The sequence below is a fragment of the Pleurodeles waltl genome, chromosome 2_2 (assembly GCF_031143425.1).
Source record: "Pleurodeles waltl isolate 20211129_DDA chromosome 2_2, aPleWal1.hap1.20221129, whole genome shotgun sequence".
Classification (NCBI taxonomy): Eukaryota; Metazoa; Chordata; class Amphibia; order Caudata; family Salamandridae; genus Pleurodeles; species Pleurodeles waltl.
This window is the reverse complement of record NC_090439.1, coordinates 137,979,192-138,123,370: the sequence shown is the minus strand read 5'-3', so window position 1 is coordinate 138,123,370 and position 144,179 is coordinate 137,979,192.

Below are 144,179 nucleotides of genomic sequence, written 5' to 3'. Positions count from 1 at the left end.
CAAAGAGGCATATCTATGAGTCCCATAGAATCAGTTTTGCACCACACAACATGGTGCTGCATGGTTCCAAAGTGACACAAGCCCTAAGTCAGATTTATGAAGCTATGGAAGGCCACTTTGCATGGACCTGTGTAGCTTTATAAATCTGGAGAAACGCAACACAGCAAAAAATAACTGAATTGCATTACTCTGCCCTGGGAATGTGTCCCATTGGCATTGTGTGGGTGTTCCCTAATCCCAGATTAACCAAACCTGGTAAACCTGGGAAGGCACCAAAACCCTATGTGTGCTCAAGAGAAGCTGACAAAAACAATCCTGCATACAACGCAGACACCCTTTTACCATGGTGAAAGGGTGCCTGCATTGGCACTAGGCAGCCCACTGTGCACCAGTGCAGAGGGAAAGGACAGGAATGCACCATATTCTGTAAATATGGTGCATTCTTGCTCTTTCCTTGTGATGCCATTAAGTGCAGAAAGGCAACTTGCTGTGCTTTCCCATACCACATTTCTTATAAATCTGCCCCAGAGCTTTGCAACTCTTTGGGGCATAATAATTGTGTTGGGTGTTGCATTTGCTCCATGCAAGGGGACACAAAGGTATTTGCCAAATGAATTAAGCCAAGCAAGGTCACTTTGGATGGGTCTGATTGACTTGATGAATTTAGAGTAACCCAAGCCTGCACACAATTGTTGCTACTGCTAATTTGTGACAGTCAGATTTTTCCACACATCAGCCCATGGATTCTTACCCATTAGCAGATTTACTGATATTGGTAGACCCCGGAATGCATAGTAGTTGTATGTCTCCTCACCAGAGGTGCATGGCGGAAAAATACAGCATTGTCTCCTTGTTTCGTCTTTCAAAGTGTGCTACATTCAGCAGCACACTTACAAATGTGAAACTGCCTCAGAAGATTGTGTATGTGCTGAAAGGTGTACTTTCCTTCACAAAAGCAAACATGCTTGCAAGGTTGGAGACCCTGAAACATGATAGAAGGGGTCTGTGTTGGCACAAGGTAGCCAAAAGTGTGACAGCTCTAGGAAAGGACAGGAATGCTGAATGGAAGTATGAATATAGGATGAATATGGAGCATTTTAGCCCTTTCCTTTCTACACATCGAAGGCCACTAAGGAGGTTTGTTGAGTTGTATGATTTTGTGATACATATGGCTCTTTGTGTGCATTACTGTGATGGGTAACGTACATCTGCAATATGTAGCTCTTCACATATATGTAGTAATTAGTAACATTACTGCTGAACTGTATTACTGAAAGCCACTATCACATTTCTGACTAAATCCATGTGATGGTTAATAGGGCACCATTAACATATGAATTACGTAGTTCTTTGTATTGCTGTAGAAGGGCCATATATGCATTGCATAATATAGGCCACTGTGTAAGAAACACATGAATTGTGTGACCCTTAGTGTTGCTGAAGAAGGGCCTCTACATAACCCTTTTTGTTGCTCCATATGGGCCACTGCATGGCCATTGGTGTAGCACTATATGGACTACTGTACCGGAAACATATGATTTGTGTGGCCCTTTGCGCTGCTGTAATAGGGCTACTGCATGGTCCGTTGCCTTGCTCCATAAAAGCCTCTGCAGAGACATTTTCATAGTTTTATATAGGCCACTGGGTAGGAAACATACAATTTGAGTTGTGCTTTGTGTTCTGCTATAAAGCCCACTGGGTAGATACATGGGTCTGGCTTGGGCCCGTGCGTTGTTAGGAAGAGTGTAGTGTGTCATGCAATGTCTATTTGCATAGAAATGTGTAAGAAAATTTGACGCAAAAACCAACAATCTGTCTGCCACACACAGGAAACGATGCAATGAGTGTGGCTGCTTATCTGGAATTGTAAATGTTCCTTTCACTTTCTATATGTGGCTGCTGATTGGTGCTGGTGTTGTGAGGAGACAAAAGAGTGTTTGATTGCTTTTTCAGTGGATCATGTTGTGTCTGTGTCCTAGTGTCCTTATCAAGAAGACTTTTTCATGTTTTGGGCTTCAGTTTTCTGTTTTGTACTTTTTTGTATCTGAGTATTCTTGGGAGTCTTTCTATTTTAGGGTATATATTTGGTAGTTACAGTTAGAGGTTTAAGGGGTTTGTTATTAAGTAGAATTAGTTGGATTAGGGCTAGTGTGATTTGGGCTATGTCTCGGAAAGGGAGAGGACATAAACTCAATGAGGTGGAGCTAGGTGCACTAATATAGCTTATAGTGCACTACCTCCCATGTATGCTTGATGCTGGAGGGAAGGTTAGCAAAGGATACCCTACAAAGGAGAGGCAAGCCAAATGGGAGTATGTGCGGATGCACATATCAAAGGTGTCCGGGGAGGAGAGGTCCTTCCACCAGCTCAAGCATTGATAGGCAGATGTTGTTGCACACATGCAGATATGCTTGACCTATTGGGGTTTGAGGTTGCAGACCCCTGTAGGTATGTAACCATTTCCCATCAGCCTATAGTCATGCAAAGTAATTATTTAGCTAGATTTATTTTTCTAAATGTAATAGTAATGTGTGGATGCCTTGTGACACACAAGTCAAGCCAGAGTGACACCAGGTTCCAGATGTATCAAACTATTGCCCAACAAGGTACAGCAGCCAAAAATGCTTCGCTGAAAAGCGTTGTGTCAGGAAGGGAGCAGAAGAGCACCATATCTACAAAGATATGACACTCTCCTCCCCTTTCCCTAGCGCCTGCACAGAATTTAGCTTCTGCACACCACATACACACCTTTGCTCCATAGTGCAAGAGTGTGTGCATGAGTCTAGCATAGATTTTGTGCTTGAAGAGTTCCCTTACAGGATAATATTCCACGCCTAAACAAGTATGAGAACTGTTCCTACTTTGTATATGTGTTGTGCAATGAACCCTACACACAAAGCTGGAAAAGAAAGAAGAAATTACAATATTTCTTCTTTTAATAAACTTGCTATATCATGTTACACATTTCTGGCCTTTTATCTACATGCAGCTGTGCCCTGCAAGGTGACTAGCTGTGTTCCATTGAGGAAAAACATTTAAATATGTGTATACGAGCGTCAAAATATTCCATCAAAATATTCCATTACACTGGTGAAATCATAGTGTTTGGTATAGTATAGATTTTGAACTGTACATTGCAAAATATTAATTACCTGGAAACATATCACTCTAAATTAGAAAGCAAATACTTCATCACCTGCTTTGGCATTTGGAGCCTGATTCACAAAAGTAAACTTAGACTTTTTGTCTACATTTTTGTGCCCCTTAGCACCCCCCTATCGCCATCATCTGTGTGCCATATTTAAAATACAGCACACCATGGCGCAGGGTAGGGGCCAATATCATAATTTTTTTATGCTATTGATGTACTCTGTAGGAGTAGTGCCAAAATGTTGGTACTACTCCTGCAGAGTACATAGGGGCTCTGAGCAGGCATTAAAAGTGCTGAGAAAAATGGCACAAGAAAATCTCCTAGATTTCCTTGCACCTTTTTTCTGGCCCCCCTAACGGGGAATGCTCCATTTGCATACATTATACCTGGTGCAGGCATAATGTAGCGCATAGGGTCACAAATGCATTGTGCCACTTTGTAAATATGGTATGGAGTTTTTGGCCACCTAACTCCACATTAGCGTCAAAATAATTACACTAATGTGTCGTCAGCATGGTGCTAGGGGCTCTTAAATCAGCCCCTTAGTTTATGACTTTACAGTATTCACAAAGGTAAGTTACGAGTAGGATCTTTATGTCTGCACTCAGGGTGGGGCAGATTATCCGACCTTGAGCCGGACATCTGAATTCAGGCCAGAGAAAGTGATCTTGAAAAATTATACACCTATGTCAGTGCTTACCATCCCCCTACCCAGCTCAAGCTGAAACTCCTTAGCCCAGCAGCCAATCCCATCCTTGCTGCATGCATAAAAGCAGAGCTGACACAAACTAACCCTTTCAGACTTTTCGCTGAAAGTAATTGTTGGTTTGCACCTTGCCATACGACAGCAAGATTTGAGGAGAAAGAGGAAGAGGAGGGGTAGAGTAGAGGATTTTCAGACAAAGGATACATTTATTTGGGATGTCCAACCAAGATGTCATGGCCAAATACAATTTTTGCCCTGATCTCATCTTGGAGGTGGTTTTTGCATGTAAACAGGATCTTGACTGCCACCTGCTGTTCCCAAGTGTCCCAGCCTATGTCAAGATCCTAGCAGCTCTCCATTATTTTGCTACTGAGTTGTTCCAGAGGGTCTCAGGTGACCTTGTGGGCACTTCTCAGGCTACCCAGTCCCAATGCTACCATCAGGTACTGTGCTGCATCAAAAGAAGAGCCCATCTCCACATACAAATGACTGATACACTGGCCAGAAGGAGACAGTAGCTAGGGATTTCTACTTCATGGCCCACTTCCCACTTGTGCTGGGTGCTATTGACTGCACTCATGTGGCTCTTCAGCCAGCTCACCACAATACACACATCTTCTGCAACAGACACCACTGGCACTCTATCAACATGTAGGGAGTCTGTGATGCCAGTGGTAGCTTTAATGATGTGAATGTAGTGTTCCAAGGAATACCCATGACAGCTATGTATTCTGCAGGTCACCTTTTGCCCAGCAAAGGACAGTGGGAGAATTAGACATCATGTGGCAACTGGGTAAGGTACCAAGCACCACACAAGTATGATAGGCATAATTGTTTTGTAATATACACAACTATCATGCAACACTAATCCTCATGCCACACACTGCCCTCAACAGATACAGCATGTACCATTTCATATATCATGCACTCTACAGATGCAAGAGGGGCATGTACAAATATTACTCCATTTCCCTCTTCAGGTGATGCTGCATATACCTTCTCTCCTCATCTCTTCATACCATACAGACGTGCAACCACTGTACCTCAGCGGAGGTACAATCGGGCACACAGATGTACATGAGCTATCATTGAGTGTAGTTTTGGTCTCCTGAAGTCAAGATTCAGATGTCTTACGGGGGGTGCTGCTGTAGTCCCCTCAAATTGTGTACAAGATTCTAGTAGTCTGTTGTGTTTTGCACAACACAGCATTAAATCATGGCTTACACAAACCTCTGGAACCTCATCTAGATCTAAATCTGTGCAACCAGCCCATTGTAAAAAACAGAGGTTTGTGCATGCAGATTTGTGACCAGTTAGTTGACACTTTTTTCACCTGAGCAACGTGTTGTCTCATGGCCTTCATGTGGTTTGCAGTCCGTTGTCAATGTCTATAGTTGGACTTTTAACACTCCAAAAATGCCATCCTGGGACTACTTTGTAAACCTCACATGATATCTATAAAAAACAGCTGTTGACAAGAGTCAAAAGATTGACCATGCATGTGAACAGGCAGTGATTCGTGTGGACAAAGTCTCTAAGGACTCTATTAACTCAGGGGATTAAATGCCAATTCATGTGTGACACCTCCCTGGACAGTTTCACAAGAGGGGTATGATTCACAAGGGTCCTCTACACTTGGGGAAGAGGTGCCAAATTGGAGAGTGAGTTTCTGTACTCAAGGCAGAATCGCAGGAATGAGATTTCTCAGTGCCCAGTGATCCTGCTCTAAGTGCAGAGAGTCCCCCACAACTGGGGGGGGGGGCTTCACCATGAGGACAGAGGCTCTTTGTGAATCGGGCCCCTTGTATGTACGTGTGCTGCAAATCACGTGGCAGAGTGGAATGATGCCTGTTGTATGTACACTATGGTACAAGTGGACTAGTGTAAAGACATGGATAGTACATGTTCATGTCTGCCATGTTTGACAGCTCCGCATGTGATGTGCCACTTCAGGCCTGTTGTTAATTAAAGTGGAAATTGGGACTTGTGTTCCTGTTACACAATGGAATGAACAAGACTGCAAGCCCCAGAATTTATCCTGATTGTTTGCCCTTTCCCTAATAGGATAGAACTGGTGTACATATAATGCCTGCACTATCACCCACGGGTGTCCCCTCATTAGCATGAGATTATAGTACCATGCAAATTAGAGAATCCCTTTACCACTGCGCCAACACCATATTTTAGTGGTAGCTGCAGAGGCAAAGAGTCCGTCAGGAGGCACCCTGACAGTGAGCCACACAAAAGGTTGGGAACTGTCAGTGCCTTCCCTGATGCAGCCCTCTAGTGGTGGGGAAAGCTGGTCCTACAGACCCCCAGACATGACCTTGCTGGCAGGTGTAGTCACTCACTGCACCTGCCTCCAAAGGCATTTCTAATACCCCTCAAATGTGCATGCAGTTTGATGCCTGCACAGTGCTAGACAGAGTGGTTGCTTTAAGACTGCTCTGTTTTACACATGGCTGCACTGCACTCAGGGCAGTACAGGTTTGTGGCTGCACTGGGGCAGAGCATTCAATGTAATAGGGCACACTTTCTCTGTATGTTTATGGTCCACCTTTTTTAATCTCCTCCATGGCATAAACAGAGAAAGTTTGTCTAATGTGCAATAAGGCCCTAGATCTCACTGTGTGCAGCAGCACTCATCTGTTTGTAAAAGCCTATATAATGCAGAGACTACCTTTCAAGCACCTCCTCAGTTAGTATGTTCATACCAGTTTCACAGAATGTGTAGGTGCCTTGTCCTCAGTTCCCTCAGTCCTTAGGGTTAGGTGGGCTCACAAGAGCAGCAGGATGGCAGAGGATCCTGCTTAAAGGTAAGACTGGCTCCAAATAACCATAAAATGGATGTATTGCCCTTCCATGTTTTAAATGGGTGGGTGATGCTGCCCCCTACTAATGAAGGATGAAATCCAGAAACACATATAGGGTCCTGATTCAAAATAGGACCTGCACTTGGAATTCTCATTATGGAGAATTTGCCCCAAGTGCAATGACAAAGGGCCTTGACCACTAGCGCTGAGGCCGTTTGCCGGGCTGGCCGTAGTGGGCATCAGGCTTTTCCCTGGGAGGCAGGAGTGGTGGGGGCCGGTTTTGTTACTGGGGGTTGGTTCTAAAATGGTGCTTCAATATCGGCCCCCAGTAACAAAAGCAGCAATCTTGCATAATCCACTCATTCTTGTTTTCAGCCTCTGTGTGGGGGCTGCTCTGAAAAATTTGCCAGGGCTGCTATGGGTTCCCAGTCGGGGCCAGGCTGTTGGTGAATTGGGGTTTATGTGTCTAGGGATAAACAGCACTTTCTGCCCAAACTTTAGTGAAGCACTACAGTCTACTTTGCTGTAAGTGTGAAATGTAGACAGCATGCACCATAATGCAAATGGGCAAACCTTGCTGGGATGTTATGTAGTGTGTACCTATGCAATCATCCCTTCCTGAATTGGACTTCCTACCCTTCTTTTATATGTTTCCTATTTTATACTTCTTAGACCTTGTTAGCCGTCCTGAGAGTGGAATCTCCACCCAGAGTGAGAAGTCTACACCTTGTGTGTGGAGAGTATGCCCCGAGTGCAAATTCTCTGCATTCAAGAATATATTCCCAATAGGGGCCAGAACCCAATGTTTTTAGCCAGGAAATGACACAGATGAAGTACAAGGCAGGATCTTCATGACAGGAAGTTGCAGGCATCCATTTTATTCTGAATCATCCCTACCTCCACATAAGATCCTTGCCATTCTTCTGCACTGTTATTTCAAACTGTCCCATCGTGGCTGAGTGACACAATGAGAGGGCATCCCCCATCAGTGAAGCTGAATTGGACATTTTACCTGGGGGGGTCCTTGAAATTTACCCTCAGCTTTATAGGGGCCCAGGGGACGAGCTGGAAAATGCAGTGCATGCCAGACTCTGGAGCAACATTGTGCAGCACTGTAGTGCAGTGGGCATGTACCACCGGTGGGCCAAGACATGCTGCAATCATTGGGAGGACCTGAAATGGTGGGCCTGTCTCAAGGCCCAGGAATTATTAGGACAGCCCTCCCACCCACACATGCACAGGGCCCACCTTACACCACTGTACAGGAGGGTCCTGGTGGCAGCCTTGCTAACCCTCCAATCACACCTGGAGGAGTTTGAGCAGTAGAGATCTAGTAAGTGCACGGCCTGCATTATGTGTCTGGTAGTTTGATATGAGTGGCGACAGAGCTATACCATCATGTGTCTCATGCCACCATTCACATAATCTAAGCAAGTGCTGCAGTAGTCATAAGGCCAATGCCTCATTGAAGCACATTGGATACATTAACCAGAGTGCATTCTGGGTCTTGTAGTGTTCTGTTAACTAATGGGAAAATGAGCCTCACAGTTGCATTTGAATGAATAAATGCAATGCCAACACCATGACCAGTGAACCAAGGGTTGTATTGCTGCTGAGAGAAATGGCAAAGGAACGGGCCAGACAATGTCCATTGTGGGGACAAGAAGTCTTTGGGTGCTCTACCATGCATGTTTTTTGTGTGTCTTTTATCAGTGAAAAATATTATTTAATGTAGCTTGGTGTAAAGGCTGACTTTGGGATACCTGTCTCACACATAATGGTACCAACATTTCCAAGGGGAACCAAATGCACACTTCTTCCCAACAATGGCTTGTATGTCATATGTAATGTCTAGCTACTATACTAACTATGCACATGGGCAAACTAGTGCACAGCACCAACAAGCAGTCTTGAAATGCCAAATGTGGCACTTGCCATGTAGAATATCTGATGTTTCAGGGATAATCCAATACGTAGGTTCACATGTTAGCAAAGGTCATATCCAAAGCCTGGTTTGTATATGTACACCCATACAAGCATTTTTGTGGAATCAGACCATGCTACACACCAGTTGACATTCCATAGCCATTGTATGGCCATCAAAACTGCACATTACACATTGATCAGAGATACATACTTAGGTGTGGACATATCCATCCAGACTGTGTCCCATCTCCACTGGTAGATGACTATGTAGCAACGACCAATTCAAATAGGTAAACCTTGACGTCTGGTCTAAGATTACAACAAACGTCTATGTTTATCTTTGTGAATCAGGCCCTATTATTTCAATAATGCTTGAGGTGAGGGTTGGTCACTACAGAAGTGTATACTTGCCACAGTTGTGACAGATGTAAAGGTGTGAGTTATGTCAGGACATCACAGTGATAGTACACATTAATTTTGGCTCCAAGTCACATGTAATTGGTTAGTGAGATCAAAGGAGAACAAAGTCAGCACTTGCTTCATGTACATATGTGCCTTGCCCTGAATTGTACACCGACCACATAATGTTCTTACTTCTATTGCCGTGGACCCTGGTTAGCCAGGAACACCAGGGAAAGGACCAGGGGCGGAGAAGGGCATCCCTGAAACATCAGCAGGCACGGGCTCTTTTATCCACGGAAAATGCGGAGGAAGAGGGAGGACCTCGTACTTCATCAGGCAGAGGGAATGCACGCACTCCCACAGATGTTACAACATCAACTGCTGACTGGGTAGATGCTGAGGACAGTGTAGGGGGGTACCGAACTGGACACCTCTGGCCAGGAGGGGGAGGATTTTGACTCTTCCCCTGACACACATGACCAGAACACTGTTGTGGTGTCCCCAGGGAAGTCCAACCAACACCTGGGCCTGTCAATGATCCCCCTTCCTCTTGAGGCCTTTGTTCATTAGAGTTCCTAGCTGCACCCCCTCCCACTAGTACCCCTCCAAGTGCCTGCCCGGTCAACCCCAGGAGCATTCCTGTCCCGATGCCTCAAACCCCTCATGTGCGACCCAAAAACCCTCTCTGTAGTGTCACCCCTGTGGATGCATCTGATGGGAAGGCAAGTATGTCATCTCAGATCCTTCTGCAGATCCACAATGAACTGCATAGGTTCTACGAGAAACATGCTCAGGACATGGTCACCCTCAATGCTACCCTCACTTCCTTTGGTGCAGCCATGATGTCTGCCCTATCCCAACATCCATCCATTACCACCCTCCATGTGTCTTCTTGTATGTCAACCCACACTGTTTCCACTTGTACCCCTCTTACACCTTGCAATCCTAATGTGTCACAGTCCTGTGAGTTGTCTGGTCCTACAAAGGCTAGCCAGGATAAGGCCACACATGCAGAGGATCTGATCATCTTTCAAATGGAGAATGACCAGGCAAATAAGTGTCAAGACTATGGCCCTCATTATGGCCCTGGTGGTGTGTGATAAAGTGGCGGTAATACCGCCAACAAACTGGTGGTAACTGCCACCAAAGTATGACCATGGCAGTGATAACTCCCATAGACAGCCAATATACCACACCAACCGCCAGGGTGGAAACAGTACTCACCACGGCTGTAGCCGCCAACAGCCAGACAGGAGACAAAGCACCGCCCATCATATTATGACACTGCAAACCACCACCTTTTCTGGGGGTACCAATGGCATCAAAAGCCTGGCAGAAACACATCACAGAAGATACCTACTCACCATCTGAGACACAGGGAAGAGCAACGCCGCCATGGAACCCGAACTGCAAGTCTTCCTAATGATCCTCCACGTATGCTCTACCTGGAACACCAAAGCCGACAAAGATGACCACAGTGAGTATAGCCACCTAGCACACAAGGGAGGGAGGGAGGAAAACAAGAGCGACACACACCCTCATGACACACCAGACACACACACCATACACACAACCAGCTGCACATCAAAAACAATGGCACCCGAGTCACGGCAGAATAATGCAAGGACAACAGGAATTGGCCAAAGTGAATGTATTTCTAACAACAGCTAATAAATATAAAATTGACAATCAAACAGATATGTACACATGTACACAAAGGGACACTGCCCAGTCCAAAGTTCAAAGGGCCCACATGGCCACAGGGCACAGTCTAAGGCCCAACTCAAATCCTGACTTCATCCAGTTAGAACTCTGCAGGGGAACCAGTTTGCAAGTGGGCAGGCACCTCGGGGGAGAGGGAAGGGGGCACATCAGCCGGATTTGGGAACAAGCCCACTGGTTCTGGATGGGGCAATTAGCCCATTGCTCTGTCCTGGGGAGTGCAAATCCACAGTCTCTCATGTGGGTGACTTTCCCACTGGTTCTGGATGGGGCAACATGCCCATTGCTCTGACCTGGGGAATGCAAGGTCCCAGTCTTTCAGGTGGGTGACTTCCCCTCTGCTTCTTGAGGGGTCCCTCGTACAGCAGCCCCTAGAGGGTGGCCTACATGTCGTCCGCTGGTGATGATGGCTGCAGTGTGGTGGTGGATGGAGGTTCCTCCTGGGCAGCCTCTGCAGTTGGTGATGGCTGCAGTGTGGTGGTGGATGAAGGTGCTTCCTGGGCAGCCTCTGCAGTTGGTGATGGCTGCAGTGTGGTGGTAGATGGAGGTGCTTTCTGGGCAGCCTCTGCAGTTGGTGATGGCTACAGTGTGGTGGTGGATGGAGGTTCCTCCTGGGCAGCCTCTGCAGGGGGTGATGGCTGTACTTCCTCAGTTGGCGGTGGTGGCCCCGTGACCACTGGTGGTGGTGGAGGTGTCACCCTGACAGCCTCTGCAGGATTAGAGAGCTTTGTCTCCTCCATTACATGGGGCATGGATTCCTTGACCTTCCTGGCAGGGGTGGATGCTTTCCTCCCCTTCGTGGATGGCGGTGCAGGCTCCTTCCCCTTCTTGCCTGCAGGTGCATGCTCCTTCCCCTTCTTGTCTGGAGGTGCAGGCTCCTTCCCCTTTTTGCCTGGAGGTGCAGGCTCCTTCCCCTTCTTGCCTGGAGGTGTGGTATCCTTACCACCACGAGTAGGTGGTGCCACCACTGTCTCTGCGGACTGGTTGGCTCAGGTGCTGGGCTGGGTCTTTAGTACCCTGCTCATACGGGAAAGACAGGGGGAGGGAAGAGGTCAAGTTGGGCAAGGAAACATTTTTTAGGGACGGTGGAGCGGGAGGAGGGGGGAATGATGGAAGTGGAGGTAGAGGGAGTGGTTGTAGGAGGTGTATGTCTGCTGGATTTCGTTGCAGGTGCATGGGCTGTATGCGTATGTGAGGTGAATGGCTGTTGGGTGTGTGAGTGCTTGCGTTTGTGTCCTTTAGGAGGGGGGACAGACAGGGTGGGAGAGGACAGAAGGGATGCCTGCATGGCTGTTTTGGAGGTGTCAGCTAGTGAGGTGTGTGTGCTGCTTGTTGTGGTGATTCTGGTGGTAGATGTTGATGTAGTGCTTGCAGGTGTGAGTGTGGACATGACTGTGAGGGAGGTGGAGAAGGAGGAGGTGGGGGGACAGTGGAAGAAGTGGATGTTGTCATGTCTACAACTATATGGTGAGTGCTTGTGGGATGAAGTCTGGTGCTTGTGTTTGAGTGTGGCACTCTTTGGTGTTGTCTTGTGTGCATGCCCATCTGTATGTGTGTCTGGGATGGGTTGGTGTTGAGAAGAATGGGACTGGTAAGTGGTAGTTGGAGGGCGGACAGTAGAAACAGAGACAATGGCTGCCATCAGAGAGGAGGCTAGAGCCTGAATCAATCTCTGTTGGGCCTCCAATCTACCGTGAATGCCCTCCAGAATGCATTGCGTTGCTGCATCTGGGATGTCAGCCCCCGAATGGCATTCACAATGGTTGATTGCCCTAAAGAGATGGATCTCAGCAGGTCAATAGCCTCCTCACTCAGGGTATCAGGGCTCACTGGGGCAGGGCCTGAGGTGTCTGGGGCAAAGGAGATACCCACCCTCCTGGGTGTGCTGACACGGGCAACTCACTGAAGGGCTACTGGGAGGGGCGGTGCTGGTACAGGGGTGGCGGCTGTACCTGCATCTGAGGTGGTCACAGAAGGGTCTGCCACCACCAGAGAGCTTCCATTGGAGGAGGTATCTGAGTCAGTGTTGTCACCTCCAGTCTCCGCCGTGGTGCTCCCCTTGCCCTCCGGCCTACTGATTCCCTCGGCATCAGTGTACTCTGCCTCCTGGGTCCTGTGGGATGCAGCTCCCTCTTTCACCAGTGCCCCTGCTCATCCACCAGATGATGCTAATGCTCACACAAGGATAGGATGACAAAACAATAAAGGAGGGACAGAGACAAAGGATACACTAGGTCAATGACTGCACCAACACCACAGTTGGCATACATGTCAGCGTCACACACAGGAAACAGGCTTAAGTACTATGCATTGCACTGCCAGTGATATGGCTAGTTACTAAGGCAAGATAAGGGCCACACACTACCAACTGCAGCGCACCTGGGACCCATGATGCCCTGTCTGAAATGGATTGGTAACAAGCTAGGTTACCTGTATTTGCCATACACCCATTACCCTTGAGATGATCCACACTGCAATGTCTGGCCTGGCCTTAGGGGCACCCACTAACATACATCCACCAACCGGATACCACTCCACCTGCCAAAATATGTAATGATACCCCCTGTACTCACCCCCTTGTGGCTGCTGTTATTGCCTCAAGCACCCATCGCGCTCAGGGTAGGCCACCACCAGTATGCGGGCCATCAGGGGGGTCAGGGACCAATGGGCACCCATTCATCATTGGGAGGCCATCCCCAGCTGGGCCTCCGTGGTCTTCCATGCCCTGCGTCTCAGGTCCTCCCACTGTTTCTGACAATGGATGCTCAGCCTGCTATAAACCCCCAGAATCCGCATGTCCTTGGCGATGGCATGCCATATTCCATTCTTTTGATGGGCACTGACCTGCAGAGGCAATACAGACAGGAGAACACCATTAAACAAACAGTCCAGCCTGTAACAAAAATCGCCCACCATACCCATTTCCATCACCATTGGCAAACACATCGCCCAGTGCACACCATGTACACCGCCACAAGACATTCCCCTTGCCCCCCCTTACACGATGCTTGCACACACATCCCTAAGCATCCTTCCTATGTGCATCGTGCCCAAAGTGTACTCACATGTTGTTCTGGAGGCCCATGCAGCAGTCCGTACAGGGGTAGTACCCCATCTACCTGTCACTCCAACTCCACCAAAGCAAATGCAGGGGCCCTTTCCCCAGTCACACGGACCATGGTAGGTTCCAGACACCAGTCACAGCAGCACATGCAGTGTAGGTGTTCTCCTGTTGAAGGTCAGGAAACAAGTGAGGAATCAGGTAGAAAATGGCGGTCACGTCCACGGTGGTGTATACTGTCACCACTGGCGCAGATCCCCATCGGCCACTGTACTCCATAGAGCCCCATATTATTCAATGAGGAATTACATGGCGGTCCAAGACCGCCTTCCGTCACAACGCCCAACGTCGGAGGAATTAGCTCACTTCCTCCTGTCCCTACATAGAGGACAGGGGATCGCCATTTCAGGGGGGGAAACAGTAATATCGACAAAAACTGAGTCATAGATTAGATTGGCACATACCTTGACATTGACACGGTCCCATTACATAAGTACACCATGTAGACTGCAGTTGTGGTTCCATTGTTCTAATTGGGACAGCCTACTCACTCTTGTGTCCCTTAGAAACCTACCGCTGCGGATGAATAGAAGGCGGAGACATACCACCGTGTAAAGACCCCTGGTGGACTTAGCTACACTGGAGGACAAGCACATTATCCTCACCTATAGACTGGACAGGGCCACAATCACAGAGCTGTGTGGCCAATAGGAGCGAGACCTGATCTCATCTATCCGTCATCCAACTGGGATCCCCCCTCTTGTGCAAGTTCGATCAGTGTTCCATTTTTTGGCAACTGGTTCCTTCCAAGTGACATCGGGCTTGGCAGCAGGAATGTCAAAGCCAATGTTCTCAATCGTGCTGGCAAGAGTGTTGTCTACCCTTGTAAAACACATGTGCAGCTACTTTTCTTTCCCACAGGTGGAAGAATTGGCCGCTGTGAAGGCTGTATTCTTTGTAATGGGACATATCCCAAATTTTATTGGGGCGATTTACGGTATACATATTGATTTTGTTTCCCCAGCCAGAATGAAAAGGTGTTCAGGAATTGTACGAGTTTCTACTCACTGAATGTGCAGATGGTGTGCCTGGCGTCCAGTCCATCTCCCACATCAATGATAAGTATCCTGGGTTAGTGCATGATGCCTTTGTTCTGAGGAATAGCAGCATCCCAAATGTGATGGCCCAACTACAGAGGCACAGGGTGTGGCTAATAGGTCAGCCTTGGTCCACACCCACTGTATGTTAGAGTATGCCTTCTGGTGTTAACCCCATAGGATTGTGTGTGGCTAAATGTGATCCCTCAATACTTTCAGGTGACTCTGGCTACCCAAACCTATCGTGGCTGCTAACCCCTGTGAGGAAGGCCAGGACAGGGGCTGAGGAAAGTTATAATGAGGCACATGGGCAAACCAGACGGATCACAGAAAGGACCTTCGTACTCCTGAAGGCCAGGTTCGGGTGCCTCCCACTGACAGGTGGATCCCTGTTCTACTTACCTGATAAGGTCTGCCAGATAGTAGTGCCATGCTGCATGTTGCACTACCTGGCCCTCTGATGCCATGTACCTTTTCTGCAGGAGGAGGAGACTGGAGATGCCCCTGTGGCAGCAGTAGACCCTGAGGACAGTGAGGATGAAGAGGCTGAGGAGGAGGACAACAGAACCACAGTTATCGGTCAATACTTCCACTGACACACAGGTGAGACAGTGCAACTGCACATTTCTATGACTATTGGTGTATTATTTGTGGCAGTAGCATGATGGCATTGACTTCCTTTTATCTCAACTTACTGTCACGTATGGTTTGTCATTATACAGATGTTGGTGATATAACAACTGTGTACTGATGTGCTGACTACAGACAGCTACAGGTCATTATGTCTATGCTCTCCCAGTGTACAGCTCATTTTCAATGGATGTGACTGTTTCCATCAATACACATTTTCAAAACATAAATTTCTAGCAGTCAAATTGTGTTCAAGGGTGTTTATTGTAGTGCTTAGAAATTGAGGGAAAAGTGCAAAGGAATGGGGTGATGGTGGAGGAAAGTCCAAGGTATTTTTCCAATCTGTTTGTAGCACATGTGCAGTGTCCAAGGGGCCATTGGAAGGGGAGCAACAGAAGTTCAAAGTGGACAAGGTGACTGTGTGGGACACAAAGAGGACAATCAGGAGAGTCTAATTTCCTGGCAGGGTCTTTGCAAGTGTCACTGGCTTCTGTTTGTGATGCAGGGAACGTTTATGGGTGGTTCACCTTAAGGGGGAGGGATGCTGATGGCCTGTGGGTCCTGTGGAGGAGCCTCCAGCCCACTAGCTGAAGCGGAAATGGAGGGCTGTTCAATGGACTGGCTAGTGGTAGGGGCCCACTGCTGTGCTGTTGCTTCCCTCATGATGTTGGCCATTTCTGCCAGCATCCCTGCTATGGAGGGTGGTGTTAATGGCTTGCAAGTGCTCCCTGATCCCCTGATACTTTCACTCCTTCGGCCGCCTGTTTTCCTGCAAGTTGTCAAAGATCTGGCCCATTGTGTCCTCGGAATGTTGTAGGCTCCCAGGATCTCGGAGAGTGCCTCCTGGAGAGTCGGTTCCCTGGTCTGTCCTCCCACTGGCGCACAGCAGCCCTCCTCGTGTCCCTGTTGGCTTGTGCCTCTATCTCCTGAATGGCGTGCCCACTGCCACTGACCCCAGGTCCCTGATTATCTTCTGTGCGAGGTGTGGCTTGGGGTCCCTGTACAGGTGGTCACACTGCTGATTGACGTGTCCTTGGGACAGAGGCTTGGGGATGCTGGGTGGGTGGGTGCTGTGGTGTTGGTTCCTAATGGGGGAGGCTCTGTGGTGGTGTGTGACTGGGCTTGGGTGACAACTGTCCAGTGGTCCCTGATGGGCCAGGTAGATCGTCCAGATCCTGAAGTCCAGTGTTGCTGTCATCACTGTGGGCCTCTTCTGTTGGGGGACTGGATAGTGGCGGCATCTCCTCTCCAGTGATATTCGCTGGGGTACCTATGGGGATGTAAATGATGTATTATGCTTCAGGTGTCTGACATTTGTACTTCTGTAGCTTTCCCTTTATGGTTGTTGTTCCCCTGCCAGCTTTTGCTTGTGTATGTTGGTGTATAGTGGTTATGCTACTTTCCCTATGCTGTGCATGCTTTGGTAATGAGTGTCCATGCAGGGCTGGGAGGAGTGTCCATGCATTGGTACAGCACGCAGGGCTTGGCATTGGGATTAGTGTGATGTGATGGTGGAGTGTGTGGGATGGAGTGGAGTTATGGGAGTGAGGGTATGGGGGGATAATTGTTAAATGTTTACTTAACAGTGTCCAGTCCTCCTCCAACTCCGGTGAATCCCTCAGGATGCAGTATTGCCAAGACTTGCTTCTCCCATGCCGTGAGTTGTGGGGGAGGAGGTGTGGGTCCACCGCCAGTGCTCTGTATATTGAGCTGGTGTCTTGCTGCAATGGAATGTACCTTCCCCCATAGGTCGGTCCACCTCATCCTGATGTCATTCCTTGTTCTTGGGGTCTGTCCCATGGTGTTCACCTTGTCCACGATTCTCTGCCATAGCCCCATCTTCCTTGCTATTGATATGTGCTGCACCTGTGCTCCAAGTAGCTATGGCTCTACCCTGACAATTTCCTCCACCATGACCCTTAACTCCTCCTCAGTGAAACGGGGGTGCCTTTGTGGTACCATGGCTTTTATGTGATGTGTGTTGGTGAGGGTGTGTTGGGTAATGTGTTGGGGTATGTAATGTGGAGTGCGTGAGGGGTGTATGGGTGTGAGTGATGTGTATGTCTAGTTGTCACAGTGGTCTTGGTGTCAGTTTCGTGGCAATGAATTGTATTCTTAAAGGGTTGTGGGTAATGTGGGTGTGTGATTTATAGTGGTGTGGGTGTGTGGGTGTGGTGTATGTATGGGGTCAGGTGTGTGTTGTTTGCATTGGCCAATGTGGTGTTGTTTTGCCTGTGGGTGTCCAAGGGTTTACCGCTGTTGAATGTCCGTCGTTGTGATTTGTGGGTCAGAATGTGATGGGTGTTGTTCTGTTGGTGTAACGGTGTGAGTTTTCGGACCTCCACTTTTGCACTGACCTTTGGGCTGGTGGATTTGTGTATGTGGCTGTATTCTGTCAGATTGGTGTGTGTGTGCTATAATATCGTGAACGGATATTCGCCAGCGCAGCTGTAAGTTGGCGGCTGTCAGCACAGCGGTAAGCGGTATTTACCGCCAATGTCAAAATGAGGGCCTATATCTGTTAATACCCTTTTTTACAAGAATTTGGTCATTGTGCAAGAGTGTAGGTTCAATGGTCTGCAACACTATATGGCACACTTACCTGATGGATGGATGGCATTGGTTTTGACTTGCTGCAACCAGGATGTTTCCCAAATTCATGGATAGTGTTATCTGGATCACTGAGGTAGTCCTGGCAGAATATGTAATATAACACACATGACCATATCTGAGTGCAGAAGATGATGGTGATGATTCTACATGTACATGTCATAGGTATAGACCAGTTATCTACAAGTTACAGGTGGGTGGCCACATGTGTGCCTCATGTAGCCCCCTGTGAACAGCAACACTGGTCAGATGTTAATTCAACAGAGCCCTCATATCAACCAGGTATCACACTTACAAGCAAGTATGGATTTGGAGGTTACTGAGAGCTTCAGGACAGAAATAACTAGGGGGTCCTGCATTGCCTACCTTTGGACACACCTTCATTTTTAGGGTTATCATCCATCATAAGTATGATGTGGTCTCATTAAATTTGTAAAGGAGTTTTCCACAACATTCAGAGCTAGTTCATCTTTGCACATCAGATCATGTCCGTGCATTGCAGAGCACAAGTTAGGTATATACAATTATCAACCAAGGTTTGGCTAACATTTATTCTACTGACCCCTCATTCGTTCTACTGCACCCCCTGTGGAACATTGCCCATTGTGGACTGGGAGGTCAACCTTTTCTGCTGCACACTCATTTCAGGCCTGTGTTCCCAATGTACAAGAACAACATCATGGTCCATTTTACTTGACACTGGGTATGGTTATGTACAGCACATTTCCTGAACACGTGTATTCCAAGGTTTACTCGTATGTGATTATGGTGGAAGAGAAGGCAAAGTGAAAAAAACATTGGTCTAGGATCACACAATTTGTTCAGTAGGAGAAGCTGCACTGATCCTCACCTTAAATGGTATGCATTTGTGCAGTTCAACTACTAGATGTATATTCTTTGCCTCCTCCACATCCACATTACTAAACACAACTCCCATCCCCAACCACAGTGCTGCTGGCATCAGAGCACCCCTCATTCACATCATTAATTTAGCTTTTGGGCCCTGGCATTTTGTCAGCTAGTATCCATGTCATGGGCTTACAAACCAGTTGTGACTACTTCCCTCCATAAGAGACTTGGGGGCATAGATATGAGCCCCAAGAGCCACATGAGCATCATTTTTTGTGTGACTCCAGCTGCAAACACTACTAAATCATATATACCAAGCCACACCAAGCCATGCATGGCTTTAAATGGCTTAAATGCTATAGAGTGAGGCAAGGCTGCTCAGATCACTGTGTTGCCTTACTCTGCACTTGGGTTGTGGGGGTGTTTCAAAACAACACTCATGGATCTTGACACTTTCCCAGAGTGTCAGAACCATGTAAACTTGCGGAAGCGCAAAAACCTTATACCTCCTGAGGTGAGGCATAATGACTTGTAAAGTATAGACATGCTGCACTGACCTATGCCAAATCTACATATATGAGGGCCGATATAAACACTTAAGTCCGTACTGTACACATACAATTTGAGTCAAACTTTCATTAGCCAAAACATTAGGATGCGGTATATTGTTATGAGTCATATGTGATCATATGGAGATGAGTGACAGCAGTAATATTATACATACAACACATACTGCGGACATTTAATCCACAGTGTAGGAGCATTAGCATTTGGTAAAGTAATTATTAGGTATACTTACCAGGGTCCTACGTCCGCGCAGTGTGTGCTGCCTGACCAGATGTCGCATCCATACATGCAGCAGAGACCCCTGCAGGCGGTGTATTTCTGGACAATGTCACAGGGCCTACAATGACGTGTGCTTTCGGTTTACATTGTACACATGATACGTGACATTTCCTAGTTCATTTCACAGGTTTGGCACTGTTTATGTATTCTATGTAATGTGTCTATGTGTTGACTGATCACAATGTAGGGGTTAGGGCCCTCTCTTGGCCATATTTACATACTAGTTTCTGCTGATGGCATGGGTTGATGTGCAATTAAATAATATGTTTTCCCTTGAATATTCACACTACCATCATATATAACACAAACACCATACACATAAAACCATACAATCACACCACGTGGTGATCTATCAACCAGTACAACAACAATATAAAGATCATAGTCTAACAAATATAGGAAATAAAACCACTTCCTTTAATGTGCAGGCAATTTTCTCAACAGGTTAATAGAAACATTACCATCAATCTTGAAAAACATTTTTTTATAAAAGCCTGTGTCAATACCCACAATCAACTCCCCATATAATTGACACAAACTATTGTACTCTTAAAATACCGAAAAGAAAAACATTTCACAACAGAACAACAAAATTTTTAAAAACATGAGAAACACATAAGACAGTGCATAATTGTTGTTTACATTATCACTGATCCTAAAAGCAATTATGCAAGGTACAAGACAATTGCATAAATTTCAAGTCTACAGTAGCAAGCTACATGGATTCAGTAGCCAAAACAAGTCAATGCGTTTCTGTGGCTCTCCCCAATAGTTGCCACCTTCCCACAGACATAAAATGAAAAAAATCTGTTGAAACAAAATATAAAATGTAACATGAATTTGTATCCCATAACATCTTAACTAAACTAAATCCCCCCGTCCCATACTATGGTAGTACTGAACCCCACCCATCAAGAATTCAACTATACACATTTTTCGTATTTCATAAAACTCATTTGTCAAACCCCCAACTCATAATGCCCTCTCCCACCACTAAGACAGCATTCTCACATGTATCTCAAGTGGACTGTCCAGGCATTTCACAACTTTACATCTACTTGCACTCTAATTCATCTAACACATTATATCAAACTCTTATCAATCATAGTGCAAATCACACACACACTAGGGGGGTCATTCTGACCCTGGCGGCCGGTGGCCGCCAGGGCCACCGACCACGGGAGCACCGCCAAAAGGCTGGCGGTGCTCCCACGAGCATTCTGACCGCGGCGGTTCAGCCGCGGTCAGAAGCGGAAAGTCAGCGGTCTCCCGCCGACTTTCCGCTGCTCGTTTGAATCCTCCATGGCTGCGGAGCGCGCTCCGCAGCCATAAGGATTCTGACCCCCCCTACCGCCATCACAGGATGGCGGTAGGGGGGGTCGCGGGGCCCCTGGGGGCCCCTGCCGTGCCCATGCCAATGGCATGGGCACGGCAGGGCCCCCCGTAAGAGGGCCCCGCAAGGTATTTCAGTGTCTGCCTTGCAGACACTGAAATACGCGACGGGTGCTACTGCACCCGTCGCACCTTCCCACTCCGCCGGCTCGATTACGAGCCGGCATCCTCGTGGGAAGGGAGTTTTTCCCTGGGCTGGCGGGCGGTCTTTTGGAGACCGCCCGCCAGCCCAGGGAAAAACTCATAATACCCTCCGCGGTCTTCTGACCGCGGAGCGGTATTATGGGGGCGGAATTCTGGCGGGCGGCCTCCGCCGCCCGCCAGAATTAGAATCAGCCCCTAGGTGTCCATTTTTAAAAAGACGATGATATTGTCACGGACACTCACCCAAAGCGTATTGATGGGGCCTCATTTGGGGTTTTAAAAAGTGATAGGCTCTTTAAATAATTAACAAAAACCCTTAACATTTGATGAAATTGTCATAGTAGTTCAGTGTGCCAGAGGGCATGAGTACAGTATGTTTGCCCTCAATCACTTTACATAGGACAATCACGAGTGATATTCATCTTTTAGCTCTGGAGTGTTAAGGATACTGTGATAAAAGATAATTCACTTGACCGCCACTACATTTAAAAGGAGGTATTATTATCAGATATAGTTAGGACTTAGGACTGATAATCAAATAGTTATGTGTATGATTTAAGGAGGGGATATTGATACATCCATGATGCCCCAAAGGCATAACAGAGCTTCATTAAGTGGGGCATAGAAAGGATTGATTGTGTATTTTTAACATCTGATTTGTGGATATATGCCCCCAGAAAGGACCATAAGATACTTAGGACCCCCTCAACTGTATTTGTTTCATTTTTTCAATTAATTGATTGACTCATCTAACTAATGTGGCGCCCTAAAGAAATGTAGAGGCTGACCTACAGGATATCAATCAATTACCAATCAATTAATACTTGTTGAGCACGGCTAATTACCCGTAAGGGTCTCAAGGCACCAGGGGGGAGTGGTAAGTGAAGGTCAGAGGAGATCAGGTGAAGAGCCAGGTTTTGAGGTCCTTTCTGAATTGGGAAAGCGTGGGAGATCTTCTGAGGTGGATCGAATGGAGTTCCAGGTATTGGCGGTGAGGTGGGAGAAGGACCTTTTTCCTGCTGTGCCTTCTGGATGCGTGGGACGGCGGCAAGTTTGAGGTCGGTGGAGGAGGTTCCTGGTGGGCATGTAGAAGTGGAGGCTTTGGTTGAGGTATTCTGGTCCGGCATTGTAGAGGGCTTTGTATGTGTGCGTGAGGAGTTTGAAAGTGATTCTCTTGTCTATTGGGAGCAAGTGCAGGTCTCTCAGTAGGGCGGAGGTGTGGCTGTGTTTGGGGGCATTGTTGACGATACGGGTGAGGCATTCTGGATGTGTTGTAGTCTTTTTAGTACCTTGGTGGTAGTTCCGACGTAGAGTGCGTAACCGTAGTTTAAGTGGCTGCTAACAAGGTCCTGGGTGACTGTTCTTTTGGTTTCAGTGGAGATCCATTTAAATATCTTCCTAAGCATGAGCATGGTGTTGAAACATGCGGAGGATACTGCGCTGACTTCGAGAGAGAAGAGTCCAGGATGAATCCAAGGTTGCGGGTGTGGTCGGTGGGGGCTGGAGCACTTCCGAGGGCTGTGGGCCACCAGGAGATATTCCGCCCTGAGGGGTTGTTGCCGATGACTTCAGTTTTTTCTGTATTTAGCTTGAGGCAGCTCTCCTTCATCCATGCGGCGACTGCCTTCCTTCTGTTGTGGAAGTTGGCTTTGGCTGTGTGCGGGTCATGGGTGAGGGAGATGATTAGCTATGTGTCATCAGCGTATGAGATGATGTTGAGTGCGTGGTGTCTGACGATGATAGCTAAGGGCGTCATGTAGAGGTTGAAGAGAGTGGGGCTCAGAGGGGAGCCTTGTGGGACGCAGCAGATGATCTTGGTGGCATCTGGGTAGAAGGGGGAGTCAGACTCCTTGGGTTCTGTCAAGAGGTAAGAGGTGATCGATTCTAGAGCCTTTTTCGGATGCCGGTGTCGTGGAGATGAGTCCGTAGGGTGTGGTGGGAAATGGTGTCGAAGACGACAGACAGGTTGAGGAGGAAGAGAGCTGTGGTCTCACCCCTGTCTAGGAGGATGCGAATGTCATCTGTGGCGGCTAGGAGGGCAATCTTGGTGCTGTGGTTGCTCCGGAAGACAGACTGAGAGGAGTCAAGGATGTTGTAGAGTTCGATGTGTGTGGTGAGTTGACTGTTGACAGCCTTTTCGATGACCTTGGCTGGGAAGGGGAGTAGAGAGATGGGAAAGAAGTTCTTGAGATCGTTTTGGTGTGTGGTTGGTTTCTTCAGTAAGGGCTTGATTTTGGCATGTTTCCAGATTTCTGGGAAGGTGGCGGTTTCAAAGGAGCGGTTGATGATGTGCCAGAGTTCGGATGCAATGGTTCTAGTTGCTTTGTTGAAGATGTGGTGGGGGCAGGGATCGGAGGGAGAGCCGGAGTGGATGGAATTTATGATGTTGAGAGTTCCGTCGTCGGAGATGTTAGACCAGCAGGGTAGGTGGTGGAGGTTTGATGGAGCTTCAGTGGTTCTATGAAGGTGTTAGGAGTGGGGTGGTCCTGAGTCAGAAAACTGTTGTAGGTGTCTGCTATCTTGCAGTGGAAGTAGGTGGAGAAGTTGTTGCAGAGTTCTTGTGACTGGAGGATGTCCATGGAGATTGTTCTTGGGTTGGTCAGTTCACTGATGATCGTGTAGACTTCTTTGCTGTTGTGTGATTGTTGTTAATGCATTCCTGGAAGGTGTTTCTCTTCGTGGTCCTGATGAGTTGGTGGTGTGTGTTTAAGGCTTTTTTGAAGGCTTCGTGGTTGGTGGGGGTCTTGTCGGTGTGCCATTTCCTTTCGAGTCATCTGCAATTTTATTTGGACTCCTTGAGGGCTGGGGTGAATCAGTTGGCTTTCTTGGATGAGCATCTGTTGGAGGCTTTATTGATGGGAGCTAAGGTGTTGGCGCAGTCTGAGATCCAGTTGATGAGGTCCTGGGCAGCTTGTATTGGTATTGAGGTCGTTCGAGGGGGGAGAATTTTTGAGGGAGGTGAGTAGCTGGTCCTTGCTGATCTTGTTCCAGCTCCTGCGGGATGGTAGGTGAGCGGAGTGTCGGTCGGGGGATTTGTTGAAGGTAAAATTCAGGATACAATTCAAAGCGTGGCCATATGAAAACTGTTTTGGTAGTATGTTTTAGGTGAGTGTACATGACAATATCATGGGAGTCTTCTAAAAAAATGGACACCTAGCGTAGGAGTGATTTGCAGGATGATTGATAAGGGTTATGTTATTATGTGTTAGATGAATTAGCCTGCAAGTAGATGTAAAGTTGTAGAATGCCTGGGCAATTCACCTGAGCCACATGTTAGAATGGTGTCTAAGTGATAGGAGAGGGCATTATGAGTTGGGGGTTTGACAAATGAGCTTTATGGGACTCTACAGTGGCCCATGACAAGAATGTGTATGGTTGGATTCTTGATGGGTAAGGATCAGTACCTCTACAGTATGGCATGGGAGGATTTCGTTGTTGTGTAATTTTAAGATGTTATGGCATACAAATGTAATGTTACATTTTACATTTTGTTTCAACAGATCTTTTCAATTTCCGTGTGGGGGAGAACATTCTTTTGTCCTGAGGAAGGTGACAATGACACTGAAAAGCATTGACGTATGTTGGCTACTGAATCCATGTGGTAGCTTGATACTGTCAACATATAATTTATGCAATTGTCTGGTAGCTTGCATAACAGCTTTTTGCTTCAGTGATACTGTAATATACATTGATGTGGTTTCTTATGCATTTCTCCTGTTTTTAAACAATGTTGTTCTATTGTGAAATGTATTTATTTTCTGTATTTTATGCGTACAATAATTTGTGTTGCTTATACAGGGGTTGATTGTGGTTATTGACACATGCTTTTATAAAAAAAACATGTTTTTCAAGATTGATTGTAATTTTTGTATTACCCTCTTGAGAAATGTGCCTGTATAATTAAAGGAAGTGGTTTTATTCCCTACATTTAGTAGAGGAAGGACCATAAAAACTGACTCTTCAACTGAAGCTCAAAGGACAAATCCCTTCAGCACCTTGAGACCCTTACTAGTGAGTAGCTGTGCATTATAAATATTGATTTGATTTTATCTGATTTGAGCATATTTCTCCATCTTATATGCATCGATACACAGCAAGCGACTTTGCTGCTCTGCATGATAGGACAGGAATGCACCATAATTTCTGATATACAGTGCATTCCTGTCCTTTCCTAGTGGTGGTGTACTTTTGCCTCCCTAGCACCAATGCAGCCTCCTCTGCGTCATGGTTCAAGGAGGACTGCATTGTAGGCAGAATAGTTTTTAGGCAGGAAGGAGCACCTTCCTGCACAAACACAAGTCTGAGAGGCTTTTTCTACTATTTTTGTGTGCTGCTGAAAGCAGCACAAGTAAAAAGAGGTAAAATGATGAGAATTATTGATCGTTTGCCTGGTTAAGCCTCGTTTTGGGAGTTGTCACAGTTTGGCACATCTGTAGGTCTACCTTTAATGCTAAATATGAGAAGGTGTAATATCCATGTGTTGATGCATGAAGACACCTGAACTCCACCCATGGAATGTCTCCCTGACACAGAGTAAAGCAAGGCAGTGATTTGCTTTGCCTTGAGCAGCTCTAAATTATTTAGCACATGCAAAGCCACACAAGGTGGTGTTGCATAGCTTAATAAGTCTCACTTAGGTTTTGACTTGAACTTGCCCCCCTTGCGCAATGCAAGGCCAACACAAAAACTTTATATATCAGGCCCATGGTTTTAGTTTCGCAATCAAACTTCTGTGTGAGTAGGGATCAATGGTATAAGTGAAATGCGTGGTTTTATAATGTGACTAAGGAGATTCAGGTCAACCTTCAGTGACCTTAATTTTGTAAGACTGACATTTTGTAATGGGAAATGTCATTGTAATGAAGGTATATTGAAAATGTTCCAATAATGGGTGTATTTATGGGCTGCCCCCTTTTTTCTCCTAACATTGTAAGTCATGTAAAAAAGAGATGTTCATACAAAACTTAGGTGGTCATTATGAACACGGTGGTAACAACCGCCGTGTTCAAGCTGGCGGCCAAATCACTGACCGCCAGAGACCCCGGATCCCCGCCGGCCAAATAAAGAACCTTTCTGTGGGCTGGCGGCAGGAAACATTGTTTCTGCTCGCCGGCCCTCAGAAAGGCCTTGCTGGGGCGGGTGCAGCTGCATCCGTCGCGCAGATCACTTCCCGAAAATCAGGCAGTGACCTGCGCGATGGGGCACTGCACCGGGGCCCCTGCACTGCCCATGCAAAGTGCATGGGCAGTGCATGGGCACCCCCTCCGCCACGGAAAGGCTGGTGGATCAGGAAACATTATCCGAGGGGTAGCGCAGCTACCCTGTCGGATGGTGTTTCCACTCACCACCAGGCTGCCTGATGGCGGAAGCCTGGTGGTGAGCGAGGGCTGCCGATGGTGGCCCTCACCATGCTCATTATGTGGCGGGTTGGCCTGCCATGCCGGCTGGCGGTTTCAGCCACCAAAACCGGCATGGCGTACCAACCCGCAGTGTTCATAATGAGCACCTTAGTCTAATATGATATGTATGATATACATTTTCCTTCTTAGTTCACTTTTCTACCGATGTGGCCAAAACTCTTGTCTTGAGAAGGGCAAGATATGGGTGCATCAAGAAGATAGCATATGGCGTCAGGAAAATGAGGTGTATATACAAACGTGAAAGGAGAGCAGGAACGTGGGCTGCCTCTACAAGGTCCCAGGCAAAACATACAACACCAGCAACTTCTCCACTCAAGTACCAACTCATGCGCCAAGCAGCACACAGTCTACCCCTGCACCATCAAGTGTACATCAGCCAGCAGAAACAGTGCACAAGTGGAAAAGAGGTGCTGTACACTGTTGATATTGGATTGATCAATGACGATAAGCATGACAACAAGACATTTTAATACACAAACGGTACATTTTCATATATGAATGAAGTTGCATCACCACTGTTACATTCCACATTGTGAACTCTCTGTCATCCCCAGCATGTACATACATGATCAGACAGGCTCAGAGACCTAGACCTGAAGGGTAATGAGTGACAGGTAACAGGATGGGTAAAACTTAGCTGACAGCCAAACGCACAAACATGAAAACGTAGGTCAGATTCCACAGATGGGCAGCAACACCACAATGGTCCATGGAGATTGGCCCCAGCAAAGCACACATGGCCAGAGGAATGAGTGCATTCCAAAAGCACCATAAAGTTAGAAGCTTCATGTAGTTAGGTACACTTAGCCAATCAGGACACAGTACACGCAGCACACGGAGTGACCACATGCCCATCAAGCCGGGCACGTATTCGCTGGCCTACATCGTGTCCACACCAGGTCGAGGCCCACCTACATTCCCTATCTGGTGTTGTATCTTTGACTCTGTGACAACTGTTCACATTTTTATGGTTTTCTTGCACCCAGCGTAATTTATAAAACTCCGGATCTGTAACCGCTTTCCAGGCTGTAATGTTTATTTAAACAAAGCATTTCCTGTTTTGCTAGATGCCTCTTGTCTTTTGCTTTTTAAAGTAAATTCTCATGTAAGCAACAACACAATATAATACAGAGACTGGAGAAGTTGATGGATAGGATAGACAGGCAACTGGCAAAGATGGCAAGTGAGCAAAAAAAAAAAAAAGATTTCAAAGAATTCCAGGAGGCCTTGATGAGCATTGCAATTCAAATAAAACCCTGGACTCTCCTTCAAAACATCTCCTTCCCTGTATTTCTACTGCTTGATTTGTATTTGAAGTGTTCATAGTTTGTTTATGTATAGTGTAGTTTTAAGCATAGTGTAGGTTAGATATACTCAAGTAAGATACTTTTAGGTAGCTTTTAATGTAAGATTTTTAGAATAGTTAAGGGTTTCAGTGGGTGAGGGAAATGTTTTGTGTTTTTATAAAACAACAAGAAAACAACTTTAAGAATCTACAGAAAATATATTTGTTTAGGCTTATGTATGTAGGTAGTATGTGTTTAGGATATAGTTTATGTTTCTAATATATAGACATGTATTAAGGGGGATAGGGTTCATGTTTCTCTTGTTATGTGTTCATTGTTCAAAGCAGGTGAAGTGGTAAAAGGTGAAGTAAGATAGGATACTTTTAATACTAGGTTGTCTAGATGAGAAGGGTGTGGTAGTGTTTTTATATTATATATGGTATATTTAAATACATTTTACATGTGTCTGAAAGTGATTTGCATTTTTTGCTTTAAGTTCCTATTACTGTGTTAGGAGAGTACATGATGTTCAAGTAGTCCAGGGTGTAGTGTACCAAAATGTTGCAGCGTCAGACTCCTCTGGGGAGGTATAGCATTTTTACAGGTTTAATGGCCTCCTACTAATGCTAAATCTGTGATGGCTGCTAAATTAATGTGTGGATGGGTGGGTAGACACACTCTCAATACATGCAACTCTTCTCTAAGGCAAGGTAACATAAGGCTGTAAATGTTCCTTCCTTTGCCTTACTCCTCCTTTACCAAGACTCACAAGGCTATTCAAGGTGGCCTTGCATGGCTTTGTAAATGTCAGTCAAGGTATTGTGTCGCCCTCATGCCCCATTACAGGGCGCAAGTGCAATGCAAACCCATGATAAATGTTAGCAAGAGTATCTGCCTAGTATAGCTTCAACCATCCAGAGTCATGTATTCATGATAATCTTTTGAGGAATACACCTTATGGAATTATGTTGAGGTAAGTACTTTGTAGCATAGATATGGATCAATGGAACAGTGTGGTGAAGTCACAGACTGCACATATCCTTTTTAGAGGTGGCAAGTCTTTGTGTATTTTTGAACCACCTCACTGAGTGTCCATCAATGTAAGGTTGCTTGTTGATTTACTCTGACATACCGTAGATGTACTACACATTGCTTAATTTACCATTGCAATGGATGTTGCACATACAGAGACTGCATGTGATATTTAGTTTAGTTGTCTCTGCTTTAGACTAAAAAATATTTGATTGTGTTTTTGTAAGGTATGTCTGCAGACTTTAGAGATCAGACCATACAAATCTGGTCAGAAGATTCCAAAACTGATTATTATAAACCAGATTCAGATTCTCACATTTCATCATATGATAAGTATACTTTTTTCCAGATCATCTCATTGTGCCAAATACCAAAGTGCAGTGATCTACAATACATGTAGCTAGAAAATGTAATTCTCATTTATGCGTGTTACATATAAAATGTGGTGAATTGGCAAATATTGATGCTACTTATTGAGAACAGTTGGACAAAATTGAATAATACACCAAAATAGAGCACTATAGTGGGTTGCAAAGGAAGTGGCATGATGCTCTATACAGGACAGATTGTAAAACTGTCTGGGACACTTTCACAAATGCTTATGAGGAATTTCCGGTTCAGAAACTGTGGAACTGTACATTGTCCTTTTCTGATGAGGGTTCTGCTTCCACTGGAAGTTGTGGTGTTAGACTGGGAAGCAGATGAATGATAATACTTGCCTTTGAAACACAAACATCAAACGCAAGTAAATGTCATTCTCAATTTCCCAATGTCATTCATGAATGTCAGTATGGCAGAATGGTAGTCCCTGGCAGGCAAGGGGTTGCTGGTTGGACAAAAACAGCTACAATGCTGCTACTGAGGGCACTTGTTCATGCAATGAAAGAATTCATCCGGGCCTCTGGACGAATACCTAAAGCCTCCAGTTTTCTTTCCAGGGACTCGAGGAAGCAACTGATGGATCAGAGCTGGCTAACAACATCACAGGTGTCAGATGTCGAAGGCTGGTGTTGTTGGTCCATCTTCATCATGACACCATAGATGTCAACTAGGGAGTCATCAGTCCCATGGAGCCACGTGTAGGTGTCTAAACTAACCTTTGAGAACCCATTACCACCATGTTCTCCTTCGAGGGTGCCGGCTACAGTGTCAATCCCCAAGTTGACTTAATCAACCATTCATTGCTGGAATCCTACAACTCACCATTGAAATGTGACTTTGGGTTCCTCAAAGTTATCACTTTGTATGTAGATGGTTCAGGGCCACCCTGGGTTGGTTCACCTGGACACCCAACAACATAATCTTTCCTTGCTGAAGCCAGAGATGTTTGAAATGAGTTCAGGAGTTGTTAGAAGGTGTCTTCGTCCATGGGGGCTAGATTAGTGTCATCAACAGATTGATCATCATAGGCTGATCTTTAGGAGATGTTGTTTGTCCCTGTGGAAGAAACAGTTTTATGTTACAAAAATTCTATGATTGGATATGACATAAATGATCTCTGTTACATTCCGGCATTATTTAACTTCTCTTTCAAGCACACAGGGATAGGGACAGGGAGGACCAGGCCTGGCAGTTAGGGCAGAATGGGTCACTCTGAGAAACGAGGGGGAGGAGCTGCCACCTACAACACTTGCATATCATAAATGCTCTGTCCGAACACTCTCACAAAGGGTTTGTCACTGGACTTTTGTGACCCCAAACAAGCTGGGGCCAGGACAGGGAGGAAAGGGAGGCCTGACACACCAGGGGTAGAGGAGTGAAACGCTCTTGAAGCTTCTTCCAATTCAAAGTGGGCACCAAGTATAAAGGTTGTACCTTTAGACTAAAACCTTCTGTACACTTCTGGACACATGGACTCTGTCAGGATGAATGACTGCTGTGCTGCTGAAAAGAATATTATCTTTGCTGAACTGCTGCTCTGCTCTGCTGTGCTGATCTGATGTCCTGCTGCCCTCTAGCTTGGGTGAGATGAACTGGACCTGCAACTCTGACCTTTGAACCCCAGAGTGACTCTAGACTCCAAGTGCTGGTTGGCTATGATCCTGATCAGAAGCCTCAAGCATATAACAGGCTTCCATTATGCTTGAGCTCACACCTGAATTCTAGTAGGTTTACTCTTTTTACTAAGTTTATGATAGAAGAGACTCTGCAGTTTGGGTGTGGAACTCTGCACATAAACAGATAGGACTATCCTATGTTTTTATGTGCAGAGTTATCTACCCTGACTGCGAGGATTGTCCAATATTTTTGTTGTGCACAGTTCACCCTGAATGTGAAGTCTCCATAGTTGTAAACTTACTATTTACTTATGGTTTTTGAATAACAAAATAGTAAACTTACACAAAAGTGTAGGTTTAACCTTGTGAATCAGGCCCTGTAAGTAGAAATAACACTAAGAACAACTAAGTGACAATGATGGTCAATGGTTGTGGTAGAACATGAGCTTGGCGCAATTGTATGCTGACTGAGTTTGTCCTGGTCAAAGATTTTACTGTGACTTTAGTCCCCTGAGTCCCAATCCATCACAGGAGTACACCTTTACCCATCTCCCCCCTCCACTGGATCTCAGGGTAGGCACTGAGAGACTTACAGGGTTGGGGGAAACAACTGGAAATTAGAGATTGTTGTTACCTTCTGCTACAAATATCCTCAGAGAGTGGCTTTGTGCTATTTTCTAGAGAGAGTGCAAAATGAAAATAAGAGCTTCCCATTGTCAGTGGGACAGAAAAACCCTCTGCCGTGGTCTGGTCCTTGTGGTTTTTACTACTAGCTGTCAAGACACTTTCCTCTAGGGGAGTACTTCTGCTGCCCATCCATGCATCCATCTGATTACATTTTATTCTTATGTGCGGCTTCTCTCAAAAGATATTAACAGATGAAGGCACTAATTTCAGATCACCATTTATGCAATAAATATGTAAAGCCTGAAACTTCACAATAATCAAAATACCAGTATTTCATTAATTTACAGAAGGAGTGTTCAATAGATATAAGCAAGTTATGAAGTAGTTCCTCCATTAAAGTCATAGACACGGACTCCAAAAAGACTGGGTTAAAATTCATCTTCTTGTGTGATTTGCCATTCATTGTCCACCACAGTCCTCTATCGAGTTCTGCTCATTTAAAATCTTTTCCAGTCATCTACTCCAGTCCACTTTGGTCCTTAAGCAAGAACATTTATAAGAGGATACTACTTTTCTGGGCTATGTACTGGATCTACAGGATAGACATAGTTCTGGAAAGTACCTGATCTAAATAAATGGAACCTCGCAATCAGGTGACAAGTTTTAGGACCCTACAGCTGGGAGATAATGTTCTAGCACTACTGCTCACCTTCCAACATAAACTCTTTGCCAAGTGGCATGGTCATTACACAGAGATAGAACCTGGGGGTAAAGTCACTTAATGAGTTTCACAATAGAGCCAGACCAATCATACTATTATATGATATCAACGTTCTTAAATGGCAGACAAAACCTGAATTCAGTTGTCTGTTAGACATTGTCAAAACAAGCCCTCATTGACCAATGACATGCACTATAGCAGCCGTTATAGCATGTGGCAAGAGCTTCTGGTGTGTTCAGTTAACATGTCACAAGAAAAGAAATATCTAGACCCTTTCTTAATCTAGTTTGCAGATGTGGGTGTATGTATGTTTTTGTGGGAGGTGAGCTAACACTGAGTCAAGATGTCCATGTTTTAGCAAACCTCCGAACCCATTCAGCAACTCAGTTGAATCACCATTCTTGACAGTGAATTAGGGTTGCAACTGCGGAATCGCAAATCTGGGGCACCCCCAATGGTATTGCTATTATCCTGCATTGTTGAGCAGTGCCGCGGGGAACCCGTGTGTTGTAACACCTGCGAGGCCTGTTGTGAAAGGAGCCTCTGGTGAGCATGTGGCCTCCCATACATCCAGAGTGCTGAGACACTTGAAGAGGCCCGGGGTGTCCCATTTTCTACTCCGTTGCGGTTTATAGAGACAGGACAACCCGTGTTGGAAATTGTAAGTGTGGAAGCTGCAGTGCAATGCCACTGCACTGCTGACAGGGCCTACCTGGAAAGAAAATCCCCAAAAACATGAATTGATTGTTTAATTAAGAAAGCTACTCCTTGAGAATATGTACCATAAGGATCGGTTAACATCTCATTTAGTAGCAAACTTGGGTGTTCTCCCTGATGGAAGATATGTTTCATGCATCTTAGGTATATCAACATCATGTCTATCCAAAAATGCCAGCACTTTCCTATGTTTTTGTGGATCGCTGAGTCCCTGTATGTTCCACGTATCTTATATTATATGTAACTCTTGTTAGACATCTCTAAAATATAAAGGTGTGACCTCTGCATCATTTTACCAACCTTTTCACAAATTTGTGCCTGGTATGTGTAATGTACAAACCACTGATTAAGTGAGCCATGAGAAAAAAAAAAACATAAAGAAAAAACAATTTTCAAACCAAACTCTCTTTCCCCACTAGTAAAAAATATAGATAGTGCATACCTGGGGGCAATATGTTCCATGGGGCAGTAAGGTGGGCCTGAGACCCCACTGCATCAGCCAGTAATTAATAGAGTATGGCCCTCATTATGACCCCAGCGGATGGCTTTAATATGGAGGAAAGTATTGGCAACAGGCTGGCAGTACTTTCCTCCATATTAAGACTTCGGCGGTTCGGCTAAAGCCAAACTGCCAATGTACAACATCGACCGCCACAGCAGTAATGACCGCCAGGCTGGAGACTTCACTCTCCAGCCGGGCGGCCGTCACTTGCCCGCCTGCAGGATTATGACCCCACCTACCGCCTTGGTTTTCGTGGCAACCTTACTGCCACAAAAAACATGGCGGTAGGCTCTATCAGTGACAGGGAATCCCTTCCCTGTCACTGATAGGGGTCTTTCCCACCCCCTAACCCTCCACAGGTTTCCACCCCCAACTCCCCTTCCTCTCCAGAGCCCCTTCATTCACACACGCATACACACACCCATTCCCACATTCAACCATGCATGCATACATCCATTCACACACTCATCCACACACACTTGCATACATACAAACACACACACATTCACACAACACATCGTACATGCACTCACACATCCATACATGCACACACATACAACACATAACACCCAGCCACATACACACACATACAGACATACACAGACATACACACACACAACACCCACACCCCCCTTCCCTGTCAGAGCACCAGACTTACCTTTTGTTAGGAGGTCCTCTGGCAGGAGACGGGACGGGCGCTGCTGCCAGCAGCAGCGTCCTCCAGCAGAACACCACCAGGCCGTATCCTGTGTCATGATATAGTCGGCGGTGGTCTACTGGTGTGGGGCTGCTGTTGGCAGCAGCTCCACCTTACAGTCATCCGCCAGCATGTCCACAGCCGGAATTCCCCCATAGGGCCCTCATTACAACAATGGGGGTAAATACCGCCTACCGCCATGGCGATGGCTGCCAAAAGTCTGTCACTGCGGCTATCAACCGTCTGCTGGATTATGAGCACAGCTGGATTTCCACAAGAAGTATGGCTATTACACAACTTGTACACTACATAGAACTATATTACTACATTTATACTGCAAACGTCACTTCTATCACTTAATATGGTCACTACGAGCAGCAGCAAGCAGTCCCCGATTCAGCTACAATCATACTACTCATCCCAGGCTGCAACAGCAGATGTTTCCACTGTGTGCACCTTTTGCAAATTAGAACAGTATTTATCAGCACCTTTGCATAATAATCTTAAACTCCATATGCATTTTTATCTTAACAATGTGTTCTGAAACCACAATCCTGGCATTTTGGGTATAATTTGATAGGTTTTGGGTTAATTATATTGAATGGTGTTTAAGTTGGGATGTTTTTGGGTACTCCAAGGAAATTTCAAAGTGTGTTACTTAATCTAACACACTATTTGATCTATGTTGTTATCTCATGTAATGTTCTGTGTTTCAATACACCTTGATGTTACTTCTTGTGATGTCACAACAGCAGAGTCAAATGTCATGTGATGTCGCTTCTCGAGGTGTCTTTAAGGTAAAGTGATAGCACTTCATGTGATGTCACAGATAGTTAAAGGGCACATGATTTCACTTTTGCTTCCCCTGGCATATTGGTGGATTGGCGTCCATGTCCAAGGCTCCATTAAAGGAGAGGAATGTACAATGACTTTCTGAGAAACATGCAATCCATGCTAGTGTCAGGGGACCCTTGGAGTGCCACGGTGTCCCTCATGGTCTTTTGTATGTCCTTCAGCACCCCTACGATGGTGCCCAGAGTGGAGCTGATGGTTCTGAGCTCCTCCCTGAGGCCCAAATACTTTACGTCCTGCATGCGCTGGGTCTCCTGAAACTTGGCCAGGACCTTTGCCATCGTCTCCTGGGAGTGGTGGTATGCTCCCATGATGAAGGAGAGGGCCTCGTGGGGAGTGGGTTCCCTTGGCCTTTCCGCCCCCTGTCGCATGGCAGCCCTCCCAGTTCCCCTGTTTTCCTGTGCCTCCGTCCCCTGGACTGTGTGCCCACTACCACTGCCTCCAGGTCCCTGTTGTTGTTGGGGTGGTGGGTTATCCTGGGTTCCCTTTAGTGGTGGACACACAGCTGACGTGTCCTGGGTATGAAGGTATGGGCCCGCTGGGTGGGTGTTGTGCTGGTGTTGCCAGAGGGTGGAAGGTCAGTGTTGGGCTGTGCCTGTGTGAGGGGAACCGACTTTCCCGAGGCCCACGATGGTCCAGGCTGGTCACCTGGATCCAGTTGGCCAGAGCTGCTGTCATTACTGTGGGCCTCTTCAGGGGGTGGAATGGACATGTCTGGACCCTCCTGTCTGGTTACTTTAGGTAGTGGTCCTGCAGGGGTATAAAAGCATGATTATTGCATCTGTGTGTGTCATGGTGTGTAATGGGTGGGTGTGCGTGTACCCCAGTCCAAACATTCCAGTGTGGGGGCTTGTGTGATGATGGTTCGGGGGTCTTATGGGTATGTGCAGTGGGCATGCTTTATTGATGGGTGTCCATGCTTAGTTGTGTCATGCAGGGCTTGGGGTTGGGATGGGTGGTTTGTGTTATAAGTACATTAGTGAGGAGTTGGAGTGATAGGGGAGGGGGTGAGGGTGGGGGTGTGTGATAGCATGCAGGTAGGGTGGGGGATATGATAGTTAAGATTTGACTTACCAGTGTCCATTCCTCCACCGACTCCTCCGAGGCCCTCTGGATGCATAATGATCAAGACCTGCTCCTCCCATGTTGTTAGTTGTGGGGGAGGAGGTGGGGGTCCACTGCCAGTCCGCTGAATCGCGAAGTTGTGCCTTGAGACCACTGAATGCACCTTCCCCCGTAGGTCGTTCCACCTCTTCCTGATGTCCTCCCGAGTTCTTGGGTGCTGTCCCACTGCGTTTACCCTGTCGACGATTCTTCGCCATAGCTCCATCTTCCTGGCTATAGAGGTGTGCTGCACCTCTGCTCCAAATAGCTGTGGCTCTACCCGTACGATTTCCTCCACCATGACCCTGAGCTCCTCGTCCGAGAACCTGGGGTGTCTTTGGGGTGCCATGGGGTGGTGTAGGTGATGTGTGGGGTGGTGTATGTGGTGATGAGTGTGGTGATGTGCAGTGGTGTGTGGAATTTTGTACGTGGATGTTGTGTGGGTGATGGTGTTTTGTGGCTCTGTGTGGTGGGATTCTCTATTGCTGTGCTCTCTCTCTGTCTCCTTCGTCTCTGATTTTGGGTTGTAGGGGTTTGTGGGTGATGTGGGTGTGTGTTTTATATTGTGTTGGGTGTGTGGGAGTGTTGTTTGTATGTGTATCAGGTGTGTGTATTTTGAATTGTCTAATGTGGTGGAGTTTTGGAGATCTGTGTGTATTTTGAGCGCGGCGGTGTGTACCGCCAATGGAATACCGTGGTTGAAAGACCACCGCGTGGATTCGTCGGTCATAATAACATGGGCGTGTTTCTGTTGGCGTGACGGTGGAGGTTTTGTTTTTGCCAGTTTATCACTGAGCTTTGGTGTGGCGGACTTGTGTTGGTGTCTGAATTTCGGCGGATTCCGAGATGTGGGTCATAATAGCGGTGGCGGTCTTCTGCACGGCGGTAAGCGGCTTTTACCGCCAATATTGTAATGACCCCCTTAGTCCCGTATTTATACTTTTTTAGCGCCACATTTGCATCTTTTTTTGATGCAAAAGCGGCATAAACTTACAAATTCTAATTGTATTTTGTACGTTTTCGCCACATATGCGTCAAAAAATGACACAAATGCAGCGCTAAAAAATTATAAATATGGGCCTTTCTGCCCTCAACTTTAGACCTCATAAAAGGAGAGTTAGCTTTGTTACAACATGGGCAAGTGCAATTAGGATCAATTATACAATTCAATAGGGCCATACAAACACTCGGATCAGGTTCAAGCCTTTGCAACTTCTCAATGAATCAGCCACATTTGAACCATATAATTTGACATTTACCCAGAAAACAATGGCAAAGAAAGAATTCACATACACACTATTCAGTCTTGAACAAGTGGAAGGTGCACCATTCACGGTTAGTGTTACTCAATCTTATACCTGGTTAAGATACACTTTAATTTCTTTACCCATTACAACATTTAGGGGGTCATTCTGACCCCGGCGGTCATGGACCGCCAGGGCCAGGGTTGGCGGGAGCACCGCCAACAGGCTGGCGGTGCCCCGCAGGGCATTCTGACCGCAGCGGTTTGGCCGCGGTCAGATGCGGAAAACCGGCGGTCTCCCGCCGGTTTTCTGCTGCCCTTTAGAATCCGAGCCGCCATCGCCGCCATGGGGATTCTGACAGCCCATACCGCCATCCTGTTCCTGGCGGTTCTCCAGCCAGGAACAGGATGGCGGTATGGGTTGTCGTGGGGCCCCCGTAAGAGGGTAAGAGGGCCCCACTTTGTATTTCAGTGTCTGCTTTGCAGACACTGAAATACGCGACGGGTGCCACTGCACCCGTCGCACCTTCCCACTCCGCCAGCTCAATTCTGAGCCGGCGTCCTCGTGGGAAGGCTCTTTTGCACTGGGCTGGCGGGCGGCCTTTTGGCGGCCGCCCGCCAGCCCAGTGCAAAAGCCAGAATACCCTCAGCGGTCTCTCGACCGCGGAGCGGTATTTTGGAGGGGGGAACTCTGGCGGGCGGCCTCCACCGCCCGCCAAGGGTGAGAATCACCCCCAAAGTCCCTATGACTTCAGCAGCTGGAACATAATCTGAAGCCAGCCAGAAATGCTTCAGAAATCCAGAGGCTGTTAGAAATGCATTACCAAACACATTTTGCTAATATCTTGAGAACAATATTCAATTGGTCTTTGGCAACTGATGTTGTGCATCTTTTTAAGAACAGTGGATCTGGTTTGCTGATTGGAATTAGGCCCTGATGTACAAAAGTTCCATATTGCGTTTCCTAAATATTGAATCGAAAGAAATCGCTATTTAGGAAATGCAAAAATGGAATGTAAGAATTTTGAGATTTCCTAAAAGCTTTGGAGTCACATTTACTATTAGGAAGTCTCAATTGAGGAAATGCATATCCCTTTGTACCTACGGGCCTAAGCCCCCACCTTACCATACTTACCTAGTAACTGGTGCTCATGCTCATGTACTGTACTCCTAGGCCTTCGGGCGAGTGAGTGCTCTACATGGCACTGTAATTACTGCGTTTTGGGTGCATTTTTTAAAACTGCACCTGGTTACCATCAGATTAGATTCAATGGTAATAGCATTTCCTAACTGCCGCTTTTGCATTTTGGAAATGCTATGCACGTTTGACTGGGAAATTGCAAACAAGAAATCCCTATTTGCGATTTCCTATTTTGGTACTCACAAAATGCCATATCTACTCGGTAGAAATCACAGTTTGCAACACCACAGGGCCCTTTTTTAAATTTGGAAAGGGTGTTTCCTTTGGTGCATATGGGCCTTAGTGCAGTATTTGGATTCATTCCACCATGAAGCTACTGATTGTACTCTCACCTTTTTAGAGGATTCCCAACCATCATATTGCTAATCTGATGTCGTATCATCGTCTTTTTCCTGTTCTGACAAGGAAAACAGCAACATGGAGTAAACATATCCAGCTGAACTAAGATGCAGAGAAGCTCTAGCATGTTATTTGGAACATGGCTGGGTATCTAAACCCAGCCAGCATTGGATGGTATCATTTCACAAAATGTATACTACACACGTGAAAGCTGTGTTCTGGTGCATCAAGTGACTGATCATCTTGAACTTACAGCTGGAGCAGCCCCCTGTGGCTTATCTTGCTATGAAAGCAATCATTCAACAGGTACATGAGCACCAAAGACAAGGCTGAGCGATGGTTCTGTCCCTTCTACAAGATGCAACCTATGATAGATAAATATCACCAGTGGAACGTTTTGAAGAAGTTCCTAATGAATGGCTTGATTCACTGCTGTTCTTTGAAGCTCCCAAACAGAAGCCACAATCACCAGCAAGTTCCTAAGACGAGCAACCAAGTGCTAGTTCATCTATGTGCAGGCTTGGGGCTTAGGACTACGAGCAGGCATTGCCAGGATTTTATAATGACCACACATATGATCTGTGTGAACCGGAAGATGTTGAAATGCCCTCAAATGAGGAAAGACATCAATATGTGAACCTTTTAATGACATGTATTCATCACTGATACCACAACAACCATGATCTATGAACTGGGAGACTGCTTTTCATTTTTGCTTTTCTTTTAATACTGCATTAGCTGACCTATTTTACATCATCACCAGTATGTTTATTCACGAACATGCATCCCTCTTTAAGGAATTCTTTTAGACAGATTGTGTTATACATTTGATCATCAGTTGATTATATAATGCAACTGTTTAAAGTATTCATGATTCACATTGCCTATTGCATATCATTTAATAATATTCATGGTATATTAATTGCATTAACATTGTGTGGTGTCATATGTTGTATTTGTCATGAATTACATGTATTGTATTTTAGATACAACGGGCCAGATGTATCGAGCTCCCAGTTTGCATTTCTTAAATAGTGAATTTTAAGAAATCCATATTTAAAGAAATGCAAAATGGGATGTATGAAAATTGCGTTTTGCTAATAGCAATTTCTTACTAATAGCAATCGCACACAGCGAGTTCCAAAAACTGAATTGTTAAAATAACGATTCAGTATTTGGAAATTGCTAATTGTGATTACGGCACTCTGGAGCAGCCTGATGACATCACAACCAAGAAGTGAGCCAGTGCATGCTGTTTCCCAAAGCCACAGGAACAGGCAGAGAGACCTAGCCAAGCACCGGGGAGGCAGTGTTGAGAGTCAGCCAGGACCAAACAAAACAATAGCTACCGATGGGAATGGTAAGGACAAAGGAGTGAGGAAGCACAAACTTAAATTCAGTGAGCAGGAATTGGAGGTGGTCACAGAAGAGGTAGTCAAGAACCATAACCAGTTATTTGGAAAACACTCACTATAGGTGCCGGAAAGTGAGAAGAGAAGAATATGGACAGGCATCCAGACCAAAATATGCACAGTGGGTGTTGCACAGCGCTCCATCGAGGAGACACGCAAGTGCTGGTATGACTTGCGTTCACATGCCAAAGAGAGGGTAGCAAGCAGGCTGAAGGAGGCAAGGAGCACTGGAGAAGGATCACCCACCCAGACACCCTCCACACCAATGGAAGACATAGTGGAGTATACACTGCTTCCTGAAGCTGTCAGTGGTGTCACTGACATTGACACCTCAGGCACACCCAGCACCAGCAAAGGTAAGGGCAGTAATGTTGTGATTCCCCATATGTGCATGTACAAATGCCCCTTAGAAAATAGCTATGGCACTATACTGTGTGATAGGTAGTCCATGCCACATTTTACATACAACACAACAATGCATTATGGGAGTGGCAGCCCACACCCCTAAAGTGTATCTACCACGTAAATAGCAAGAGAGTGTAAAACCAAACAGATATACAACACAAAAGACTTTCAGAGATACTATGCCAGGGTAAATGTTATCCTTTTGTGTAACTGTGAGAGTACATATCCAAGAATGACATGCTGTGCATTGTTGTTGCAGATGTTCCAGGTCCTGACACAGCAGAAGGTGTAAATATGGGGGATTGCGAAAGTCAGCCACAGTCCGACTCAAACACCAGTGAGCCCATCATACAAGTACTAACTAGATGCAGGGCAAGAGTACTACCCCTTCCTGAGTATAACATGGACTCCGATGAATTGCCGAAAGAAGTACCGATACCAGCCCCAAAGGCTAGAAGCACAGGCAGCAGTCCCTGCCCCAGCGTCAGTCCACTCCCCTCAGGAGGCATTGTGAAGAAAGCAGACAGTGCACAGAGGAAGGTGAGGGCCCATCACTGTTTGGTGGCCTTGAGGCTTCCACGCTGAAAGTGCAGCACCTGCAATGTAAACACATGAGGTCATTGCACAGGCAGTTAGTGTCAATCGATCACAACATGGGGTCAATGCACAGGGAGTTTGAGTCTCTCAATGATAACATGGGGTCAATGCACAAGCAGTTGGAGTCTCTCAATGACAACATGTGCAAGCTGCATGAGGGACAGCAAACAGCAGCAGAACATGCAAGAGAGATGACAAATGCCATTATGGAACTTTGCACTGTGATGCAGCAGGAGCATGCCAGCCACCGTAGGTGCCATCACCAATTTATGGGCAGGTTGGATGGGTTGATCAGATCTATCAATCGTCTCACTACCGCAACTGCTTTGGTGTCACAACATGATGTGGGCATGCAAGTGGAGGTGGCACATTGCAGTTGGGACGTTGCATGAGGATTGGTGCAAATCACCATGTTCTGGAGACAATGTAGACAGCTCTGAGTGCTACAAACGGCAAATTGGGTGATGGGGATAGTGAGGAGCTCGCTAGCTCAGAAGTCTCAAAGCCCCTGTGATGGATCCTAGGCATCGCAGTACCAGACACAGTACTATCTCTGAACCCTCAACAAGAGGTTACACCAAGACCACTGAGCAGTCAAGTGGAGTGCGTTGAATTAGAAAGTAATGTTGAGAGGTACAGGGGTCTTGCATATCATGTAGTAATGCAGTGATACTATGATGCTAATAGTGTGACACTGTAACTAGGACCTGTTTGTGTATGCTGCTTACCTAGGTACTAATCACAAATATATTCCCTGAAGTCAAGGCAATAATGATGCTATCTACAGCAATACATAAAATTTGACGTGGTGTTGTTATTACTTACATCAGAAATAGTTGCTCGTGATCTTAGCACATCTTTGTATGCCCTCTGCAGCACTGCTTCTGTCTGCTAGCTTAATGGGTGGCAAGGGATCATCATCCTCATCGGAGTCATGCTTTGTGGGTTCCACTGGTATGCCCCTCGTTGTTGCAATGTTGTGAAACATAGCACGTGTGGCCACAATTTTGCAGGTGTTTTTGGGGCTGTATTGCAGTGCACCACCACTCTTGTTCAGGCATCGGAAACAGCTCTTTAGCAGGCCCAAGGTCCTCTCCACAATGCTGAGTGTCGTCCAGTGTGCTGCATTGTACCTCCTTTCACCTCGCATGGCAGTATTCAGATAGGGTATTAGAATGAATGACCGCACTGCATATGCACTGTCTCCTAGAATGACAGGAGAGTAAAATTAGTAATTGTAATCAGTGTTATCACATAGACATTAAGGCAATATTGTCAACTATTACATTACCAAGTAGGCATCCTTCGCCAAACTCCCCATCAAGTAGTCTTGTGTGTATTCCACTGTGCCGAAAGATGAAGGAGTCATGTGTGCTACCTGGGTATCTGGCCACAAGATCTGTTATAACGTTAGAGGCATTGCTTATGACTTGTATGTTCGTGGAATGTGTACTCTTTCTGTTCCAATAAACATACTCTGTGGCAGACGGTGGACAGATAGCCACATGTGTCCCATCGATGCAGCCAATGACATGTGGGAATTGGGCTATCTGGTAGAATTTGAATTTGGTTTGTCGCAAATCCTGTGGTGTGTTGGGGAATCTTATGTGAAGATGGATTTTTCTAAGCATGGCATTAAGGAATGCATTGAAGAAGCGTGAAAGCACACTCTGTGAGACACCGCCAGCTGCTGCTATGACCCCTTGATAGCTCCCTGAGGTTAAGAGGTGCAGGGAGCATAATACCTGCACATGAGTGGGTATGCTATTGGTCATGTGTGTGTTAGGCTACAGTAGGGGTCATAGATGAGCTATCAAGTCAAGTATTATGGCTGAGTTTCCCCTTTACTCATCAAATATCTCCTCCTCTGTCTGGTCAAAAAGAGTAATTCGCACTCTGAAAATGTGCTGCTGTCTCCTCCTCCCTCTCCTCAAATCTGACAGGATCCTCTGCGCCATGATGTAGAGTGCAGCCATTGTGGAAAAGAGGCTGAGTCACTCTGGGCCTCTTTATATAGGTTGCACTTGTTTACCACCTGAGTTAAATTTGTGCTAAATTGCATGTGTAAAAACTAATTCTGCAAATAATCACAATTTTCGACTGGTTGATGCATTGCATTGCAAATCGGGTTTCACAATATCTTATCGCAATTGTAAAGAATTGCTATTTTAGCGATTCCTTACAATTGCACTGAGAATGCCTTTCATACATCGTGAAAGATGATTTTGCATTCACGAACAGTGGAATTTACTGATTCACATTATTTGCAAATGCAAAATCCTTTGATACATTTGGCCCCACATGTCTTAGAATATTGAGAGCATGGGTTTCCTTACAATATCCAAATCCTACATATTAGACATGCCCCATGACATCGCATTCAGACATACAAACTGGGGATGAAATAAAGGCCCTCATTACAACTTTGGTGGTCTTTTACAAAGACCGCCGAAGCTGCAGGCGCCAGAGAACTGCCAGTGCTGGTGGTCTTCCGACCACTATATTACGAGTACTGAAGGATTTCCTCCACAATTTGGGCGGAAATCTTTCGCAGTCGTGTTGGCAGTTGGTGGTGCAAAGACCATTCCACAGTCATCACCTCCACGCCAGAAGGACTCCACCTGCTGTATTATAAGCAGTAATATGGCATGGGGTGTCCTGTTGGCGGGGCGCTGCCGGCAGTGGAAGTGCCAGGTCCCGTTCACTGGCGGACGACCTCCTCGCTGGACAAGGTAAGTCAATCGTCCAACAGGGGAGGGTGGGGGGTGTTATGTGTGAGTTTGTGAGTTAGTATATGTCTTTCTGTGTGAATGTAAGTGTGTATGCATGTGTGAATGTAAGTGGGTATGCATGTGTGTATGAGTGTGTGATTGTTGAAGTGAGTGCGTGTTGGTATGTTTGTGTGAATGCATGTCTGTTGGTGCGAGTGAATGAGTGTATATATGCATGTTAGCGAACGAGTGTATGTATGTGTGTTGGTAAATGTGTGTATGTATGCGTGTTGGTGAATGCATGTATGTGTGTTAGTGAATGTGTGTATGTATGCATGATGGTGAATGCATGTATGTATACATGTTTGTGAATGCATGTCTGCAGGGTGTGTGTGGGTGTGTGTGCGTGTATACGGGGAGGGTGGGGTGATGGGGGGGTGCTGTCATGGAAGGGGGTGGGGGAAGGGGTGCTGTCATGGAAAGGGGTGGGGAGGGGAGGTGCTATGATGGAAGGGCGTTGGGCGAGGGGGTTGCTGTCATGGAAGAGAGGGTGGGGGAGGGAGTGCTATCATGGAAGGGGGCTGGGGAACAATGAATCAAAGGGGGGATTGGGGGAGTCGTCTGCCAGCAGCCTTTCTGCCAGGGTTTTCGTGGAGGTTCTTCCACCGGGAAAACCCTGGCAGAAAGGCAACTCATAAAACCGCTGGTGGTCTACAATAGAGAGTCGGCCCAGAGGTGCTGTCCTCCGGCCAGGCTGGCCTACCGCCCGGGCGGTAACAGCGGAGATATGGCGATTTGCCAGAGGACAAACCACCACACTCTCAATGTGGTGGTCTTGACTGCCGGCCTGTTGGCGGTGAGAACCGCCAGGGACATAATGAGGGCCAAAGTCTTAAGGTTTGAGCAGGCCTATTCTATTTTTAGTACAGTAAGTGGCCATTTATCCTGATTTATAGAAAATCAATGTCATGCCTCCATTGATGCAGATATCATCTGACCTTATCTTTCTAAGAACCATGAAAGTGTTAAGTGATTCAGTTAATGACATAGACATGACACTTGATGAAACATGGGACAAGAATTTGCTTTTCATCATGTCAAGGTCAAATAAGAGCAAATATAGACATGTAGCCAAATAGTGCAGTCTGACGTCCTTTCACCAGATATGTTCATAAGGGAATATCTGGGGCATATACTTTGATTCACGTAATCTATGTCAGACATTCCTAAACTCATTACAGAAATTCCGATTTCTAATAAGAATAATATTAGTATATAAGGTCTGCCACTTTCTTCACCCAGATTATCACACAAGATTCTTCCAGCGATGCTCTCACCTACTGTCAGTAATATAATATAATGTAACATGAAATACATTTGTACATCTCTGGCTGCAATGAATTTGTGAAAAAAGATAAGCTTGTGCAGAGAAATGCACAGATCTGATTGGCTGCCAACCCTTCAACCAGGAAGTATTGGCAGCCATCTTGGAACTCGTCTTCAGCCGAGTCAATCAAAAAAGTATTAAAAAACAACAAAGGGCCAGGGTAGGGACACCCCTTAGCTCTACTTCTGGGATCACCACCAGAGATAAAAAGCGTTCACTGGGGATCCGTGGATCCAGTGAATGTTCAAATAAAAAAGAAGTGCGGACGCCCACGTTTCTTTAATCACAACACCCCGGCTGTTTCAAGTCCCTGGGGCATTGGAATTTAATGCAGAGGGCTGCGTGGCCCACCTGCAGCCTCAGGGACCACCACCTCCCTGGGGATTTATCGAAGTATGGTGTGGGGGCCATATGGCCCTCGCAAACCCAGGGACCACAGCCTCCCCAAGGTATAACTTAAATATTATCTGGGGGGCTGCGCAGCCCCCCGCAGCCATAGGGGCCGCTACCTCCCTGCACCGTAACTAAAATATGGTGCGAGTGGGCTGTGCTGTCCCTCAGCAGCCAAGGGCCCAGCACCACCCCTGAATTTTTACTGAAATACTATGTGCGGGAGCTGCGTGGCCTTTTCACAGCCTCAGGGACCATCTGTCACGATTCACCCTGGGCTTACCGTCGACACTGGAGAGGGATGGTGTGCGGCCCCGGTTCCTGCAAGTCCTGCTCTGGCCGAGGTAGGGGCGACCCCTTCCGGTAGCCACGGAGCTGTTGACAATAGTAAGCCACGACAGTCCGTGCCCTCCAGAAGGAGTCCCAGAGGAAAAACCCCACGGGGGGAAAAACCTCCAACAGGAACTCCCTGAAACAGAAGGAGGACACAAGGAATTAGAACTCAAGATCCTGGAAGTCTGGAAGACTGAAGGCAGAACAAGAACGACTGGCGTCTCAAACGAAAACCAGCCGGAGCATGACCACCACCGCTGAAGTGTTACAACGCAATGAGAAGAAGAAAGGATTCCCCTTATATACCCCTAGACAGAAATTGATAAACAGGAAGAAGTTACACCACCATCTTGGCTTGGGAAGAAGCCATAACTAAAGATATGCTGCGGGTGCAGTGACCCTTGACCTGGACCGCGGCTTCCCCAGCGGTGTGGCCGGGATGCACCGCAGCGGCCCATGGCGCAACAGTAGGTCTCTCCCCCGAGGCCCCAGGTTTGTGAGGGAAAAGACGGAAAAAACGACGGATCAAAAGAGGGGCATGAACCGAAGGTGCATCATCCCAGGAGCATCCACTTATAGGGTAGCCCTTCCAATGAATGAGGTATTGGAGACGACCACGGAAGACCCGAGAATCACAGATTTCCTGGACCTCGTATTCAGGCACGTTATCAATCAATTGAGGAGGAGGACAGGTAAATTGTCTGTGAAAAGGATCAGGGACGTAGGGTTTGAGTTGTGAGACATGGAATACAGGATGAATTTTCCAAGTCAGAGGCAAGCGAAGACGAACAGACACAGGATTGATTTTCTGAAGAATCTGGAATGGACCATAATATCGAGGTTTAAATTTATTTTGGGTTAGTCGGAGAGGTAAGAATTTAGAGGAAAGCAAGACCTTATCGTGGATCTGATAACGGGGGGCCTCACAAAGTTTCTTATCAGCCATCCTTTTCATGCGTGTCTTAGTGGTTAAAAGATTAGAATGTATGACACGTTGGATACCCCGTAGTTGCCGGACATATGAGGTAATGGCAGGAAGATTGGAGGTTTCTTTCAGAGGAATAGGAAAGACCTTTGGATGGAATCCATGAGAACAATAGAAAGGGGAGACTTTCGAGGCACTGTGTACTGAATTGTTGTAGGAGAATTCTGCAAGTGGTAGATACGTAGACCAATTACTCTACGTAGCATTACAGAAGCTACGTAAATATTGTTCAAGGCCTTGATTCAGCCGTTCAGTCTGTCCATTTGTTTGGGGATGGAAACCTGATGATAAGGCCACTTCTATTCCTAGTGTCTTACAAAATTGTCTCCAAAATCGGGAGATGTATTGAGGACCCCGATCTGAGATAATGACTTGTGGTAGGCCATGAAGCCGAAAGATTTCCTGTATAAAGATTTGGCTTAGTTCCTTAGCCGTAGGTAGTTTTCTTAATGCCGTGAAATGTGCCATCTTTGTGAAGGAATCAATTGTTACCATTATTACCCGATTCCCAACCGAAGAAGGCAAAGAGCACATAAAATCAGTAGATATAGTGTGCCATGGACCTGGTGGGACAGGTAACGGACGGAGTAATCCTACTGGTTTATTACGAGGTGTCTTGGCTTGTGCACAGATGGGACAGGAAGACACATAGGGGGTCATTCCGACCCCGGCGGTCAAGGACCGCCGGGGCCGGGGATGCGGGAGCACCGCCAACAGGCTGGCGGTGCCCCGCAGGGCATTCTGACCGCGGCGCTTTGGCTGCGGTCAGACCAGGAAAACCGGCGGTCTCCCGCCGGTTTTCCGCTGCCCTGGGAATCCCCCATGGGATGCTGCGCCGCCATGGGGGATTCCGACCCCGACCGCCAGGAACAGGATGGCGGTGAGGGGTGTCGTGGGGCCCCTCGTAAGAGGGCCCCACTTTGTATTTCAGTGTCTGCTTTGCAGACACTGAAATACGCGACGGGTGCCACTGCACCCGTCGCACATACCCACTCCGCCGGCTCCATTCGGAGCCGGCTTCCTCGTAGGGAGGGGTTTCCCGCTGGGCTGGCGGGCGGCCTTCTGGCGGTCGCCCGCCAGCCCAGCGGGAAAGCCAGAATGGCCTCCGCGGTCTTTCGACCGCAGAGCGGCCATATGGCGGCTCCCTCCAGGCGGGCGGCTCCCGCCGCCCGCGGGGGTCAGAATGACCCCCATAGTCCTCAGTATCTGCTTTGATTGTGGGCCACCAGAAAGAGCGAAGCAGGAGCTCTTCAGTAGCCTTCATTCCGCGATGACCAGCAATGGGGGAGTCGTGGCACATATGTAGGGCTGCTCTCTGGACTATCTTAGTAGGTAGAAACAGGGCTTTTTTGTAATAATAGTATTCCTGATCTTTATGAAGCTGTGGCCGTAAATTGTTCATTTCAGTTATTTCAAGGTTGGAATATTCAGTCTTAACATTGTCTAAGAATGTCTGTACTAGGCCAATGATCTTATTATTTTCGAATAGGTTTTGCAGAGGAGAATCGTTACACTCAGGGTAGCGACGGGACAGGGCATCTGCCAAGATATTCTGAGAACCAGGGATATATGTGATGTAAAAATCATATTGATTAAAAAAGAAGGCCCATCGAGCCTGCCGACTATTTTGGCACTGAAAGTTTCTCAAACACTGTAAATTCCGGTGATCTGTCCGTGCCTCAAACAGTTCTTTCGATCCCATAAGAAAGTGCCTCCATTCCATGCAAGCTGTCTTCAAGGCAAGTAGTTCTCATTCTAACACCGAATAGTTACGTTCGGAGTCGGATAGTATGTGTGAGAGATAGAATACAGGATGCTCTAGCTCATCATCATCTTGTTTTTGTAGCAAGGCAGCCCCGATTGCTCTTTCTAAGGCGTCTGTGACAACGATGAACTGTTTGGTGGTGTCTGGATGCCGTAGAATGGGGGCTTGAATGAAGGCCTTCTTTAGCTCTTGAAAGTCAAACTCGGCGTCTTGGGTCCAACAAAAACCCTTCCTTAGATTGTCCTTCTTAAGGGTTTGTGTAATATAACTGGTTCTCTGGGCAAAGTCAGCTATGAACTGTCGATAAAAATTGGCCAATCCCAAAAAACACTGAGGGGGTCATTCTGACCCTGGCGGTAGCCTACCGCCAGGCCAACGACCGCGGATGCACCGCCAACAGGCTGGCGGTGCACCCATGGGCATTCTAACCGCAGCGGTACCGCCGCGGTCAGAAACGGAAAACCACCGGTGTCCCGCCGGTTTCCCGCCGGTTTCCCGCTGCCCTGGGGAATCCTCCATGGCGGCGCTGCTGGCAGCGCCGCCATGGGGATTCCGACCCCCTTACCGACAGCCTGGCTCTGGCGGTCATGCCACTGGCATGGGCACTGCTGGGGCCCCCTAACAGGGCCCCACCAAGCTTTTCAGTGTCTGCCAAGCAGACACTGAAAATCGTGACGGGTGCAACTGCACCCATCGCACCCCTTCCACTCCGCCGGCTCAATTCGGAGCCGGCATCCTCATGGAAGGGGGTTTCCCGCTGGGCTGGCGGGCGGCCTTCTGGCGGTCACCCGCCAGCCCAGCGGGAAACTCAGAATTACCGCGGCGGTCTTTTGACCGCGCAGCGGTATTCTGACGGCGGTACTTTGGTGGGCGGCCGCAGCCGTGCGCCAAAGTCAGAATGAGGCCCTGAGTTTCCTTGATGGAAGAAGGGGACGGCCAATCCAGAATGGCTTGAATTTTTCAGAATCCATGGCAACTCCTACTTGGTTAATGCAATACCCCAAGTATTTTACCTCAGTTTGGTCAAATTCGCATTTTTCTGGCTTGCAGAATAGATAATGTTGTATAAGTCTTTCCAATACTTGGAGTACATGTTTAGTTTGTTGTTCTGGGTGGACAGAGAATATTAGAATGTCATCCAGATAGACAACAACAGTCTGGTGTAGAAGATCAGAAAAAATAGCGTCCATGAATCTTTGAAAGATGGAGGGAGAATTGGTTAGTCCAAAAGACATCACCCGATATTCATAATGGCCGAAAGGTGTTCTGAAGGCAGTCTTCCATTCATCACCTTCCTTTATTCTTAAAAGATGGTAGGCTCCTCTAAGATCTAACTTGGCGAATTTCTTAGCCCCTCTGACGGCTTCTAAGATGTCCTTAATAAGAGGCAGAGGGTAGCGATTCTTAGTAGTAATCTTATTTAATCCTCTAAAGTCTATGCAAGGACGCAAGTCTTTCGTCTTTTTTGGTACGAAGAAGAGAGGAGCCCCTGCAGGTGAAGAGGAAGGGGCAATCAAACCACTTCGTACATTTTCCTCTAGATATTCCTTGAGGATCTTTTTCTCAGGCTCGGTTAGAGAATACATTTGCCCAAAAGGAACCACGGCATCTGGTTCCAAAGGAATGGCGCAATCGTATTCTCTATGGGGTGGCAGTTCTGGTCTTTCTGGTTTCTGGAATACATCGGCATATTCTAGATAATGTCTGGGTACTCCTTGTAGGACGTTAATGGAACATCCCACCTTAGGTGGTTTGATTAAGAGACTCTTCGGGGACCAATAGTTTCCTGCTAAATAACAAAGGTGTTGGCAAAAGTGGGAGGAAAGAGAAATGGTTCTAGTTTCCCAATTAATGTAGGGATTATGCCGAGTTAGCCATGGAATCCCCAGGATCATTACGTGATGCGGTGAGGATATTAATTCGAAGGAAATGTTTTCTTGATGTTTCCCGAACTGCAGACATAAGGTAGGAGTGGTATGCCGGACAGGTCCCGAGGCTAGGAGTGAACCATCCACTGTGTGGACTTGTTCTGGTACTTCCTTCGGTATTTGCAGAATCTGTCTTTCCATGGCCCAGGCGTCATCTAGATAGATACCACTGGCTCCACAATCCAGCAAGGCCAGTGCTCTTTCTTCACGGCCGTCTGTTAAGTGTAAGGTAACAGGTAAGAGGAAAAGAGCAGTTGCTTCTTCCCTTGAGGAACAGATGAAAGGTATCTCGGAATATCCTGTCCTCACCCTTCTCACAGAGGACGGGAGTTGGCGTTTCCCAAGGGCTTGGCTGGACGGACGGGACAGGTATGAAGTAGATGACCAGCAGCCCAACAATAAAGGCAAAGTCCTTTTCTTTGCCTGTTTTCCCGCTCACTAGGTGATAATGGCCCTCGTGTCATGTCAATTTACATAGGCTCTTCCTCAGTAGTACCTTTAAGTTCAGAGCGAGTCTCCTCTGAGAGATGAGGAAGGGCGCGGGATGATATCGGGTGTGATGGTATACAACTCTTTTTCTTCTCCATCCTTCGCTCATTTAGACGATATTCTATTGCAAGGGTCAGATCCATTAAACCCTTGAGGTTCTCCAATCTGGCGGAGTGCACTAGTTTGTCTTTGATGTCATCCCTGAGACTCCTGCGAAACAGGGTTACCAAAGTACGCTCCACCCAAGAAGCTTCAGCTGCCAACTGTCTGAATTGTGTGATGTATTGTAGGACGTCCTGACTTCCTCGTTGAATATCGCACAGAGCTTCTTCTGCTGAAGACTCCACTCCAGGACGCTCAAACATTTGTTTAAAGGCAGCAACAAAGCTTGAATAATTAGACAGGTTGGGGTCGTTGCCTGTCACCAAAGGAGTTGCCCAGTCCAAGGCTGGGCCAGATAGAGCGCTGATCAAATATCCAACCTTAGTCTTGTCTTGCATGAACTGTGAAGGACGGAATGCAAAATAGACTGTCAAGGCATCCAGGAACTCTCGCAACTTGTTGGGGTCCCCAGAGAAGCGAGGTGTGGTTGCAGAGACAGTAGGAACATCTGTGGCTCTAGAGGCTAAGGCTTGTCGGAAAGCAATAATTTTCGGTACGTAGCTGTTGGAGTTCTTGGGCCTGTTGTTGGATCGTCAGGAGCAAGGTCTGACTTGTTGGTTCTGTACTCATCACGGGATTCTCCATGGTTCCGGTCAGCGACTGGAGTTTTGGGCATTGCAATCTGTCACGATTCACCCTGGGCTTACCGTCAACACTGGAGAGGGATGGTTAGCGGCCCCAGTTCCTGCAAGTCCTGCTCTGGCCGAGGTAGGGGCGACCCCTTCCGGTAGCCACAGTGCTGTTGACAGTAGTAAGCCATGACAGTCCGTGCCCTCCAGAAGGAGTCCCAGAGGAAAAACCCCAAGGGGGAAAAAACCTCTAACAGGAACTCCCTGAAACAGAAGGAGGACACAAGGAATTAGAACCCAAGATCCTGGAAGTCTGGAAGACTGAAGGCAGAACAAGAACGACTGGCGTCTCAAACGAAAACCAGCCGGAGCGTGACCACCACCGCTGAAGTGTTGCAACGCAATGAGAAGAAGAAATGATTCCCCTTATACACCCCTAGACAGGAAGTGATAAACAGGAAGAAGTTACACCACCATCTTGGCTTGGGAAGAAGCCATAACTAAAGATAGAAAATATACCCCTGTACAAGAGGAACAGATGCATGCAGGGAAGAAGGGAAGTGGACAGCATGCTGGGAAGGAGAAGCCATGCTTTAAAACCATGCATGTCGAATGAGGAAAGCCCTAAGGCGCGTGGCGGGTGAGTAAAGCTAGGGGGGGAGGCCCAGACACCCTAGAGCAGTGTGGACTATGCGCGCCATGCGCAGAGAGAACTGCGACCCAATTCTGGGTCTCCGGCCCGCCGCACTCTGAGAACTGCTCGCCGCCGGAGAAAAGGGCCGCCGTGGGTGCCGCAGGCGCCGCAACCCAGCCCCGGACCGCGGCTTCCTCCGCGGTGTGGCCGGGATGCACCGTAGCGGCCTGCGGCGCAACACCATCACCTCCCGAGACATAGCTGAATTGCTATGGGGGGGGCGGTGTGGCCCACCCACAGCCCTAGGGACCACCACCTCCCTGGGGTATAGCTGAAATATGTGGGGGGGTGCACGTGACCCGCCCTACTGCCCCGGGGACCACCTCTTCCCCAAGGCTTTAAAAAAAAGAATGACTGAGATCTGTTTCACATCCCCAATCACCATGGGCCATCACCTCCCTGGGACTATGTTTGTTGAAGGGGGACCGCATGGCCTCCCTCCAGGAGCCACTAGTGGACCTGGGGACCACCAACCTTCAGTGCCGGCTCCTCCTATGCCCCAGGGTGCCCACCACCTGAACATAGTTGTTTGTCTTTGGTTGGTGGGAGATGACATGGCTAGGACCGTGGGGGCCTTAGGGCTCCCCCCATGGTCCTGTCACTCACTCTCTCTCTCTCTCTCTCTCTCTCTCTCTCTCTCTTCCATCCCATAATGGGATGGAAGAGAGAGAGAGAGAGAGAGAGAGAGAGAGAGAGAGAGAGACATTGTTATTTCAATAGTCTGTCCATACTAATACTTCAATGAGTCAGAATAGCAAGATCTTTGGTTTGAATGTTATAGTTGTGTTTTGATGCAGCACAGGCCGGAGTCACTTCTGCCCTGCAGGTACAGCTCTTGCTCTGTCACTCAAAAGGTGGAGGGTTTAAATCCTAGCATCTCATGGCAGATTGTCTCTTTATTTACTCATGTTTTGACTGTTAAACCTTTCTAGTGGTAGAGCATTCATGTCTCTTTGCTATCATGATCTGTGGGTTGCATGTCAGAGGTATGTCTTGACATAGCACAATCAGTAGAAACCTGTGGTCTAGAGGTCAAAGTCACAGACCTTCACACTGAGAGTTGAGGTTTCAACTCCAGGTGTATCCTTAGTCATTTCCCTCCTTTCATTTCTTTTCAACTGCAAATGTTTAAGGGTCATACTGAAAGGTGATGTCACTCTTTTTAATTGAAAATGCATTTTTCTTTTCAATTTGCTCAGAAATATCTCATTTTAAGTATATCATCTATCAAAGCCTAAAAAACTCTCTATCTCATTTCCTCTCACTTTGTTTCTCACTAAGACTCTCATGCACTCACTCACAGATCCACTGACACACTTTGCACCACCTCACAGACCTGCGCAGACACTGACGCACCCAATAGGACACTGATGCCTGCGCTCCCTAACCCAGACGGAGACTTGCACAGCCCTGTGGCCAACCACCGGATTCACGTATAGTAATGAAAATTACTTCATGTTAAAAAAAAACATATAAAATCACTAAAAAAACAAAGGTTACTGGACCTTATACTTAGGAAATAGAATTTTTAAAATGATAGAAATTCACTGATAAACTATAGTTAGGAAATAGAATTTAAAGAAAAACATAGAATTTCACTTTCACTTAAAAAAATAAAGGTTAAAGGGACTTTATAGTTGGCTCACATGTTAAACATATAAAACCATAGAAATTGACCTGTTATAGTTAGAGTTATCTCATGTAACTATAACTCGTGCCCTAAGGTAACAATAATTTCTGCCCTTGCCATGCACTGCTAATTACCCACAAATTATGACTCATGACATCTTTGAAAAAATCATGCAGTAAAATTTTGAAAAAACTGTGCATGGCTGGAGCGTGAGTTATAATTACCTTAGGGCACGAGTTAACTCTAAGAGGTAAATTATATGGTTTTGTACGTTTAAAATGTGAGCTTAACTATAACGTCCCTGTAACCTTTGTTTTCTTAAATGAATTTCAATGGTTTATGTAATTCTATAACCTTTGTTTTTTTCAGTGATAGATCGATAGATAGATAGATAGATAGATAGATAGATAGATAGATAGATAGATAGATAGATAGATAGATAGATAGATAGATAGATAGATAGATAGATAGATAGATAGATAGATAGATAGATAACGCTCAAACGCTTTTGAAGGGAAGCTGGAGTAGCACATAGGAGAAGGCTGCAGCTGAATCAACAGATTTGAAATGAAAAACAGTAGTGGGGGTTGGAATATGGTTATAATTCCAAAATCTCAACCACACCTGCTAAAGTTTGTTTAAACGTTATAATGCTGCTCTCACAAAGTGTTGTGAATTTCTTACCTACTGCTTGCAGAGATTGTTCCAAATTGGTCACCATGATAACAGAGGTACAGGAGCATGGGGAAGAGAATGAGAGAAGACTAGAATGTGAATGTGAAGGAACAGTGGTAATAGAAAAAATGCTGACTAATGAGTGTTTAGGTACAAATTTAGGACCTGATTAATATCTTGGTGGATGGATTACTTCGTCATAAATGTGAGGGAAAGCCAGTCAGCCATATTACAATCTCCATAGGATATATTGGGATTGTAATATGGCAGGCAGGATAGCCGTCACATTTCTGACTGAGTATTACCCTCCACCAAAATCTAAATCAAGAGCTTAGTTATTTATACCAAGTGGAGTGTAAATTACATTGTTTGAGATCAGATTATACAAAGGAGTTTTGGGCTACTATGTGGACCCGCCACAAATTTACATGGGGGGTCGTGCTGAGCACCACAGGTCACCCAAAACCCATACCAAATTGGGTTTTGTTTAAAGCAGTATTGTTAAGGGTTAACTATACTGATCATTCAGAAGTGGGAGAACATACGTTAAATATGAAAGGAAGGTTGTGATGTGTTTTCTGGGTGAGTAACTTCGAAATCAAAGTAGAAGAGGTTGCTATCAATTGTCCCCTTATCTGAGAGTGATGTACTATTATTGTGTTTGGTATTTCATATTTGCAGTGGGAAGAGATTCTAACTAATAGTGACAAACAATAATAGAGACCAATAAAGACATTTGCCAGGTATGTGAATTAGGGTGTAATTTAAAACAAATGTGTTATTATAGGCATGTGTGTATGTAAGGTAGATTAAAGTTAGTAGGATGTTTACAATGGTGAAAGGGAACATAAAGGGGGGTATATGGGGAAAAAATAAGAAAAAGTACAGTGATCACTAAAGGGGAAGAAACATTTGTAAAGAGTAACAACACTTTTTTAAATCTATGTGCTAAAAATCATTCTATCTGGAAAATAGATATAGCAAGTAAGTGAACAGTACATTTTTTTACCCAGTCAGAAACAAAACAGGTACTTATACAGCAAGTTTAGTTTTGCACAACCATCTATCAATGTAGAAGTATAGGTATCATGTAAGTGACACAGTGTATTAAAATATGTTTTCACACCCTCGTTCAGAGAATATGTGATTTTGTCTCAGAGATATAGAGGCTTTTCTAAATGCATAAATAATTGTTTTGCAGACACTTACACATCCAACTAAATAGAAATAGAACTATTTACAGATCCATGCATATATTGAGAAGCACACTAAGATGCTCAGCGAAACACTAATGCAATCATGTACACACCCAGCCCAGCCAAACACTTCTGTAGTCATTGAGACACAAACGGATGCACATATTGACATACCCAACCAAACACTCATACAGCTACAGTTACAGAAACTGCCAGACACAGACTGGTATAGGTGCTGACACACCCAGATACGCACTGATTCAGGTAGTTAGACAGACACCAAACACTAATTCAGATACTGACACACACCAGCAGAGACTGATGTAGACACTGACACATGCAGCCAAATACTAATGCAGACAATCTCATACCCATGTACAGACATTGGCATGGTGTGATACAGGCACTGATACACCCGGAGACATACCGATGCAGGCACTAACTCAACAAAGCATATACTGATGTAGAGATTGACACACCCAGGCTCATACTGATGCAACCATTGACACAACCACTGAAACAGTATACAGATATTTTGACATTCAGGCTCACAACAATGCAAGCACTGACACCCCAAGGCACACACTGATACAACTAGTGACATAATCAAGTGCACACCAAGACACACGCTAAGACACCATGCCAAGAGTACTGCAGTCACTGACACACCCATGTACATACTTATAAAGACAATGACACGTCCAGGCAAACACTATTGCAGCTAGTAACACACCCAATCACACACTGATGACTCAGTAACACACCCAGGTAGACAAAAATACATCTACTAAAACAGCTAACTAAACATTAATACAGCTACTTACAGACCTGACCATACAGGTAGCCATACAAATACCCAGCCAAACACAAATGCACGCACTGATACACCCATAGACACACTGATGCATATACTAATATAATTAGTCAAACACAAATACCTATTATTAGGAGAGGTATTTGTAGAGACGGTTGGGTGTCGGTTATGCACAAAAGGCTGCAAGTAACCATGCAAATAGTTTCAAGTAGTGGAATACCTAGTCTACTATATATACAGTAACTAGTATATACATTTATAGTTCTATACTGAGACACATATGCAACCTTTTAGACACCGAAATGACCACTTATCTAGTTAGCTGCTTACAATATCTATTTTAATGCTGTGTTCTGTAGAGGTAAACGTATTCTTCATTTGCTTTCCAGATAAATACTTGTATTTAAAGAAGAAGAATTTAAATGCCTGACAAGAGTCAAACAAGAAAGAAAGAGAAACAACATTACTACCTGCTTAAAACTGACAGTAAAAAAAGAAGATAAGGTGATGACTATGCGAGGAAAAAAACAGTAGCTGGTAAGAGTACCAAGCCGTTTCTGAAAAAATATGTGTTACAAATAAAAGCCAAAGCTTTGAAATCAACTCAGAAAGGACAAAGAGTAAGTGACTTTCAAAGTAGGAAATGTTATAAGAAAACAGGTAGTTTGACCTGGCAAGAGAGTGTTACAGAATTTGCTATGAAACTTGAAGAAGTATAAGAAGAGAAGTGCGGCATTCAAGCAAAAACAACATAATGAGAGTGTAGTTGACAAAGCATTTGCTGTGAAGAGGAAACTATTTATCTTGATATTGAACAGAATGAAGACATTAGATAAAACAATACTGTCTATGAAGCAAAACAAATCTAAAAAAAAGGCTTATTAATGCAAGATTCTTAAAGGTGAATAGAAGCACACATCTAGTATAAAGCCTTTCTATAAAGAAGAAAGTTACGTCTAAGAGAACACATGAGTGCATGGAGTTGATATAACTGGTCGATGCTATTAGGTAAAAGATGGTACTCCTATTGCAAAAGAGGAAATTGTTCCTAGGAATGTGGAGGAAGTGATAGCTGAAGACGTACAAGGAAGATGGAAACAGGCCTCAGTATACAAATGTTATTGTAGTAGTATTTGTAGTGTACAGCAGGAAACGATTGACATATTAAAAAATTGTGGGTGTCAATTTCCAGATAGAAGTGTGAAGTCGAACATTGGAATTTTGCAAGGATTAGATCCATGCAGAGTGAGAAAGTATACTAATTTACAAGTGTGGTCAAGGCAGTACTGGGAAAAGCTTTTTAACTGAAGTTCTCACTGCTTACCTACAGAGGACTACAGACTCAAAATTGTTGTGTGTAATAATTGCACCAACAGCTGCACACAACATTACAATAATCACTTTATATTGACTACTTAAGCTACCTGTAGAACAGGAGAACAAACTGGAGTACCAAAAGTTATCTAGAAAAGCTTGTCATGAAGTTTCAAGAGTACTAAAGACATTGAAACTTTTTATTCATCGATGAAGGTAGAATGTTCTCAAATGTAATGCTTTCCTTTGTACACTTGAGAATGTAACAGATTCTTAAAACAGACTATGATGTGCTGAATGGAGGAAACCACTTAGGGACAGATTTAGGAGCCCCTAGCGCCGCCATAGCATCATTCTTTTGACGCTATGGCAACGCTAAAGTGGCATTTTCCCTGTGCCATATTTACAAAAAGACACAATGCATGCATTGCACCAGTTTTTAAACCTTTGTGCCACATTATGCCTGTGCCAGGCATAAAGTATGCAAGAAGGGCATTTGCCCATTAGGAGGGCCCAAAAAATGGCACAAGGATATCTAAGAGATTTCCTTGCACCATTTTTTTCTACACTTTTAACACCTGCTCAGGGCAGACATTATAAAGGGGCTTCCATCATTTATAATGGGCCCCTGTGTACTCTGCATGAGTAGCGGCAACATGTTGGCACTACTCCCGCAGAGTACATTATTAGCGTAAACAAAATTATGCTATTGCCCCCTACCCTGCGTAATGGCGTGCCATACTTTAAATATGGCACACATATGGTGGTGGTAGTGCGGCACTAAGGGACGCAAGGAAAGTGGAGCTGCACTATGTTGTGTTCAGCGATCTATTACAACATACCCCTGTTAAAGGATAGCCTGTGTGGCACTTCTTTGTGATGAAACACTGAATTCCTTGGGAAGTATTGGAAATGTAAACATTTAGCTAAACTTCCAATACATATAACTACTTCCAAATATTCTGAGGGATATTAGAGTAGGAGTTACCACAAAAGAGGGGAAACATTGCTTAAAAGTCTACTTATGAAGAAAATATTTCCTACAAACAAGACAGCAGCACAGCTAATGTTCAGTTTCATCGAGGAAGGGAAATCCATTGTCTGTCTAATGCCTACACTTCAGGAGTGCTTCTGTTTTAACAAACAATCACTAAAACTGGAGAAAGCAGACATTTGGGAACTTACAACCAAAGTGTGAAAGTACTCCTAAGTGTAAAGCTACAAGCAAAATTGGATTCACTGGAGAAATCTGTGTCCAGAACTGCAAGATTAGAAAAGTGTTTCTGTGTTTGCAAAAACTGCAGAGTGATTTTGCGGTGAACATTAAATGTTGAGGAAGGATTAGTTTATAGTGCTATGGGTGACATAATTGATTTCATTTTGTATTCTAAAAAGGAATGAGGTTGAATACTTAGTGATAACATTTGATCAAGCTAAGGATGTAAAACAGATTGGAAGGTCTGTTGCACTTTTCTTGCTTGAGAAAAACCTGTATGTTTGGGGGAAGCAGTTCCCAGTTTTGCATAGCGTAACTTGCGACTATTCATTAATCTCAAGGTTTATGTATAGATGCAGCCTTCATTAATATTGGTACTATTGTCTTTAAGGAAGGTATGTCATATGTAGCTTTGTCACGAGTTAGAAAACTTTGTGGTTGGTATAATGTTGGCTTTGATGACAGTAAAGTAAGTGCTGATTCAAATTGTATCAAAGAGTACACCCGATTGAGAAGTGTTTATTCTCCTAATCATAACAGCATCCAGAATCGTATGGATGTTGTTGAGAAGAAGTGTAAGAAAGAGAGCAAGGAGCTTCTTAAGAAAAAAAACTGACCACACCAGAATTATTGCAGGTTACCAATTGTCAAACCCTTCTGGTGTCAACTTCTACATCAATGTGGTTCTCAACGCACTCTTTACATTACCTCATGGTGTTTATGCAATTGAAAAGAGCAGAGGTTGAGCTTTGCACAGTTTGCTCTGTTAGAATGCCTATGCAGTGATAGAAGTAAAAGACATTGTGCATCTCAAATTTTTAATACTCTTCACAGTTATCTTTAGGATATGTTTCTTAATATTAGTTCAGCAAGTATAGCTAAAACAATTGGTTTATTAATTGTAGTGAGTGCAATGCTTAGTGTCAACAATTTATAGTGATGTAATGTGCAATTCTTTTTTTTTTTCTACAACCTATGTGATTGTTTTTCCCTACTGTTCAATGATAATTCTTTATACAGTACATCATTTATGTTTAAAAGTATGGAACCTGAGTATAGTAAAAAAGGGAAAAATAAATTATTCAAGTTAATATAAGATTGTAGTACGAGAAATGTCTACTGCTTTATTAATAACATGAATTTTTGCATTGCATAAACTCGCATTTTCCTGGTAAACAGGGTATGGTTAATGTTTAATATAATGGCCTATTTTGGAATGTGCTGAAGTCAAGGGACCCTGGGCCAAGCTTAGAACTGCCTACCAGCCTGGGTAACACTAATTTGAAGGACTTACCAAAATTGTTGGTTACAGAATAGAGCTGGTGTGATGTGCCCAAGAAGACGTAATGATTCAAGACAGACGATCCTGCGCAATCAGGTCTGATCACCTCTGCGGCGCCACACCCCTGCTATGCCCTTGCAGGGAAGTAGATGTACAAGTATAAATTGGCAAAATCAGCATCTTAAAGAGGGGCACGAGCACGCACATGCACACACTCACAGTCACTTGTAGGAATAATAAACTGCTGATCAAGTGTTGATGTTGTTATTGTTTGATTGTGCCCCAGAGGCTGTACCAACACCACCTGGGACATGTAGGAACTAGAACACCCAAACTAAGAGCTGGTGAGACTTTGGGGCTCAAATATATCTTAAATGGGATCTGGCCCTTGGAGAGGGGCACAAGTGCATACAATTCCCCATCCCTCTTATACTGATGATGCCCCTGATACCAGATTGCAGAAATATCATTAAAATATGTATATCTGTGCTGTGGGCAGAAGCACAAGAGTGGTACAAGCCAGCCAAAGGACCTAGCCTGACCACCTCTGACCCCACACTGGCTCAACCTTAGGGTGTGACACTAATTCGAGACCCACGCAAAAGTCTTATCACCCCTTCCCAACATCACTTCGCATACCTTAATATCCGTTGTTTAAAACCAGTTGTCTGGTTGCATGGAACTGCAGATTGCACAGGGTTACACAGATGCAGGGTGCCTCAGGTACCTCTGGGAGCCTTAGATAAAGTGCCAGACAAGGGAGACCCTGGTGGTAATGACCACCATAACTAGCACCACACTGGCTCCACACTGGCTCCACTCCTCCTGCCTTCACTGGCTTCATGCCCCCGCATGCGGTGGACACGGGGAAAGAGGGCAGTGGCAATGTCCAGTGGCAGGAGGTGAGAGGTGGAAGGGAGTGCCTGCAGCAGGCAGCTGTCAGTGACTGGGAAGGCAGGGTAAGTGTGCCGGTGGGTCTTTAGTGTTCCTTCTCTTCATCCACTCCCACCGCCCTCATGATGCCCTAAAAGTCTGCAGTCCATGCCCTGATTCACAGCATCTGTTTCCCCTCTGCTCAGGAGCTCCACAGTATCTCACGAGCAGCTCTTGGGCATGCGCTTGGATGTGTGCACATCTCACATCGGAATCAATGACTTCCTCCAAACTGAAACTGATGATTGATGCTGAGATGTTTGGAGTAGCCCTCGGGGTAAAATGTAAATTATTGCATGAACTAAAAGCTTATTGTATAAATGTAACACCCAAACACACAGTGAGACATACATTAACACAATTAACAAAACTTGATACAATCACTGGCACACCCAGGCACACACTTAATTCTACATTAACACACCCAGACACAGACCTGTGTATACACTGACAAACCCAGGCACACATTGATGCATAGACAAACACGCTGGCACACATTGATGCATACACTAAGAAACACAGGCATAAATTCATGCATATGGTGACACACCCAGCACTTACTGATGCATACACTGACACTACCAAGCACACAGTAAGGCATACAATGACACAACCAGGAACACACCCCTACATACAGTAACACACCTATCTATATACTCATACATGCACTGGCACACACAGCCACACACTGATGGATACAATAAAAAATCCAGCTACACACTGATACATGCACAGAGACAACCAGGCAGCACACATGCATACACTAACACACTCAGACACACAATAATCTATACACTGACACGGCCAGTCACACACTCATATATAAACTAACGCACCCAAGCACACACTGATATATACACTGACACTCCCAGGCAGCCATACGCTAACACACCCAGGCACATACTGATGCATTCATTGACACACAGGCACACACTAATGCATACACTGATACACTAAGGCACACACTGATGCATACACTGACACACCCAGGTACACATTGATGCATACACTTACACACCCTGAAACACACGTATTTATATAATAAGATATCCAGGCACAGAGTGATTCATACACTGACACACCCAGGCATACACTGATGCATACACTAATACAAATATCCATACACTGATGCATACAGTAATACAAATATCCACACACTGATGTATATGCTGACACTCCCAGGCAGATACTCATGCGTACGCTGATACACCCAGGTATATACTGATGCAAACACTGGTATGCCCAGGCACACACTCATGCTTGCACTGACACACCCAGACAGACACTTGTGTGTATGTTGACACACCCAGGCACACACTGATACATACACTGACACACCCAGGCACACACTGATCTATACAGTGACATACCCAAGAACACACTCACATACACACTAACACACCCCGGCACACAATGATGGATACACTGACACACCTAGACACTAATTTCTACTCTAATACACCCCAGCACATACAGATGCATACACTGGCACACCCAGGCACGCACAGATAGACATGCTGATACACCCAGGCACACACTGATGCATATTCTGGCACACCCAGGCACACATTGATGTATACACTTGCATAACCAGAAACATAGTCCTGCATACACTACAATAGTCAGGCACACGCTGAAGGATACACTGACACACCAAGGCACTCATTTCTAAGCTAACACACCCCAGCACCTACAGATGCATACACTAACACACCCAGGCACACACTGATTTATACACTGACACACCCAGGTGCACATTGATCTATACAGGGAGTGCAGAATTATTAGGCAAATGAGTATTTTGACCACATCATCCTCTTTATGCATGTTGTCTTACTCCAAGCTGTATAGGCTCGAAAGCCTACTACCAATTAAGCATATTAGGTGATGTGCATCTCTGTAATGAGAAGGGGTGTGGTCTAATGACATCAACACCCTATATCAGGTGTGCATAATTATTAGGCAACTTCCTTTCCTTTGGCAAAATGGGTCAAAAGAAGGACTTGACAGGCTCAGAAAAGTAAAAAATAGTGAGATATCTTGCAGAGGGATGCAGCCCTCTTAAAATTGCAAAGCTTATGAAGCGTGATCATCGAACAATCAAGCGTTTCATTCAAAATAGTCAACAGGGTCGCAAGAAGCGTGTGGAAAAACCAAGGCGCAAAATAACTGCCCATGAACTGAGAAAAGTCAAGCGTGCAGCTGCCACGATGCCACTTGCCACCAATTTGGCCGTATTTCAGAGCTGCAACATCACTGGAGTGCCCAAAAGCACAAGGTGTGCAATACTCAGAGACATGGCCAAGGTAAGAAAGGCTGAAAGACGACCACCACTGAACAAGACACACAAGCTGAAACGTCAAGACTGGGCCAAGAAATATCTCAAGACTGATTTTTCTAAGGTTTTATGGACTGATGAAATGAGAGTGAGTCTTGATGGGCCAGATGGATGGGCCCGTGGCTGGATTGGTAAAGGGCAGAGAGCTCCAGTCCGACTCAGACGCCAGCAAGGTGGAGGTGGAGTACTGGTTTGGGCTGGTATCATCAAAGATGAGCTTGTGGGGCCTTTTCGGGTTGAGGATGGAGTCAAGCTCAACTCCCAGTCCTACTGCCAGTTCCTGGAAGACACCTTCTTCAAGCAGTGGTACAGGAAGAAGTCTGCATCCTTCAAGAAAAACATGATTTTCATGCAGGACAATGCTCCATCACACGCGTCCAAGTACTCCACAGCGTGGCTGGCAAGAAAGGGTATAAAAGAAGGAAATCTAATGACATGGCCTCCTTGTTCACCTGATCTGAACCCCATTGAGAACCTGTGGTCCATCATCAAATGTGAGATTTACAAGGAGGGAAAACAGTACACCTCTCTGAACAGTGTCTGGGAGGCTGTGGTTGCTGCTGCACGCAATGTTGATGGTGAACAGATCAAAACACTGACAGAATCCATGGATGGCAGGCTTTTGAGTGTCCTTGCAAAGAAAGGTGGCTATATTGGTCACTGATTTGTTTTTGTTTTGTTTTTGAATGTCAGAAATGTATACTTGTGAATGTTGAGATGTTATATTGGTTTCACTGGTAATGATAAATAATTGAAATGGGTATATATTTTTTTTTGTTAAGTTGCCTAATATTTATGCACAGTGATAGTCACCTGCACACACAGAGATCCCCCTAACATAGCTAAAACTAAAAACAAACTAAAAACTACTTCCAAAAATATTCAGTTTTGATATTAATGAGTTTTTTGGGTTCATTGAGAACATGGTTGTTGTTCAATAATAAAATTAATCCTCAAAAATACAACTTGCCTAATAATTCTGCACTCCCTGTATTGTAACACACAAAATAAAACACTCATATATACACTAACACACCCCGTTACATACTGATGCATATACTGACACACCCAGACACACATTAATGCATACAATTACACACCCATGCACACACTGATGCATACACTGACACACCAAGGCACATACTGATGCATACTCTGATGCACCCGGGTACACACTGATATATATGCTGACACACCCACTCTCATGCCTATGCTGACAATAAAAACAAAGACACAGCTCTTTTTTGAGGGGATATAATGGTTCTAACAAGAACCATTTTTTCTTAAAGTATTTTCGAACAATTTTATAGTAAATTTTGTTGTTTATTTAGTTTATTGAAGAATAATGAACTGGTTGTAAAATAGTTGAACAGACAAAAAATAAAGGAAGCAACCGGCTTTAATGTTCAGACACGATAAACATATTTTTCAAACGTGAAAGAAATCTATTATCAGTGGTTAAGCATAGCAGCAAAGAATGCTATGACAGAGGACACATTTAGGGCTATTGGCATTTTGCATTTGCCACAGTGCCTTACTAGTTCTGCCATTTTCAGAGAAATAGCAGCCATGGTAATCAAGTAGGGGGATGATGCTTGTGGTTGAGAGCCGAAGGATGTTAAAGGACCTTCTTCAGCTGCCTTGTTTGGTGGTAGTATAACCTCTCATAAATAGTTTGGAGGTGCTTCCAAGTGATGCTGGTTCCATGTGAGTACTTGTTTGAAGTACCTCAAGATAGCTGCTCCCCACAGATGTTGCACTGGGTGGATTTGGCAGTGACTGTCTTCTTCCCTGACAGTATGGAGAAGTATTTCCATATTTCACTCTCCTTTTTCACAGGGGATGTCTGCTTCTCTTCCTCCATGCTTCCTTCATGCTTGTACTTATAGGTTATTCCAAGGATGAAGCCGAAGACATTTCTTTCACAACACAGCCAAAAACCAGGAAAAAGGAGAATAGCACTGGATACTTTTTCCGCTTTCATAGAGACAAATCCAGCGATAACTCCAATAGAGTGTGGCTTTAAATGGAGTAGGCTGGGGGCCTAATTAAACCAATCAAGGTTTGTTCTGTTAGTGAACGGATTTGTGGTTCCAGTCTGCAGATTTGTGGATGCAAGAAGTGCAAAACATACACACACCTGTATAAAAACAAATATAGGGCGCAGCATATAAAGTACAAATATGTGCACACTAGTGTTTTTAAACAGAATGTTGTTGAATATTTAAAACATTTTTTTATTTTATTTGGTTGAATCCGCAGTTCTGAATTCAGAGATACTTTCTGATCACATGATCGCAAATACAAACCTTAGCGTCCTTGTAGTCCTGTCTAATTTTCCCAGTTCTGTGGAGGTTCTGTGGTTCTAAAATACATTATAAAAGTAGTTGAACAAATACATTTAATTACAAAAACATATTTCTTTACATTTTTAAAATGAACAAAAATATTTTGTTTTATATTCCGATATAAAAATTATACATTATATAGTAAAATTAAATAAATAATGGAAAATAATGTAAAATACTTTCTAAATAAAACATATATATTACACAGACATAGAATAATATTTTAGATGACATTTTAAAATTAATAAAACATCACAAAAAAATAAAAGCTATAGAAAGTTTATAGTTACTAAAAAACCCATAAAAGTAACTTAAAAAACAAATTTTAAACAGCTGTTATAGATAGGAAATATAAAAATAAAAATCCCTAGAAATTCACTTAAAAAACAAAGGTTATAGGGGCATTATAGTTAGGAAATTAAACAAAAAAACTAAAAAATACAGTGAAAAAACAAAAGGTTACAGAGATGTTACAGTTAGGAAATAGAATTAAAAAAAACTAGAAGTTCACTGAACAAAACAATGGTCACATTTCAAACTTGCAAACCCATGTAAATTTAGCAGTTATGGTTACCTACATAGTCAGTGACATCACTGATGACATCTCAATTGACATCACTGATGGTATCACTGATGACATCATCCAGTTAATGGAAGTGTTTTATAAATGTTTATGTGATTCAAAGATTTATAACAAGGTACTGAAAAATGTAAATTAATATTTGCTGATCATATCAGTGCCAAAATCAGATTGTGCCTTACAGTTTTATATTGACTTTTGATTGGTTAAGAGTGTCTCAAATGTCAACGCCAGCCCCCTGCATTGAGCGGATGAATTGACAGAGCATCTAGGAAAAGTTGCATGTGCTTGGCACTCAGAAAATGTTTGAGTGAATCCTGTAGGCATAAACAAAAAAGGTTTGCCATTCAGGCTCCATGAAATCCCTCTACCTTTAAAGAAACTTATGGAAAAGCCACCACAGCTCATTGTGCACATACCACCTACTTTGGCAACATTATTAAATTTAGTTTACCATGGTCTGATCTTGTCACTCAACTCCAGCTAATACTTGTAACCCTATAGGAAGTACTACAAACTCCACAAAATATGTTGTGGGAATATATCAAGTCAAATCATTAAGTTATACATTAAGGATGGGTTCATTAAACCACAAACTAAGGTGATTGTAGCTCAAATGTTTTAAAGGCAGTCTTGAAATGAAAGGTCCCAAGTCAGCCAGAGAGCTAAAGTCACTACCCCAACCCATCTGGTATGTTTTTTAAAAATCTTTATTTATGCTTTTCTTTACACATGTAAAAGGCCAATGTAACATTTAGTGCATGTTAACAAGTGCAAGTACTATATAATGCGTCATACTGGATTAATTACCAGGAGAATCACAATTTGGAGAGCATCATATGTACCAAGTCGACGCACAAATTGTATATAAACTGCAACACCACTTGGTATTCAAAGATAATCTTTCACCATCATGTCTCCGGGTCTCCCAATTCTGATTCCACATCTGAGACTTTGGCGGTCATTCTGACCGCGGCGGTCGGCGGTCGCCGCCCGCCAAGCAGTTCCCGCCGAAAGACCGCAGCGGCCATTCCGGCTTTCCCGCTGGGCCGGCGGGCGACCGCCAGAAGACCGCCGGCCGGCCCAGCGGGACAGCCCCTTCAACAATGAAGCCGGCTCAGAATGGAGCCGGCGGAGTTGAAGGGGTGCGACGGGTGCAGTGGCACCCGTTGCGATTTTCACTGTCTGCACAGCAGACAGTGAAAATCTTTGTGGGGCCCTGTTCGGGGGCCCCTGCACTGCCCATGCCAGTGGCGTGGCAGTGTAGGGGCCCCCAGGGGCCCCACGGCACCCGTTCCCGCCATCCTGGTTCTGGCGGTGGACACCGCCAGAAACAGGCTGGCGGGAATGGGGTCGGAATCCCTATGGCGGTGCTGCAAGCAGCGCCACCATGGTGGGTTCCCTGGGCCAGCGGGAAACCGGCGGGAAACCGGCGGGAAACCGCCGGCTCCCCTTTTCCGACGCGGCTTTACCGCCGCGGTCAGAATCGCCCAGGAAGCACCGCCAGCCTGTTGGCAGTGCTTCCGCCGCACTCCGCCATGGCGGTCATGGAGCGCCAAGGTCAGAATGACCCCCTATGCGTTCATTGAAAGAATCCACTGTTGCCTCCCTCTGTGTCCCTATCATCAGTACGGGAGAATTTCAAATGTTGCACTTCCGCTATTCCCTACTCCAGAACATCCTTAACCTATAAAGTCTTGTTCCAAGTCCAAGTTCCCATCCATCCAATAGCAACTCTATGCTTAGCAAGAATTAGTGGCAAGTGTAGGAGCTTACATGAGATTTTTCGACCCTTGGGCTTCACCACCATATCCAATAGGCATGATCCAGGTGTCATAGAAATAGAGATTCCCACTGCCTCCACAATGAGGGGGGCACCCCCACTTCCCAGAAGCTACGCACCCCTATGAATTGCCACGCCAAATACAGAAATGTGGCCCCTACCTCTCCACAATGGCCACACTTTGCCACCTTCCCAGGTTTGATACCTGGTATTGCAGGACAGCGTATTTATCAGGGTACAAGTGTGACTCCAATTCGAATCCTCAATGGATTCCCCCAGATCTGCCTCACATGTTGCTTTCTCTCTGTGCACTTTCTTCAGCAGGTCCACTTGAAGGGCCTTATAGAGTAGAGAGATTAGGTGTCTGCCCTCCCCAGTTGCGTAATCCTCCCAGGGTCTGAGATGGTGGAGGAGCCACTGGGTGGGTGCACCAAATCTCTTTGCAGTGTTTGGCAAACTCTAGGATGTAACCCCGTCCCACATTAAATGTATCTTGTGCTTCCTGAAAGGTGATGAAGACCTCTCCTGGGTATGAGGCCACCCTCTCTCCATCTTTCCATGGACATGTCATGGTCTATAAAGTAAAAGGGTTCCAGATCCTGTATGCGTAATTCTCTGTCAAAGGGGGCTCTATGTTGTACATTTTTTACAACCATTTCCCATATGTGGGTAGAATGCTGTACCATGTATGGCATTGGGGTGTCAGACCGACTGCCCCCCCAATATTATGTGTGGTAGCTTGTCACTTCTTATCCTGCCTTGTAGTAGCCATGTTTTCCTATTGTCAGCATCTGTCAGCCATTTGACACCATGTTGCAGGTGACCTGCATAATAGTACACTTGAATGTCTGGGAGGGCCAAGTCATCTTTCTTCAGGTCTCTTCTCAAAACAGGTACAGTCACCATGCTGCTCCCTGAGCATACCATCGAGATAAATAAACTATTTAGTTTTTGAAAAAATTATGTTGTAGGTGGAATAACTCTTTTTGTATGGAAAGACATCATGGAAAGAAGAGCATTTTTACTATGATCGATAGATGGAAGTGCATTCCAGAAGTCAGTCGATCTGGCTATACTCCCCACCACGCTATCTACATTACTGCGCTGATGATCTGCTCCTGTATTGATTACCACAATACCAAGGTACTGGAAGCTTTCCCGCTCCTATTGAATGCCCTAGTCAGGTACCTGATTGAGTGGCAACAGGGCCAGCCTCCCTAGGGGAAATAGCAGTGATTTTCATATGTTCATACGCAGACCAGACACTTGCCCAAAGACCTCTAAGTGATGCAGCAGTAAAGGGGCCACCTGAGCGGGTGTATGGACATACACCAGTGCATCAACTCCACACAGTGAGAGGACATGTGTAAACTCTCTCACCTGTATGCCCCAAGTCACCAATTCCTTGGGCAACAGAATGGCCATGGGTTCAAGCACCAGGGCAAACAAAAGCAGTGAGAGGGGACATCTCTGCTGAGTCCCCTGGTCCACCACCAAGACCTCTGAGATCTCCCATCTCACCTTAATGCGGACCAAGGGGCTTGTGTAAAGCAGTGGGAGCCATTCCTGGAAGACTCTGCTGAAGCCCATCTTCCAAAGCACCATCATAAAGTAGCCCCATCCCACCGGGTTCAATGCCTTCTCAATATCAAGTGATACTTTGGCTAGATCCTGATTTTACCCTACAGTTTCATGCAGTACATGAGTTAGATGACTCAAATAAAGAGCTGTGCTACCTGGGGGCATAAAATCACATTGATCCTCATGGACTGTAGCACAAATTACTCCCTGCAACAGCATAGCCAATATTTTACAGAGGACTTTAACATCAGAATTAACCATAGTGAGCAGTCTATATGAGAAGGGGTCCTCAGGATCCCCTTGGCCTCAGCATAATGCATATTATGCCCTCATGCATGTTTGGGTCCAGGATTCTGAGTTGTCATGACTTTGATAAGACTTACAACAGTTTCTCCCCAAGAAGGTTCAAGTAGTTTTGGTAAAACTTACCAGGGAAACCGTCACACTCCTGGGCCTTAGCCCTTTTTAAGTCCCAGAGTGCAGCCCTAAGCTCCTCCATTTTGACGTTCTTGTCAAGGTCTTGTGCATTGACAGGTGAGGGGTGAGGTAGGGTCATTCCAGCCAAAAACCTCTCTTCCAAATATGAGTGGTCAAGGAGGTCCTGAAGTGCAGCTCCAGGGCTATCAGTATGTCACAATGTCATGTCACCATTCCGTACCCCCACCAGGTCTCAAAACCTCAGAATGGATGACATCTCCGGTTCGCATTTTAGTATCCATACCAAAAATTTCCCAGAATTATCCCCTTCCCTGTGTAAATGTTGTCGGTAAGATGTGAGTGTGTGCTTGTCTAGGGATTCCCAGAATTTCTCAGCAAAATCTCTTCCCTCTTAGTTGCTGATACCACTTCGAACCTCAATGCTCACGAGAAGCTGTTGCCGGACACTACGTCATTCCAATGCAGGGCCCTCGCAGGACGGCCTTAAGGGCCTCAACTCTGTGGCCCTTGATGTTATAGCGCCCCAATTACCATCTAAGTAGTTCTGGAGCATATCCTCCAGTGTCTCCCAGCAGGTCACATCTGTTAGTAAATCGGGGGGCATGTGCCAGTGCAGTGTGGCACGGGCACCAGCCGCCCTAACTCAGGCAGAGCAACACTTGTGTGTGGTCAGATAGGTGTAGCCCCAGATGATTGACTCTCTGCAGAACCCTAGGATAAAGTCTTGTAACAAGAAGTCTATCCAGGTGACTGGATGTGCCATGTATCAGGGAGTGGCAGGTGTATCCATGACTCTGTGGGTTTAGAGTACACCAACAATAGAAAAACCTTGGATTTTGCATAACTCCAGCCAGGACTCTGTAAATCTGGGGCTTTGTACCAGGTCTGATTCCCATCCAGAATACAATTAAAATTTCCAGCCCATACTATGGGAGAACCCGGGGTGTCATCAAGTAGCCCATGTAGTGTGATATGAAACTGATTGTCATGTATATTTGGGCCATAATTGTTCAGCATACTAATATCCTTACCATCTAGTGTAGCTTGCGAGAGTATGTAGCGCTCCTCCACATCTACCTCACTATGCACATGATGGAACGGTACTATAGTAGCCATCCAGATTGCCACTCCCCTGGCATAGGAAGAATAGGTTGCAGAAAATAAGGGGCCTCTCTATTTCTTTGCCATTTTCTGCACTTCCATACTCATTAAATGTGTTTCAGGCTATTTGGCTTTTATGACACTGGAGGTACAAGTGGACTCTGTAACATTTTGTGTAGCCCCGGAGACCTCTGACATTCCATATGAGAATATGTAAATTGTCAGTCATCTAAAATCATTATTTCCATCCACACCCAATACCAGCCTTCCAAAAAAGAGGAGATTGGCAAATCAACCCCCCAGTGAAGAACCCCATCTCTTGCACAGACACTGTAAACATGGATAAATATTTTTCAATGATTTAATATTTGTGCTGTATTTATTTTGTTTTTGTGTAAATGTTTCCATTATTTTGTTTTTTCTCCCCACAATTCTGTGGTATAGTGGAATATTTAGTCAGGGAGATAAACTGACTCCTGTGGGTGACAACCATGGCCTACCACTATATGTGGTACGCTATCCCATTCAATTCATATTGTCTTATTGCCCACGTCCCTTCAGAGCAGACCAGAAGCATTTATCAACAACATTTAGAATGAGATCCCACCCCCCAACAGGAATGTCCTCCAAAAGAAAAAGGTTAAAAAAAAAATCACAATGCAGGCTCCATAGAGCAAGTTGAACAAAGCCCCCCCCCCTTATATAACAGGATCTTCTGATATTGGCAACACCTCAGGGGCCAATGCGGCCTGTCCCTGTTTGGACACCATCTCCGAGGGATTGAGTTTGATGGTCCCGTCTTCCTGTACCACAAAATGCCTGGGACCTTAGTCACCTAGACTCTGAGTGCTCCGCCCTGGCCTGTAATGTTGCAGTCTTAGAAGTGACATTAGCCATCTACCTCCGCAGTGGAGCAACTTCTGTCTGTAGGTCCACAATAGACTCTTCTGCAACTTGGACCTTGTCTTAGACTTTCTGTAAGACCATTTTTCCAAGGTTTACCTCAGATGCCAGAGCCTCAATCTTGCCCTCTAACACCACATGGGATCCCTGGATAGCCACCAGAATCTCCACCCTTGAGGGCTCCTCTGCCAATGAGTCCTAGCCACCATCCTGGCACATCTGACGGTGCACAGAGGGCATCTGCATAGTATAATGCTCAATATTATTCTCCCGTGGGGGCCCAGTTTGTTTCTACCATCCCATCTAATGGCCAGTGAGACCCCACTTCAAGACAATGTAAGTGCCAACTGTCCTCCACGCAGCAGAACTGGTGTTTCCAATCCATGTTAAGCCTGCATCAATGCCTAAGCACTCTCACATCTGCCAATGCCACTATTCAACAATTCAAACTCCCAGGGCTGCAGTCACCCAAAATGGAAAGCACACCACACTGCGAGGCAGGAGGAAACATGGGCACCTCAGAAGCTGAACACAAGCTCAGGCATCAATGGGGCTTATGGCAATCCTGTACTCCAGGCAGTATCTATGCCTCCACAGCGCACCCACAAGCAGGTGTCAGGTCTGCACTGCAGGCACATGTCCCGGGTTCACCAGCATCTACCATACCGCACACCTCTCTGCAAGGGTAGCATGTAGTACTGCACGATGTGTGTTGGGGCCCACTCACCAGGGAGAACACGAAGGCTTCATAGCATATTGCAGTATCGAGGCAAGATCAAGGAGTTCCCCTGTGGACCAGGTTACAGCTGGCACCAGTAATGCTGACTCCAGAGAGCGCCGGCCCAGATGCTGAAGACACGACCCCTGTGCTTCATTTTGCCTGGTCACAGCAGTGCGGCCAGCATCAGGTTAACAGCCTGAGGGAGAGGAGAAATGAAGACAGTCCCTGTCACCATTGACCACCCAGGATCACAACAGCTTGTGGCGTTCAGCAAAAGTCACCTGCCTTGGTGCCAAATACCAGGCCAGTCCTGGCCCTGACATGCCCTGCAGCCCCTCAGCTCCTGCAAGGCCTCTGCCCATTGACACAAAGGCTGTAATCTCCTAGGAGAAAAATGCACCCTAAGCACAGCACCAACCAGTGGGTCTCCATGTGTCAGTCTGGCAGCAGGGGTCAACCCCTCGAGTTCCAACTTGCCAGGGATCGGGCAACAACAGGATTTTTTAGAATTCTGTGGAGTACCCATGGAGCCACTCGGGAATGTGTCCTGACGACAATCTTGCGTGGCCACGCCCCCAACTCATATGGTATGTAAGAGATGTTGCTTTAGGCTGGGAGGAAAAGCTCAAATCTGCAATTCAGCTTTGAATTAATGATCATGCAGAACATCAGAAGCAGATAGGTGAGCCCTAGGGGAGGACCAAACACCATATGAGGTATTGGATGCATTGGCATAGATTAGCTAGTAGACGTAACATCAACAGCTGGGAAGTGGTGTATTACAATATGAAATAATATGTCTGTCATCCAAAAGATCAGGGCCCGTATTTATACTTTTTGACGCTAAACTGCGCTAACGCAGTTTAGCGTCAAAAAGTTTTGCGCCGGCTAACGCCATTCTGAAGCGCCATGCGGGCGCCGTATTTATTGAATGGCGTTAGCCGGCGCAAGCAGACCGGCGCTGCCTGGTGTGCGTGGAAAAAAACCACGTACACCAGGCAGCGCCGGCGTAGGGAAAAATGGCGTTAGGGCGTCTTAAAAATGGTGCAAGTCAGGTTAACGCTAAAAAATCACCTCCACCCGATTTGCGCCATTTTTAACGACGCCCAGACGCCATTTACATGACTCCTGTCTTAGTAAAGACAGGAGTCATGCCCCCTTGCCCAATGGCCATGCCCAGGGGACTTCTGTCCCCTGGGCATGGTCATTGGGCATTATGGCATGTAGGGGGGCACAAATCAGGCCCCCCTATGCCACAAAAAAAATATAAAAATAAAAATATTTATACTTACCTGAATGTCCCTGGGGTGGGTCCCTCCATCCTTGGGTGTCCTCCTGGGGTGGGCAAGGGTGGCAGGGGGGGTCCCTGGGGGCATGGGAGGGCAGCTGTGGGCTCATTTTGAGCCCACAGGTCCCTTAACGCCTGCCCTGACCCAGGCGTTAAAAAGCGGCGCAAATGCGGGTTTTTTTGACCCGCCCACTCCCGGGCGTGATTTTTGCCCGGGAGTATAAATACGACGCATTTGCGTTGCAGTCATTTTTTTGGACGGGAATGCCTACCTTGCATCTCATTAACGCGAGGAAGGCGTTCACGCAAAAAAATGACGCTCTTTACTCCTACTTTGGCGCTAGACGCGTCTAACGCCAAAGTATAAATATTGCGTTAATTTTGTGCCGAATTTGCGTCGAAAAAAACAACGCAAATTTGGCGCAAACGGAGTATAAATATGCCCCCAGGAGTCTGAAAATCTAATGTTAATGGTCAGCTTTCACTTATTGTGTTGCCCATAACTTACCCAATAACTCTTTCAGATCAAGAGAGCCAGGCTGAACATCAGCAATCATTTGACTCATGGCATCCTAGAAAGCAGTTATGGTAACATACTAACTATAAGCCTGTGTGGGACAAAACAGGAAAATTCACCAGGGGGTGAAGTTAAAAGTATTTTGGTGTGGGGACCTTCCCACTGATAGAGTTGTGGGTCCAAGCAACAGTGGGAAATTTGACTGATGTTTTTACTTATTGGCCAGATTGAACTCCATCATCTGACTCCTCCTGGCATGAATTTTCAAGCTTTACCACCCACACGGCGAGCTCCACAGTTTTCAACTAGAGTCAGTGTGTCTCCAGGCAGGTCCACTTCAATGGTAATGTTGCAGTATTCCCATGCCTACCTATCCATCAAGGTCCTTCTTGCTCTTAGCCCAGGATCCTGCTAATCATTCATGTAATCAGTACAGCTCTCTGAGAAGGAATGGTGACAAAAGAAAGAATTTGTACAGTCATAAATCTGATACTTCAAGTAGATGAATTAATTTTTAAGGAATTCAGTAATAAAAGAGTGACCTTGTCAAACACTGAATTTCCATTTGCCACGCCTATTTGATTTTATCAAATTCCAATTATTACAATGGTGGTCATTACAACGTCGGCGGACTTTTTACAAGACCGATGAGGGACCGCCGTGCGGAAGACCGCCACTGGTGGCGGTTTGCCGCTCCATGTATTATGACTGTTGGCTACTCTATGTCCTTTTTCGGACATAGAGAGCCGCCAACAGCCATACAGGCGAGCGGCGGAGAAGTGGAGGTTGCTCCACCTCCACCGCCACGCCAACAGAACACCGCCCACCGAATCACGTCCTGTGATTCGGCGTGGCGCTGTTCTGTTGGCGGTGTGGTGTCGGCGGAGCAGCCGCCATGGCTCTCGTCCCCTCCCGGAGGATCGACAGAACAGGTAAGTCAATCGTCCGTTAGAGGAGGGGGTGGGGAGGTGTTTTGTGTTGTGTGGGTGCATGGGGGTGTGGTCTGTGTATGTAGAGGGGGTGTGTGAGTGCGTGTATGCTTGCGGAGTTGTTGCATGTTTTGGGAATGAGTGCATGTATGTCTGTTGGTATGTCTGTATGGATGTGTGCGTGTATGTATGTATGTTGGTGTATCACTGTGTGTGTGTATGTTGGCATGTATGTCGGTGTGTGTGCATGTGTGTGTTGGTGGGGCTTGCATGCGTGTCGTGTGTGTGTGTGTGTTATGTGATGTTGGTGGTAGGGTTGGAGATGGGGGCCCTGCCACCTTTGAGGGGTGGTAGGGGTGGTGGGGGGTGTAGGGGAGGGAGTCGGGGTGGGGGTGGGGGAGACCCCTATCAGTGCCAGGGAAGGAATTCACTGGCACTGATAGTGCTTACCGCCATGGATTTCATGGCGGTTTCAAACTGCATGAAATCCATGGTGGTCAGCCAGGTCCAAATACCGCCTGCGGTATAGTGACGGCCGCCGGGCTGGAGACCCAGGACTCCAGCCCGGCGGTCGTCTCCGCCCTGGAGGGTGGAACGGAGAACCGGCGGATGACCATGGCAGTAACCGCCATTGTCATATTTCCACAAAGTAAGACCGCCAGGCTGTTGGCGGTCTTACCGCCGCTTCTCCGCCTTCCGCCAGGGTCATAATGACCCCCAATGTCTGTCTATTATTAACCAATATGCAGCAGGACCACGGTACTTCAATCTCACACATTATACTTTGCCTATGTTGGACATGGCAAAACTGCAACTTTACACATGGGACACCTTGAATTGCTTGATAATTTCACCCATACATCCAATTAAAAAGTAAATAATAAATTACACGAGTCAATGGTAAAACTATTATTTGAATGACTGGAACACAAATTTCTGGTCACTGGACATGTGATGGTGGACATTTATAAGTGTTTGATGCATGTACAAGACTTTCTAATAACCATTATGTGGGTAAAGCTATGTCAATATGGGTGGGCATTGTTTTGTAAATTATGTCAGATCTGTACTTAACAGGATATTATTTGAATAGTTCTTGGAGGTTATGTTGAATTCTCAGTAATGTGCCACTCTTATTAAAATAAGATCTCCTGTTGATGGGGATGTTAATGTGATTTTAAAATGTAAATACTTATTCATTGCCGAACTATTACTGTAATAAAACATTATTAACATTTTTGGGAAATATTTACAAATAAATCAAGAAAAATTAATTCCGTCAACACCAAATCTGAATGAAGCAGTCAACACAGTGATACGCAAAAAACATGAATGAATAGCATGACTGAATAACACTAAAACATGTATACACCTACATTTATTGGTAAAAATCAGACATATGACCTTTCAGTTGCTTATGTGTTGCCAGGTTATCATAGATACTTGGTCAAGACACTACTGGTTGTCTGTGCCCCCTCATATACTTGAATATAACTTTGACAGACTCCACCCCACAGTGATGTCTAATGCTTCTGGTGAAATGCTGGAGGACCTCTCTTTACGTTTTTCAAACCTTTTGGGGGGATTTTCACAAAAGGAGGAGCTCTTTAGTGCACTTGTTGTCAAAGTATAGCTTAGGAATGGCTTACTTTCTAATTCTGTAAGTCAATTAATGTTTTTGTTGTATTACATGGAAATCTTCTCTGGTCAGTGCTTAAATTCTAAATAAAAATGTGCGGGTACCCAAAGCTGTCTTCTGAAACACTTGGCTGCTGTAGTTACATTTGTGAGCACTAAGGGCCATATTTATAAGGCCCCAGGGCCACAGGAGCGTCACTTTTTGTGACCCTCCTGTGGTGCTAAGCACAGCGCGATATTTACAAGGTGGCGTTAAGCCACTTTTGGTGGCTTGACGCCACCCTGTATATATGGCCCCTTTCCATGCAGCAATGTGCGTGGAAGGGGTATGCAATGGGTGTTGCTAAGGTCATGCCACAGCAACACCCAGTACATTTTGACACTGCCTCAGATTTATGAAATCACGTAAACCTGAGGCAGCGCCAAAATCTAACGCCACCCCCTGGGGTGGCATTAGCAGGGCGCAACGCGGAGGAATACTTTTATTCCTCCTCGTTTTTTTCTTTTTCTATGCATGCTGAATTCTGCTACACGCGTAGAAAAAGCAAAATGCCAGAAATGATTGTTTATGTGCGGGAAAGTGTCCCTTCCCGCACATCAACGATAATTTGGACATGACGCTTTGACACTTCTGTATGTGTTGCATTGTGCAGCATACACAGAAGTGCCAAAGCACCACTAGTGATTGTTTATGTGCAGGAAGGGACACCTTCCCACACATAAACAATCACATCCCTCAATGTGGACATCCTTGCATGATGGTGCAAGGATGCCTGGTTTGGCACTGGCAGCTAAATTTAGTTCCAGCGCAGGGGAAATGCAGGGGTGCACCGTATTCACTTAAATATGGCACATCCTTGCGTTTCTGAAATGACACAGCTCGGCACTGCCAATTTTGGCACAGCACAACACTGCTTCACTTTTCAATAAATCTGGCCTTAAATGCTGAAGCAACATAATCCTAACGTCATCTCGTGGTTCTTTAATCCATTTACACCCACTCCCTGCCCCTTCAGCTCACTTTTGCAGCTTTCTACTTTCTTCTTTTTGACTCTTTTTCATTTTTCTCTTCTTCCACTTTCTCATGTGTGTGTTTTGCTGGCAGTAAATGCCTGATGCAGAAAACTAAAGTGCATATTTATAAGTCCCTAGCACCCCCTTGCACCACATTAGCATCATTGTTTTTGACTCTAATGTGGCCCAACAAGGCCAAAACCCTTATGCCACATTTACAAAGTAGTGTAATTCATGCATTGTGCCAATTTGTAACTCTTTGGGCTACATTATGCTTGTGTCAGCCATAATGTATACAAAGGGAGCATCCCTCCATTGGGGGGGGTGAAAAAAAGGCATAAGATTTCCTTGCTTCATTTTCATGAGCAGGCGTTAAAAGGGGGCTTCCATTACTCATAATGAGCCCCCATGTACTCTGCAGGAGTAGCACCAATATATTGCCACTAATCCTGCAGAGTACATCAATAGCGTCATGAAAAATGGTGCTATTAGCCCCTACCCTGCACCACGGTGTGCCGTATTTTAAATATGGTGCACACACAGTGGTGTTAGGGGGGCTGTAAACGGCACAAGAAAGGTGGCACTACACAGTGCAGGACCAGTTTTCTTAAATATCCCCCTTAGTGTTGGCCCTCAAAAATAAATGCCCGTGTCCAGCACCAAAAAACACCAGCTCAAATTAAGCACTGCCTCTGGTACATGGCTCTCCTCTCAAACACAGAGATCAGAGCCCCAAGCATTTAATTATCCACAATGAGAACAGCAGGTTTGTTTGTAATGTCATGTATTTGCAACCATTTTATTGACTGGTATGTTTAGTAGGTCAATGTTGAAAGGTTTTGTGTATTGATGAATGGTTGTCAGCACTCCCCTGGACCATATAGCAATTTTGTTTTGGCCTGGATGTGTGAGAGAAAATATTTCCACATAGATTTGTCTATGCTGGAGTGAGCCATTGATGTGGCATTATTACCTGACTACCTCGCACATTATAGGATTACCATGGCAAGGAGGTGTTGTGGTAGATGAAATTTGTTGTTCTGAGGAAACCTACTGGACTCAGGGTGCTGAAACTTCAGTCAACACTAAGAAAGGGATTGTCCGTAACAGACTGATTTTTAACACAGGGAACTTTGAATTGCATTGTGTAGCATTTGATTATGGGACTTTCCCTTTGCTTATTGTATATCTATGTACCAGCTGTCTACACCAGTGTAGCATAACACTAAATAAGGGATGCAAATGTGCTTATTTTTGTTTGTGTAGCTATCATCTACCGAATGTGCTTTTTGATTTGCTCTCACATCTACTGTCTTTAGAAATCAAACCAACAGAATCTTTGTCCTTGTTGCACATTATACCCTGTTTCCGAGTGTATTCAGAAAGGGTTTGCCATACATGTTTTGGTACAATCCTCAAGTGCATGTGTTTTGTTTAATATGCTAATTGACATCCTTTGGTACGATTACTACAGTGAGATACACTGTTTTAAGTCATCAAACTAACATTTGGAATATTTAATAGTTAGCCTTAGTAGTAAGAGTCACTTTGATTGGTGACACATGTAGTGTGTTATGGGGTTGTGGATAAAGATATTTCATTTGTGGAATTCTGTATAAAACACAGGAAGAGAAGGCTCCACATGCTGCCTCACCCCCCCACCAAAAGTATGTTTGTATAATTTAACACGTTAAGCCATTGGTGTGATATTTTGATAGTTTGGGAAGTTTAGGGCAATAGAATTCTCAATTTTCAAGTCAATGTTCCCTTATTTCTTATTATTGTTCGTTCATCGCGTTTTATATTACAATTTCATTAAGCTTTAGATCATTTGAATTCAAGTCTAATTATATCTCTGCGCTAAGTAGAATAACCAATTAGCATATGCAAATGGGTCGGTCAGTCTGTGTGGTACAGGTTACAGGGGATTCCTAAAGTACAGAGGAAGATACTGAATAATGGGAAGATTTAGTGCTTGAAACAGAGAATGAGGCATGAAAATACCTAGGCCCTCGTTTACAGGGCCTGTGTTGCAGAATGGTGCAGCAATAGCCTTGCTGCGCCATCCTGAGCCACCTGGAAAGGGCAGAAATGTGCCATATCTACAAGATATAGTGCATTTCTATCCTCTGGCGCACAAATTGCTGCCATGTGCCAATGCAAGCACCCTGTACCATGGTGCAAGGGTGCCTGTGTTATGGGGAGGATTCTTTTTGTGCAGGAAAGGTCACCTTCCTGCACAGAAACAATCACAAGAGGTGCTTTCCTCTTTCTACGTGTGCTGCATTCTGCAGCACATATAGAAAGAGGAAAAAACAGAGAAATAAAGATATTTCTCCACATTGTGTCACTCTTACGCCACCCCTGAGGTGGCAAAGAAATCTGACCCATTCCCAGACTTGTAAATCTATGAATGTGTTAGATTCCTTTGGCTGTTCCTTTGAGTGTTGTGTGGTAACACCCCAAGCAACACCCGTAAAGTGCCCCTTTCACGTAGTGTTATGCATGAAAGATGTCCATATTTATAAGGCCATGAAAAGCCACGCAAGGTGGCTTTCTGTGGCCTTGTAAATAAAGGCTGGTTCACTGCACCAACACAGCGTCAACAAAAAAAAAATTATCCAGTTGTGAAGTGTGCTGTTAGGACCTTGTAAATGAGGCCTCTAATCTATTAGGGACTGTTTTCGCTGTGGACATTCTGCGCCTGCTTTCTGTAGGAAGCACCATGCAAGCATGTTAGCATGATGGAGAGAAATGTGTTTTCATTTTTCAAATGCACAGACTAGTTTCTAAAGGGGGTTATTTAGTGGCAGGAGCCAATCTTTCATAAAATTGAATTCCTGCCTTAAAATGCTAGGATAATTCCTTAGCCATAAGTGGAGTTTCTAAAAGAGAGTATTATAATGTATTCTGAAGAAAGGTTCAGTGTGATTCAACATGAAAGGCCAGGCTTCTCATGATTTCTACAAAGGTTATGCTAGGCTCTATACTATGGACCTAAGTTGAACCCAAATGTATTGTGGTCATGTTTGAAAAGGAGTAGATATTTATCTACATCCCAGCAGGACTAAATAAAAGTAGCACTATCATTACTATCTGTTCAAATTTTGATTATAAAGACTTGTCTAGGACTATCAAACACAGTCTTCTAAATAGACTTCTCAGGATATTAGAGGATTGGGTGCATATTTATACTTGGCTTATGCTGTTTTAGAGTCAAAATGTTTGATGCTTAAACGGCATAGAGCAAACTCCATATTTATATTTTGACGTTAGACCCGTCTGGCATCAAAATATTGGAGTTAACCCCATGTTTAGGATTCGTGAAACCATCTTGCTTCAATGAAATGCAAGGTAGGCATTCCCATCCTAAACACAATACTGACCCTCTAGCGCCATATTTATCCCTGATGCAAAAATGAAGCTAACAAGGAAGCAGACTTAAAAAATGTCCCAAAGTCCGATTAGCACCAAAAAATAAGGCCTAGTCACCCAGACATTAAAAAAAGGCTCACACAAAACCACTCAAGGAACACAGCAACACCCATTGCATGCCCCTTCCACGCAAAGGGCTGTGTGTGAAGGGGCAGTAGTTGCACAGTCGCATCAAGCAACAAAAATTGGCAAAATGCCACCTTTAAAATACGGGCCAGGGCATAGCTCCACTGGATTTTCAAGAAAATTGAGCTCTGGTGGTGCTAGAAGTTCTTAAATATGCCCTTAAGTGTCACACTGCATGCATAGTGCAACATGATAATATGGATGGTACAATCTGGCTTTGTAGGGCAATTGTGCTATATCACCATTGTGCTGCTAGGATGTGGTATGTGCCATGTAAGCATAGTACACAGCTCCAAATATGGACCACACAACACATGTGCCCAATTCATGCCCATCACTTATGGGAACAACATAAAAACCTCCCAGGCCCTTGAGCCACTACCCAAGTTTGTCATGTTCATCAACACAGTCCAAAGAAATCATTTCACAAGATCAGGAACATATACTACACCACAAGCAAGGTTGTGTCACAACTCCAACTAAAAAGTGCAACTGCCATGGGATGTTCCAAGCCACTATCAACACTTACCAACACATCTCCTCTCTATCCTTTGCAGGTGACCAAGTGTATGGCATCCAGCCGTTGGTGATGACCCCTTTGGCCAATCCCACAATGGTGGAAGAGCAGGCCTACAACGAGGGACATAGGAAAACTTGCAATGTAGAAGACATTTGGCCTCCTGAAATCTAGGTTCATGTGTCTGGTCCTGACAGAAGGAAGCCTCTTGTATGCTCCACCATTTGTTTGCAGGATCATCTTGGCATGTGCAATCCCACACAACATTTGTGTCCTGACAAATATCTCCTGGGATGAACAGGATGATGTTCCCAGAGAGGACGAGGATGAGGATGGAGCAGATAATGTGGATGTGGAACAAATTAACCGGAGTTCGTAGGAGACTCCACATTGTAGAGAACTGCTACACATAGCCACAATACTTTAAACGTCATTTAATACAATCACTTTGCACCTGAATCTCCTTGGTCTTTTCATTCTCCACTATACCACCATTGGAATGTGACTCTAACCTCAGTGAGCAGGTAGGAAACACAAAGGTGAGCAGTATGATAGCAACAACATTTGTGACAGGAGTGGGTCCACTGCAACCATCTCAAATATCAGTCGCATGCAATTTGCAGGTATGTGAATCCTGAAGGTATAGATCCATGCACCACCACATATATTGTCCATCAAGTGGGAAAGGTGCTCATATCTAGCCCATCCACCACAGCAACACCATGCATAACAGGATGAATGCAAGGGGGGCACACATTAGGTAGGGGGCTGTCAACAAATGGATATCAAGTTATGTAGGACCAGTACACTGTTACAACTCATGGTGACAGTAGCATTGCCTGCATGGTACATGTGTGACAAGGGTGGTACATCATTGTGAACCATGGTCCCTCAGTTACAGCCCAGGGATTGTAAACAGTGTCTGATGCTGAGCCTGCACAGTGTATCCATGGGAATGTGTCCCAGGACTGCCAAGGTGCACAACCCAGGATCTCTATATTTGCAGGTGACTCGGGTTACCCCAACCTCTCATGGCTACAGACCCCAGTTAGGAATGCCAGGGCAAGGGCAGAGGAACGTTACAATGAGGCACACAGGCGTACAAGGAGGATTATTGAAAGGATCTTTGGCCTCCTGAATGCCAGGTTCCGGTGCCTCCATCTGACAGGTGGATCCCTGTACTACTCACCCAAGAAGGTGTGTCAGATCATCGTTGCATGTTGCATGTTGCACAACTTGGCCTTGAGACGCCAGGTGCCTTTTCTGCAGGACGATGAGCCTGGAGATGGTCTGTGGCAGCGGTGGAGCCAGTGGACAGTGAGGAAGAGGAGACAGAGGAAGAAGATGTGGACAACAGAAGTAATAACATTCAGCAGTACTTCCAGTGACACACAGGTAAGACACTGTAACTTCACTTAGCTTTCCAGTTTTCTGTTGGACATTGTACATGGCAGCCTGATTTCCCTATGTCTATGGCCACTTACTGTACCCTTAGGCATCTAAATTTTCAGATATCTGTGCCCCACTCTGCCTCCTGCTATTTGTACTGCGGCCCACTAAAGGTCATTCCTAAGTATATTTAACTGTACATATGACTTGCAATGCTTTGATTATGTTGAACAAATACATATTTGAATCATTGGACAGATTCCATATTTGTATTTGTTTCAAGTGTGTTTATTTAAGTGCTCATAAGTATAGGGGGATGTACAATGGGCTGGTGTGATGGTGGAGGAAAGTCCAGGGTACAGTCCAGTCTCTTGGCATCACAGGTGCATTTTCCAATGGGGCATAGGAAGGGGAGTAAAGGCAGTTCGAGGTGGACAGGGTGACAGAGTGGGACACAAGGGTGACAATCAGGAGAGTCCTATTTCCTGGCGGGGTCTTGGTAATGTTCTCTGGCTTCTGCCTGGATCACAGGGACAATTTGCGTGGTGGTTCTCCTTCTGCAGGGAATGGGGGGCTGGTGGCCTGTTGGTCCTGTGGCGGGGCCTCCAGTCCACTAGCGCCAGTGGAGGTGGAGGGCTGTTCTTCAGTGTGGCTAGTGTCAGGGGCCCGTTGGTGTGTCACTGTCTTCCTCATGTTTTTGCCCATGTCAGCCAGCACCCCTGCAATGGTGACCAGGATGGTGTAGATGTTCTTGAGGTCCTCCCTGATCCCCAGGTACTGTCCCTCCTGCAGCCACTGGGTCTCCTGCAACTTGTACAGTATCTGGCCCATGGTCTCCTGGGAATGGGGGTATGCTCCCTGGATGTTGGTGAGGGACTCCTGGAGTGTGGGTTCCCTGGGCCTGTCCTCCCCCTGTCACACAGCAGTCCTCCCAGTTTCCCTGTTGTCCTGTGCCTCTGTCCCCTAACCGTGTGCCCACTGCCACTCACCCCAGGTCCCTGATCGTCCTGTGTTTGTGGAGTTGCCTGGGGTGACTGTAGTGGTGGACACAGTGCTGATTGACATGTCCTGGGGACAGTTTCATGGGTGGGTGCTGTGCTGGTGTTTCCTGAGGGGGGAGGCTCTGTGGTGATGTGGGAGTGTGGCAGGGTAACCGACTGTCCAGAGGTCCCTGATGGGCCAGGTTGGTCATCATGTTCCAGGCGTGCAGAGCTGCTGTCATCACTGTGGGCCTCCTCTGGGGGCGACTGGAAGTTGCTGGCACCTCCTCTCTGGTGACGTTGAGTAGGGGTCCTGTGGGGATGAAAATGCAGTGTTATTGTATCTGCGTGTGCCATCTTGTGCATGGGTGTGTTTCCCTGTATGGTTGTGATTTCCCTGTCAGCTTTGCCTTGTGTGCGTGGTGATTTTGTGGGATAGGTGATTCTCTCTAATGGCATGCTGTGGTGATGGGTGTCCATGCAGGGCTGTGATGGGGGTCCATGGATTGGTGTTACATGCAGGGCTTGGTATTGGGATGGGTGGGTTGTGATAGTTCGGTATATGTGAGGTGGTGGAGTGATGAGGGTAGGAGTAGGAGTTTGTGATGGCATGCAGGTAGGGTGGGGGATATAGTAGTAAAGATTTGACTTACCAGAGTCCAGTCCTCCCTCCTGCTACTCGTGTGAGGCCCCCAGGATGCATTATTGCCAAGACTTGCTCCTCCCATGTTGTTAATTGTGGGGGAGGAGGTGGGGGCCCACTGCCAGTCCTCTGTACGGCTACCTGGTGTCTTGCAACCACGGAATGTACCTTCCCCGGTAGGTTGTTCCACCTCTTCCTGATGTCATCTCTTGTTCTGGGGTCCTGTCCCACGGCGTTGATACTGTCCACGATTCTCCGCCATAGCTCCATCTTCCCAGCAATGGACGTATTCTGCTCTTGTGATCTGAATAGCTGTGGCTCTACCAAGATGATTTCCTCCACCATGACCCTTAGCTCCTCCTCTGAAAACCTGGGGTGTCTTTGGGGTGCCATGGATGTGGTGTGAATGGTATGTGTGAGGATGTGTGGGGTGATGTGTAGGGTGTTGTGTTGTGGGGTGCGTGGATGGTGTATGGGTAATGATGTATTGTGCCTCTGAGTGAGTGGGTGCTCCTGGCTTGTCTCTCTCTACTTGCTATCTTTTTTTCACTGTAAGGGGTTGTGGGTAATGTGGGTGTGTTTTTTATAGTGGTGTGGGTGTGGTGTGTGTATGTATTTCCGGTGTGTGTAGTTTGAACTGTCCAATGTGGTGGAGTCTTATAAGTGTGTGTGTATTTTGAGCGTGTGTACCGCCAATGGTTTACCGCGATTGAAAGACCGCTGCAGTGATTCGTGGGTCGTGATACTGTGGGCATATTCCTGTTGGCGTAACGGTGTGGGTTTTGGTACCGCCAGTTTATGACTGACCTATTGTGTGGCGAACTTGTGTGGGTGTCTCTATAGTGATGGATTTCTTAGTGTGGGTAATAATACCCGTAGCGGAATACCGCTGCGGTCACGGTATGTTGGCGGCCACCGCCACGGCGGTAGGCGGTATTTACCGCCAGGGTTGTAATGAGGGCCTTAGACTGTTGTGAAAATGACTAGGCTGGCAGCTATGCCAGACTGCACCACTGTGACACAGTGGTATGCCATTGTTTGTGACAGTCATTAATAACTTGATGTGAACAAATAGGGTGCCTAGTTGATGGCATGCACACATATGCCACATATGTCAGCACACATGGACCACTGTATTGGCTTAGGCATGGAAATGTGTAAGGATTGAGAGCAAAAGGCAACATAACACAAATGTAGGGCATAGGTATCATTAGATCAGTGACTGTCAGAAATGAGCTACATATGTGTTTGACATACGGAAACATGGGTGGCACTGATGTGACAACACATGCATTGGTCAAATGGCAACTTTGTCAATGCAGGAATATAGTAATGTAAGGTTTCACATCCCATGAACAAACACTGTTGTCATATGTGACAGAAATAACTAAACACATGTTCGTATACATGTACATGACATCTCCTGCAACTACAGTGCATGGGGGCATAAATGGCACAGGTGTAGCAGAGCAACATGAATGGAAATCCAAGGACACGCCACAGAGTGACCATACATACACAGGCAAATTAGCTGGGTTAACATGATATTAATGCAGTCCAAGTCCACTGAGTACTCTGTGTAGAAACTTTCATGGTTGTCACACCACTTGTTGGACATAGGCCACCAAACATGTTTGGTTTTGCAGGTATGTGTACATCTGTATCTTAGACATAATAATGTAGTCCACACCCAAATTAGTTTACATACACATGTATACACACAAAACACACATGTGCCAACATGTCAGTGGACACAGTGCAGCTACACATGTACATGTGCAAGAGGTATTGAGTAATCGCATGCAGCAGACTCACAACCGAACCCATAGGTCCAACATACCATTGTCACCGTAATGACAGTACTGGACATATACCTACATGTTGCCATAACACATATACACCATAGTTGCACACCCCAAGTAACATGTGAAGTCACTCAGGGTGCACTCAAGGTGCACTCAGGGCACACAATACAAAAATCCACGCAATGTTGTCCTGCATGAAAACTTTTCACACATACTCATTTGCCATACAATACCCCTAAGCTAATAGACGCATAGCCCCTGTGTGTCTATCACACGTCCACAGGCCTTTTTCAAGCTAATGGTGTGAAAATATAATGCAAAACCATCATGCGTAAAAAATAAATGATGCATGACTGAAAAATGTGATGCATGCCGCCCAGGAAATTATTTACTAGGACATCCTGCCTGCAAACAAGCTACAGTGAGTGTAGTTTCACCTTCACTTTACAGTCTGTTTCTCTGTGACTGTGTGAGGTTGGGTGTTTTAGGTGCTTGTGGATTTGTGGAATGTTTGCTGTGTTAGTTGTGTACATTGTGCTGTTTCCTGTGTTATTTTGTATTATTATTGTCTCAAACTTGTATTTTGTATAGTGAGTGTACTCTTATTGTCTCTATATTGTCGGGTGTTTTCTGGGGTAGTTTAGTAGTTGTGGTAGTTTGGATAGTTGGGGTTGGTGTAGGGGTTAAGTTTAATTTCTTTTATATTTGGGTGAATTCCATTCACCACTGGGAATGTCTGGGAAGGGAGGATGAGCCCGATGTCTACTAATGAGCTCGGGGGTAGATTCATCTGGCTTGTGGCACACTGCCCCCCCCATGATGCTTCAACTGGGTGGCCCGGTGATACTCAGCTACCCCACGGAGGCGAGACAGCTGCAGTGGGGCATGGTGCTCTACCGCCATACCTGGATATTTCAAACAGGAAGGAACAACCACCAAATCAAGCACCAATGGGCAGATCTGGTGCTAGGGGAGCAGAAGCCGCTTGACAATTCAGGAACAGAGATTGGTGGAACAGTTGGTAAGTCTCCCATTGCCATACAACCTCATTTTGTTAGCATGTGCAGATGTGCATGACAATTGCTGTTTAGTTTGAGTGCTGCATGCAATGGATGTGAACATGTCGTATGCGACCTGTATGAAGAGTCCAAGTCCCACGTTAGGGCTGCATTTCAATTGTACAACAAGGAAGCAAATGCCGGACAGATGTATAATTTACGCTGCACAACCGTCTCCAACTGTTGTGATGCTTGGCATAGTGTAACTTGGTTATGAGCAGATAAAAATGAGGCCTGCGCCATGCAACATACATGAAAGGGGGCCCCAAAACATTGTTCGGATCCCAAAGTATCGTCTGCTGAGCCAGAAGATAATTCCCTATGTATCATTATCTAGTACTCAGAACGGCTACTGAGAGAACATGTGTAATGTGGACATGCAAAGGTATGAGAAGAGCCCCCATCTACTCAGCAGTAGTTGTGATGATTTATTGCATTTCCTGCTGAATGCATCATTGATCGTCATATGAATAGATGATGTTGGAAGACACATGCATCATTGTGCGACATATTTCGGACTACGCACACACATGGCAGTGAGTAAGGGGTGCAGCGAGGGCCACGAGGACAGTATGGATGCAATTGGTAATGCACCACTGTAGTTTTATCGAGCCCATTGTTTAATTACCCAAGGCCATGTAAGGGTGCTTGATCATGCAATAGTCCAGACTACTGGTACTTCCATGTTCCAGTACATTGTGTATCACAGACAGCCTATATGATGTCTGTAACCAGACACGTGCTGAGTCAGTTACACAGGCCTGCCGCTTCTCACTGACAGTATGGGGCTGCCCGGTATTAGCTCCATCACTGGCATTCCACTCACTAAACTGCACCACCAGATGCATCCTTTGACCACTGAGCAAGTGTGTCCGTGTTGAGCTGTATTTCTCTGCGCACTTGTACTCATCTCTCACTCGACTAACCATGGTATACCATGGCAACAATGGCCGGCCACACACTATTGGCACTACAGCCATGATTTCATCCAGTCATTGTGCAGGTAGGTACATCATCTTCATATGTGTACATTCTCATAGCAACTTAAGAAAGTATGTGTGCCTTAAGATGGCACACAAGTTACTTACCTCTCTAAAGTATGTATGATGCCATTTCTCAACACCTTGGAATACCCACACTACCTAGTAGTAGTTTGTCGATTTGCGGTGACAATGATGTAGATGTATACAACATTAGATGGAGGCTGCAATGCTATGGGTGTGACAATGGGCCAGGCACTGCAACAACCATCCCATGCCCCTCAGATGGAATATACATTATCAAGCAGTACCATATGGTAATGGAGGTGTTATGTTAACAGACAGCTGAATGACAATGTCATGTATTATTGGTGTAGTGAGAAGCACCCCAGGAGTGTCAGGGGCAGTGATGGTTTGTAGGTTCGGGGGTCTACTCTATCTGAGAGTTTGTGTGATAGAGTGATCATAGATGTTGGTCAGTTACTAGAATCTACCACTAGGGTGACTACCTCACAGCCTAACAAGTTTACACTGTACCATGTTGTCCATGTACTGAAACTTGACTTTTAAACTAAACAATGTTTTCCATTCATGTCTTGAAGGTGTTACCAGTGCCCTACACAATAGGAGAGGTGGTGCATTTTCAAGACCCCAAAGCATCCAGTAAGTGTCATATTGTGCGTTCTGTGAGCCAATCCAGGGACTTCTGTGAGTCAGTCAGAAGTGTGGAATGCAATGCCAGGAGTATTTTATCCTGACTAATGATCTGATATCATAGGAGGATAAATAGTGGCATCATGTATGTTGGAAAATGACAGAGCGCTCTGCTGCCAATTTTGATGCAGCGTCGCGCTCTCGGATTTTCCCATAAAAATTGACCCAGATGTCTACAGTTCTCACAATATGATCCTACCACCATGATAATTATGACAGATGTAGGTCACATCACATATGCATATGATTTGAATTGTAGGTGTGTAGCTGGTACCTTGATGATGTATGACATGCATGTGCTAATAATTTAACGCATTCCAGGATACAGATGCAACACCCAATGCAGTGCCAATATCACTGGGGGCTTAAGGCCATTCATACAGCCACCTTGTAGGACTACACATCACAGCATAGGGGGCTTCAGTTCTTTAATGTGTAGACAACTGTGATGTACAGCTCAGACCTTTCCGAGCCTTTCTTTTGCCAACATTACATCAGTTTACATGTGGGCACATAATGGGAAATGGGGTGGCCCCTTGTAACATATGCTCGGGCCAAGTCTTACACCAGGACACATGAATGCAGATTTACTAAACCTCAGAATAGCAGGTTGGTAGTTAGCAGCCCCACTACAGTATGGGTCACACCTTGACTCCATAATGAGTGGTCAGGCCTTGATGTATCACCAGGGGTGTTGAGGAGATGGATAGCATTCCCAGCCCCCCTTATGGCCAGGGAGACAGTATATTCAGACCTGTTGAGGCATGTGATCCTCACAAGCTAGATGACACAAATGTTGATGAGGGTTGTAATTTTTCCTATCAGCTTTGGGCCCTTTTGATTTACTATTGTCTACCATCATCTCACTGACATGTACATGATACTCGTGATGTCTGGTTGGTAATAGACATAGATGAGGAGGAAGTCATTGTTGTGGAATGTGTGTTGGAATGTATGTGTTAGTAGCTATTGCAGTGTAATTTAAAACTCTGTACATACTCCACCCAATGCTGATACTGATGCTTGCTTGTCCTCATATTTCAGCTGTAAATATGACTCATGTGCAGAGGTGCATATTTAGGAAGAGGGCAGAACGTTACCGCCATACCTTGAGGTGGAAGCGGGATACCACAAGATGGCCAGGTGCTTCAGGCATGAGAAAGCTTCGGGGAAATGGCGTACCTTTGCACATGGTGGTCCAACAAAGCAGGCACCAAGCGACACCGGAACAAGCTCCTCGGGGTTGCAGGGGGTCACAGCTGACCCACACCCTTAACATCAGCTCCATCTGTTACCACACAGCCACAGGTACTGCCACCAGCAGCCAGTATACCGATTCAGTATGAGCTGGACCTCAGGAGGGAGCTGAATGCAATCCTCAAGCAACTGGACAAATTGGAGGAGGAATCACTGACAACAGGAGGATGTTGAGGTTCATTAAGAAAAAAGGAAAAATAACTACTTCTCAGTTCCTTCCCCTCCCTATTGAAGTTTTATTAGTTTTGGGTGGGTTTTAGATAGTTAGTATTAGGTTAGTGTAGGGTAGGCATAAGTTAGGTTAAGTATAGTGAGGTTGGGGTTTTATTATTATGTTTCTATTGGTGGGGGTTTGGGTGGGGAGTCATGTTGGGGTATATGTGTTCATGAGTAAAAATGAAATGTATAAAAAAATATAAAAATATGTAGATTTGTTTAGGCCATATGATAAGTTAGTACGTGTATAGTTATAGTAATTGTTGTCCTACTTGTATCTTGTTTCTTGAGGGGCATAAGGGTTTCAATGTTTAGAGTGTGGTGTTCCATGTGTAAGATAAGTAAGGTTAGATCGATATCGTTGTTTGATGAGTATAGTTAATATAGGTTAGTTTAGGATAGGGTAGAATTAAGCTAATATATAGGTTGATGTTTTTATAATAAATCCTCTTTATTATAGCATACATTTTGTGTAAGTTGCCCGAGTATCTGTGTCTTCTCATGAGTGCACTGGGCAAATTGGGGGAATGGCATTTGGAATCCTTACTGTCTCGATGTCCCTGATATAGCATGTGCTTCCCCTAAAGACGAAGGAGCTTTCACATTGGCTGCAACTTCATGTGTACTGGTCCAGGCAGTTGCCATCTAGTGTGCCCGCCATTCACAATGTCTAGGTATACTTAGGGGGTCATTTTGACCTCGGTGGTCTTTTTCCAAGACCGCCGAGGAACCGCCGTGCGGAAGACTGCCAGTGGTGGCGGTTTGCCGCTCTGCCTATTATGACCGTGGGCAGCTCTCCGTCCTTTTAGGGCCATGTTCATAATACAAAAAAAAAGACCGCCAGCCTGTTGCCGGTCTTACGGCCGCTTCTCCGCCTTCCGCCAGGGTCATAATGACCCCCACAGTCTTGGACAGGTAAGTCTGGTATTTCAGCTGTCATTGGTAGGGTCCTGTAGTTTCAATATTGGGAACTGTGACACATCTAACAACAGGCCTATCACCAATGAGGTTAGCTACCTCTGTATCACACAAATGAGGTGTTCTGGGATTCCCAGCAATCTATATTGCCATTGACTTGGTTCTCAGCCATACCTGCCCTACATCAGAAGAAAATGGTATATGCATACATTTTTATTTTTATACTCAGTGAACTGGTTGTATCAGACAACACCATCCTACACCTTTCTCATGTTAGCATCCTTGTGTGTAGCTTGGTGTCCCACAGTCCTGCACCGTGTACTGCTGTGCTGTGATCATTGACATGAATTCACACAATTAATTAATTTAGCTGAGTAGATGGATCATAGAAAACGTAGACATGCTAAATGTGTACAAGGTGTTTATATACAGGTGGGAGTGTGAATGTGAATTATTTACAATGCCCAGGTCTGAGACCCCATTAGTGAAAGTCATAGATATGTGATACAATCAGAGCCCAAGGTTGAGGGACATGTCCTGAGACATGCTTAGGAATAGTGTCCATTAGTGAGGAGGAACAACATTTGCCAATTGGTATGTCAGAGACAATGACAGTACATAATAGTCAAGTAAACAGTGGGTGAGTGAAGAGAGCGCAATTCCTACTGTCACAACACTGGCATGATCTTAAGGCCAGAACTATAGAGCATTGTCCATGTGGCACAGACTGGTGCTATTGAGTACTCTTCCTACTGAAAGTAATTTGTTCCACATGTTAGTCCTCTGATGTGTGTGGTGCCTCTTGTGCCATTGGTGGTGCTGTTGTAGAGGTGGAGGGGCCCACACACATTTCAGGGGATAAAGATTTGGAGTCAAGTTCCCAGCAGCTGCCATTTGTGGTAAGACATAAGGCATCAGTGCTGCAGGAGGAACTGCTGATTTTTCAATATAGCTGCAACATTGCGGTGGTAGACAGCCATGATCCAGCTGAATGGACTCCAGCCTGTTGTCTGCTAAGCTGTTGCTAGTTTGGGAGAGGAATTGTTGTGGCCTCTCCCTCATTGCAGCAGCCATGTCCACCAAGGACTGCTGGAGTCCACGTAGTGGGGAGTGTATGCCTTGGATGGCAGCTGTGTTTTCATCAGGTGTTATGGGGCATGTCCCCACTCCCTCTAGGCTGCCTACCAAGGTCTCCATCCCTACCCGCACCTGCTTGGCCAACTCCTGCTGGACGTCTACCACTGTCCTCTGAAAGCTGGCCTCTTGGTCCTCGAAGTCCAGGGCTGTGTCAATGCTGGCATTTGGTATATTTTGGTTTTTGGGTGGTTCATGTGGAGACACCACAAAGCTGTGTGTCCTCCTTGCGACTGGAGTTGGTGTCTGGGGGGATCCTAGGACATCCTGGTGAGTCAATTTATTGATGGTTCTCAGCGTTTCATCCAGGTCATCATTGAAATCCAGGACAGGCAGGTAGATAGGAGGAAAGCCATCATTCTCTAAAGTGAGACAGTGTACAATCAATCTTAGATTGTTGTGGCATTTGGAATGGCACATAATGTATTTGGTAGTGGAGGTTCAGTGACTAGTTAAAGGCCCAAGGTTGTTATTGTATATTATGTGGCATATATTTTTATCCCCTAGTGCATTGGAGTGTCACGTAAAGGAATGCTCCAATGGCGCTATGGCCTGCACCTTATTTACTAGGTGACATTGAGCCACTTATTGTGCCTTGATGCCACATTGTAAATACAGCCCCTTCCCAAGCAGCACTTTGTGTGGAAGGGCTGTGCAATGGCTGTTGTTGTGGACGGGCCACGCCAACACCCAATGCATTTTGATGCTGCCCCAGTTTATGTGTTTTTGTAGACCTAAGGCTCCACCAATATCTGACACCACCCCAGGGGTGACATTAGCAGGGCGCAATTTTGACATATACTTTAATTCTTCCTCATGTTTTCCTTTGACAACGTGTGCTGAATTACACTGCAGACATGGACCAAGCAGATTGCCATATCAGTTTATTGTTGTGCAGGAAAGTGCTCCTTCCTACACAACAATATTTTCCCCCTCAACACAGCGATCCTTATGGAGCAGGGGATGTGGCGTTGGGGCTGGACAGCTAATTTACCAGTGGCACAGGGATGGACACAGGGATGGCCTATATGCTTTTGATTTTTGGTCATGACTGCGTTTTATAAATGTCAGTGCATTATCCAGCCTTAATTGGTACACAGGCACCCAGATTCATTTCCAGCTTGATCAGGGCCTCTATCTTGTTGGATGGTGGGATTGCAGCTACTTGAACTACTGCACACATTGGCTCTCATGATGAGTCTGGCGGTCCTATGACTGCCAGACTTACAGTGGTGCTCAGACCACCGCCAACAGCAGAGATCCAAACTGCACTTTGGGACCATGGTGTAAGTGCCTCTAGGCCAGCATTGAAATCAGCATGCCATCCAGATTATTATTCCACTTTCCCACCAGACTTTGCATGGCATTCTGTCCACCATGCAAATGGTGGTAATGGGGTGTGGGGTACCCCTGGGTGCCCCTGCACTGCCCGTGCACTTGGCCTGGGCAGTGCAAGGGCTGCCATGGGCAGCACCTTTGCACTTTCCACTGCCCAATTTAAGGAAGTAATAAGCACACCCCAACATTGGTGTTCGCTATATTAGAAGCCAGGATCAATGTTGTGGTGAGTTTCTCAAAGAGCTGGCAGCCTGAGACATGGTTTACACCCACCGTCCGAGCCGGAATCTGGTACTGCCTACTGCAGAGGGAAGACCGCACTGGCGGTCTTTCCAACACATTTGTCAGGCATCGTCCACCGACTGCCAGTGTCATAATGGGCACCACAATGTTCACACACATGCACCATGTGTTGTATTTGTTTATTGTTTGCCCATTTCCATGTGGGTAATATGGTTGTTTCTGAATTGTTATGAGTTCACCCTGTATGTGTTGTGTTCCACAGGTTGCAAGCTTTAGTGCAGATTTTTCTCTTGTGGCACGTTTCATGTCAGGAGCAATATGTGTAGCTCAAAACTGCACCAGTATAGTTACACAGGGAAGTGCCATGTTTATTGGGATACGGGATGGACCTGCGATTCCCCCTTCAGATGCACTGATTTGTTTTCTCTGCACTGAGACAGGTATTGTTGCAGCATAATGTGGGAGTGGCTGCCCTGAGGGGTTGAATTGTTTACCTGCAAGGTGGCGTCCCTTTCTGCACATTTACAAGTTATGTTAGCTAAGGTGGCATTTCAATGTGTACTACAAGATGAAACACACGTGTAATGGCAATGCAACAAGAAGGTAAGGGAGCATTTTTGCAAGATACACCACCTTGAGCCCAATCAATGGTATTGACTTCCATCCTAGTTTCAGATGTCTAAATTGTGTGGGTACAGGAAGATTGACAATATGCATGGGATGTTGTGATTGCACTGCCACATGCACAGTATTAACACAGCCCTTCCGGCCAATGTGCTGCATATTTACGTGGTGGAGTATAGCCCTTGTGATTGGCGTATTTCTACGTTGTGTATATGTTGGGGGGCATAGTACAACTAAGGTGGATATACATGTGTTGCTTTATGGGGCATCTGGATTCAGGGCGCATGTGTCCCCATATAATCCTTTAGCATGCATTGGGTGTGTCCTATCTAGCTCCCCTATCTGGCATTTCCAAGATTCCCATTAATTCCCCCATGTAACTTGCCCTACATTTGTGGTGGTGGTTGGTAGTCTGCACTGTCCTGTCCTTGGATACCTGTGACCAACTCTTCTGGGATGACTGCTGCAGCTATCTCCTCTAGCTCATCCAGGTCCTCCTGTGGTGCAGGACTTCCACCTCCAGTCTTCAGTGCTGCCTTTCTGGTCTTGCAAAATTTCTCCTTAGTTCTGTGCTTCCAATCATGCCAGAGCTACTTGTACTCAGTGACAGTTCTCTTCACCTCTGACACCCAGCTGATTATCTCCACTTTTTTGCTGCCATATTGCCTCTCTCTTACCAATTGGCAATTTGGAGGAGACAAAAAGCTGCTGTTGGTGCTCCATCACCTCTCTGACAAGGATGTCGTGTTCCTCCTCACTAAAGCAACACTTGCACTTTTTCTTTGCCTTCTCCAGTGACTTTTGTGGATCATCCTGGCTAGTTCCTGGGTGACTGAGGTCTCCCTGGGGTCTCTCCTGGCCTGAGTCTTCCATTTTTAGTTGCTTGTGTGTTCAAATTTGGCATTAGTGTGGGCTAAAAATGGTGGTAACCCTCTTGTGGCATGTTACGTGTCGCAAAACCTTTTTGTGCCACTTTTGCAGCATTAACATAATTTTTCATTATGACAGTGTGCAATGGTTACCGTAATTATTTTTACGCTCACCATTCTTTAGCACCGTTGTATGTCATACCTTAATAATGGCGCATGGCTTGCACTATGGAATGGCGCTAGCTCAAGCTAAATAAAATTACACAAATCTGCGTTTGTGCAGTTTTGGCATAATTTTGTATAAATATGGGCCTTGGTTTGTTAAAGACAGTCTACAACTGGCTGTTGAGACACTCATATGTGAGAAAGTGCCTTTTTTGCATGGTCAACACACAGTTTTTACTGACTGATATTGCTGTTTTTCTAAATCTCGATACTGCTGTCCAGTTCTGTATGTGTGGGCTCGGACTCCTAAAACATTGTAAAAATGGCTAACTCCTAAATGGCATATTTAAAAAATCCTAGTAAGACCAGGTTATATGGTGAATGAAATACACAAATGGTATGTTAAAGTTAAAAGTCACCTGTGGACTGCAGCACACACTGAGCCATTTACTATACTGACAACTACAACAGTTCCTCAGGCCTGCCTGTGTGGACTTACTCCCATACTTTTTAAACCCACGGACAGACCTGTAAAAATAACCCTGTTTAACAGGAAAAAGCCCTACTTTGAAATAATAAATGTTCCCTTAAGTATGCCTGTAGTTGAAAGGTACGTTGCCTAGTATTTACAAGTGGTATGTGCCAGATTTTAATGTTGCCATTTACATAGAGTGACTAGTCTCAAAAGTTATTTTCACTGAAAAGAGGTGTAATTGTCCTTTGAGAAAAAAAAATCAGAATACAATTATAATCTTGCTATCTCCGGGTTGGGGCAAGTTACTAAAACAAGTTAAGCACTATTTTTTATATTTATTAAAAATCCAATTTAATGGTGAGCTCAGTTATTTTAATAACTATTCCTGAAAAGTGATGTTTCTGCTACCAGAGCAGGAGCAATGACTTAGGCCTTTTCATAGGAAGAGAGGTATGTTGCAGATAGCAGCTCAGGAAGGACAGCTGGGTATGGCCATGAGGCTTCATTAACTTGAAAGGAACCAGAGCGAGACTTGCTTATTCACAGTTGAGTGTAAAGGGAGACCTGTGGGAGAGAAGACTTTTGTTGTTTAGGCCCTTTGTAGCCAGTTTACTATAGCTGATCAGGAGGAGACTGCTCATTTCTCTAAACACACCCCTAACTGGTGTCCAGGCTTTCTTCAGGGGTACAAATGTTCTACCATGTTTGATGTGCCTCAGAATAGTGCACTGTGGGATAGATAGCAGTAAGACCAACAGGATATGTTGCAAAGGTGTCAAGGATTGCCCGTGGAAACATTTTCTGCATTTGTTTGAGGGGTGCCTCCTGACACTGACTATTGAATTCTATGGAAGTGGTACATGACCCACAGCTAAACAAAATACTCTCTGGACCTTTGGCACAACAAAAGAGAACTATATATCCTGCTTCAGACTTGTGTTGAGACCTGTGTGGTGGCCTGATGGGCTGGACCTGCTCTCAACTGGAATTAAGAACTAGACTCAAAGTTCAGCTGACCAAACGTCTGTGTGGCTACAGGAATAGAGCAAGCTACATGGTTTATTTTTACTGTCAGGTGACCTTTAGCAAACAGAACTGAACTGGACCCTTCTTTGAGCCTCAGCTGGAGTGAGTCCTGGCCCCTATTTTCTGTCGCTGAAGTCCTGGGAGCCATGCAAGTGACTAAAAGGAGCTGCTCCACAAGCTCTGAAAAGTTGGGTCTTACAAAAGTTTTCGACCTCTGGAACTTCAGTGCGACTTTGTGGCAACATTGACCAATTTTAGAAGGACTTCATTGAATATAGCTCCAAGCTTGTCAAGCTGGTGGATTTTGAGCTTCCTAAAAAATACTGAAGGTGGAGATGTCTACTGTGTACAGGAGTGAAACATTTCAACCGGATGGGAGTTTCAGTGACTGTAAAATTGGGTGTTCTCTTGGCATGGAGCTTTTCTTGCCTAAACCTTGGTTTTGATGGAATCTTGTTCATTGGCTATTTGGCTTCAAGAGGTCTTTAGCAGATTCAGCGACTAATTCAGAATGTACGTTTTTTGATGGATGAATCGGCACTGTGTCGCTGTCAGCTCGAAACCATATTCCAATCCCCATCAATCACACAGTGACTACTGATTGGCACTTTACATTTTCTTGGCACTTTTTGCTTTAAATCTTTAAAAACTCATCCCTCCTGTTTCCCTTTTTAGATTTGCTACTGTTTTACTGCTAACATTTTTTTCTCTATTTTTATAAATCAGCCGTGGGATTTTTATTGAGCTGTGTTTTGACTTTTTAACTATGTTGTTACTGCTAAATACTTCACAATTTTTCTCATGTTAAGCCTATCTACTCTGTGCCATAGCTACCAGTGCATTAAGCTTGGGTTTAAATTATTGAAAATGTGTTTTACATTAACATGTTTGTGGATTTATTACTTGTGATGGACTCCCATCCACCCTAGTAAATAATCCATTTTCCTTCATAGGTGTTCAGTGGTGGAATCCGGAACTTGTGTTTAGCAGTAATATACAGTTTTAACGGTCAAAATAAAACTTTCCTACACTAGACTGAGGGCAAAAATAGATTTTTGATGTTTAATTTGCATAGGATCTTAGATTGGGTTATTTCAGATTTTTTTTCAAATTCATATTTTACTTTTTATTTTTTTACCTTACCTAGTTAGGAACATGATTGTGGATCAGTTTACGATGGACAACCTTAGCATGGCAGCATTGAGAAGGATGCACAATCAGAGAGAAGTTTAGTGGGGAATCCAAGAATGAGGATCCCTATACACCTCTAAGAGCCTGGCAATAGATCTTCCAACAGTAGCACACCTCAGAGAAGAATAAGTAGATTGGGGAAATCGAAAAAGAGGATCAAACAGGGGATAGACTGCCTCACAATGAATGCTTTAGTACACTTGACAGGGCTGGAAGTGATGTAGGCTCTGAAAGGATGAGCCCTTTTGAGCTAACCATCCAACAGATGGAATATAGCCACAACCAGTCAGAGTGGGAGCTTCATGCCAAACTGGCAGCTATAGCCCTAGAGGAGAAGAAGTTGGCTCTGAGGACAAAGAAGCGGGCCTTAGAGGAAATAGTCAGATTGGAAAGTAGGAATGCCAGTGAAGATGATGCATTAGGATATTTAAAAAGTCCCATGGGATAATCCCAAGAAGGGGGACCGGCCAGCAGCAGGTAAATGAACTAAGCAAAAATGCTCAAAAAGAGAACACTTTTTGGACTCATATCTCTGACAAGGAGAAAGAGTCTAAAACTGTCTCTGGGAAACAGAAAGGGACAGGCCAGTGATTTAATTGTCTGGATTCAGAGCACAAGAGGGATGATTCCTGATCTCTAAGATGAAGATGCTCACAAGTGAAATGAGCACTCTAAAGGGATGGCTAGAGTAGCAATGAGAGGAACATCACCCACTGAAGTACATGGACCATATCCTAGTGTCCAGTGTCCCTTAATTGGGAGCTGGACCCAGGAAGAAAGCTGGTGATACCAGAGGGTAGTAAAAATCACTGCCAGAGGGTCACAATGAATTTGGTACCTGTCATAAGACCATGGGACACTTGTACTAGACAGAATTTGGTGGTGAAAAGGGTGCTTTTTTCCAAAACAATATCTACAGAGAAATGGTGTCAGGAAGGCATGTCCATTGAAGGGAATCTCACTGCCCTGACCATGGGCCCCTTCTAGTGGAGGGGGTATTTACATAGAGAAGAGCAGTTTCTTGGCCCCAATTTCTAATAGACTGCATCCTCATCAGTTTGTAGGAAACTCAGTTGAGATCTTGGGATTAGGCATCAAGGAACATTGCAACAAGATCCTCATTGGGTTAGGGGAACAAGCAGGTCAGATGATGAAGACAGGGATCATGCAGATTGGCCCAACACAGTGCTCTTGGTGTACTGTCCCTAAAATCGGTGCAGAAGCCCAGAAGGAAAGTAATGAGTAGAAAACACCTAGTAGGAAGACCAGAAAGCCAGGGGTTAGCTGCTGTCTCATGAGAGGACCCCATGACGGGAACTCACAAGTCAAAAATGTAAATGTTTTTCCCGCGATGAACCCACCTTGTTTTTATGACAGATGCTCCTTCATGGATTGGCGTGAAATTCCACATTTGTCCTGCTCAGCTGAGAACAGTAATGATTAATAGGTACTTTACTTTCCGTTGGCATTTTAGGCCTTCGACCTTTAAAAAATGTGAACCTTTAAAAAAATCAAATCCCCTTTTCTCTCATGAAATTTTACTTTTTGGGATTTTACTCATTCTTTACACATTCTCCGGTGTTAAACCTCTCTGCTCTGTGCCATAGCTACCAAGGAATTGAACAGAGGGAATTTATTGAAACTATGCTTTTCCTTAAGATGTTTGTGGCTTTATTTCTTGTGGTGGACTCCCAATACCCCAATTACTAATCCAATGTTTATAGGAAGGAACAGAGAAAACATGCTGCACACTATCATGAGTCCCAGTTAGCCATTGGATTATTGGGAGTAATTTCTTGGCTTGATGTCATTGGTACCAGTTCTCCCACTTATATCTACAACTTCCTTGAATTAGACTGAGTCCATTGGACTGAATCCTGAATGACTCTACTCGGATTTGGACCTTTGAATATTTTGGCACTTGTTTTGAACCATTTGGGTAGGCTTTCAAAAAATAATCACAATTTCACCAGATTAAAAAACACCTGTGTCCTGCTTTAAGATTGTTAATTTCTGTGTTTTGTTCACTAAATGATCAAACTGCAAGTGTCTGCTTTCAAGTTCGGTTTACCAGAAACAACTTTTTGACTTTCACCAATGAACTAGAAATGAAGACGTGCTCATCTGCTATATTACAAAGGCTAAATCTTCACCATACAATATCATTGCAGAAGAGTGCACACAAAAAGATGCATCACATTCCGTTATATAAAATTGCCATAAGATTTCCTAAATATTTGCAAAGATCCATTATGTTCTAGACCAAGTGAGGGAGCGTGGCCAAGCACAGGAATATGGTTGACGTGATGGCTTAATGCTCTGCATCGACCAACCGATTATCTGGCATGAATCCTACTTCGAGATGGACTCAGTGGAACCAAAAGATGGTGGCTATTGCCTGGCTTCCCCTGGCCGTATTAGCTGCCCCCACCTGGAAGAGGGTTGCCTGGAGACTCTTTACGGCCTCAATACAATCGGGACTACACCGCAACCTGCGTGGCCTCTGCAGAAAGCTGCTGACACTCCCTGAAGACCAGACACCTCTCTCGCCCGCAGCTGGCCCCGCATCCCGGCAGATCCAGATTGCCAACTTTGCCGCTGCTGCTCAGAAGGAAGAATGTAGAGCAATGGGGATCAGCCTTGCCTGATCCGATGGCCTACTGGATCCTCCAGTGAACTGACCTGCAGCCTTGACAGGTCCCTTGACAGGTGTTTCCGGCCTTCATCATGCCCAGTGCATTGCATACCGAGCTGAGTTCCCCCTGAGGAGAGAGAGGGTGGTCAAAATCATATGGCTGCCCTCTGGACACACTGGGGATCATTCCAACCCTGGCGGACGCTGTTAAAGTGGCAGTAAGACCGCAAACAGGCTGGCAGTAAAAAAATGGGAATCATGACCGTGATGGAAAATGGCAACAAAGACAGCCACTTTAACACTCCGACCGCCACGGCAGTACTAACAAACAGCTTGGCGGGCACCACCAACAGACAGGCGGAAGACAATGTACCGCCCACAGTATCACAACCTACCAATCCGCCACCTTTTCCGGGGCGGATTCACCTTGGATAAAAACACAGCGGAAACAGCCATTTCAAAGGGAAAACGCTCACCTCTACATACTCCACGAGGAAGGAGGACACCATGGAACTGGAACTCCAAATCCTCCCTGCGATAATCTTCCTGCTCCTATAAGACCATCATCAACGCCGGCGCCGAAGACAACGGTGAGTACTGCACCTACGACATAGGGGAGGGAGAGGCAAAAGTCAGGGGGACACACACGCAACACCCCCATCCCACCCGACCCTCACCCACTACAACACACACAGCAATGCAGTAACAACCCTCAACCCCCCGGAAGAATGCAAATACAAAAGGAAATGAGTTCAACCATTGTAATATATCAAAATACAGTAACCAAATATATACATATATATATATATATATATATATATATATACACATTCAACAAAATATTCATCACGATTAGTAGTGCAGGTAATGCACCATTCATTGTCCGTGGACCACTGGGCCCAAAATGCATGGGCACGGCCCACATCAGATACCTGATCAAAACGGAGAGAACACTGCCGAGGCATCAGATAGAAATACAACAGGCACCTCAGGGGGAAGGGAAGGCGGGGCACCTCAGCCGGATGAGTGCACCACGCCAGATCCACGAGGGGGCTCCATGCCCATTGATGTATCCTGGGGGGTGCAAAGCCACAGTCTCTTAAGTCTCTACAATGGGTGGGTTGCCCACTGTACCATCCTGGGGAGTGCAAAGCCACAGTCTCTCAAGTCTCTACAGTGGGTGGGTTGCCCACTGTATCATCCTGGGGAGTGCAAAGCCACAGTCTCTCAAGTCTCTACAGTGGGTGGTTTGCCCACTGTACCATTCCTGGGGAGTGCAAAGCCACAGTCTCTCAAGTCTCTACAGTGGGTGGTTTGCCCACTGTACCATCCTGGGGAGTGCAAAGCCACAGTCTCTCAAGTCTCTACATTGGGTGGGTTGCCCACTGTACCATCCTGGGGAGTGCAAAGCCACAGTCTCTCAAGTCTCTACAGTGGGTGGTTTGCCCACTGTACCATCCGGGGGAGTGCAAAGCCACAGTCTCTCAAGTCTCTACAGTGGGTGGGTTGCCCACTGTTCCATCCTGGGGAGTGCAAAGCCACAGTCTCTCAAGTGGATAACAGTCTCCACTGGTTCTGGAGGGGGCATGGTGCCCAGAGTGCTTCATCCTGTTAAGGACAGATGGAGTGGATGCATGTCTCCACTGGTTCTGGAGGGGGACTGGTGCCCAGAGTGCTTCATCCTGTTAAGGACAGACGGAGTGGATGCATGTCTCCACTGGTTCTGGAGGGGGACTGGTGCCCAGAGGTCATCACTCTCCCGTGACAGTCCCAGTTCTGTCACTGCCCCTGCCGCTCATGGGCTAGCGGTGCTTGAGTTGGCGGTCCTTGCCCTGTTCAGCGGTCTTTGCCCTGTTCAGCGGTGCTTGAGTTTGCAGTTTCTGACCTGTTCAGCAGTACTTGCCATGGCAGTCTTTGCCGTGTTCAGCGGTGCTTGCCCTGTTCAGCGGTGCTTGCCCTGTTTAGCGGTGCTTGCCATGGCGGTCTTTGGCCTGTTCAGCGGTGCTTGCCCTGTTCAGCTGTGCTTGCCATGGCGGTCCTACATTGCCCAGCTGGGCTGGGGCTGGCGGTCCTTCACTGGGCAGCTGGGCTGGCGGTCCTTCATTGGCCAGCTGGGCTGTGGCTGCCGGGGCCCTCCTGGGCAGTTGGGCTGTGGCTGGTGGTGGCCTCCTGGGCATTGACTCTGGCAGTGGCCTCCTGGCCAGTGACGATGGGGCTGCCCTCCTGGGCACTGACTCTGGCGGTGGCCTCCTGGCCAGTGACGATGGGGCTGGCGTTGTCCTCCTGGGCATCGGGATGATGGCGGTCTTCTCCGCTGCGCTGCTCTTCCCAGACTTTGGCGATTTCTTCTGCCCCTTCCCCACCTTGGGAGGAGTCGCAGTTAAGTGGACACTCCCCCCGGGACCCTTGTGAGCGGCTTTGCTGGCTGGAGTCTTCCCCCACTCCCGCCGGGCACTGTCCAACTTCTGGTGCTTCACAGGGGGGGGGACTGGCTGTGCTGTGGCTCCGTGTCACGCTGGCTGCCCTGGTGCCCGGTGCACTCCACATACCTCTAACAGGCACAACTGGTACCGGAGATTTTTTAGCTGAGGTGCTAGTACGGGACCTATGAATTGGAGGGGGGGTGGGAAAGAGGTCAAGCATGGTCAGGAAAAGTTTCTTAGGAACACTGGGACGGGTAGCTGGAGGGGGTCTGGGAGTGGAGGAAGAGGAGGTGGTTGTAGGAGGTGTAATTTTTGTGGCTTTGGGTGCAGGTGCATGCGCTGGAGGCTGTCGTGAGGTGGATGTATGTTGGGTGGGTGTGTGCCTGCGTTTGTGTACTTTGGGAGGGGACACAGGGGACGTGTAAATGGTAGTGAGTGCAGGTGAGCGGGGTGTGGTGGTGGGTGTGCTGGTGTGCTGGTGCAGGACCTAGTGGCTGTAGTGGTAGTGCATGCAGGTGAGAGTGTAGACGAGAGTGGGAGGGAGGAGGGAGACGACGAGGAGGGGGACACAGTGGAGGCAGTGGATGTTGCTGTGTCTGTATGTGTGTGATGCTTGCGTGAATGCCTGTGGGATGTGTGGTGCTTATGTTTGCCTGACCTTCCCTTGTGTGTTGGGGTGTGTGCAGGCTGGTCTGATGGTGTGCTTGGGATAGGCTGGGGTACAGGGGATTGGGTCTGGGTGGAGGCAGTTGGAGGGGGGAGGCTAGAGACAGGGCTGCCATCAGTGCTGAGGCCAGAGTTTGCAGGGTTCGATGAAGGGCAGCCTGACCAGAATGAATGCCCTCCAGGAATGCATTTGTGTGCTGCAATTCCCTTTCTACACCCTGTATGGCATTCAAAATGGTAGACTGCCCAACACTGAGGGCAGCAGAGGTGACAGGGGCAGGGGCTGAGGTGCATGGGGTGAAGGTGATGCCCACCCTCCTGGGTGAGCGGCACGGGCGAACACTGAGGGGTTGCTGGGAGGGCGGTGCTGGTAGTGGGGGTGGTGGCTGTACCTGTAGAAGTGGGGGGCACAGATTTTGCCGCCACCACAAAGGAGCTCCCATCGGAGGACAAGTCTGTGTCGCTGGTTGCAGATCCTGTGACCGCCGTGAAGCTCCCCTCGCCCTCGGTCCCACTGTGTATTCCGAGTCCGTGGTGTGGCCCTCCATGGCCATATGGAATGCAGCTCCCTCGTGCTCCGGTGCCACTGTACCTCCGCCTGATGATGCTGATGCACACAAGAACAGGGAGACCACAAAATGGGGGGACGACAGAAGAAAGACAAGTTGAGTGCATGGCTTACCGCTACCGATGGCGGACAATACAGACACAGCAGCCCCCTGCACTACGCCGCGCTGTTGCGCTCTACAGATGCAGTTCCTAGGATATGGCCTACATGGCTATGGTGGACATCAGCACACATAGATGACACAGGGGCATTTATACCTGTAGTTGGCACTCTACAGAGGTGGGGTGGAGTGCCACATGGTCTGCATTACGGAGGGGCCTAGCCTACGGAACTCGCCCTGGCATAGGGAAACCCACAGCCCTCCTCCTCCACCCAGACACCTTTACTGCGTGCAAAGTCTGCAGAATGATGTTGTACTCACCCCCTTGTGTCTGCTGTGATGCCCTCAAGCGCCCATCCAACTCAGGGTATGCCACCGCCAGGATCCGGAACATCAGGGGGTTCTTGGTGCGACGGGCACCCCTCCCACGTTGGGAGGCCTTCCCCAGCTGAGCCTCCGCCATCTTCTTGCTCCAGCGGCGAATGTCCTCCCATCTTTTCTGGCAGTGGGTGCTCCGTCTGTGGTGGACCCCCATGGTCCGGACATCCTTGGCGATGGCACGCCAAATATCCTTTTTCTGGTGGGCGCTGACCTACATGACATGTACAGGGGAAGAAGAGAAATCATTACCAACTGCACCGTCAAAGTGAGTGGCCCACATCCCTACCCTTGCCATGTGGCACATGCATTCACAGTCCGTCATGCACGCAGAACTGTGCCCCTTCCTCCTTACAACCAGCCCTCTCCACACAGGCATAGCCCATACAACATGCTCCCTGTGTACTTACCTGTTGGTCTGGAGGACCGTAGAGTAGCGTGTACTGGGGGAGGACCCCGTCCACGAGCTTCTCCAACTCCTGTGCAGTGAAGGCAGGGGCTCTTTCCCCAGATGCACAAGCCATTGTCTCTTCCAGACCGAGGTCACAGCAGCACTTGCAGTGTAGTTCCTATCCTGTTGAAGATCAGTTATCGAGTGATTGCACAGATAGAAAATGGCAGTGACGTCCGCGGCAGTGACGTCCGCGGCAGTGCGTATCATCACTGCCGGCGCACTTTGTCATGGATCCTGGGACCCATAGGGTCCAATGTTAACCAATGCAGCATTGCGCCGCGGTCTTCGGCCGCCTACCGCGATGGTGTACAACGCCAGCGCAGTTACCTCACATCCCATTGTCCCACTTTAGAGGTCAGGCAGCCGCCATTTCAGGGGCCCACATGGCTTCATTTTCAACTGCGTCACACATACCTAGGCCTAGACCCAACACAAATACAGACAAATTTTGTGATTATGTTTCGTGTTCTGTGTAGACTGTGGGTACATACCTCTGAGTTGTTTGACTCTGTGCTCACTGTTGTCCTTCCTAGGCATCGTCCGCTGGGACATGTGAGGAGATGGCGGAATCCTCCAGTGTACCGACCGCTGGTGGACCTGTTGACAATGGAGCAGCGACATTTAATCATCACCTACAGGTTTGACCGTGCCAAAATCCAGGAACTGTGTACCCAGTTGGAGCCTGACCTGATGTCAGCAATCCGCCATCCCACAGGGATCCCCCCTCAAGTGCAGGTGCTATCAGTGCTCCATTTCCTTGCAAGTGGGTCATTTAAAACAACAGTGGCCATAGCATCAGGGATGTCCCAGCCTATGTTTTCCAACGTGTTGTCCAGAGTGTTGTCTGCCCTGCTGAAACACATGAGGAGCTACATCGTTTTCCCTCAGGTGGAGGATTTGGCTACAGTTAAAGGGGATTTCTATGCCCTTGGACATATCCCTAACATCATAGGTGCCATTGATGGGACCCATGTAGCTCTGCCCCCCCCCCCACAGGAGTGAACAGGTGTACAGGAACCGGAAGAGTTATCATTCCATGAATGTACAGATGGTATGTTTGGCAGACCAGTACATCTCCCAGGTAAATGCAATCATCCCTGGCTCAGTGCATGACGCCTACATCCTGTGGAATAGCAGCATCCCTTATGTGATGGGTCAACTCCAGAGGCACCGGGTGTGGCTATTAGGGGACTCTGGTTACCCCAACCTGTCATGGCTACTGACCCCAGTGAGGAATCCTAGGACCAGGGCAGAGGAACGCTACAATGTGGCCCATGGGCGGACTAGGAGGGTGATCGAACGCACCTTTGGCCTCCTGAAGGCCAGGTTCAGGTGCCTCCATATCACAGGTGGTTCCCTGTTTTACTCACCAAGGAAGGTGTGCCAGATCATCGTGGCCTGCTGTATGCTTCACAATCTGACTTTGCGATGACAGGTTCCTTTTCTTCAGGAGGATGGTCCAGATGACGGTGTTGTGGCAGCTGTGGAGCCTGTGGACAGTGATGAGGAGGAAGCAGAGGAAGGAGACATTGACAACAGGGACTCAGTTATCCAGCAATATTTCCAGTAACACACAGGTGAGAACACATTCCTGCCTACTACAAGTACTTTCACACTTCTACCTCTATCCTGTTTGTCGATTTCAACCAGTATATGGTAACTGAGTTGAACATTTCCATTACGGTTTCACAGGTGTGGTTACCAACATGTGTTATCTGCTTACATTCCTCATGGACTTGAGATGTGTGACATAGGTATGTTGCCATTTCATTTGAGAATGGATTTTGTCACTGTCATTGCTAATACACAATTTTGAAATCACAGACTGACTGTTTTGTGCTTCAAGGGTGTTTATTGAAGTTTATTGAAGTGCTAATTATTGGAGGGGGGTGGTAAAATGGTGAGGGGTGATGGTGGAGGAATGTCCATGGCAGAGTCCAGTCTATTAGTCTCACAGGTGCACTGCCCATATGGGCATAGGAAGTGGAGCTGGGGCAGTTCCAATATGGACAGGGTTACAAAGTGGGACAGTGGGATGACAAACAGGGTGGTCTCATTTTTTGGCGGGGGTCTTGGCATCGTGCTCTGTCCTGTTCCTGGATCTCAGGGACCACTTGCGGGTGGTTCTCCGTCTGCAGGGGGTGGGGTGCTGATGTGGTGGTCCTGTGGCGGTGCCTCCTGTCCACTAGTGCCAGCGGAGGTGGTGGGCAGTTCTTCGTCCATGCTAGTGTCAGGGGCCCCTTGGAGTGCCACGGTGTGAATATGACACTAAACCACTACTACCTAAACAACTACTACTTAAAAAACGACTTCCCAAGACCGAAAAAACCTATAAAACTGATTATTTTACAACTAAGTCTAAACAACGAAAAACAACATTAACTAAATTATTCCTGAACAACGAACACCTATTTAACGACTACGAAAACCACTAAATCACGAACATTCCACTAAACGACTACTATGTAAACCACGACTACCTAAACAACGACTCCCCAAATAACTACTACCTAAACAACGACTACCCCAAAAAATAATTACCTAAATAACGACTCCCCAAATAACTAATACCCAAACAAACTACTACCCAAACAACGAATACTTAAACAACGAATCCTAAAATAACTACTACCCAAACAAACGACTAGCCAATCAACGAATACCCAAACAGTACCCAACACCAAAAACGCCTAAACACCTAATATATTGAAAACAAACTCCAAACAACGAAAAATATTAATAATTTATATGACAACTAAACAGTAACGATTAATAAATAAAATATTAAAAGCACAACAATACTACGTAAAAAAAAAAAAAAAATCGGAAATAACAATATATTTCCTACATACAAAAAACAAAACATCAAAAAAATCCAAAACATATAAACACCGTTTTAAATCAAAATAAATAATACTTAAATAATTATAAAACAAACACAACACTAAAAAAAAAACCTATATAAAACGATAGTCCTACAGCACTTTCTACATGACCCAGGAAGTACTTCCTCTACTGAACAAACGAGAACATACATAAAAAAAAATACAAACTACAAAACAAATACACTCCACAATTATATATATCTAACATCACAAACTAATTCACAATAAAAAAACACATCCAAAACACATTCAATTTACAAATAAAACAATACTTACAAAAACACATATAAAAACCAACGACCTCCATTTTCTACTCATTACTACACCGAACAACTTCGAGAGAAGACGAGCATATCACTACGGAAAATAATTAAAATATAATTTATCCAACACCACCATCTACTGAGATAACAAGGTAAAATATCCATAAATAAATATAAAGAAATTTAGTAACCTATACCACAGCTAAAATAATATATAATTAATGTACCTTTCGTACTATTTTGTTAAAGGCATAAATATCAAGAATCTGACCAAAAAGATAAACACCACAACTTCACCATCAAAGGTAAACCATTACCATTATACAAAAACAATTTCCCTAAACCATAAACAATTGCATTAAAAAAATTGTTAAATAACGAATACCATAATATAATTAAAAAATATATATTAAATATTAAAACTACAAAGTAGTTACAAAAAGAAATTAATTCACCTAATACATTTAACCAAAAAACAAATATTATTCACCAAATTTCAAACCTCTAAAAAAATTCCTTCTAAATCAAAAAAACTAAATAATTAATAAAACAAAAGAATAAACTAAATAATACACTTTCTTATTTCTTACAGACTCCAAGAACCCAAAAAAACACCAGAAGACATAAAAAAGTGAAATAAATCAATTTTTTTAAAATTACATCTAAAATAAGAAAAAAAACTCAAAGTAAGTATAATATTTTCATTATAACATACAACCAGATTTTCTAGTTAAATAAAACTAAACAAACATTCTTATTCAAATACCCCTTAACTTAACACCAAACACACATAAATTCAATAAAATTAAAAACACTTCGCAAACACATTACATATATTATATCAAAAAAATAACTATTACAACTCCACCAAACACTTGCCTCTAAACAGCTACTTAACAATAAACATAAATACATTTTACAACAAAACACCAACTTCCAAAACAACTAGTGCCTTAACAACAAGGACAGAACACCAACCTTGTTCTTACTACTAATAATTTTACCACAAATGCCTTAACAACAATATTTCATTCTAAAAGCATTCTTGATAAAAGCATTACTAATAGGCACCATTCACCCTACATCCCTCACCCCACCCCCTCAACCCCACCCCAAAACCTAAAACCCCCTAACCCCTCACCTCCTCCCCAAAACCAAAAACGCCCCACCCCCCAAACCCACCCAAAAACCTAAAACACCCTGACCACCCACCCCTCCCAAAACTAAAAACGCCCCACCCCCCAACCCCACCCCAAAACCTAAAACCCCCTCACCCCAACCCCCTCACCAAAACCAAAAATACCCCACCCCAAAACCAAAAACCCACTTACCTTCTACCGCCTCCCCAAAACCAAAAACGTCCCACCCCCCAACCCCACCCCAAAACCTAAAACCCCCTGATCCCACACCCACTCCCCAAAACCAAAAACGCCCCACCCCCCTAACCCCACCCCAAAACCTAAAACACCCTCACGCTCCACCACTTCCCCAAAACCAAAAACACCCCACCCCCCAAACCCCACCCCAAAACCTAAAACCCCCCTCACCCTCCACCACTTCCTCAAAACCAAAAATGCCCCACCCTCCACCCCCTCCCCAAAACCAATAACACACCACCCCCCAAACCCACCCCAAAACCTAAAACCCCCTCACCCCAACCCCCTCCCAAAAATCAAAAACGCCCCACCCACAACCCCACCCCAAAACCTAAAACCCCCTAACCCCCCACCCCCTCCCTAAAACCTAAAACCCCCCACTAACCCAATTAAACCCCTTGTCAGCTGCATAATCCTCCTTCACCAACTCCCTTCTTTGTACCTTAACCTCACATGTTCATTATTCAGAACATACATAGTTAACTTACAAAATAACATATTCATTGTTAAGAAAAGCATAATTACACTTTAATTAACCACGACTTCGTAAATAAAACATCGTAATAAAGGATGTTTCCCAAAATTTACTATAAAAACTCCACCACATACTTACATCACAGCACCTGCTACACAATAAATAGCACAAAAATTACTATTCCTACTCCACCAACTTTTTACCTCATATCACATTAAAATACTCAAAACATTAAAAAATAATCAAAGCAACTTCACTAGATACTTACATTATCATAAGTGCTGCAGAATAATTATCAAATAATATACTATTACAACTCCACTAACTACCGAATGGAGCCGGCGGAGTGGATGGGGTGCGACGGGTGCAGTTGCACCCGTCGCGATTTTCAGTGTCTGCCACGAAGACAGGGAAAATCTGAATGGGGCCCTGTTAGGGGGCCCTGCAGTGCCCATGCCAATGGCATGGGCACTGCAGGGGCCCCACGACACCCATTCCCGCCAGCCAGGTTCTGGCGGTGGAAACCGAAAGAGCCAGGCTGGCGGGAAGGGGGTCGGAATCCCCATGGCGGCACTGCTTGCAGCGCCGCCGTGGAGGATTCCCAGGGGCAGCGGGAAACCGGCGGGACACCGCCGGTTTCCCGTTTCTGACCGCGGCTGTACCGCCGCAGTCAGAATGCCCATGGGAGCACCGCCAGCCTGTTGGCGGTGCTCCCGCGGTCGTTGGCCCTGGCGGTCCATGACCGCCAGGGTCAGAATGACCCCCATTATATTTTAATTAACTTACTAAGTGCTAAACTAAATCCACCACAAATTTAATAATAAAAACTGCAAACTTCTTTTAACCTATTTCTTTTATATTATTTACAGATATTTCACAAATGGCATCGCAAGGAGAAGCATGTTACATAACCTCAAGAACCGGAAACCAACTACTAAAGTATGAAGGTTATCTTTATTGCAGAGACAAGGTTGTCAACCTCAGGAGCCATTGGAGGTGTGTACAATTCTACTCTTCACATTGTAGAGGCAGAGCTGTAACTCTAGAAAACACCGTTGTTAAAACAACAGATCACAACCACTCTTCCTGTGCAATAGAAATTGAGATATATTTTATATATTTTGTTAAAAATGAAAAACATTGCACACACATCCAATGACTCCTGCGGACAGGTTATAAGGGAGGTAGTACAAAATATTCCAATACAGATTTCCGGTAGCATGCCTTCCGTACCAAACTTAGGAGAATATTTAAACGGCAAAGACTGGCAAGTAATCCCCAACATATAACACCACAAACCTATGAAGACATTAACATCCCCCCAGAACTAACAATTACCTTCTCCAAAGAAACTTTCCTCATTCACGACAACGAAAACCCTCAAAAAAGAATTTTAATATTCAGCACAACAAGCAACTTACTAATCCTACAAAATAGGGAAATTTCGATGATGGATGGAACCTTTAAATCTACACCACATCCATTCACTCAAATTTACACCATACATGCCACAAAAAATAACACTACAATCCCCCTAGTGTATGCATTACTGCCTGATAAACATTCCTCTACTTACAGTGAATTTTTATCAACAATCAAAAACAAAACATCAAATAAAACACCTAGAAAAGTAATACTAGATTTCAAATTATCAATGATAAATATAATACTAAAAATATATCCACAAACCCAAATTCAAGGATGCTTTTTCCACTTTTCACAAGCATATTGGCATAGAATACAAAAATCATCCCTAAGTAGAGAATATTTCTCAGATTGCATACTACAATTTGAATTAAAAAAACTCACAGCATTATGCTTTGTACCACCTACAACTGTAGATGAGTATTACACCGCAATAACAGAGTCTAACTATTATACACAAAATTAAGACAAATTAGAACCCTTACTAAATTACTTCGAACAAACCTGGATTGGACACCTAAACAGATCTGGTCGCAGACGAAAGCCAAGATTTCCAATAGAATGGTGGAACTGCTACCAAACCTGTTTAGAAGGTGGTGCAAAGACTAATAATGCCATAGAAGGATGGCACAATGCCTTCAATAAAGTAATAGGTAAACCCCACCCAAACCTGTATCATTTCATGGAAATTTTGAAAAAGGAACAAAGTTTCCAAGAAATGAGGGTTGCTCAATCACTGTCAGGTACCCTGAACACACGCACAAGTAAAAAAAGCAAAGAAATGACCGAAATAATTATGGCAAAATTACAACAATTTGAAACAATAACACCATCAGACTACCTCAACAGTCTAGCATATATTCTACATTACTAACAACCACTAACATACTAAAAAATTACTTGCCAGTTCTAAAAAAAACAAACACCATCAATTAAATTGGCATTTTTCAACTTTTGTTTACACTAAATGTACACAACAAAAATTGTTCCTACCTTTGACGTTTTCATGTCTTTATTCAAACACGTGATGCTGAATAAGTCTTCTTCATTAATATAGAAAACAGCATCTCATACTTAGGAAAGAAAAAAAAAACATTAATCATCCAAAAACAATTAAAAAATATTCATATTAAATGGATGATAAAAAAAAAACTCTATATACTATACAAACAATCAAAGAAATAAAATATAATACTTTACCCAACTAGAAATTCGAAAAATATCAAAAAAACGTAAAATACCAAAAATACTTTTTTTTACCAAAAAAAAGTAAAAAAATTAATCACATACTAACCAAACCCACATGATTAATTAAAACATTAACTATCCATAAAATGACATGAAAACGATATAAAGGATACTACTAACACAAAAAATGAATCACAAAACCTATTACAATTAACTAAATTTTTTTTTCATAAACCGAACAACTCACTCGCTCAAAATTCCCAAAACTAAAATTATACAAAAAATATTCAATTCTTTCCAACTACTACAAAAACAGTATAATCATTTTTAAGATATATCACTACTAAACAAATTTGTTTACTTTTACGAAACCACTATCGTATACAAAAATATACGAAAACAAATAATGAAACATAAGAAACATAACAAACACCGAAAATCTACTACCTACCTTATAACTACCTCCGACAACTATTTCCGTAATAAAAATACCCTACTACATACTATAAAAAAAATTATAATCCCACTTACCTGAACGAGGTCTCCGCTTTCCGTCCTATCATGACCGCGACGCTCCTCCGACTGAATACAGAAGACGTCAAAAAACGTAAACATGAAAGAGCACTAAAAATAGAAAACGGACTATTTCACTCTTAGACTATAATAGGGAACATAAGAAAATACCACAGAAAATAGATAAAGAAATATAAATAAATAAGTTAAAAAATTCTATAAATCTGTAAATATCAAAATATAATTTAAAAAAATTGTTTGCATTTTTTAAACTTGATTGTGTTCAAAATAAAAAATGTTTAAAAAAAATGAATGGTATTTTTATTTAAAAAAAAATAAATTTGCATGAAAAAAACCATTATTGCACAAGCAAAAATTTCTAACACCTAACAAAAAAAAAAATCTATATATAATCTACAAATAATTATTTAATTAATTACTTTTTAGAAATAATATTAAAACAAATTAATATATATATAAAATTATACATCCCAAAAAATAATTAAAAAAGATTAATAATATTAATAACATCACATAAAAAAAAAGAATTGAAAACAAAATATACTTTTTTTTTACAAATTTTACAAATCACAAAAAAAAAAAATCTAATAAATATTTAAAATAAAAAAATATAACATTATTATATTCCAAAATCTACTATACCAACTACTATACTATTAAAAAATCAAATATAAATTCTTAAACATAACTATTTTTAAACAAAATTATTTTTACACCTTCAATAACAATAAAAAAAAGCACATAACCTAAAAATATAACAATTAACCAAATACAATAAATAATACCAGACTACTAATGTACTTCCCACCCATAACTCCTAGATCCCATATATCCCACCCCTAAACCCACAACATAAATTACAACATATAAAAAAACACAAGTACTTAAAATAATAACTAAGTAATAATACACTTCCCCATCCATAACCCCAACATCCCATATATCCCACACCTAAACCCACAACATAAATTACAACATATAAAAAAACACAATTACTTAAATTAATACCTGAGTATTACTACACTTCCCCACCCATAACCCCTACATCCCACATATCCCGCCCCTAAACCCACAACATAAATTACCACATATAAAAAAACACAAGTACTTAAATTAATACCCGAGTATTAATACACTTCCCCACCATACACCCTACATCCCACATATCCCGCCCCTAAACCCACAACATAAATTACAACATATAAAAAAATAGAAATACTTAAATTAATACCTGAGTATTAATACACTCCCCCACCCATAATCCCTACATCCCATATATCCCACCCCTAAACCCACAGCATAAATTACAACATATAAAAAACACAAGTACTTAAATTAATAACTAAGTATTAATAAACTTCCACACCCATAACCCCTACATCCCATATATCCCGCCCCTAAACCCACAACATAAATTACAACATATAAAAAAACACAAGTACTCAAATTAATACCTGAGTATTAATACACTTCCCCACCCATAAGCCCTACATCCCATATATCCCACCCCTAAACCCACAACAGATATTACACAATCCAAAAAAACACAAGTACATAAATTAATAACTCAGTATTAATTAACTGCCCCACCCATAACCCCTACATCCCATATATCCCACCCCTAAACCCACAACATAAATTACACCATATAAAAAAACACAAGTACTTAAATTAATACCTGAGTATTAATACACTCCCCCACCCATAACCCCTACATCCCATATATCCCACCCCTAAACCCACAACATAAATTACAAGATATAAAAAACACAAGTACTCAAATTAATACGTCAGTATTAATTCACTGCCCCACCCATAACCCCTACATCCCATATATCCCACCCCTAAACCTACAACGTAAATTACAACATATTAAAAACACAAATACTTAAAATAATACCTGATTAACAATACACTTCCCCACCCATAGCCCCTACAACCCATTTATCCCGCCCCTAAACCCACAACATAAATTACACCATCTAAAAAAACACAAGTACATAAATTAATACCTCAGTATTAATTCACTGCCCCACTCATATCCCCTACATCCCATATATCCCACCCCTAAACCTACAACATAAATTACAATATATAAAAAAACACACTTAAAATAATACCTGAGTATTAATACACTTCCCTACCCATAACCCCTACAACCCATATATCCCGTCGCTAAACCCACAACATAAATTACAAGATATAAAAAACACAAGTACTTAAATTAATACCTGAGTATTAATACACTTCCCCACCCATAACCCCTACATCCCATATATCCCACCCCTAAACCCACAACATCAATTACAACATATAAAAAAAACAAAAGAACTTAAAATAATACCTGAGTATTAATACAATACCCCACACATAACACCCACAACCCATAGAATACATTACTTAATCCACACAATATACTTAAAAAAACTTAAACATATAATAATTAAACCCTAAACAAATGAAAAACAAAAAACAAAACTCACCTTAAAATTAATCAAAAAATAATTCACTTACCTTAAAATTCGTTGTTCTGGCATTAGTTGTTAAGGTAAAATCGTTGTTAAACCAGTAGTTGTTCAAAACTTCGTTGTTAATACCCAGTAGTTCTTCAAGAGTCATTGTTAAAGCAAGTAGTAATTCAAACGTAGTTGCTCAGGTTGTTTCCCCCACGGTGTCCCTCCTGGTGTTAAGTATCTCCTTCAGCACCCCTACGATGGTGCCCAGGGCGGTGCTGATGGTTCTGAGTTCCTCCCTGAAGCCCAACTACTGTTCCTCCTGCAGGTGCTGGGTCTCCTGAAACTTGGCCAGGACTGCTGCCATCGTCTCCTGGGAGTGGTGGTATGCTCCCATGATGGAGGAGAGGGCCTCGTGGAGAGTGGGTTCCCTAGGCCTGTCTGCCCCCTGTTGCACAGCACCCCTCCCAGTTCCCCTGTGTTCCTGTGCCTCCGTCCCCTGGACCGTGTGCCCACTGCCACTGCCCCCAGGTCCCTGTTGCTGGTGGGGTGGTGGGTTATCCTGGGTTCCCTGTAGTGGTGGACACACAGCTGATTGACGTGTCATTGGTACGGAGGTATGGGCCCGCTGGGTGGGTGCTGTGCTGGTGTTACCAGAGGGTGGAAGGTCTGTGGTGGCCTGTGACTGGGTGTGGGGAACCGACTGTCCCGAGGCCCACGATGGTCCGGGCTGGTCATCTGGGTCCAGTTGGACAGAGCTGCTGTCATCACTGTGGGTCTCTTCTGTGGGTGGGGTAGAGATGTCTGGACCCTCCTGTCTGGTGACGTTGGGTAGTGGTCCTGCAGGGGTGTAAAAGCATGATTATTGCATCTGTGTGTGTCATGGTGTGCAATGGGTGGGTGAGCGTGTACCCCAGTGCTAGCATTCCTGTGTGGGGACTTGTGTGATGATGGTTGGCGGTGTGTTATGGGTATGTGCAGTGGGCATGCTTTAGTGATGGGTGTCTATGCTTTGTTGTGTCATGCAGGGCTTGGTGTTGGGATGGGTGGTTTGTGTTAGTAGTACATATGTGAGGAGTTGGAGTGATAGGGGAGAGGTGAGGGTGGGGGTCTGTGATAGCATGTAGGTAGGGTGGGGGATATGATAGTTAAGATTTGACTTACCAGAGTCCATTCCTCCACCGACTCCTGCGAGGCATCAGGATGCATAATGGCCAAGACCTGCTCCTCCCATGTTGTTAGTTGTGGGGGAGGAAGCGAGGGCCCTCCACCAGTCCGCTGTAACGCGATGTTGTGCCTGGAGACCACGGAACGCACCTTCCCTTCGTCCCGATTTCTTCTGCGTTGACCCTGTTGACTATTCTTCGCCATAGCTCCATCTTCCTAGCTATGGAGATGTGCTGCACCTGTGATCCAAATAGCTGTGGCTCTACCCGTACGATTTCCTCCACCACGACCCTGAGCTCCTCCTCCGAGATCCTAGGGTGTCTTTGCCGTGCCATGGGGTGGTGTAGGTGATGTGTGGGGTGGTGTATGTGGTGATGAGTGTGGTGATATGTAGTGGTGTGTGGTGTTTTGTGTGTGAATGTAGTGTGGGTGATGGTGTTGTGTGCCTCTGCGTGGTGGGGTTGTCTATGCTGTGCTGTCTCTCTGGCCTTCGTCAACATTTTTGGTCGTAGGGGTTTGTGGGGGATGTGGGTGTGTGTTTTATATAGTTTTGATTGTGAGGGAGTGGTGTGTCTATGTGTATCAGGTGTGTGTATTTGGAATTGTCCAATGTGGCGGTGTTTTGGAGTTGTGTGTGTATTTTGAGCGCGGCGGTGTGTAACGCCAATGGAATACCACGGTTGAAAGACCGCCACGTGGATTCGTAGGTCGTGATAGCATGGGTGTGTTTCTGTTGGCGTAACGGTGGAGGATTTGTTTTCGCCAGTTTATCACTGACCTTTGGTGTGGCGGACTTGTGTGGGTGTCTGAATTTTGGCAGATTCCGAGATATGTGTGTCATAATAGCTGTGGCGGAATTCCGCGGCCTCGGCGGTGTATTGGCGGTCTTCTGCACGGCGGTAAGCGGCTTTTACCGCCAATGTTGTAATGACCCCCACTGACTGCGCCTGCCAGGTGGGGGCTGCATGGAGGCCTCCAACGGTTCCAACATCACTGCAGCTTTGCTGCAACCAACATGGAGGCCCTGCGGCCTCTGCTGCCAGCCCAGGGACTCACTGGGAGGTGGACACCTCTCCCGCCAGCTGTTGGCCGATGCTCTAGCCAGGGGCCCCACTCCCCTCAAGACACTATCAATGAACTGGGGTGGTGCAGAGCTGTGTGGGTGATCGTGCCCATTCTGGTGACTTACTGGGCCCTCCCCTCCATTCAAGGACTGACCTGCCCGGTGGAGGCCCCCCTGCATGATGAGATGTGGCACTGATCGGAGCCCACCCTCTGGATGCTATTGCTGGCCTGGAACTGTGATGCAGTGAGGCACCCCTTGGGGGAATCATCTGACCAGAACCTGCAGTTGTGAGGTGACACACGGGGAGGGGACTGTGCACTGGACTTACCCCCCCACTCTGCAGATTCTGAGGCTGGGACTCTTGGCGGGCGGGGACCTGTCTTTGGGGGGCCCCAGCTGTTAAACAGACACCAAATTTGTTGAGAACTGCCACCTGTTGTCCCCACAGCTCTAGTGATTCCGAAGATCCGATGGTGTGGTGGCGGTGGCCCTGAGAATTTACCCCAGGGGCTCAGACATTGACAGGCCCAGCTCCCCCTCCGAGGCTCCGTAGCTAGTGTCCACCCAAGGCCGTCCCTGGCTGAGTGGGAAAAACCCTGACTTTTTTCTCACCCTGCCTCTGAGAAATGCTTGAGGGGTACATATGCAGAACACAGAGCTGTGCACCAGAACCTACCCCCTCATCAGACTCCCTCCTGCTGGTTGGGAGGCCCTGCAGCACAGACTCCTGGGGCTCGCCTGATTGCAGCATGTGCCTGCCCCTGAATGTCTTTGGCCCTGGTGGCTGGCCTACCCACTCCCAAAGTGTACCAAGATCCTCTTTAGACACCACAAGTACCAACCGGAGCCTCCTAAAACCACACAGTTATCTAGAATTCCAGCGCTGCCCTCCCATCAGAGCTGGGACATTGAGGCAACATCAGATCTTGACAATGACAGGAACTAGGAACATTCAACCATCTTCTGGATCTCAGGTATTCAACAAGGGAACAAAATCCCAACCCGCTACTGTCGCTGTGGGACGCCCAAAGTCTTCCACATCAACACATAAAACCCCATGCTCGGACCCCTCCTTGGCAGTCCTGGACACTGCTCCAATCTCCCTCCACCACCTTTCTGCAATCCCCACAGGATTGCCTGGAACAGATCCTGGCAGTTATAGAAACATCACTCAAATCTAAGGAGACCGCTATGGGATCACTTATTATTGAACTCACCTTCCTCCGGGATGAGCACAGGAAACTTAAAGAACCTGTGGTGGTGGGTGAACAGAACAAAGCAGCCCTGCGACCAAAGACCCTGGAAAATTCTCAAGCCATAAAAAATCTGCAGGTAAATGTCTGTACCCTTGAAAACCGTGCAGATGACACTGCAGCTCACTACCACAGGAGCAATGTGCACATTATTGTCTTGTCAGAGGGAGTGGAAGGGTCAGACCCACTCCAGTTTCTAGACAGTTGGTTCCGTTCCTTTGTGCCATTCTCAGACCTCACTGGCTTCTACTCTCTGGAAAGAGCTCAGTGGGTGCTGACCCACTAGGTTCCCCCAGAACACCCCGCAACCCATGCTGGTGAAGCTTCTTCACTACAGAGAGAGGAATGCCATCCTGTGGGCCGCATGGCTGAATGCCCACTCATGCTCGAAAATGTCCAAGTGATGATCTTTCCGGACTACACCATCATGTTACAGCGTCAATTCAAGATGTTACTCAAAGTCCAGAAGTGTCTCCGACAGGTGGGAGTCCAGTATTACCTGCTGTTCCCAGCCAGGATGAATATCGTGCACCATGGACAGACTCACTTCTTTATGGAACCTGGAGAAGTATGGTCCTGGGCCAATGAGCAGTATGGCATCGTTCATAAGACTCAAACAACTACCAAGGACAAGAGAAAATGGGTGGCCCATCCCAATTAAAATCCTCTTCATGCTGCCATGGAGCAGCCTTCCACCACAGCGCTGAGCATGGAAGAAATCATAGAGAACAGCTGTGAAGCATTAGAGGCTGCAGCACAACTGAACTCTGAGGCAGCCTTCTCTGATGTGGACAGTACCCCCCACATTGTCTCCTTAGCAGGCAACTCAGACTTGTTCCAGAGGTCCACACACCCTTCTCCCTCCTCCCACTGGTGACCTCCCAGATGGCAGATACACTAATCTAGGGCTCTCGCTTCTCCCCACCAGTCCTGAACCTATCTCCTTTTCCCCTCTGCCAGACAGGGAATAGAATTCTCATTTCTCCTCAGCCACCAATCAGGCCTCCATACTGAACAGATGCCTCTTAATCCATGGGCTAAAAGCCTAAAAGCCCCCCAGCCGTCTGACCTCAAAACCTCCTATTGAACTCGACAGGGTGGTCAACTCACTCAACCTCTGACCTGGCTCCCTGGCTACCCCCGGCACACTATGATTTGTTCTTCTTGTTCACTGTTTTGGTTACCCTGCCTGTTGCAGAAGACTCAATATGTCTCTGCCTAACCTGTTATATACCACCCCCCCTCAACCTGTCTCTAAGGGAACGTTCAGCATCCGGGGCACCCTAAACAAACAATCAAGGCAGTGGGAGGTCAAGGAAGCTCCTGATCCTCCTGTATATCTCCAACGCGAATCAACAACTCAATACCACAATATCACACAGCTCCACTACCTAACACTTAACATTAACATTAAGGGCATTCACCACTCCCAAAAACGATACTCTGTTTACTATTTCGTTAAATGCCAACATCCCCACACAGTCTTTCTACAAGAAACCCACACAACACCTGCAGAATTACCTCAACTCTAAAAGCAATAGTGAGGCTCCATATTTCTGACCTCCTACTCATTCTACTGCAGGGGAACCTTAGTCTGGATTCACCCGGGGACCCCATTCCATGTACCTGAAGTAATCACAGACAGAAAAGGCAGATTTGTCCTCATCAATAGGCATCTGAATGTCACCCTGGTACTGATCAGAATCATATAGGAACCAAATGCTGACCAAGGTGAATTCTGGACTTCACTACCCACAATATTGACCCAAAAGACACATCTTCCCTGGATACTGGAGGGGGAAGGGGCTATAACTGTGTCCTAGATGTCACCCTGAACCACTCCTACTCACCCCTCCCTCACTCCCCTCCTATCTCTTGGGCATCTAAACTCGCAGACTGGACACAAACCCAACTGCCCGCACATAGTCCTTTCACTCTACACCCCACAACCTGTATGTATGTTTAGACCACATTCTTTGCTCACAATCCCTTACTCTTACACTACTGCAGGCCAGTTTTCTAGGTAGGGTGTTCTCCAACCGTGATGCCCATATCTTAGCCATCAGCTTGGGAACCCTGCACCCTTCAATTACTACATGGCATCTCCCGAGCAAATGTTTAGAAGACCCAGCATTCTGGGTTAACCAGTCCAACCAGATCCATGATTACTTTAAAATTAACAGCGGTACAGTCTCCAACAGGCTTCTTGAATGGCATGCCTTTAAAGTTAGTCGCCAATGTCTTCCGGGGATCATCAGAGTACGGCCGGTATTAGATAAGGAAATTTAATAGGCAGGACGCTGTATACCTCAGTTAGAGCGTCGAGCCGAGCAAGATCTCTCGAGTCTTCCTGCACTGGTTGACACCAAACAACAGCACGCCTCCCTCCTATAGCGTCTTCGCTGCTATAATTTCTGAACCTACATGACCAGAACACAAGAGAGAGACTCCCTCCCTGGAACTGCACTACTCTGCTGGGACCCCCACTGCACTACCCTGCTGGGACCCCACTGCACTACTCTGCTGGGACCCACTGCACACACAATCAGACATCTTATCCGCATTCCACAAATACTATTCCTCTATATACCACTCACAAGGAAAAACTCCTGAGGGGGAGATTGCAGCATTCCTGAGCCCTCTCTTCCTGTTGTGGATAGACTCCCCCACTCAGTTCTCATTGGACACCCTCATTACCGTGGATGATGTTAAACAGGCAATCCAGGATTTAGTCAAACATAAAACTTCAGGTTTAGATGGCCTTTTGATAGAATACTGTAGCACATTTGCTGATGCCTTAGCCACCATCCTCAGAACTATGTATAACATAGCCCTGCAAATCAATCACTTGCCATCTTTTCTCCTGGAGTCCCTCATGGTCTTGATCCTCAAACCTGACTGTGACCCCAAAAACATGTTGTCCTAACGCCCCCTCACTATCGTCATACTCGGTGCAGATGACAAAATTCGGGGAAAGATACCTTGCCACCAGAAATTCTCAGACCTCATACACCCGGATCAGAATGGGTTTGTAGTGGGGTGAAATACATCATACAATCTGTGCCAGCTGTTTCCCATGCAGGATCAAGCTCAAGAAAGATGGACTCAATCAGTCTGTTTAATCTTTAACCTGGAAAATGCCTTGGACACCCTAGAGTGGTCCTTCCTTTTCCACGTCCTTCACCAGATGGGAATCGGTCCCCATCTGTAAGCCTTCACACGACTCTTACATCCTACCCAATGTCCAGAATGCAGGTGGGCCTCCTAATATCAGAAGCATTGAATATTGAGCATGACACTCATCAGGGATGCCCCCTCTCGCAGTTTCTATTCACGGTGGTTATGGAACCCCTGGAAGCCCGGCTTCAAATAAGCAGAGAGCAATGGGGTATACCACTTTCCGTCAGGACACATGAAGTGTCATTTTAGGTGGATGATCTCCTCCTCTACCTGCGAGACATCCGATTAGCCCACACCCTAATCCTATATGCCCTACGGTCCTTCGTGGAAGTGTTGGGTCTCCCAGTAAATTGGAGTAAATCATTGATATACCCACTCCATGCTCCACTCCCCCGAAGGACTTAATCATGGACAGAGCCTCCGTCCCCTGGACTACCTCCGCAGTGCTCTACCTGGGCATATGCCTATAACACTCCCCTGTAGACTTATACAAGGGTAACCTAGGCCCAGTACTGACTTGACTCAAATCCCAGGTCTCCTTCAGGACTTAACTTCCTCTGGCCACCACGGGCCACATTGCGTTATCCAAAACAATAATGCTGCCCCACCTTCTCTACTTCTTGTTCAACCTCATGGTGATCCCCCCCAAATACTTTTTTCAAAGAACTGTACTCCTTACTTATTGAAGTTATTTGGCCCAGAGGGCTATGGGGAGGTCGCTCTGAAGAAACTACAACTGTTAACCTCAGATGGCAGGCTGAGTGCTCCCTCCTTTTAACTCTACTTTCTAGCCACCCAGTTCCAATGGGTTACTGGGTGGCTTGCCGGCTGCAACCTGGGGGAGACAGACCACCACTCCCCACCCTCGACCCCCACAGACATCAGATGCCTCCTCCTCCCGGGGTCTCTTAAGACCCAGTCTTGCTCCTTGCAGCTATATCCAGCTTATAGAAGTATCTGTCGACTCTCTTGCCTCACAAAATGCTACCCCAATATACTTCCACATTCCCTTTGGTGGGTCTCCCAAGCTGCTCAGGCACCTACACCATAGGCGACTTGCAGCAGTGGCACAATAGCTTGAGTTCCACCATTGGGGGCTTGCTTTCAAATGGTCACCTCCTCCCTTTCTAACAACTTCAGACTGAATATAATCTACCTCCAGGCCAATTCCTCACATGTCACTGTCTCCATTACATGTTTTTTTGCCTTTGGGGCACCCGAGAAGTAGAGCCACCTTCTCATGCAGTACTACACACTCTGATAACTGTGGGGAATGGGAACTGCCTCATCACTTTGCTCTACAGAAGCCTCTGCAGTCACATTAAAATATCACTCTCTTCACTCGCTGGGAGGACGAAGTGGGAAGGGCCTTCCATGATAAGGAATGGGCCAGAGGGCTGTAATTCCCACACACTGTTTCCAGAATTAAACGTTTGAAAAACAAATAATACCACATATCCATAGAGCATACCTCACCCATTCACAACTCAACAAACATTTCACCAAGGTGAACCTGGCCTGTCCCTGCTGCCATATGACAGACCTCAGTCTCCCCTATATGCTGTGGGTCTGCCCAGCACTCTCAACCTCCTGGAGGACAGCCCATAATAATCTACGCATTGGCACAGAACTTGCCAACCTCAACTCCTGGAAAGCTTTCGTCTTCGGCATCTTTAAACGCTGGAAGAACCAGGTGGTCTGCAATTGCTTTGCTAAGTTTATCGCCATTCTGGCTAAGCTCACACTGACATTACATTGGAAGGCTCCCACTGCTCCCCCACTGAAAGCCTGGTTCGGAGCAATGCAAGAATTGGGTGCAGCAGAAAGTGCTGCACTCCGTCAGGAAGAAGCCCGTCGAATCCGCTGACGACCCATATCACCAGCATGGGACACTATGCTCACTGAATTAAACTGTCTCTTGGCCCCTCACACTCGAAATACATGAACACTCCTTGAGACCTCTCCTCCCCCTCTTTCCATTGCCTAGCTGGTGTCCCTGGCTGCTGAAACTTGCCTCCATACAAACTGCTTGTAGCCACTTGCCACCCAATCTGAGCCAAAACGGATTAAACCCACCTCGGACCCTACCCCCACTGCCCTCCACTACTCCATAATCTTATCTAGGGCCACAAGTATCCCTAGCCCTCTACCTCCCCCTTCTTACTGTTACCTGAGTGTCCGAACTGTCCGCATACATATGTGTCCACGATCCTTCTGTCACTCTTGCTACATCGACCTCAACATCTCAGCCTCAATACTCAAGACTGTACAATGTCCTGCCTCCTACCAGGAATGTCAGCTTCGGTGATGCTTGAAAGTATTCCTTTTACTTTATCCTACTTCCCCACCCCCTTTTTTTCCTTCCCAAGTTTTATTATATTGTTTCTGTTTTAATGAAAACAATGAAGAGAATGTTTTAAAACAAAATGTTCTTGGGAAATGTACCCTCCCCCACAAGTGAGACTACTTTGAGATTGTTGTTGACACTGAGCTGCTGAAAAACATCCAACACTTAGAATACCTGAAGTAAGGGGCATATTTATACTTTTTGGTGCAAAGCTGCACTAACGCAGTTTTTCGTCAAAATGTTTTGCACCCGCTTGCACCATTCTTGAGGACCAGCCCGGCACCATATTAAGGAATGGTGCAAGCCGGCGCAAAGGGTAGGCTAACGTTAAAAAAAAAATACGTTAGCCGGGTGGGGTGGCAGTATGGGACAAGGGGTTTTGCAACAAAAGTGACGTTAGACAGGTTAGAGTAAAAGAAAATGACTCTAACCTGCCTAGCGTCATTTTCTGATGCAAAACCATACATACCACATGACTCTTGTCTTAGAAAAGACAGGCGTCAAGCCTATCACCCAATGGCCAGCACAGGGGACCAGAGCCCCCTGGGCATGGCCATTGCACCCTGTGCCATATAGGGGTGCCCATTGGCATTTTGAAAAAATATACTTACCTGTACTTACCTATACTTACCTGGAATGGGGTCCCCCATCCTCCACTGTCCCTCTGGGGTGGGTGGGGGTGTCCATGGGGCCTGGGGAGGGCCCCTGTGGGCTTATTCCATGGTGTTTTACCATGGAAATAGGCTTACAGGTCCCCTAACACCTGCCCTGACCCAGACGTAAAATAATGGTGCAAAGCAGATTTGCACCATTATTTGAGCCCTCCTCCCCTCGTGCGTGATTTTAGCACAGGAGATAAATATGGCGTGAAGGCCATAGAGTCATTTTTTGCACAGGAACGCCTACCTTGCATCACATTGATGCAAGGTAGATTTCCATGTCCAAAATATGACTGGCTTTAACTCCATAACTTTGCCGATAGAAGGGTCTAGCGCCAAAGTATAAATATGGAGTCAGTTTTGCACCACATTTGTGTAAAAAAATTATGGAAATTTGATGCAAAACAAGTATAAATATGCCCCTAAATGTTTTTACCTCCCATCATTGCCAAGGAAAAATAGTTTGTGGCATATTCACAAATCTTTAATGTAGGGCAGCAAGCAAAGTTGCTGCACTGCTTGAAAGGGAGAGAGCAGAAATGCTCCATATTTACAAAGATATGAAGCTTTCCTCTCTCTCTTTTCACTGTTGCACTGTGCTACAGTGCAAGGGTGCCTGTGTTACAGGCAAGATTGTTGTTATGCAGGAAGGGATACTTTCCTGCACATAAACAACCCCTGGCTGCATTTTTCACTTTCTATCTGTGCTGCAGAATATGGCACACATGAAAAAAAGAAATAACAAGCAGAAATAAACATATTTCTCCTTGTTAGACCTCACTGCGGAAGGTATAGCATCTTAATGCATTCCTAGGTTTCCTAGCTTTTGTAACACTGATAATGCACCAAAATCCATAGGTAGATGCATGAGAATGCCCGTTTTCCGCCCATACAACACCTCCCAAGTTGAAATGTAATGTGACACAGTGAAGCAGCTGCGTTGCATTACATTTCTTTACAAAGCCATGAAAAACCCATTGAGTGGCTTTGTAAATATTACTGAATCAGTTGCATTCTCCTTGAGTAACCTTATGAGATGCAAAGAAAATGCAAAGGCTTGTTAAATCTGACCCAGTTTGTGTCAAAAGACATGTTTTGAAATATTGAATGGTAGAACTATTAGTGTAGGAACTCACTTTGTCATTGAAGAATTTATTGCTTAGACACGTCAGTAAACGGAGTCCCAGCCTTCACAGGTAACAATGAAAAAAAGAATGGGCAGTAGATAAAAACATTAGCAAAGAAATGTGGAATTTCGATCCCATTAAGTTATGGTTACATTTTGATCAAACACCGCACTTGCCAGCTGATTAAAAGAGCACAGAGTAGGGGACAGGGTTTACTGGAGCTAGAACCACTCAGTTCTTTCCAGTACTTCCTCATGATTCTGAAGTTATGATTCTGGGGTCATGTACATACAGCAATTCCCTTTTCTTTGAGAAGGAGGAATTAGTTGCATGGAAACAGTAAAGGCTACACTGGGACCATGATTATTCCCAGTGTACTTCTAATTGGGTGTAGTTTTTTTTTTTTAATCTGTACCACCTTTGCCCAGGGGGACAAATATTCAATTTCTAAGTGCACATTAGTTCAAAAGTTAAATGTATATGTGTTAATTCTCATTTAATAAATTGCAATGTTTAATTTGCCCTCATAACCTCATAATTTTGCACTGGCACACCCAAAGCTCACGGTTGGCATGATTAGGTTGAAAATTAAGGACTTGGACACAATGCAGAAAATAATAAGCTGCTGGACACTGCCAAGATTTGAAGACCGATTAGTAGGCAATGCACTGCTCTCAGATTTTAACTTTCTGAGTCTCGTAAAAACTTTGGGGTAGGTTTAAGAGCCCCTAGCGCTTCCTTGCGCCACATTAGCATCATTGTTTTTCATGCTAATGTGGCCCAAGGAGGCTAAAATCGTTGCACTAAATTTACCCAGTGGTGCAATGCATGCATTGTGCCACTTTGTAATACTTTTTGCTACATTATGCCTGCTCCAGGCATTATGCATACAAAGAGGGCGTTCCCCTATTAGGGGGGCTGAAAAAATGGTGCAAAGAAATCTAAGAGATTTCCTGCAGTCATTTTTTTCTGGCACTTTTCAATGCCTGGAACAGGCATTAAAAGGAGGCCTACCATTGTTTACAATAGCCCTCAATGGGTTTTGCAGGATTAGCGTCATCATTTTTATGCTAATCCTGCAAAGTTCCGAACTAGCATCAAAAATGTTGACGCTAGTTCCCTAACTACCGCCATGGTGCACCATATCTTAAATACGGTACACACATGGTGACGTTAGGGGGCTCTAAGAGGCACAAGAAAAGTGGTGCAGCACCACTTTTCGTAAATCGGGTCCCATGTTTGAAGGCCCTGACAGAACAGTGAACATTGGTGGCTCTCATAAGGTTCATTTTTGTGGCAAATCTTTGGTGCGTATTCACAAAAGCATTTATGAGTATGAGAACTCATGCTACAGGGGTACTGTTTTATGTACTCTTCTCCGTTCTTGTGTAAATCATGCGCTAAATGTCCATCTCCCTTTCAGTAAAAAAAAGAAAGAAGGCACGGTTCTTTTTACTTGTTCTTTGTGTATATGAATATTCCCTGAATATTCCAAATGTATTTCCATTTTATGTGTTTTCGGGCCACCTCACAAACACAAGTAAGAGTATGTAAAACAGTACTACTTTAAGTACTGCAAAATGCCTTTGTGGATAGGCCTCAATGTTTATATTGAACTTGGTGGAAGTCAGCTCTGAAAATGTACATCAGAATATTGAGGTTAATAATATCGACTTGTACAAATATCAAATGCACAATATCAATGTTTAGTACATACAGAAAAGTATAGAATTAATATGTTTAACTCCATCTACTAACCTTCATGATAAAAGGGCCTATTCACAAAGGTATTTCTTGCTACGTAAAGTAACAGTCGTGCTCTTGCATGCCATTGTGAACTGGCCCCAATAAAGCTGAAATGTGAATAAAATGGAAACATAATGACAATATACATATATACATAGTTCAAAGAGAAAGGACTGTGACCTTTTCTTACTTGGCGTACTGAAAATGGCTTGAATGATGAGCAATCCTAGAAGACCCTTATCAGATTCCTTCAACAGTCTGTACCACACAGAATTGTGGCCTCAATCCTGTACCTAAAGACACCTCATTTGAAAAACATCCGTCAAGCATATAAAACTGTGACATACTGAGCCAACTGCAAACACAGGCAGTCTTGGAATATCTGCCTGGCGTTTCAGGTTTTACCATAATAGTCAAAGCCTCCAGGTTGCTATGAGTTGAAGTCCCTTCTGAGCACTTTCAGCTAGTGACTTTTGAAGGGGGGAACATACAGCTCAGATCCTAACCAAACTATCAATCTACTATGAGTATGTCTTTCATAGAACTCCTATCTCATGTTACTAGCAAACTATTCCCGCAAACTTCTAAGCTCCCAAGGGCTTTAGGTGGATTTACAGTTTCAATAAAACGTGGTTAAATCAGTTCCGAGAATATGTTTTAAAAAAACAAAATTAAAGAAAAGTCATCTATGTCTGTGTCACAAATGAGAGATGGCTCTGTAAAGATATAGTTTGAGGTAGCAATTAGGGTCAGTGGATAGAACTACACAGTACAAATATTCGGAAATTTAAGGCAGCTGAGGTTATTATTACTGATATAACTACGGTCTTTATTCGGGGCCTTGACATTGACACCTTTTGTGTACTGCGCCTTTTGTTTGGAATTATGTATTTCGGTAGGTCAGACATCGGTGACCAATGGTACTTGAAGCCATGTCACCGCTAACGCCAGCTGAGAAGCTGCCAAGCGCCTCGCATCATCATAATAAATCAGAATAAAAGAAGCGCTCGGCAATCCAGTGGGCGTGAGGGATGAAACGAATCAATGCCGAGGCATGAGGCGGCAGGGCCAGAAGACAAGATCACAGGACCCTTGAAATATCAGGCAGATGACTCAGCCTTTACTGGAAATTTGTAAATTAATGTGTCTTTGAAAAAGCTAAATGGGACTTTGAGAGCTACCGATCAATGCTAATGACTTGTTTTTTACATGAGGAAAAAATAAGGTAGCCAGTAATTGGATGGAAATCTGTCTGAAATTGATTGCAAGTATGAAATGGTGTCTAACAGTGGAAAAAATGAATGGGTGTCTGTGAGAGGCATTAGAAGAAGCTATCTGCGTAAATTAAAGCGTGCAATTATCGATAACCATAAATAGGAAGTTTGGTATTTGCTGTCTGAATAACTGCGGAGGAACTAATGCATCGGTATTTATTCGTTGGCTTGTGAAGCGGAAGAAATATTTCTCGAAGTGAATAAATGAATATATATTTTTGCTAAACGAGTAATTTGAGACGGGGTGCCACTATTTTACTTGCCAGCCACTGGAACAGTAGGCAAACTGTGGAATCAACAGCATAACCCCAAAAAGCTCTTGGGCCGATTTTTTTTGTTATTCCTATTTTTGCCTTGAACTTGGGGCCAGATTTCAGTGAAAATGACGGTGAGCATCGCTGTGACAAATTTGACAGCCTCACTCACCCTAATTTTCAAAATTTAGGGATGCGCTGTATTTAAAACTGTACGGCGCACCCCTGTGTTTCCCCCTGTGCTCGCAAAATTTTCTGCCCCGTGCCAACGCAACCACCCTTCCACCATAATGCAAGGATGGCTGCGTTAAGGGGAAGATTGTTTTTGTGCAGTAAGGGACCACTTCCTCAACAAAAACAATCTGCAATTGTGATTTGCTCCAACGAGAAGGAAGGAAAGCATGTCTCCTCGCTGTGCCGCTCTAATGGCACAGGTAGCACTACTCATATGTTATGAGGCACAAAGTTACTCGTAGGGATTAATGTGCTTTTTATAAATAAATGTTGTGTTACAGTCCCACCAATCTAATGACATGACCAGGGGCTCAGAGGATACAGAACGGTCCTTGCTGCAATATTAAGGAAAGGAATCAAAATATGGCAACTCTCAGAACTCCTGTAATGTAGGAGTAGAAGGAGTAGAAAGAAAACCTAATCCTGGTACACCGGCTGCGCATTTCACATCCACTGCATGCAAAAGTGCCACTTTAGGTTGTGGTTTGTGGTGTTGGTGGTGTGTATGCATTTGTGTGGCACATGCACCGTAACACTTGGATAAGAAATGTTGTGCTCAACATATGAAACTTTAAATAGGTCAAGGAAATATGTTTTTTTAATAACTATTGAAATACGCAGCGTGGTCATGAAAAGCTACAACATTTTCTGAGTGTAATTGGTGGTGATGCATAGTTTTTGGTTGTACCATCATGCATTATAGAAATGATACAATATTGTAATCGCAAATGCATAAATCTCGTGCCTTAAAGTTACTAATGTGGAACATCTAAATTGGATTATTGAAGGTGCATTTACAATAGAATACTAGAAGTTCATGTATATGTGTTTTCTAATGTTTGACTTTAACATGCTCAATTGCAAGATGCACTTGTCATGTATTTCAAATGTGCATTGGATGTTTTATTAAGTTATAAAAATCAAAGGTCTGAAGTATTTTGCTTGTGCCTTTTCTGAATCATGTTTTTTTACCCAATGACAGCGCAGTTACTGCTCCATATTACAAAGTGACACGTTTGTATAAATTAGTCACAATTCTTCCCTGTACGTCATTTTTAACCTGCGTGACAATCAGTTGTGTCAGGTTAAGTTAAACATATGCAAAGGAGGCGTTCCCTCTTAAGTCCAAACCAGAACTGACACATCCATATTTACAAGACTTTAGGAAGGTGACACATCTTTGGTGAATGTACAGAAAGTGTCAAAATTCCTACGCCTGCTAAACCCAGGTGCAAAAATGACACAGTTGCTGTCGCAGAGGAATCTGACCAGTTGAAGTCACTTACGATGTTGAAATCAGTGAGAAAATCACATCCCCCAACAGGTGAGTGCGCACATAAGGTATGCAACACAATACATACTACACTATATTACATCAATGCCTCATGTCACACATACGTGGGCATATTGATACACAAAAGTACACTATGCTCACTTGTATGCATTACATACAGGACCAATGTAATAGAGTGCAAGGTGAGTTTTTCACCTTTTCACACTCTATTACATTGGTCCCCATACAGTAGACTATGCGTCATTCAAAACTTACACATCTCCTTTATTATTTTGACGCATTGATTTAGTTGCCTCAGTTTTCTGACCAACTACAAAAACACACCACTTTTGGGCCGGATGCCTTGCAGCATCCTTCCCATGGATACATCAGATTTTCTGACTCATCCTTGGGACCTTGCGCCACGGAGCACCGTATTGAAAATGCAGTGCATCTATCGCTGAGTAAACCTTTACGACGCAGTGCAAAGAAAACTGACTCATCACTGCGGTAATAGCAGTGATGCATCAGTTTTTGTAAATAAGCCCCTTGGTTTCTTGTGTTTAACCTTTAACGTGGAGTTTAGTTCGTTTTGCATTATTCTTTCTTTGTAGGTGTGTTTATGCAAGTCTACAGTAATGGAAGGTATACAGTATGTTGAAGATAGTGGGGTACAGGAAAATACTTTGCCAAGGACAAGGAGTGCTAGCAAACTGAGAAGGCAAGACTCCTGTTTGTGTACCGGACACCAGGAAAAGTTCAAGGTCGTCCTGGTGTTCAATTTGTAGGATGAGAACTTGAGTGCAGTCACCAATTTCAACTGTGCAAGGAAAGAGGAAAACTACTAGTGTGAATGATGTAGCGGTCTTGAAGGTTCTGTAGATTTAATTGGTATTTGCCTAGTTAGATGAGAGTAGATTCCCTAGAGACTTGGAGGGGTACAGACCTCTAATACTCCTTATTCGTTGTGTGACTTTCAGTTATAAATCACTTCTCTATTGGAACCTCTACTGAGGTTTATGTAATGCTGATACTTTCCTAGAATTTGAGACTCAGTTAGAATTTCCCTTTAGTTTTGGTAATGGTACTTACAAAAACTTAGATTCTCAAAATTATTAGGTAAGAGGACCACAACTTAAATACACATCATCAGACTCTGTTTGTTATCTTTTGTATTGCCTCAACTGAAATTCTCCTATGCCTTATGATTATATAATTTAACTTAATTTAATCTGTGCATATATAACGTTGTAACCGAAGATCTAGGGATAGAATTGAAAAGTGTAGAAGACACTATATTGTACTTGTCTGTTAAGTTTGGTAGTGCTTGTCATGAGCGGTTGTATGCTTTAAAATTTTATGATGTAACTTCATTCAACACTTCAACTTTGGAGATTCTGTATTTATATAGTATGTTTTTAAGATTCATTTACATCAGTTTGGCTCTTAATTTGTAATAAACGTTTTAACTTTATCCTCCATCTCCTGAATTTTAATGTGTGACTAAACAGGTTACAATGTCAATTGAATCGAAAATGTGATTTAAACTCCCACTTACCTTTCAAGCATCCTAAAAATGTCCCCCTGGAGAAGAAAAGTAAGAATATGGGCCCAGAGCATGATCAGATGATAGCACGATGAGGGTGATTAGGTCTTAAAGTAATGGGAGCTAGTACCCTCTGCCCTAGATTAGTTAGTCCCCAAAGCCCAGTCCCTAGTGCCCATATCCTTAATTTGGAAGATTGTCAGAGTTCTGAAGTTTAGGGAGAGAGATATACCAGTCAAGGAGGGAGTAGCTCTAGGGTCATGAGTTGCTTGGTTCATGCTTAGCTTGCAGTGCTTTGTGAAGATGTTTTCAATGTTGTGTGTGTGTTTAGTACAAAGAAGTTGAAGTTGGTAATGGGTCCGATGTGACAGAAGATCCCGGGATAGTATTAAAAAGTGTAGAATACACTGTATTGTAATTGTCTGCTGAGTTTGGTGGTGCTTGTCCTGAGACGTTCTATGCCTTATACTTATACAATTTAACTTCATTCAATGCTTTACTTCACTTTTGGTGATTCTGTACCTATATAGCATGTTTTTTAGATTAATTTACACCAGTTTTGTTATAAACTTTTGAACTTTATCCTCCTTCTCCTGATTTTTAATGTGTGACCAAATAGGTTACACTGTCAATAGAACCGAAAAGCTGATTTTAACTCTCATTTACCTCTCAAGCATCCTAAATTGTCAGTCAGAAAAAGAAAAGTAAGAATATCTTCCCAGAGCATTATCAGATGGTAGCAGGGTGAGGATGGTCAGGTCTTAGTAAGGGGAACTAGAACTCTCTATTCTAGATTAATCCCCAGAGCCCAGTCACTAGTGCCCATGTCCAGGATTTGGAAGATTACCAGAGTTCCGAAACATCAGGAGGGAGATATACCAGTCGAGGAGTGAGTATCACTAGGGTTGTGGGTTGCAGTGGTTCATGCTTAGCTTGCGGTACTTTGTGGAGTTTGGACTTTTTTTGTGGAGCTACTTTGAATGTTGTGTGTGTGTGGTGTTTAGTATGAAGAAGTTGAAGTTGTCATTGGGTCTGATATGACCAAAGATCCCGGGATAGTATTAAAAATTGTAGAAGACACTATTGGATCATTTTGACCCTGGCAGGGTAAATGTGGTGGTCCCACGGCCAACAGGCTGGCAGTGAAGACCGCCACATTATGAGTGTTGGCCTCTGCCAACCCACCACATCTCCACTCATACCGCCATAGCGATTAAACCAGTGGGCCGAAGATGATCATCTCTGACCCAGCGGTCCAAAGAAGATTGCTGGAGGTATTAGGGGATGGGTTTCCACTATGGTTTCTGGGGCAGTAGCACCGCCACAAAAACCATGGCAGAAAGGCTACCAGTGCCAAGTAATTTCTTTCTACCACTGGTACACGGCTACCCACCCCACCAGCAAACAATAGACACCCCTCCCTTCCCCTACCACCCCCCTACAGTCACAGCACCCCCTCCCCCACCGCCTTACAGCCACAGCGCCCCATCACCCTACAGTCACAGCTCTCCCTCCCCATATACATGCCTGCATTCACAACATCCATATATGCATTCATGCATGCATTCACAACATCCATACATGCATTCACAATTGCATTCATACACGCACTCACAACTCCATTCATACACGTGCTCACAACTCCATTCACACATGCACTCACAACTCCATTCATACACACAGTCCCAACTCCAATCATGCACACACTTAAAACTCCATTCATACACATATTCATGCACACATACTCACACCCATCCAAACATGCATGCTCACACACATACACACTGATATGCAGACACGCACTCACTTCAAGATACAGACAGGCATACAACCACGCACACACACATTCATGCACACATGCAGACACTACACACTCCCACACACACACAAAACCATACTCTCCCACCTCTCTCCCCTGTCGAACGATCTCCTTGCCTAATCCAGGGAGAAGGTCACCTGGCAGGGAATGGAAAGGAAAGGGGCAGTTTCACATCCGGCAGTGCCCTACCAGCAGGACACCGGCAGGCGGTGTCCTACTGGCAGGGCGGAGCAGGTGGTGGACCCGCCAGGGTGCCTCCACCCATAAGCACGCCTACTGCCAGATTTCCACCCAAAGTGTTGCGGAAATCCAGAAGTACCCATGATATGGTGGGATGGAGACCGCCATCAATGGCAGTCTCCTGGTGCCCATGGCTTTATGAATCATAATGAGGGTTTATATTTTAATTGTCTGCTAAGTTTGGGGGTGCTTGTCATGAAATTTTAGTTATACTTTTACTATTTATCTTCATTTAATGCTTTACTTAATTTTTGGTGCATGGCATTTGCATAGCATGTTTTTGAGATTCATTTACATCAATTTGGCTCTAAGTTTACAATAAACTTTTGAACTTTATCCTCCGTGTGCAGAATTTTAATGTGTGACCAAACAAGTTACACTGTCAATTGAATCAAAAAGTTGATTTTAACTCTCCTATGCCTCTCAAGCATCCTAAAAATGTCAGTCGAAAGAAAAAAAGTAAGAATGTGGGCCCAGAGCATCCTCATTGGCAAAATCAACATGTGCGACAAAGACACCAGCAACTATGTCTAACTAAGGACAAATCTAGGTTAGATGGTACACTTTATACATATGTTCAGCAGAGCAGGTTTTTTTTGTTTGCATTCCTTATTGATTTAGGAGTTTTTTCATCACAGTTTACAATTCTGTGAGAGATTTCAATGCCTAAATGATTGACAATAAGGTGTTCCAATGCAGGGGTCCTAATAGGTGAAAGGAACAAAAATTGGAAGAAGACCAAAGTGACTGCAATTTAGTCAGCTGGCTGTGATTGTCAAACTGAAAGTTACGAGTGAGGATTTGATAGGGTGTCTGCAAGACTGTAAAGAGCCAGGTCATTAAATGATTTGTAAATCAGCATTAGTAATCTGTATCCTGCTCTATTTTTGCATATAGCAATCCTACTTGGTGGTGGTGCATGGAGGTGGAGATATGCTTGGGAAGAATAAATAATGATGAGATTGTGAATTTTGAAAGTTATGTAGAAGAATGCAGTCTGAATGAGGTGGGCTGACCAGTAGACTATTGCAATAATCCAGCCTGCACAAAGCCAATGAATTGGTAAATAATTTGCAGTATAGCATAGAATCAGGAAGCAGATTTTACAATTGTTAAGCAGTTGGAGTTGTGCTGCTGTCACTATGCTGGTGAGAACATTGAGGTTCCTATAGCGGATGAGGAACATTTTAGTGTGTGAGGAAAATGGGATCGAGTTGGCCATAGCGCAATTCTATGCTAGGGCTGGAGGTGAGGATTATGCTTTATTTTTCTCCCTTTAATTTCTCCAGCAGCCATAAACTTAAAATAATGCATAGCATTTCCCAAACACCTTTGGGAAAAAAGAACAAGAGCTTACCAATGTATAAGAGTATTGTCCATAAAGTTCTCCTTCAATGTTCATGCCCCCTCTTTCTTGACTTCTCAAGCAGCCATTAAGTGCTGCTGTTCTCTCCGGAGGACAGAAATTTATTTGCTTTATTGTTTGCAAGATTCAATTTTAATAAGGCCTTATTCTATTTTACTATGTTTTTGTTAGATTTGGTGACCTGCGGGAACACATCAGTGTTTCATTGCAGTCAGATTTTGTGTTTCTTAGTTTGGATACAAGCCAAGCATTAGCGGTCTTCTGAGGGTGCTCGAGGTCTATTTAATTAGTTTGCAAGTGCTGCACAGCTTATTTTGCCTGCACAATGATTGCTGTGGCAGTCTCCTCAGCTGAACCGCAGCACAGAAGAGTACCACGATGATTGTAGCTTGGCATTTTTTAAATACCGAATGACCCCATGATGTCCGACACCCCTCCTGGGGTCTGTAATAGAGATTTAGGGCCTGGTTTAGAGTTTGGGAATGGGTTACTCCTTCACAAATGTGATGGATATCCCATTCACCATATTATGATGTCCATAGGATAACTTGGAATTGTAATGCGGCAGCGGTATATCTGTCATGTTTGTGACAGAGCAACCTCATCTGCTAAAGTCTAAATCTAGCCCTTAATCTTTTTCACTGATTATTGTTTTTTTACATGCCTTTTCCAGAGTATGTAGATGTAATCTTTTTCCATGACGACTGTGTTTTTCTACACCCTGCGCTTGGGACAGTAGATCTGTGCACTTAGGACCTTGACCTGGTGTGGCTGCCTTCAGTATTAATAGGGTGCTTTATTTTGGATCCTAGGGCTTACCCTGAAAAGGCTTTCAGCCTTCATATGAAACTTACGCTGGCCGTCCAGCCTTAAAACTATTAAGATGTGGGTCTACGAGGATCCTGAGAAGGATGATATCATGCCCCCCATTTTATGGCTTAGGATAATGACTTTTTTGAGGCTGTTGATGCCTCAATTTGTAAGGCAGTGGCTACTGTGATGGCCCCTTAAGAGACAAAATTGGCCATGTTGGAATGTAAATGTAGTGAGCCAATATTCCAAACAAAAATGTCCACAAAAAAAACCACAGCAAAAAAGAAACATGTACAAAAGATTGTTCTTGAAGCTTTAGAAAAGCTAAAGCAGAACTTGCACTCAGAGAGAGAGCCTTTAAAAGAACATTTTTTAGGTTCCTGCTCACATGAAGAATCATATGAGATGGATCTCTTAGGGACGAACACTCTTTCGTCCAATACAAACACTTTTGATGGGAGTGATTCTAAGCATGAAAGCCATTGACATCCTTCTCTTTTTATTCCTGTCACAGATGAAGGTCAGGATAATAATAGTCAAACCTCTATTTCTAATATGTTAGTCTTGATGACATACTTCATTCTCGTTCCTCTGAATGGATCTCAGGAGAAAAGGTAGCTGTGCTTGCTGCAAATCACTTTCGGAAGCCACTAGATAAGGAAGTATGAAAGTGTCTCAAGGCTGAACATCGTCACCCTTCTTTGGATGGAAAAGTGGGTCTTACCCCAGAAATTGATGCGTGTATGGCCACTTGTTTAGCTAAGTATGTAAAGGAACTTAAGAAGGTCATTGATAGTTCTTGGCATTCATGCTAAATTAAGCTTATTGAAATTACAGGTCCATTAGCAAAGATTCTGGACATGGCAAGCTAAATAATAATTTTCTCTGATTTCTCCACACACCTTTCTAGCTGGGCTCAAAGGGCAATTATTTTTTTGGGTAACACACGTAGTGCCCTTTCATTGGAACAGAATTTTTATCCTGAGAAGTTTTGCAGGGGTCAGTTGTGGCAGGGGGTGCTCAGCTGGATGTTTCCCCCACCAAGAATCCTCCAGAGGTCAAGGAGCCAAGTATGAACAGTGGCAGTATGCGTTGAGATTTGGTGGATTCCATCCAACTAAAAGTTACCAGAGACACATGGTAGGAAGAGGCCAATTCAGACGTTCTTCAGGATCAGTTAATTCTGGTTAGTGTTCCCCTTCTTCCCAAATAAAGGTAGGAGACAGGCTAGCAAAATGTACTCACAATTGGTGACTTCTTATATCAAATGCTTGGGCCCTTCAGACAGTATAAAGTTTCCAAATCGAGTTTTTGGGAACACCTGTGAAAATATCACATCCAAGGCCAATAATATTTCCACAGAAAGAAACAACTCTAATGCAAGAGGATATCACTGCCCTTCTTGCCAAAAAGACTATAATTCCGACCTCACTTCACCCAGACATTTTTAAGCCACATATTTTTGGTGAAAAAAAGGGTTGGATGTTATTGACCACTTGCCAAAGTTCAATAAATGGCTCCTTTATCAACACTTAAAAATGAAAGGTATTCACCTCCTTTGAGATTTCCTATGACAGACAGGTAGGAAGGTCTCAAATATGCTTACATTTCCATTCCAAGATTCCCTCTTTGTCACAGGGTTCTGTAATTCATTTGAGATTCCCAGGTGTACAAGTTCAAAACTCTTCCTTTCAGTCTGTCTTCCACACCATGATGCTTCACCAAGGCACTCGTACAGAAATATAATATCTTTAGGCTCAGGGAAAGTGTCTCATTATTTATCTGGCTGACATTCTCCTCTGTGATCAATCTACTCGTTATTTGCAAGGACATATTCAAAGTGCAGTATATCTTTTGAAAAATGTAAGTTTCATTATAAATTAAGAGGAGTCCTGTTAATTTCAAACAAGGAGAGTCACATTCCTAGAGTTTGTGATAGACTCAGTAAACTCCACTCTCAGTCCCTCATCCAAGAAAATGAAGAGAATCAAGCAACAATAATGCAAAATGCTTGCAAAACAAAGACTTCACTGAGACAGACTGCAAGGCTGGTCAGTTCCCTGTCTTCTTCAATACAGGTTATATTTCCAGTTCTGCTTCCTTCAACTCTTCATAGCAGATCATCTCAGGAAAGGCCTTTCATATTCTCCGACAGTGTAGGAAAGTCCTCGTTTCTGCCATGGTCAATCCAAAACTTTTTGGACAGATGCTGTTGGATACTGACTCTTGGCTAACCAGTCCCAGGGCCAGTGTTTTGTGTAAAAAGGACTATGAAAATTAGGTTAATTATAATTGGCTCTATCAACCTACTTAAAAGTCCCTAATATATGGTAGGGCATGTAGGTTTAGGGACACCAGCGTAGGTAGCGCACCCATAGGTGCACTGCTAAGGTGCCCAGTGCCATTTTAAAGGCAGGCCCACCTTGCTGGCTGCTTTTAATTATTTAAAGTTAACCACAAATTTAAATTTAGAATTATATACTTCCAAAGTGTTAAACTACCTTATATTTACATATAGGTCACCCCTAAGGAGTGTTCTAGGTGTCCCCAGTGTTGGGTGCAGTATAACTAAGCAGGGACTTTATGAAAGATGTTTTACAAGCCCTGGTGCAGAAAAATAGCTAAATTAATTTCCCCCCATTATAATGAATGGGATCCAAAGGCTAACATGGGGAGACTTTATTTTTAACTGATTAAGTCTCAAAAGGAGCTAATCATTTCAAGTTTGGTATCAAACTTATTGTTATAGTAAAAGCACAACTTGCCACAATTAATTAAAGGAAAGAGTTTTCCAACTTTACCTGAAAGTTGCCAGTTCTGTAGTGCCCTTCTCTGATGGGCCAGCCTCTGGCACCCTCACAAGGCTGCCTTGATGAGGTGTAAAGTAGCCTGGGCTGAACACAAAGGAAGAGCCTGGGAGAGGAGAATTGCCTCAGCAGATGGTGAAGAGGGATGGGGGAGAGCAGCCAAACTGTACATCAAAGGAGGGAAGGACATTTGGTCCCGCAAATGGACATCTCTCATTTCCTGCAAAACCAGACAGCCAGGTGCCCCCTGATAAGATTAGGAGAGGGTTAGAAAGGGGTCTGTTAAGGGAAACAACTTAGCCACACTAGTGGATGGACTCAGCCAGACCTAGCCTCTGAGACTGAATTTCTGTCATTTTAGATTTTTGAGGAATTTTGCTCCGTGGGAATGATTTTTGCCACACTTTCCAGGAAATGGTCATCCAAGAGGGTAGTGGCCTGCCTGGGATTGGACAGTTGCCCCCTCCCAGCTTTCCACTCCAGGATCAAGGATCAATAAGGTTGAGCTGCACCCACACTTAAGATCCCTATCAGGAAGAAAGACAAGGAGAAGAAGGTCTGCCCTGTTGGACCCCTGACCTGCACCTGGACACTGCGCTCCAAAGCACTGCACCAGCTGCACACTTGGGCTTCACCACTAAAAGGACTTTGCCTGTCTTCAACTGCTTCAAGAAGGGACTCACTGTTTGCTATCATTTGAAAATAGCTGGACAGAGTCCCCTACATCAAGCCCTGAAGAAACAGACCGGATGACCAGTGACTAGTGGTCATGTTTGGATTTGAGCCAGGTGCATTCTGGGGTTTGGAGTCCTAGCCCTCAACAAACAACTCAGAGCTTCTGGAACCTTGGGGTGAGTTGTTGACTTCTAACAAACCTTCAAAGACCTTCTGGAGGAAGATCCAGAAGTTTGGAGAAGATTGGACAACTCTTGGAAAAAAGTTCCAGAAGTGGACTGACCCGATGTTGTGAGTCAAGCCGGCTTACATCGACTGTGACTCAGCCTGACTTGCAGGGTCACCCCTCTGAAAAGCTCTGGAGCCCCGTGCTTCCAAGAATCCACTGTGAGCTCAAGTGAGGCAGTCCGACTCCTTCAAATCAAAATCAGCTAGCTTTGGAGGGTTGTCCGTCAGAAAGAAAAAGCTACAAAAAAATGACAAAGTCTGAATGCAAAAAGTTGGTTGAGGCTTTCGCACAGCATATCTAAAGAGGGTTCCAGGTAGGTTGATCCAATTTCAACTTCAACTAGGATGAAGATTTCCATCACAAAAAATCATCTAAGTCAAAGGGTATTATTCTTCACTGAGGTCTCCTGTGATGCATACCTAAAGAGGGCTCCAGGGAGGTTGGATCCAACTTGCGACTTTGCCACGTTGAAGAAACTTGTCCTAAATAAAGACTAAGTCAGAATTTAAAACTTTGACCAAGCCCTGCCTTTCACTGCAGCTGAGCAGGGCTCCATCTCAGTCAGCCTCAAATTTTGACTTTGCCCCCGTCGAGTGTGACCAGATGTCAAGATTGGCACTTTTAGGGGCAAATTTATACTTGATTTGCGGCAAATTTGCGTCATTTATTTTACACAAATTCAGCACAAAACTAACTCCATATTTATACTTTGGCGCTAGACCCGTCTGTACTCCATTGTGAGTGGTGTCCAACTGTTGGAAGAGACTCTGTCAAGATGCCCTGATAGCCCCAGCTAGAGGAATTGTGTTCTAAGCACTTTAGGCCCTCATTATGATCTTGGCTGTCGAGCACTGCCAGCCTGGTGGTGGCCGTATGACCTCCAATGGTATGGCGGTGCTCGACCGCCATAAAATGATGCAAGTAGAGAACTGGCTGCAGAGCAGCCAGTTCACTACCACTCACCACCAGGGCTGAGTCGACCGCCGGGCTAAAGGTAGCCACCGTTGACCTGGCAGTCGACCATA